General features: G+C 41.8%; 1 protein-coding gene, 1 non-coding gene and 1 pseudogene across 8 annotated transcripts; 1 reads left to right on the top strand and 2 right to left on the bottom strand.

Annotated features, from left to right (window-relative positions):
* Positions 1–7,417: 7,417 nt before the first annotated feature.
* LRIG2 (leucine rich repeats and immunoglobulin like domains 2) lies at positions 7,418–120,804 on the bottom strand. Of its 7 annotated transcripts, XR_008682666.2 has the most exons (20): positions 120,237–120,804; positions 76,094–76,159; positions 74,738–74,812; positions 74,452–74,586; positions 73,787–73,930; positions 73,520–73,663; positions 72,905–73,048; positions 72,555–72,698; positions 70,249–70,329; positions 69,457–69,528; positions 69,250–69,318; positions 64,540–64,703; positions 62,646–62,966; positions 61,427–61,708; positions 59,846–60,295; positions 59,094–59,243; positions 56,147–56,431; positions 53,263–53,304; positions 20,616–20,819; positions 7,418–11,607 (listed from the first exon to the last, which is right to left on the bottom strand). XR_008682666.2 is itself a non-coding variant. In XM_055401546.2 (19 exons), the coding sequence occupies exons 1-19, from the start codon at positions 120,473–120,475 to the stop codon at positions 20,806–20,808; spliced, it is 3,021 nt and encodes a 1,006-aa protein (XP_055257521.2). In that variant the 5' UTR covers positions 120,476–120,804; the 3' UTR covers positions 19,956–20,805. The 7 variants fall into 7 exon arrangements, 6 of the variants coding, with proteins under 6 accessions (XP_055257521.2, XP_088691717.1, XP_088691715.1 ...); XM_055401546.2 differs by lacking the exon at positions 7,418–11,607 and having other exon boundaries at positions 19,956–20,819; XM_088835591.1 differs by lacking the exons at positions 7,418–11,607; positions 20,616–20,819 and adding an exon at positions 117,391–119,653 and having other exon boundaries at positions 45,418–53,304; positions 74,452–74,630; positions 120,237–120,367.
* Positions 78,654–78,760, bottom strand: LOC129541930 (U6 spliceosomal RNA). Its single transcript, XR_008682968.1, has one exon. It is a non-coding gene; the product is annotated as a U6 spliceosomal RNA (small nuclear RNA).
* A 4,633-nt stretch (positions 120,805–125,437) lies between the features above and the next one.
* Positions 125,438–125,994, top strand: LOC129540507 (large ribosomal subunit protein uL6 pseudogene; annotated as a pseudogene).
* The last annotated feature ends 2,073 nt before the right edge of the window (positions 125,995–128,067 follow it).

Here is a 128,067-nt window from a genome sequence, read left to right as displayed (position 1 = left end):
TGGAAACCCAAGGACCCAGAGTGACTGTAAAGTTGGCGGGACCAGCTTCTGTGCCATTCAGGGACGGCTTGTGGGTAAGCCAGACATGTCTCTTCCTGATCTCCCTAAAAAACCAAAATAACCTAACAGCCCAGACAGCCGGACTTCCTGACCGGACCCTCCTCTGCTTTGCTTTACCTTCAGCTTGTAGTGTCCAAGAGGTGCATTCCCAGCTCCTCTCCTCCTCGTGGGTCAAGCAGTGTGTTTGCTAAGTAAGCCAAATTCTCCTTCCACTCCTCAGTCGGCCCCAGGCACCAAGGAGGCACTTGATAAATGTTTGCTGAGGCCTTTCCCAGCAGGTGAAAGTACATACTTTTGAAAAATGACCTGGGCTCCCTATTTGTGGTTTATCCATCAGCAGATGAGAGCTCCTTATAAGACCTGGATGGGCTGTTCTCGAAACACCCATACAAATAAAAAGAGACAAACACCCACAGCCCACACAAACCTGTTTCCCTGTGAGTTAGAAGCTATTAAGTACTAATAACTCCTTTCCGACAAAAAAGCACCCTGAACCCAAAGGGAAGACGGCTTGTTTATTTGTTGAACAAGACTGGTGGCAGCAGTGCCTCAGAAGGTTTTGACCCTGCAGCGAGAGAAGCTCACTCAGAGTTTTGGCAGGTGTCTCTGCCTGCCTCTTGCCTTGATGCCATAATGGAAAACAAACAGCAAGGCTATTTTCACTGTGTTCTAAAGGCCCATCATGGGCAGTCCTGGGTAGGTCCAGAATCGCCAAAGAATTGATGCTTTTGAACTGTGGTGTTGGAGAAGACTCTTGAGAGTCCGTTATATGCAAGGAGATCCAACCAGTCCATTCTAAAGGAGATCAATCCTGGGTGTTCACTGGAAGGACTGATGCTAAAGCTGAAACTGCAATACTTTGGCCACCTCATGCAACGAGTTGACTCACTGGAAAAGACTCTGATGCTGGGAAAGGTTGGGGGTGGGAGGAGAAGGGGACGACAGAGAATGAGATGGCTGGATGGCATCACCAAGTCTGTGGACATGAGTTTGAGTGACCTCCAGGAGTTGGTGATGGACAGGGAGGCCTGGCCTGCTGTGATTCATGGGGTCGCGGAGAGTCTGACACGACTGAGCGACTGAACTGAACTGATTACAGGCTGAATCTGCCTAAAATTGATATGTTTTACATCCTAACCCCTCATGCCTCAGAATGTGACTATTTGGAGACAGGGTCTTTAAAGAGGTAATTAAGTTGAACTTAATTGTTGGTGGGCTGCCGTCTATGGGGTCACACAGAGTCGGACACGACTAAAGTGACTTAGCAGCAGCAGCAAGTTGAACTGAGGTCATTAGAGTGGGCCCCAATCCAATATGACTGCTGTCCTTATAAGAAGAAGAGATTAGGACAGAGACAACACGAGAGGAAAGACAAGATGAAGACACAGAGAGAGGTGGCCATCTCTATAAAAGGAGAGAGGCCTCAGGAAGAAATGACTGCTTCATCTGACACCTAATCTCAGACTTGACTCCAGAATTGTGAGAAATTACATTTCTGTTGTTTGAACCACCCAGTCCATGGTATTTTGTTATGGCAGCCCTGGCAAACTAGTACATTTGCTTTACAATTTATAAAGCTTTTTTCTCATACCTGAGCTCACTTAATTTTCACAACAATCCAACTGAGTGGAGAGTATTATCCTCATTTTATTGATGAAACACTGAGCCTAAGAAGCTATTAGCCTAAAGTCATACTGCTCAAGAGTAACAGAGCCTTGGCTTGAATCCAGAGTTTCTGATTCCAGACCCCGTGTTCTTTCCAATAGACTTGCTTTGTTCTCAGAGTGCTTGGTCCCATTGTTGTCATTTGTTTTTCTGCCCATCAGCCATTTAGAGACAGGTTACAATTGGCCCCTTAATCTGGAGAGTGGCTGAGCAATTCTCTCCAGTTTACACAATAAGTTGGTGGCAGGAATGGTATTAAAGCAGCTCCTGAAATTCTGGGTCATTGTTAAGTGATGATTTCTTATTTCTCCTGTTCACTCAGCCAAACCCAAAGAGTCTGGAGCTTTGGGGTGGGTGGTTTTGTTCCCAGATCCAAATAGTAACTGGCCCTGCCTCTAACTCCTACTTCAGGTGAGCCTGCTGAAGGCAATCCTGCAATTCAGATGCTCAGCACCTGAGCTCCCGACCCCCTACCCCATTGTTAACAGGCCTTAGTGCAAGGGCGGGATTGATTTGGTCCTTAAGGATCTGCTTTTACCATTTACCACCTACTGGGAGGAGAATTGAAGAGGGTTCATCTGGAGTTTGCTTTCAACTTAAAATAGTCATTTCTATTCCTGAGAACATTGATTGAAAAGTTGATATCAAAGTAAGCCAAGGAGCCAGACTAGCAAATTCCAATGGTCTGCGTTCTTTTTCCTTTTTGGGGGTGTGGCAGAAGTACATGATAGGTGCAAATAGCAAGAATTGATATCAGAATACATAAATGAAAGAAAATGATACCCATAACCCTATCACCTCAATTTTTCCTTTTGGTGTTCCTTTGTTTCTTTGTCCAGATACACATGTAATTTTTACAGTTATGCAAAGATAAGATTTTTATATTTTCATTTAACATCATAATAGAAGCATTTTCTCACATCACCACATAATCATCACAATTATATTTTTAATGGCGCATAATATCACTTGAAGTGATGGAACCCTCATTTGCACAATCCTTCTTTCCTTAGTCATTAGGTTGTTTCCAACTTTTCACTTCAAATGATCCATTCTTTTGCAGACTGCAGAAAAGCGTCTGATTCTTGATTTAACTGGGAGTTTTCTGGTATCAAACAGTGGTTCCGTTTACAGGTGGGTACCCAGGAGTCGCCCTGAGGCTGTGGTGACTGATAGAGAGGTGAGCACAGAGGGAAGGCTGGGGGAGGAAGGGCTGGGAGCCAGTGAGCTAGAGTCTGGCGTGATCATGCATTTTCCCACCCAGACTTTCCTGCCTCTCAGGGACCCCCAGCAGCTACTCAGCTAGCACTGAGGTAGGAAGCAGCCTGTGAACACAGGGGATAAATGACAGAGGGTCCCATTTTGGCTGCTGTAAAAAACAAAACCAACAACAAGCTACCTGAGAAGGTTCTGTGCCTTTGGCTCTTCCCAGGCTGCAGAGCATTGGGTCTCCTGATAATAAATACCCAGGCTACTTGGAGGACCTAACCACTAATCCCAGGAGGCTGAGCAGAAGAGATATGATGGATTTTGCTCATTTTATCAAGTTGCATTCTGGCTGACCTGATCCTGGCATATTTTCGGCTTTCCTGCAACTTCTGCCTGAAGGGACAGAAGTCCCAACCCAAATGCAGCCTGGGCACAACCCCCCTCGGTCCTGCCCTGGCCAGAAATCCCTTCTGGCTCTCCACACTTCTCCTCCCTTACCTGACCCCTTTGGGAAAAGCCCACACTTGGTGAGAACTGCTGACAGCCTTGGGAAATAGAAACAAGCAGGAAGACAGAGGACATTCTCATTGTATTGAAAGTCAGCTCCATTTGGAGGCAATTCAAAATGCAAGCATACTCGTGCAGTCACTGTTGGCCAAGTTAATTTATTGCCTCCTGGTTACAGCAGTGGTCCCGCCCCCTTAGAATGAATTGAGTTTGGAGTCTCATGGCTGGGCAGAATCCTACGGCATTTTCTCCATCATCCTCTTCATGGCCCATCCGAAGGTCATTCAGGGTTTGTCTTGACTGACAACAGAAGAAGCCAACTATGAAGAGTATTTACTGCTAGGTACTAAGCAAAATACTTTACATAAATATCTCAAATGACCCTCATAACTTTATGAAGAAAGGAGTATTATTACCCCTATTCTATAGATGAGAAAAGGCTCAGAAAGGTCAAGTAACTCACCCCAAGTCATACACCAGGTAAGTGGTATTAGTTAAGACTCAGATTCAGACAGTCTGACTGGAGTGCATGAGCTCCCCACTAGGGACACCTCTTTCTGCCAGCTTAGTCGCACCACAGTAATAATAATCATTAAACTGAACCATTTAAGTCCCAGGCACTTTGCTAAGGCATCTGCTTGCATTCCTTAAACTCTTGAATGAGGAAACAGAGAATCAGAGAGGTTAACTCACTTCCCCAAAGTCACATGATTAGTAAGCAAGTATGACAGGGACTATTTTCTTCTAAGGGCTTCCCTGGTGGCTCAGTGGTAAAGAATCCGCCTGCCAATGCAGGAGACACAGGAGATTCAAGTTTGCTCCCTGGGTCTGAAAGATCCCCTGGAGAAGGGAATGGCAAACCACTCCAGTATTCTAGCCTGGAAAATCCCATGGACAGAGGAGCCTGGCAGGCTATAGTCCATGGAACTGCAAAGAGTCAGACATGACTTAGCAACTAAACAACCACGTCCTCTAAAATCCATTTTCTCCTTGTAGAATAATAGATTCCCATTATTAGCTGAATATGTGGCCTTCTAGAAAATCCCATGGATGGAGGAGCCTGGTAGGCTGCAGTCCGTGAGGTCACTAAGGGTCGGACACGACTGAGCGACTTCACTTTCAGTTTTCACTTTCACACATTGGAGAAGGAGATGGCGGCCCACTCCAGTGTTCTTGCCTGGAGAATCCCAGGGACGGCGGAGCCTGGTGGGCTTCCGTCTATGGGGTCACACAGAGTCGGACACGACTGAAGTGACTTAGCAGCAGCAGTAGCAGAATCAAGACTATATTTCTTTGCTAGATTTTGTTGAAGCTAGGCGAGTCCATGTGACTAAATCATGGATAACAAGATGTCAGCAAAAATGCTTTGCACACAAGGACCTACTGTAGAGCACAGGGAATGCTCCTCAGTGTTGTATGGTGACCTGGATGGGCAGGGAGTCTGGGAGAGAATGGACATGTGTATGTATGGCTGGGTCCCTTTGCTGTTCACCTGAAACAGTCACATTATTGTTTGTTAATCGGCTATACCCCAGTACAAAATAAAAAGTTTAAAAAAATGCTATGTACAACTTCCTGGAAATGTCAGTCTTCTTTCCTCCTTCCTGCTGGTGGAATGCTGACCTGAGAGCTGGAGCTGGAAGGGTGCCAGCTTGAGCCGTGACTTGACCAAGGCCACAAACAGCAGAGCCACAAGGTGGAAGGAGCCTGGGTTTCCATGGACTCCATGGAACCAAGTCAACTCGGCCATCTTGAAGTAACCATGTCTCAACTTTTACATGAAAGAGAAATAAGCACCCAGCTTGGTTCAACCACCATTATTTGGGGTTTTTTGTCATTTACAGTCAAACCTAATCCTAATTAACATAGTGGTGGAGCTGGAATCTAAACCAGTTTGACACCAAAGGCCAAAATTAACCACTTTGACGTGCTGTTTCTACTGTACAACTCTATGCCCACACTGGTTCACAATATTATTATCAGTCTTCCACTCTCTTCATTTGGAGAATCATACAATAAATATTTACCAAGTGCCAGGGCCTGAGCTAGGGAATAAACCAAGAATATAAATATGAATGATTTTGTCAGTGCCCTCAAGGAGTTGGCAGTCCATCTTGAAAGACAGATGGCTAAGCAAATAAATAAAGTACAGTGGGACGAGTCCTATAATAGAGACATGAGCCAGATGCTGTGGGAGCACAGAGAGGAGCGACTCACTGTCTGAGGATCAGGGAAGATTTCACCTGAGTATAGCAGACGAGCTGCACATGCTAAGCAGCTGCAAGAAAGTGTGAAGTGTCCTTGGTTCTCATACACCAATACATGTAAAGGTGGTGCTTGTGGTAAAGAATCCGCCTGCCAATGCAGGAGAAACAGGAGACGCAGGTTCAATCCCTGAGTCAGGAAGATGCCCTGGAGGAGGGCATGGGAACCCACTCCAGTATTCTTGCCTGGAGAATCCCATGGACAGAGGAGCCTGGCGGCCTACAGTCCACAAGGTCACAAAGAGACGTGACTGAAGCAACTTAGCACACAAGCACCAATGACCTACTATCTTTTGTCTAGACGTGCAGCCCATTCTCCTTTCTCTGGAATTTTAGACTCAAATTCTTCAGCAGTGGGACCCCGTGGAGCCCCCCTGGGGATCCAGACTGGTTTTGTTTGCTGGACCTTCAGCCATGAAGAAAAAACTTATGTGTGACTCGTAAGGCCAACCCTCCTCACAAGGAAGAAAATAGAAGCAGGACACAGAAGGCCCCCAGCAGCAGGGCTGGATAAATAAAGATTCTTCAGCATAGCTGTGAAAGCCAGAATGAGTTCTGTCCGTAATTACTCTGTGCTCGGAAATGGTGTTTCCAATGTGACCTTTCTTCCTGCGATTCTAACAGAGGAGCTGCTGTCAGTGTTAATAAAGCCCGGACTCGGCTCTCCTTGATTGCAGCCAATTAGAATTACCCAGAGAGGGCAGCCAGGGCAGCGTGGCTGCTAATGAGGGCAGCTGATGTGTTGGCATTGGCTTCTTTGGCCAGTGAGGAGGGGATGGGAAACCCACCCCGCACAGCGGTCCCCTCTTCCCCGCTCCCATGGCCTCCAATAACTCTACTGAACTATTTCTTGAGCACCAGCTTTAAATCAAGGCAATGAGATCTACTGGGGAAAAGAATATCTCCTGGATAATGAGGCCAAGCAACACTTTTTCTCACTCAGCCTGTATTTATTAAGCAAACTACCACAGTCCCCCTTATCTGAGGGGATATATTGCAAGATATGCCCAGTGGATGACTAAAACTGTAGTCATCCCTATATACACTATGTTTCTCCTTATACATGCATACCTGTGAAAGAGTTTAATTTATGAATTAACACAGTAAGAGATGGAACAATTATAACAATATATTAGAAAAAAAGTTACATAAACATGTTCTCTCCCTCTCTCTCACTCTCAAAATATCTTATGGTACAAATTTAATGCCTTTTCCATTTTAACAAAGCACTTATCACACACTGTGGCATTAACTTTTGCAGTCTGAGGTTCGACAAACCTAGCATGAATTTCTCAGTGTTATGTGGCAGCCTGGATGGAAGGGGAATTTAGGGGAGATTAGGTACATGTATCCGGAGAAGGCAATGGCAAGCCACTCCAGTACTCTTGCCTAGAAAATCCCATGGATGGAGGAGCCTGGTAGGCTGCAGTCCGTGGGGTCGCTAAGGGTCAGACACGACTGAGCGACTTCGCTTTCACTTTTCACTTTCACACATTGGAGAAGGAAATGGCAACCCACTCCAGTGTTCTTGCCTGGAGAATCCCAGGGACGGGGGAGCCTGGTGGGCTTCCGTCTATGGGGTCACACAGAGTCGGACACGACTGAAGTGACTTAGCAGCAGCAGCAGCAGCAGGTACATGTATCGGAGAAGGCAATGGCAAGCCACTCCAGTACTCTTGCCTAGAAAATCCCATGGATGGAGGAGCCTGGTAGGCTGCAGTTCATGGGGTCGCTAAGGGTCGGACACGACTGAGCGACTTCACTTTCACTTTTCACTTTCACACATTGGAGAAGGAAATGGCAACCCACTCCAGTGTTCTTGCCTGGAGAATCCCAGGGACAGGGGAGCCTGGTGGGCTTCCGTCTATGGGGTCACACAGAGTCGGACATAACTGAAGTGACTTAGCAGCAGCAGGTACATGTATATGCTGAGTCCCTTCACTCTTCATCTGAAACTATCACAACATTGTTAATTGGAGATACCCCAATACAAAATAAAGAAACGAACAACAACAACAAAAAAACTAGCATGAATTTCTCTTCCTCCTCACAATTTCGCAGACAGAAGTTTCATTCTTACCATAGATCTTAGCAACCTCAGCATAGGATTTTTTTCTTTCCTTATTAAATGTAGAACTTTCACCTTTTCACTTAAAGAAAGTGCTTTGCAACTTCTCTTTGGCATATCAGAATTGCCAGCATCACAACTCTTGCACTTTGGGGCCATTATTAAATAAAACAAAGGTGACTCAAACACAAGCACCACAATATTATGATGGTCATGCTAGTAACTGAGATGGCTACTAAATGCTAATGGGAGAGATATCCTGGATGAAAGTATGATTCACGTCTCAGTGGGAGGAGGTGGGATGAAGCAGGACATTCGAGATTTCATCACACTACTCAGTTCAGTTGAGTCGCTCAGTCACGTCCGATTCTTTGCAACCCCATGGACTGCAGCACACTAGGCTTCCCTGCCCATCACCAACTCCTGGAGCTTGCTCAAACCCATGTCCATCGAGCTGGGGGTGTCATCCAGTGATCTCATCCTCTGTCATCCCCTTCTCCTTCTGCCTTCAGTCTTTCCCAGCATCAGGGTCTTTTCTAATGAATCATTTCTTCGCATCAGGTGGCCAAAGTATTGAAGCTTCAGCTTCATCATCAGTCCTTCCAACGGATGTTCAAGTTTGATTTCCTTTAGGATAGACTGGTTGGATCTCCTTGCAGTCCAAGGGACTCTCAAGGGTCTTCTCCAACACCACAGTTCAAAAGCATCAATTCTTCGGCTACTAAGAATGGCATATAATTTTAAACTTATGAATTTTTATTTCTGAAATTTCCCATTTGATATTTTCCGACATGGCTGACTACAGGGTAACTGAAACTGTAGAAAACAAAAGGATTAGGGGCCAGGAGAGGTGCCGGGGAAACAACTAAGATACAGACTGAGGCAAACTTACCATGAAGTGAAGGAAGCTTAAGCTTTAGGGCATCCCATCACCACAAGTCCTGAAAGGGATGCCGGCAACGCTGTTCATGTTCTGGTCAACTTTGCAAAAGTAAGTTATTTTAACCACACTTAGTTAAGGATGCTGTCTCTTTCTGCTCAGACTTTGCCACACTTCCCCCAGGGTAGAGCATCAATGAAGTGGCATTTATGGGATCTTGCCAAGGGCAAGTAAGTAGGGGATACGATTAGGTTTGCATTCTGCAGGGGTATATTAGGTGGTTTCCAGTCGCTTTTCTAAATTTTTATTTCTTTACTATTATTTTTTTGGCTGCACTGGTCTTCATTGCTGCTCGTGGGCTTTCTCTAGCTGTGCGGAGCTGGGGCTACTCTCCAGTTTTAGTGCAGGAACTTCTCATTGCAGCAGCTTCTCTTGTTGTGGAACGTGGGCTCTGTAGTTGTGGCACAGGTGCTTTGTTTTTCCTCGACATGTGGGATCTTCCCAGATCAGGAATCATACCTGTGTCTCCAGCACTGCAGGCAGACTCTTTACCACTGGACCACCAGGGAAGTCCTGCAGTCACTTTTTAAATAAACTTCTCTAGCCATCTCAGTGTGGAGGTAGCTTCCAGGAATCCTCCTATTGCCCATGGTATCTTCTCATCTGGCATGTGGCACTAAGGAGCAGGGCCAAAGTTCGTATCAGATTTGAATACATCCTACAGAAACTGGCAGTGGGTAGTGGAGGAGAAACAAGATTTGAATTGTACAGAGGCAAAAGCTAGTCTATGGGAAATCTTCTATGTGAAAAATTCTAAATGCAGGATTCAGTTCTCACAGATACCAAGTCATGTATACTAGGAATATTCAGTAATACAGTGATGCGATTCTATGCTATACCTTTTTTCTTTCTTGATGACAATTATGCCAAATAGGACTTACCAGAATATCTTTGTAAAGTATAAAGTGTAGCAGCCCTACAAACAGCAGTATGTCTGGTTGTGAAGTCACCTGCTTTATGCATCCCATTCATCAATAATAAATCTTATTTTTATTACGCTGGAGGAAAGACTTAATTCACTTTTCTTTTTCTATATAGAAAAGATGACAAAACTGTTGTTATATAAAGAGATGAGAAAAGAGTATTCAAACAAAAAATGCAGAGGAAGAAAAGTATTACAGCAGTGTGCTGGGCAATTAATAAAAACATTGTATTACTTTTCTGTATCTTGTGATATTTGCGAAATATTTCAACTTTAAAAGTCCTACAGTTTGTTGTCATTTTTTGTTGTCATTTTGTTATCATTTTTCTCAATCTAAGCAAAGATCCACTTTCACACTCAATTTTGGATTTGTAATTTTTTTTTGCTTAAAGAGGGTGCTTCAAATTGTCTAGGTTTCAGGTCCCACAGACACCCCTGGAGCATCGTCATGGTTTACTCCCTGTCATTGTCTGACGAGAGAACACAGGTGCCCTGCTCTACACGTGTGTGACCAATGCCCACTGAGGACCCGGTTCAGAGCTAGGGCTGGGCAGGCACACAGTGGGCAATGGAGCAGACATGGCATCTTCCTAGGTGTGGAGAGGGAGACACCACTATCAAATAAGCTAAATCATACAGCATGCTGTGGGAGAGAATAAGGAAGCAAACTTTCACAGGGAATATTTCAGCTGAGACCCAAAGGTTAGGAGTTGTTCAGATGGACTTCCCTAGTGGTACAGTAGACAGGAATCTGCCTGCCAGGCAGGAAACACAGGTTCAATCCCTAGTCCAGGAAGATTCCACATGCTGTGGAGCAACTAAGCCAGTGTACCACAATTATTGGAGCCCGTGTGCTGCAAATACTGAAGCCTGTGTGCCCAGAGCCTGTGCTCTGCAACGAGAAGTCACCACGATGAGAAGCCCACACACCACAACAAAGATGAGCCCCTGCTCACTGCAATTAGAGAGACCCCATGCATAGCAACAGACTCAGAGCAACCAAGAATAAAATAAATAAATAACTTTAAAAAAAGAGCTGATCAAATGAAGAATTTAAAAAAAAGAACATGGCAAGCAGAAAGAACAGCATGAGTCTTTACTTGTCATTCTGGGATGGTAAGGGTTTGATGTATGACAGATATTCTGTAAATATCTAATGAATTAACTTTTAAAATAAATACTACAATTTGTGCAGGGCCAGAGTGCTATAGGAGCACACAGGAGAGGCACTGAACCCTGGCCAAGGGCAACTGGAATGAAGTAATGAGGAATAAGCAAAAGTTAGGTTAAAATTGGCTTCCTGGCTTTCAGGTAGAGAAACAGCATGTGCAAAGGCCCTGGGATTAGACAGAGATTAGAAAGCAGTTCTGTATGGCTGGACAGATAGCAAGCTAGATTTAGGAAGGGAAGTTTGGCTGAGGGAAGATGGAAAAGTAGAACTGGCAAGAAATGAGGCTGGACATGTAAACCAGAGCCAGACCATGATAGAGCCTCATAAGTCATGGTAAGATATTTGGACTTTATGTTGGTGAGGTGGTTTTAGCAAAGGAAATGACATGCTCAGATCAGTGAATTAGAAAGATCTGGTTGCCAGGTGAAGAGGAGACTGGATGGGGGCTAAGGCAGGAAGATCAAGCAGGAAACTTAGAGAAATGCAAGGGAAGGTGGTGGCCAGAGGCAGTGACAGTGGGGATGGGAGAGGTAGAGAGATCCCTAGAGGAAGGTTATGGTACCTGATGCAGTTAGGTCAGCAAGGTAGAAGAATCACAACAGGGGCTGGAGCCACGCTGGTTCCTAGTTCCTCTTCCTTCAGGAAGCTAGCCAGTCTCTTGTTTTTGGTGGAAGGTAACAGTAACAGGACTGCTTGTGTCCTGCTGGTCATTCTGGGCTCCATATCTTCATTCACTCCTTGGATCCTGCTCTTTTTTCTCTGACTTCTCGTTGAGTTCAGCCAATGGGAGCTGGCAGAAGACTGGAGGTCGGGGGAGAAAGGTCACAGTATTTAATCCCTGTGGCCTCCCTGAGAGAAGGACCCAGGCTAGTTATGCCCTTCAGTCTCTCTCGGGACAGCATTCTCATCTCTACTTTCCCCCTCCCTGGTTTCAGTATTCACTTCCCTCCCCTTCAGTTAGGACTTAGGCGGGTTATAGCTCCACTGACCCACGGCAGAATCACCCCAACATCTCTCGGTTTCCACATGCTTCATCCACACCTTGGTAAGAGTTTTTGAATCAGACCACATCCCCACAAACCCGGCAGCCAATAAGGCCAAGATTGTACCTTCAACTCTTTTCCTGGTGACCAACCAGCATCTTCCTGTGCACTTTGTCCCATGTCAAGTCCAGTTTCCTCCCGCAGTGTGGAATTCGTCTCTGATTCATGGCTCTGACTCTCAGGACTTCCCTAGCGCTGCCCACCCCTGCCCTGTTCAGTCCCTGGGGCTTTCCGCCATCACTTGGGAGACCTGGGGAGCCAGTCATCAAATGACTAGTGGTCAAGATACCTTCCTGCCTCCCTGAGAGGTCAGACTACACCTGCCCAATTGCTGTTCTCACACTCACCATCCTCTAGGCTCCCTACTGACCTGTAACCTTCTTTATGTCTATCAAGGTGTATGTGTCCAGTTCAGTTGCTCAGTCATGTCCGACTCTCTGCGACCCCATGGACTGTGGCATGCCAGGCTTCCCTGTCCATCACCAACTCCCAGAGCTTGCTCAAACTCATGTCCATCGATCGGTGATGCCATCCAGCCATCTCATCGTCTGTCATCCCCTTCTCCTCCTGCCCTTCAATCTTTCCCAGCATCAGGGTCTTTTCCAATGAGTCAGTTTTTTGCATCAGGTAGTCATGTAAATAAGTATAAATAATTGTACTTGGAACAGAATCCAGTCTCTTTACCTTTCCCCTGCCTATTCTTTTCCTCTACTTCTCATCTCCTTTCTCATCAGGGTCTTTTCCAATGAGCTGGTTCTTTGCATCAGGTGGCCAAAGTATTGGAGTTTCAGCTTCAGCATCAGTCTTTCCAATGAATATTCAGGACTGATCTCCTTTAGGATTGACTAGTTGGATCTCCTTGCAGTCCAAGGGACTCTCAAGAGTCTTTTCCAACACCACAGTTCAAAAGCATCAATTTTTTGGTGCTCAGCTTTCTTTCTAGTCCAGCTTATATCCATACATGACTACTGGAAAAACTGTAGCTTTGACTAGATGGACCTTTGTTGACAAAATAATGTCTCTGCTTTTTAATATGCTGTCTAGGTTGGACATAGCTTTTCTTCCAAGGAGCAAACATCTTTTGATAGCTCAGTTGGAATGTGTCTCAGTCTCTGGTATTTGTCTGTTCCTCCCTCCCCACCCCCAGGGGCAAGGATGTTGCCCAGTTCTTGCTTTATTCCAGCACCTACCCCGGTGCCTGGGACCTAGTGGTTACTGGGTAGCTTTTTGTCAACCAACGGACCAACCAACTGGACTCTCGCTAGACAAGATAGAGCACCATTGATTAGGCTGCAGATTTAGTGTTACCTCTTGGAGAAGCATCTCGTCAGCATCACAACTATTATCCATTCATATATGAAAACTCCTCAGTCATATATGTACAATATTCGTGTGCGACACTCCCTGAACCGAATTAATGTCTTCACTGGCCCTAAACACTAAGTACAGAAGGACTGACTTCACATGAAAATAAAAATAAAATTTTAGTTTTTTGATCTAACAATTGCTAAAAATTTAAAAAGCAACTTTCTTCTAGATTTTTTGCCTGCAAAATTGTGAATAAACTCATTACAACTGTACTTATGTTTCTTCCTGTCTCCCAGTTTGGTGGGACCCCAGGCATGTTTTTCTCTATTGGGCGATAGTTTCCATGACGCAGAATAATTCCATTCACGATATGTGGATTTTACTAGTTTGACTTGACAAAGTCAAGCTAAGGTGGGGGCGGGGTAGGGTAAACCTCCCCCTCTTTCGTCATCTTGGAAGGATGGAGGGGGAAGCAGGAGTCAATTCCCCATTCCCCATGTTTTTGAACCTTGGCACTACTGAAGGGACAAATCTTTGCATGAGACTAACCTGCTCATTGCAGGACATTTATCATTTCTGATTTCCAGGTACTAAAGGCTAATAGCACCTTTCAGTCATTGTGACAATTAAAAAAAAAAAACCTCCAAAATCTTCCTAGGGCGCAGTACCACTTCAGGGTAAGCTGTACTACCTCAGGTGAAGAAGCATTGTGACCTGTGTGGTTGAATGCAGGTTGAAGAATGTCCTGAACGGTCCTCCCTTCCCCAGTTCTTTACATCCTCTCTGTCCCTGCCTCCTGAACTTGCTGAGCCAAGGTCAGCAGGTCTCGGTGCCCTCAGCTTCTCCCCACTCTGAGCAAGCAGCTATGGCTCATGTAGTATTTTGTCATGTGGTGTGACTCTTGTTATGTCATCACTTTTCATATTAATTAACTCTCAGGGTTTGTTCTGGAACATTTCCAAACCTGCTTGTGTGTCTCTGAGCAAAATCATAAGTTCCCAGAGGGCAGAACCCATGTTTTATACCTCTTTAAAGTGAAGTTTGTCCTTTTATACGGTTCAGGAGGTTCTCATGACAAGTACACTAGGGTGGTTTGCCATTCCCTCCCCCAGTGGATCAGGTTTTGTCAGAACTCTCCACTATAACCTATCTGTCTTGCGTAGCCCTACATGGCATGGTTCATAGCTTCACTGGGTTACGCAAGCCCCTTTGCCATGACAAGGCGGTGATCTGTGAAGGGAGGCGTGGCGTGCTGCAGGCCATGGGGTCGCAAAGAGTTGGACACAACTGGGCGACTGAACAACAAAGGTGAAATTTAGGTGTAAGGTGACTCAGGAAGAGGCATCTAGAGATCAGCGTGGATGTGGGTCTGAGGAGGAGAGTGGAGCTTGGAGCCTGACACAGAGTTGGGACGCAGCTACCCACAGGAGAGCTGACACTGGTGGGAGAAGCTATGACACTGTTCAAAAAAACGACCACCTTCAGGATGTGGGAGGAAAGATAATGCCCAGCTGAGGAAAAGACGGGACGATAGGCTTGTGGGAGTTCATGGGAATGTTGCTGACTCACAGAAGTCCAGAGGGAGCAGACAGGTCACCGGGACCAGAGCATGCAGGAGTGAGGAGGGGCTGCTCCACAGGTCAGCTGAGGAGCTGAAGGTGCCTTCTGGGTCCTTGTGGTACAGTGCTGAGGGTGGGCCATGCTGCAAGAAGACAGCAAGTGAGCAAAGTAAGGCAGCAAGTGCAGTTTCCAAGAATTTCAGAAGTGAAGGAAAGAGAGGGCAGTCCCATGAAAGGGCAGCTTGGCACAAAGGAGGCATTCCGTAAAAATATCTAGTTATAAAAATGTGTAATCAATATGTATATTTATTTTTATGAATATATAGGGGAGATAGAAACAGTTTGTTGGCAGAGGTGGAAGAACTCTTTACAATGGAGTGTTGGAAGATACAGGCAAGCCAGGTCTGAGTAGGAGAACATGAGCTCCAGGTGGGGACATTCCTGGAAGACAGGAATGATGGCATGCAGGGAGGGTGGAAAAAAATTGATATTTTGCAGTGAAGGGATTGCTTCCCTAGCAAGTTTGCCAAAAACATGAAATAACTCTGACTCTTTCTTATTTATGCAGAGTCATTTTGATGGATGTCAGAAGCTCTTGAGCCTCTTATAGAATGCAGGATTTCTGTCATTAGATTTAAAATGTCTACTCTAGAACATTATAGCTCCTAGCCTAGACAGGGCATTTGAGGGCAGGCTCAGAAAAAGGAGATAACACTACCAGTGAGCCCAGAAAACCAAAATGCCTCTTTCATTCCAAGCACGGAGGTCAGTAATAAAAAAGCATTTAATCCACAGCCTGAATGCAAAGGTTAGAAGCATGGGGGGAAAAAGGCAACCCTAAACTATATGATGCCCACTCTTCCTTTTTACAACCCTGACAAAAATAGGCAGGAGACAAATCCCATTTGTAAGGACAGCAAAATCTCGATCTCCTCTCTGACCCAGACCGTCTCCATGCATCATAAATATTTCCATAGTCATAAATATCACTGATGAGGGAGCAGAAGGCTCTTAATTGGCTCCAACTCATTTCATGGTGGAGGAAGCTAGGAAAAATGCACTGAATAAGAATAAGACAGGGTGAGAGGTCTCCTGGGAGAAAATTAAAATAGAATCTTCTACCAAAATGATGCTCTATCTATGTGCTTATTTACACCAGGAAAGAATTAGCTGAGGACTCATTGTAAGAAGTGTCTTCTCCCACTATCCCAGGGCCTTTTCTATCTTAGAAATGCCAATTCTCTTCAAGCTGAGTTTTATGGTGGTTGATTTCATTGAAAATGAGCCACTGTAAGGAAAGAATGGAGCTCGCTAGCATTTATTAAAACTTCATAGCAGGATAGTAGATAAATAAACAGTAGTATATTTACACAATAGAATACTACTCAACAGCAAAAAAGATGGGCCACTAATCACACATCATCAGGGATGGGTTTCAAAAACATTATGCTGAGTGAAAGCAGCCTTATATGAAAGAGTACACACTATAGGATTCCATTAATATTATGCTCTCTAATAGCTGATCTATGGTGGGGAAAAAGTCCAAACAACGGTTGCCTCTGTGGGTTGGGGAAAGATGGGAAGGGATGTGAGGGAACTTTCTATTGTGGAAATGTTCTCCCCATCTTGATTGGAGTTTGAATTACATAGGCACTCACATTTGTCCAAACTCAGTAAAGTACCCTTAAGATCTGGGCATGCCATTGTATCCAAATTTTACATCAAATGAAAAATCTAAACAAAGACTGAGCTTTAGTAATGATATGCATACTGAAGTATTTAGGGAAAAGTGTTCTGCTGTCTACAAATTACAGTGAAAAGCGCCACTAAAATAAAATAGATTCATGGATGGATACAGAAATGAATAAATACGTGAGAAAGCAATTTTAGTAAGATGTTAATGGTAGAGTTTAGGTGGCTAGTAGACAGCTGTTCCCTGTAAAATTCTTTCCACTCTGCTATGTGTATGAAAAATGTAGCAATAAAATGGGAGAAATAAGAATAGTGTGACTCGTTAAAAATAGCAAACATTTACTGATTCCCTTGGTTTGCCAAGTGCTTTACATAAATTTTTCCTCATCCTATCCTGATTTTACAGACCAGGAGGTTAACATTCAGAGAAACGTAGTTTCAGGGTCAGGGACACCTCTTTGCCCTTCTTTTACGCATGCCCTCCAGATGAAGGCACTTATAGTTTGGGTAACAAACACTCTCTTCTGCACCTGCGACCACTAAACCTTTATCCTCAGTGCTGGCTTCTGATTAACTGGGAAGGTGAAGAGGCGTTCTTGGCCACCAATCAATCAACAGTGTCACAAAGACTAACTAAACACCTACTACTTCCCAGGTGGCTCAGTGGTAAAGAATCTGCCTGGCAACACAGGAGACACAGGAGACTTGGGTCTGATCCTTGGGTCAGAAGATCCCCTAGAGGAGGAAATGGCAACCCACTCCAGTATTCTTGCCTGGAGAATCCCATGGACAGAGGAGCCTGGTGGGCTGTAGTCCATGGAGTCACAAAGAGTCAGATGCAACTGAACACACACATTCATTACCACATGTAGGGAATTCAGAGAAATATAAAACACAATCTCGGCCTTCAAGAGGCTCCTGCAGTATTAAGCCTAACCTGGAGACCTGGACTCTGTGTGTGACTCTGGCACTAATTAGCTGTGTGACCTTGAGCAACTTACTTCAATTCTTGGGCTTTACTCTATTTATCTGTGAAATAAGGGCTTGAACTAGACCAGCCCTCAGGTTCCTGACCATCCGCATGTTTCTGTGACTCTTGACTCATAGTAATTTAAGGGTCAACAGCTGGTCCAGATAGTGTTTGCTAACAGAATACTGAGGAAGGAAATCTCTAGATGGAGGTGAGTGGGGGAGGAAGAATCTCCAGGAAATGGGGTCTAAGCCGTGCCCGTGTGGATGGGGGAGGAGATGCAAACATGGGGCCTGGAGGAAGGCCACACAGGGACTGTGAAGAGGGAGTGTGACTGGAGAGGGGGCTTAGTTACCAGAAGCCAAGGCAAAACCCAAGAAAACAATTTGCGCTTTAACTTCTGAGAAGCAACATCCCACCAGAGGTGTTAAGCTTGGGAAGTATGTGATGAGATGGTATCTGAGGAAGATTATTTATTTTCAGTCCTGGAAGAAAAGAGCAGCATAAATAATCACAAATGGCAGATCATTATAAGACTATGTGGCAGACTAGAATACCTTCGATCTGTGGCTTTCAAGTTACCATCTTGAGAACACTAGGGCTCCTAGGAAGCCAGGGGACATTGTGGGGAGGCAGGGTCCAGCACCCTCTCCCATTCCCACCTTAACTGCAACAGCACTGCGGTTAATGGTTTCATACATGGGAGTTCCAGATCAAATTTATTTTTAAATAATTCAACAGACTTCAATTGAATGATGTAAATTAATTACACAAATAAGCAGCCAGACAAATGTGTCAGGAGGGGATTGTTAGAGGAGAAATAATTTGCTGGGCACATGCCTCACACAGCTAGCTGAGATGACTCCACATTTTCACCTGTGAGGTGCCAGCTCTGACAAAGGAGAAGGGTCTTAGGAAGAGGGCAGATTTGGAAACAGCCGTGCCTGTGCCCCATGGTGTTAATGAAACATCCTCATGCAGCATGTTCAGGGGACTTTCAACTATTAAGCCCCGGGGGCCTGACTCAGGCTCAGCAGGGCTCTGTCCTAACTTGATTCCCTCAGCAAGTCCCAGGCCCTCACTCACTTGCCTCTCTTCCTGGTGGCTGCCTCCAAGTAGCTTTGGGTGGGGCACTGTCTCTCCCCACTCCCCGACTCTTTATGATGTGCCACCCTAAACAAACATTCAAGAGCTTTCCACCTTGTAAAGCTAGACCAGAGTGGCAAAAACAACAAACTTTGGGAGGTTCCACAGGTTCTAGATTCTTGCAGGTGTATTTTGGTTGGCTCTCCTGGCTTTTGTCTTTTTTGCAGGAGATATTAACTGACAGGTTCTGCCCTCCACATTTATTCTTGAATGGTCTCATCAGTGGTCTTCTTTCAGACCGGACTCTTAGATGCCCTCAGGCACAGCATTAGCTCTCCGCTTGTTTCAAGTGCTCCCTGACCCTCTGTCCCACAGAAAAAGGGCCTCCCTCATAGCTGTGTTTTCACCCCACTACTTCATGCATGACTTTACACTCTGCACCCTGGTTCTTTAACACTGCCTGACAAGTTGCCCAAAGCTTAATGGCTTAAAAAAAACTATCATTTATTCTCTCTCGGTTTCTGTTGGTCAGGAACTTGGGAAGGACTCAGTAGGGCAGTTCTGGCCCAGGGTCTCTCAGCTGGAGCTGCGATCATCTGAAGGCTTGGCTGGGGCAGGAGGATCCACTTCCAAGGAGGCTCACTTACCTGACTATTGCTGACGCCTCTTGTCAGGGGAACCCAGTTCCTCTCCATGTGGGCCTCTCCATGTTGCTGCTCGAGTGCCCTCATGGCGTGGCAGCTGGCTTCCCCCAGGCAAGAAACCAACAGTCCAAGTCAGATGCTGCAATGACTTTTACGGCCTCGCCTTGAATGTCATACCCTATCCCTCCTACTCATCACACAGGGACAGCCCTGACTCAGTGTGAAAGAGGACCATGAAGGGAGGCAAGGATCATTGGAGGTCATCTTGGATGCTGGCCCACCACACTATAGGAGGGTCAGAAGAGGAGGACCAGACTCAAACCATCAAGTAGTTTACAACTTAGTTGGTAGGAGATGGGGGAGAGATATCTTACATACTTGTTATAGTAGGAGGAAGAAGGAGGAGGGGAAGGAGGAGAAAAGAAGCAGCAGCAGAAGGGGAAGGGGAAGGAGGAGGAAGAGAAAGGAAGGAAGGAAGGAATAAAGGGAACAACAAAGGAAGGAAGAAAAGGCAAGCAGTGCATGCCCTAGAATGCAAATTAGGTGGACGGAGAAGCCTGGTAGGCTACAGTCCACGGGGTCACAAAGAGTCGGACACGACTGAGCAATGGGACAGAACGGAATGGAACGGACAGAAGCATATAGGAAAGATACAGTCTCTGCTCTCTTGAAGTTTGTAATCTGGTGGGAATGACTGTTTTCATGTCAGTTCAGTTCAGTTGCTCAGTCATGTCTGACTCTTTGTGACCCCATGGACTGCAGCACAACAGGCTTCCCTGTCCGTCACCAACTCCTGGAGCTTGCTCAAACTCATGTCCATTATGTCAGTAATGCCATCCAACCAGTTCATCCTTTGTTGTCCCCTTCTCCTCCTGCCCTTCAATCTTTCCCAGCATCAGGGTCTTTTCCAATGAGCCAGTTTTTTGCATCAGGTGGTCATGTAAATAAGTATAAATAATTGTACTTGGAACAAAATCCAATCTCCTTACCTTGCCCTGCCTACTCTTTTCCTCTACAGCTCATCTCCTTTCTCACTGAGCTTTGACCATTCAACAACACTGGCCCTTCCTCCCACACACCTAGCTCCCATCTCCCTCGGGACCTTCCATTTCTCTTCCCTGGAATGCTCTCCAGATCTTGGCACAGCCAACTCTTTCTTGCCATTCAGGTCTCTGCATTTAGTTGCCACATGATTTTTTCTAGTTTTGTCATCCAATTCCTCCAACTGGAATGTAAACTTCATAAGAACAGAGACTTCGTTAACCTTCAGACCCAGAGAGCACTTCTTACACACCAAGTGATGAATATATGAATATATAATGAGTAAATGAAGTACTTCTTTCTGATATGGTTCTAAAATTGTATAAAATCATCCTTCTAGAATGTTGTAAACTGAAACTCCAGCCCTGTCTCTTGTTCATCTTGCAATCCAAACCAAGGTTGGTGAATTGCAGGCCTATCCAAAATCTAACCTTGCTGACTCCTCGACTCTGAACAAACAGCATACCTCTGCCACACCTGATCTTCTGCCACATCTGAATTCGGCGGATCCAGTCTGGGCTGACTGTGTTGCTTATGTTTTCCCTCGGAGTGGGGTCCCCAATTTCTGATTGCCTTTGCTTGGCTTCTGGAACAACTCCCCTCTCTCTCTCCTCCAAGGAAAGGGCCTTCCAGCCTGTTTTGCTGCACTCATGTTTTCAGCTTTCCTGGGCTGAAATATTGAAAACAGTTGCTCATTAATATCCCAGCTTTCCTGCTTTTCAGGAGAAACAATATGACAGAGATCCCCACGCATATTCATTTTGAAAAAGATGGTTTTTAATTTGAAAGTAAATGAATGCTGCTGGTCTGCAGGTCTTTTCACCTGCTGTGTTGTGTGATCAGTGAGGCCTTTTCTCTTTGGGTGGTGGTGCCAGCTAATGGACTCACGCTTCCTCTGTATGTTTATTCATCTCAGTTAATTAAAATTTTGCCAAGTCTTCCTCACCGCCCTTATGCACGGCAAGGCCAAGCATTGGCTTGTGGCATTGATCCGGGCTGGCAGGCTGGTGGGGGAAGCCATTCTATTAAATATTAATCGAAGAGGACAATCAGGCCTGTGGGCTTCCACCCCTGGGGTTCTCCCGCTGGGAAGTCACAAATCGGTCCCCACCAGGCCTGAGTCAGCATCAGATGCAATTATTTGGAATGGTTATTTGACAATAAATCTGAGCAGAATTCTGGGAGATGTCTCTTAAAAACCGGAATGAATTACATGCACATCTATCTTGAAAGGGGATGTTAACCATCACACGAAACTCTATCTTATAAATGATGATGGAGTCAATTTGCCAGCATTAATTTTGAAGTTATGGGTTAGATTAAGGCTAGAAGAGTATCCTACACTTCAGATGTTACGCATCTGTGCCTCCACCAGGGCTGGGGGAAGAGATTAAGAGCTGAGTGGGCACTCAGGGCCTCTGATGCCCCATTTTTGTAAATGCTCACAAGCGTTCTCACCAGCCTCCTCCCTTCAGCCACTGTTAGCTGTGTCCTAGCTTTTGAATCATTTCAGCAGGTACCATGGCTGACAAACTTGGAAGACAGGAATAGTGCTCTGTTGTGAATTGAAGTGTTCTCTATGAGTAGAAAATGAGTTGAAGTCTTAACCCCCAGGACCTGTGAATGTGTCTTTATTTGAAAATAGGGTCTTTGTAGACATGATAGTCAAGATGAGGCCATACTGGATTGGGCAGGCCTGATCCAGTGACTGGTGTACTTATAAGAAGAGATCCCAAGGACCTACTGTACTGAAACTAATCCAACATTATACATCAATTGTACTTCAATAAAAAAAGAAAGAAAGAAAATAAGAATAGATCACAGAGCCACACAGGGAGACCACCATGTGATGTGAGAGGTACAGATTGCTTTGATACATCTACCAGCTAAGCTGTGCCAAGGATTGCCAGCAATGCCAGAAGGTAGGAATAAGCAAAGAATGACCCTCTCGTAGAGACTTCAGAGAGAGCAGCCCTACTGACGCCTTGATTCTGGGTTTCCAGTCTCCAGAACTCCAGAGAGGATAAATTTCTGTTGTTTTAAGTCACTGAGTTTGCAATACTTTGTTACAGCTGCCCAAAGAAACTTATACACACGCTACTCCAGGCCCCACTGCTGCCTGCCTCAGCCAGCTCGCCTCTCTGCTGGACCTCTTGACAGGCGTGGTCATCCTGGTTCCTTTCGCTTTCTGAGAGGTCTTACACGGTGAAATCCCAACAGGCTAGTAGGTTTACAAAGTGGGAAGTCAGACTAAGAAGAAAACCTCATCATATCTCAAGTCCCGTGGATGACTTTTGAAACATCGCAGTCTGCCTTCTTGCCTAAGTGGAGGTCAGTGAACATAGTAAGATGGTTCATTGACAATAGAGGATCTTGCTCTGCCTCGAGGGTTATCACTCTAAATTCAAGTCTCCCTGGTTGGCATCACAGATAGAAAATAAGATACTGGCATAAAATTGTAGTGACCTCAGCACTTATTCTGGAAACTGAATTTTTATTTTCAAATTCCTGACTAGCTCTTTGTCTCTTCTAAAAGTTGAGTGTATAACAACAGCAAAGTTGTTAGACTGAGAGCTAGGTGAGTTTCTAGTGGCCAACCTATCGTTAGGTGAGTTTCCAGCAAACAGATTCTATAATATTCTGTTGTAGCTGGGGGGAGGGATAGTGAACTTGAGGTCAGAAAACTTGGACTTGAATTCTAGCTCTGCTCATCCTCACAACAGCCTTGCAAGGTAAGTATAATTATCCCCCAGTTAGGCATGGCAGGATGGACTGAGGCTGCCCCCAGCCCCTCATCAAAGAGATACACTCAAGAACTAGAAGGATGGCTTCTGCTTGGTCTTTGTTTTGCTGAGTGGGGCACAGCCACTGAAGGCAGAGGTGAACTACTCCCGACAACAGGGAGAATTTTAAGAACATATAAAGGTGAAAAGGAGAGAGCAGGAAAATGATTGACAGGGAAGAGGGATTTTGGAGGGTAGGTGGGAAAGAAATGTGTGATGCAAGTGCTTAAGCTCTAAAATATCCAAACACCCATACAATTCAACAAAAAATAAATAAATAACGCAATCAAAAATGGGCAGAGGACCTTCACAGACATTTCTCCAAAGTGGACACACAGGTGGTCAGTAGGCACGTGAAAAGATGCTCAACATCTCTAATTATTAGAGCACTGAAAATCAAAACCATAATGAGGTACTGCCTCATACCAGCCAGGCTGGCCACCATTAAAAAGTCTACAAATAACAAATGCTGGAGAGGGTGTAGAGAAAAGGGAATCCTCATACACTGTTGGTAGGAATGTAAACTGGTACAGCCACTATGGAAAACAGTGTGGAAGTTCTTCAGAAAACTAAAAACAGAATTACCGTATGATCTAGCAACCCACTCCTGAGAATATACCCAAACAAAACTATAATTAAAAAAGATATATGCACCCCTGACATGGAAATAACCTAACTGTCCATCAACAGATGAACGGATAAAGAAGATGTAGTACATATATACAATGGGATACTACTCAGTCACAAAAAAGAATGAAATAATGTCACTCGCAGCAACATGGATGCAACTAAAGATTATCACACTAAGTGAAGTAAGTCAGAAAGGGAAAGCTAAACATCATATGATATCATTTACATGTGGAATCTAAAATATGGCACCAATGAACCTATCTGCAAAACAGAAACAGACTCCAAGAGAACAGACTTGTGGTTACCAAGGGGGAGGGGGGAGGGAGAGGGAAACAATGAGAGCTTGGGGTTGCATATGCAAGCCATTACATTCAGAAGGAATAAACAAAGTCCTACTGTACAGCATAGGGAACTATAAGGAATAATCCTGTGATAAACCATAATGGAAAAGAGTATTAAAAAGAATCTATAAATATGTATATAACTGAGTCACTTTGCTGTATAGCAGAGATTGGCACAGCATTGTAAATCAACTATACTTCAACTAAAATTTTTTTTTAAAAGGTGTCTGATGGAGAATTTGATTTAGTATCTATTATGTAGTATGTGTGTGGGCTTCCCTGGTGGCTCAGATGGTAAAGAATTCATCTGCAATGCCGGTTCAATCCCTGGGTTGGGAAGATGCCCTGGAGAAGGAAATGGCAACCGTGTAGTGTGTGATCTGTGTCTTTTTCCCTATCTGCTGCTGCTAAGTCGCTTCAGTCGTGTCCGACTCTGTGAGACCCCATAGACGGCAGCCCACCAGGCTCCCCTGTCCCTGGGATTCTCCAGGCAAGAACACTGGAGTGGGTTGCCATTTCCTTCTCCAATGCGTGAAAGTGAAAGTGAAGCCGTTCAGTCGTGTCCGACCCTTAGCGACCCCACGGACTGCAGCCTACTAGTCTCCTCCGTCCATGGGGTTTTCCAGGCAAGAGTACTGGAGCGGGGTGCCATTGCCTTGTCCACTTCTTCCCTGTATCCCCACCAAAAGATTTCTAGCTAATCTGTTATTGAGTCGGATCTGGTTGGGCAGTAGGAATCTGATGAGGAACAAAGGCCACCCATGAGGATTCGACAGTCCCAGGGCTAACGGGAACTGAAGTTCAAAGAGCCTGAGTGCCTCACACAGGGTTCCACAGCCCCAGGTTCTGAAGCCAGATCTGTCTGACCCCACACCTGCCTGCTCTCCTATAACATACAGCTTATTCTCATCGTCAACTTGCCAAACTATTTCAAGTCCAAGAGGCAGTGCAGGCTGAAAATTTAAATATCGCAAAACTACTTGTATAAATGCCCTGAACAACAAGCAGTAATGACTTATTAATTACAGTTTTCCTATGGCTAGACCTTTGCAGTTTTGAGACGCAGCCTTCATTTACTGAGCATTTTACTCAGTGTCAAACACTTCCCTGTGCATTTTATGATCTAATTTTCTGAGTAGGTCTGAATAGTAGACATTTTTATCACTATTTTACAAATGAGGAAATATTAAAGAGTTACTAAGCCATGTTGCTGGTGAAAAGCAGCAGATCTAAGACCTAAACACCGAAAATCATGTAATTTACTTTCTCAATAGGTAACATATACACATAGTACAATGTTTACCAAGGGAAAGGTCAACCGTGAAAAGTTAAACCCTCTCTCTTCACCATCCTCCAGAGACCCAGTTCCCTTTCCTGCCAGCCTCATATTACCCACTCTGACCAGTTCTCGAGTGTCCTTCAAAGATATCCTAGGTATTTACACATATTTCCCTGAGGGTGCAGCCTTCAGGGAAAAAGAATGTTTGAAGTTCACCGGAGGAAACAGTGCCTCCCCTCAGCCCTCTCTAAGCTTCAGTTTTAAACTTCTGGAGCTCAGATACAATGGAGTATGTTTTTATGTTTTCCTAGGAGCCGGTGAGGGTTACAGAACAGAGCATACGGTCTGGAATCTGATAGGACTAAGTTCAAGTTCATACCGAGAGCTGGTGACTTGACCTCGCTAAGGCATTTCCACACCTGAAAACAGAAGCAAATATCCCTACCTCCAAGGGCTGCTAGGAGGAGAAGAGAATAAAAGTAAATCTGATCTGGGACATCAGACAGCCTTCCCCGCCTCCCTCCTGAACAGGAGCCTACAGCTTTCTCAATGCATCGTTAAGAACACAGAGAAAAGGAAAAGCAAACTCCCCACATTTACGTGCAGTTTAGTGATCGACTTTGACCCAATTCTACTTCAAAGCCTTTCCTTCTCTTTCCTACCTCCCACTGCCTCCCACCCAGCTGCCAAGTATAGAGAATACAAGAAAACTTAGGCCAAATGGGAACCTGGGATGTTAAAGCCTTTGAGAGAACAGCTGTTTTTTTGTTCATTTATCACCATACTTTTGCCCCTGTCTCATTTGATTACAAGAGTCTGGGAAAAATAAAAATCCGTTGTGCTTAGACTAGTCTACACAGGGATATCCCACCCTTGGTTTCACTCTGCAGCAGCTCTGTGAAAGAGGCAAAACTGCGACTCAGGTGTTAAATGCTTTGGCTAAGAGGCGCAAGGCAGAAATGGGGCCAGAACCCAGGTCTTCACTGACTCCCTTGCCTTTTGGTTTCTCTAGTAGTTTTTTATGTATAATTGCTACTGTATTGGTTAGGATCCATTTGGCTGCAAGCAACCGAAAAGCCAAGCAACACTTGCTCTTATAACTGGAAACGCAGCGGTTGGATGTCTTTGGTAGAAGCCAGGGACTGTGACTCTGTGTTCTCCCTGCCCTCTCTTGTTTCTTTCCTCATCTGTGTACTGGCTTCATTTTCAGGCTGGCTTCTCTCATGCCAAAATTATTTATTGCACTCCAAACACCACACCAACACATCACAATGTCCAGAGGAAAAGAAAGTCTCTTATTGTGTCTGTCTTATAAATGAGGAAGATTATTCCTAAGAGATCCCAACCAACAATGCTGTTGGGCCTCATTTTCTCAAACTGGAGCCAATCTTGTGGCAAAGTCTGTCAAACGTGTAGTCACTCTGTCTCTTTGGAACACTCATCCTTTATGTGGACAAGGTTAAAATTTTAAGTCCCAAACTTCCCCGGTGGTTCAGTGGTTAAGAATCCGCCTGCCAATGCAGGGGACACAGTCCGATACCACATGCCACAGAGCAACTAAGCCTGTGCGCCACGACTACTGAGCCAGACAGGAGAAAGGAAGAAAAGTTAAGATGGCAGGAACAGAGGGGCAGATTAGTCTGGGCCCCAGCCTGGGCCATCCTATGGCTGAGCCTCTCTCACCTGCTCTCCTCACCTCCTCCTACCCCTGCATTTCATTCAGCCTCCTCTTCCTGCCCCAGGTTTGATAGGTGCTGCTACTCCAGGAGTCCTGGACTTTCCCTCTCAAAATCTGGCCATGCTGTAGTAGATGTTTGTCTTTTGGGGGGTATCCATCATTCCCTTCAACTTTAACTTCATATTGTTGCCTTAATTTCTCTTTGGGAAATAACATATATCCATGCAAAAAGTAGCCAAAAGTGGAAATGACTCAAATGTCCATTAACTGATAAAGGAGTCACTGAAATGTAGTATATCTACATTTCAATGCTACAATGGAATACTACTCAGCAATCAAAGAAATGAAGTGCTGATAGATGCTGCAACATGGATGAACTTTGAAAACATACATTAAGTGAAAGAAGTCGACACAAAAGACCACATACTATGTGATTCCATTTAGGTAAAAGGTCCAGAACAGACAAACCTATGGAGACCAAAGGTAGGTTAGTTGTTGACAGGGGCTTGAGGGGGAAGGTGAGTACCAGTAGATACGGTATTGCCACCCACCCAGTATTTTGCCTGGAAAACTTTAGGACAGAGGAGCCTGGTGGGCTATACAGTCCATGAGGTCATAAAGAGTTAGACATGACTGACTGGCCACACACTCAAGTACTGATCCTGACCATGCTGTTGGTTATACAACGCTGTGAATATACTAAACCCCACAGAATGACACACTTCAAAAGGGTGAATTTTATGGTATGTGAGTCATATTACAGGAGGCTAGTAAGACAGTGGTCCAGAGACTTTTGCTACTTGCAAGGCCTGGTCCAATTTTAGCACACTGAGTGGCCCATCACTTCCCTAGACCTGGGAATGAGCCTTCCCAGCACCGCGGGACACAATGGCCATGAAATGGTGTCACATGGTCAGATATGTGGCTATGAAGGGACCCTGCTGACTGGAAGTTGGTACTTGCCAGCTGCCTCTACAAAGATTACATCATGACCATTGCAAGCTGCTGTTCAACACCCCCTGAAAGAAGTTCAGGGTGAAAATCAGGAATGAGGCACTCTATGCTCTGAAAAAAAAAAACCACAAAAAACTGGCAGAACAGGCCTTCAGATAGTTAGATCTTTTCAGAAAAAGGTTTTATGAGTTCCAATTCTTGCATCTTCTCATACCTAGACAAACACTGACATCATTAATGGTGAAATCTGCTTGGCTATTAAAATTTTTTTTTTACAATTAAAAGTCAAAATAGAGTAGCTATGATTCAGACATCCTGGGAAATAACTATTTCCCAGATATCCTGAAAAATGATATTATGGGTGTGATTTCAGATTAGACGCTGTGACCTAATGTAGAACTTAATGCTCCTGTAACGCTTTTTTGCTTCTGTACTTTGCTTGCTGCTCGTAAAACCAAAGTTGCTCCATTTTAAGATAAGGTTGTTTTTAAGTGAAGATTCCTAAAAAATAATAATAATAATAATAACAGTACTCGCCTGATAGGGTAGTTGCTAAGATTGAATGGATTAATACATATAAAGTAATTAAAACAGTCCTAGTACTTAAAAAATAAATAAATAAAAGTATAAAAAAAATAAAAATAAAAACAAAAGAGCTCTGAGGATTTCTTGGTTCAGTGGTAAAGAATCCACCTGCCAATGCAGGAGACATGAGTTCAATCCCTGGTCCAGGAGGATCCCACATGGACTCAAGCCCATGTGCCACAACTACTGAGCCTATGCTCTGGACCCAGGGAGCAGGATCTACTGAAGTCCGTGCTCCCTAGAGCCTATGCTCCACAACAAGAGAAAGTGCTGCAATGAGAAGCCCATGCACTGCGATTAGAGAGCAGCCCTCGCTCACTGCAACTAGAGAAAAGCCTGTGCAGCAACCCAGCACAGCCAAAAATAAGTATATAAAATTATTTGAAAGAGGAAAAAAAAAAAGAGCTCTAATCAAAATGCTTTCTGGTTTAAAAAAAAAAAAAAATGCCTTCTGGTGCAACGAGCTCAAGGTGGGAAGGTGGCCCGGGCTCCTGAGAAGACCACCACCCTGGGCTCCGGAGGGTTCAGTTCTCAACCCAGTTCTGCTTCCTGACAACCTTAAACTTCACTCAGTGTTTTCAGTGCTAACAAGAAGGGGCTTATAAGATCAGTGTTTCCCATTCTTGAGCCATTCGTGAGCCACCTTCACGATTATTATCGTGTCAACTGAAGGATTATTTACCTGCTTCTTTAAACAAATGCATTTTTTAAAACCTAGCATCATTCTAGACAAAAATATTTATAAAATCATGCATTTGCTGTGCTGGTTGCATTTTCCCAAAACACATTAAAAGCAACATTAGGTGGTAAAGTTAGAAGTGTTTACTCCACACATCACTGTCTGATTCCTACCATTTGGGGATCCTGGACTGGGGTCTTCAAGGCTGGTCTACCAACTAGCCCACTGGGTAGAGGACCAGGCCTTGCCTTTGTTCCTCTCTCAGCTAACATGGATTTTTAATTACTGCCTCTTAGGACATGGCCTTGTCCTGTGGCCATCCCTCACTCTGGTTGTGGGAACTTCCAGTCAGAGAGGATGAAAGGCTGTCCCAAGGCCACTCAAGGGGTACTTCCTGAGATGCTGGGGATGGTTACTATTAATCTAATCTTACAGAGTGGGGAGATGGTCTCAGAAGGGACAGGATTCAAATCCAGATCATTTCAAACTTCCTGTATTCTTTATATCCTAATAGACTATTGGATCAGATAATTTGGGGTGGATGTAACTCTCAGTTGCCATTAAATCAGGCCCTACACATAACTGCCACTTTTGCCTGAAGGAATGGGACAATAATGTGGCTTCTGAGATGAAAACTATATCCATCAAATTTCTATCATTTCTCTATAATAGTAATAAACAGTAACAAACTCTGTTGTACTTCCTTCATTATATACATCCCACTAATATTTCCTTGTTCAAAATCCCTATTCCCCACTAGTCAAGGACCATGTCTTTCTTACTAATTGCTGCTTACTAATTTTTTTCCCGTGGTCATGTATGGATGTGAGAGTTGGACTGTGAAGAAAGCTGATCGCCGAAGAATCGATGCTTTTGAACTGTGGTGTTGGAGAAGACTCTTGAGAGTTCCTTATACTGCAAGGAGATCCAACCAGTCCATTCTAAAGGAGATCAATCCTGGATGTTCATTGGAGGGACTGATGCTAAAGCTGAAACTCCAATACTTTGGCCACCTCATGAGACGAGCTGACTCACTGGAAAAGACTCTGATGCTGGGAAAGGTTGGGGGCGGGAGGAGAAGGGGACGACGGAGAATGAGATGGCTGGATGGCATCATCGACTCTGTGGACATGAGTTTGAGTGTACTCCGGGAGTTGGTGATGGACAGGGAGGCCTGGCGTGCTGTGATTCATGGGGTCGCGGAGAGTCGGACACGACTGAGCGACTGAACTGAACTGAACTGAATTTCTTACTAACTGAACACTGGACCCAGCATTTGGCACAGAGTAGGCCTGGCTCAGTGATAAAGAATCCACCTGCCAATGCAGGAGATGTAGGTTCAATCCCTGGGTTGGGAAGATCCCCTGGAGAAGGAAACGGCAACCCACTCTAGTATTCTTGCCTCCTGGTGGGCTACAGTCCCTGAGGTCACAAAGAGTCGGACAAAACTTAGCAACTAAACACACACAGGCCCCTAATAAGTATCAATTATAAGTTCATTTCACTAATAGTCCCTCACCTCAAAGGTCCTCTAGCCTAGGTGCGTGTTTTGGGGATGGGGAATGAGGTGGGTCGAGACAAGCCCACAGGCAAGAGCAGGACACACCGCTGTGTCCCAGCGCCTGCACAGCAGGCAGGAGGAGGTTGATGCGGCCTTCAGTCGTGTACTGTACATAGATCGACATGTATCCCACCTCCTCTGCCATGGAGCTGACGGCTGCAGCCACCTGGATCCATCTGTGGAAACGGTTTGATCTGTCCAGATCAGAGAGCAGAGCTGAGCTGTGATGCATTTATTCCACTCAACAAGAAACTGTTGACAGTCAGCCCCGTGCAAAGTCCTGTGCCAGGTACTGTGGAGGAGACAAATGCAACTCACGCTTGCGCTGAGTCCCAAGCTGGGCTCCTGAGTACACAGATCCACCAGCCTAAGTTTGCCAATTCCTTGTGTGGTATTCTTTCCACAGCAGCACTGCCTTCCAAAGAGGATGTCTGAGCTGCCAGGATTAGGAGCATTCTTCCCTTCTCTATCCTCTGGAAAGATGAAACTGGGACTTCTGCACAAGGGTTCTGCAGTGAGCCAGTGAAAGCATTCCTGGGTAAACAGGACTCATCCTATCCCAGGATCCTTCCAGTGGTGGCTGGGTCAGTATCTAGATGAGATGGAGAGGGTAAGAAGGACCTGCTCTCAGAGGTCTGGATGAGGTAAGATATAGGGTTAGTACCAGGGCAGGGGGGGCAGTGCAGTTATGCGGGGCCTGCGAAGTGCTATGTTTGGGGACTTCAGTGACCTGGGGCTTTTTGGTTGGTTCCTGTCAGGGAAGAGGGGCACTCCTTCCTAAGGTAACAAGCCCACAAACTCCTTCCGTAGCCTCTGCCCTTTTGGGACTAGCAATGACAATGGACCTAAAGGCTCTTTGTTTTCTGCTTCTGGCACTCAGCATTCTTTCCCCAGGAGGTTTCTGCCCTTCAGGCTCCCAGAGAGCCTGTTGTGCCCTCCAGGGTGAATATAGTGGCCCACCCCCTTGGGAGGCATTTCAGCTGCACAAGCGGATCAAAAATGAAGAACCAGGTAAAAGAGTTTTCAGGGAGTCCTAAAGAGATGATGTAATGGTTGATCCACATGGGATTTCTCAACCTTGGCACTAATGACATCTGAATCATATCATTCTCTGCCTTGTGTAGTGTAGAATGTTCAGCAGCTTCTGTAGTCTCTACTTACTACATGGTAGTGAGCAATTCCTCAGTTGTGACAACCAAAAATGTTTCAAATCATTTCCTCTGTACCCTGGTGGGTAAGATCGGTCCTTGATTAGGAACCACTGCTGTACAGGCTTCAAGGCTTCAGGTTTGAATCTTGGCTCTATCATTGACTGCTGCATGAGCACTGCAGTTTGTTTAATCCAGGCCTTAGTTTTCTTATCTGTAAAATGGGATAATAGTAATATCTATCTCAGAATATTGTTATGAAATAATATGTGTAAGGAATAGTGTCTAGCACATAATAACCACTCAATAAATGCTATTGCTCTATCACCAGAAACCAAAAGCAGATAAAGTAGAATATCAAAAAGACTGCTCCATAAACACCTACTGTAGTACAAAATAAGAAATTTAATTAGTTCACTCATTTTCTGCCCTGCTTATTTCTGGAAAACTATTTGAAGCAGCTTAAAATAAAAGCACACACTCTATTTGTCAATTTAAAAAAATTTTTTTAGAACACAAGGGTAATTTTTATATTTAAAGAAATCATATAGATAAATAAGTAAGCACTAACAAGCACTAATATCACTTAGATTGATGAAGACAGGACATAAAGCACAAAAATTTATAGGAGAAAATACATGAAAAAATGCTCAACAAAGATAAAACAATTTAAATACCAACCAAAAAACAACCTATTAAAAATGTCAGATTAATAGAGGAGGCAATGAAAGTGATAGTTTCATATATTGTAGTTGGAAGCATGACAAATTAAAATTGATTCAGAGATGAAACTTCCCTGGTGGTCCAATGGTTAAGACTCCATGTTCCCAGTGCAGGGGGCATGGGTTGGATCCCTAGCTGGGGACTAAGATCCTGCATGCCACATGGCATGACCTAAAAAAAAAATGATTCAGAGATTAATACACTTTAAAATTGGAGGGAAAACTAAACAGGGAGACGTTAATTTCATCAAGAACTCAAAATTGGATAGGGTATTCTCCTAAGAAACAAATAGAAACCCGAGCTTCCTAGCAGCCACTGCAAAAATAAAAACATAGCCAAGAGAACTCACCACCAGGACTTCCAAGATCCATCTAGATTTACTTTATTTAAGTGAGCATAGTTCACCATCCAACCATCTTTCTTTTCCCAACTTCCAAATGAGATAAACTTTGTTCATGAAACCCAAGAGGAGCTTTTATCAAGTGAGTCTTAACACAAGGGCCTTGAGTAACAGAGTTAGACAACGTTTCAACAGGAGTTCTGAGGCCATATAACATGCGCCTCAGCTAGAACAAAAACTCATCTCAGACACCACATACAACTCAACACCTCTGCTCCCGCCCCTCTTCACCCCGAATGCCTTCCCTGCATTTGTTTGCCCCTCTAAGCACAAGCTGGGGCTGGCAGGAGAAGCAGGCTCTCTCCACTGCCTGCTCAGCTGGTCTGCAGGCCCCCTTCCAGGCTGACTACAGGACTGATGGCTAGAACACGCTGCCAGCTGCTGAAACCATGTCGATGTCTGTAGCCCCTCAGTGAAGGGAGGTCCACAGCAGAGCCTGGCACTGGGGGCACACTATAGCCAAACTCCCCCAGTGCTAGTCTGAGTGACTCCCTGGGGACAAGGAAGCAGGGGAAGGACCCAGCTCTGAGTGTGTGGAATAAAAAAAGTAGAAGCTAGGAGTGCTCCAAAGGCAAAGGAACACAGTCACGTGAACAGGACGCAGTGAAAGCAGCTCCTTCTCCTCTTAACCTTGCTGTGTCTCAGTTTCCTCTTCTGTAAAATGGGGATAATATTGACTCATGGGGTTATTGTGAAGATTAAGAGTTCCACACATGAACTGCTTAGAGATACAGTGCCTGACATACAGTAAGTGTTCACTACTATTATTTTTATTTTTGCCCTCAGCACTCTTCTGTGTATATCCTAGACTCAAGCAATATATCTCCTGGCAGGGCCCACAGTGCAGGGAGGTGACAAGAAAAGATTTCTGAACCTTTGAATCACTGTGTAGCCCTCAGCCTGGAGACAAGCTATGGGACCAAGTACTAGTTCATGATACACTGGAGGAGCCCTAAGCACGGAGGACTAGTCCAGTCCTGCCACTTATGTAGTGCCCTGGTGCCAGGGCCTAGGGCCTGGGGCACATCCTTGATAGTCTGGGCCTCAGTGACTCACCTGCAAAATGAAGAGAAGGGACTCAGTAATTCCTAACTTTGACTATGCATACACATGATTTCAGTTCAGTTCAGTTCAATCGCTCAGTCGTGTCCGACTCTCCAACCCCATGAACCACAGCATGCCAGGCCTCCCTGTCCATTACCAACTCCCAGAGGTCACCCAAACTCATGTCCATCGAGTTGGTGATGCCATCCAACCATCTCATCCTCTGTCGTCCCCTTCTCCTGCCCTCAATCTTTCCCAGCATCAGGGTCTTTTCCAATGAGTCAGCTCTTCGCGTCAGGCGGCCAAAGTATTGGAGTTTCAGCTTCAACATCAGTCCTTTCTTTGAACACCCAGGACTGATCTCCTCTAGGATGGATTAGTTGGATCTCCTTGCAGTCCAAGGGACTCTCAAGAGTCTTCTCCAACAACACAGTTCAAAAGCATCAATTCTTCGGCGCTCAGCTTTCTTTATAGTCCAACTCTCACATCCATACATGACCACTGGAAAAACCATAGTCTTGACTAGATGGACCTTTGTTGACAAAGTAATTTCTCTGCTTTTTAATATGCTGTCTCGGTTGGTCATAACTTTCCTTCCAAGGAGTAAGCGTCTTTTAATTTCATGACTGCAGTCACCATCTGCAGTGATTTTGGAGCCCAGAAAAATAAAGTCAGCCACTGTTTCCACTGTTTCCCCATCTATTTTCCATGAAGTGATGGGACCGGATGCCATGATCTTAGTTTTCTGAATGTTGAGCTTCAAGCCAAACTTTTCACTCTCCTCTTTCACTTTCATCAAGAGCCTCTTTAGTTTTTCTTCACTTCTTGCCATAAGGGTGGTGTCATCTGCATATCTGAGGTTATTGACATTTCTCCTGGCAATCTTGATTCCAGCTTGGGCTTCTTCTAGCCCAGCGTTCCTCATGATGTACTCTGCATTTAAGTTAAATAAGCAGGGTGACAGCATACAGCCTTGACGTACTCCTTTTCCTATTTGGAACCAATCTGTTGTTCCATGTCCAGTTCTAACTGTTGCTTCCTGACCTGCATACAGGTTTCTCAAGAGGCAGGTCAGGTGGTCTGGTATTCCCATCTCTTTCAGAATTTTCCACAGTTTATTGTGATCCACACAGTCAAAGGCTTTGGCATGGTCAATAGAGCAGAAACAGATGTTTTTCTGGAACTCTCTTGCTTTTTCCATAATCCAGTTGGCAATTTGATCTCTGGTTCCTCTGCCTTTTCTAAAACCAGCTTGAACATCTGGAAGTTCATGGTTCACATATTGCTGAAGCCTGGCTTGGAGAATTTTGAGCATTACTTTACTAGCATGTGAGATGAGTGCAATTGTGCTGTAGTTTGAGCATTCTTTGGCATTGCCTTTCTTTGGGATTGGAATGAAAACTGACCTTTTCCTGTGCCACTGCTGAGTTTTCCAAATTTGCTGGCATGTTGAGTGCAGCACTTTCACAGCATCATCTTTTAGGTTTTGAAATAGCTCAACTGAAATTCCATCACCTCCACTAGCTTTGTTCATAGTGATGCTTCCTAAGGCCCACTTGACTTCACATTCCAGGATGTCTTGGTCTAGGTGAGTGATCACACCATCGTGATTATCTGGGTCGTGAAGATCTTTTTTTGTACAGTTCTTCTGTGTATTCTTGCCACTTCTTCTTAATATCTTCTGCTTCTGTTAGATTCATACCATTTCTGTTCTTTATTGAGCCCATCTTTGCATGAAATGTTCCCTTGGTATCTCTACTTTTCTTGAAGAGATCTCTAGTCTTTCCCATTCTATTGTTTTCCTCTATTTTTTTGCATTGATCGCTGAAGAAGGCTTTCTTATCTCTCCTTGCTATTCTTTGGAACTCTGCATTCAGATGCTTATATCTTTCCTTTTCTCCTTTGCCTTTCACTTCTCTTCAGGACATCATAAAATGCAGATTCCCAGGCTGCAGCAAGTTTGGGAAAGGATTTTTCTCAGACTTTGAGTTTGGAAAGGGAGACGGAGGATCTGTATTTTAATGAGCTCCTTGGAGAATCTGGTGTTAAGACATGTTGGAAAGATATTGACTAGATAACCTCAAAGGCCCTTTCTAATATTCACATGCTAAATTAAAATGATAGAGTCCTGGAGCAAAAGGAGATTGGAGTGATCACACACCTTAGGGGCCTGGAGCAAGTGGCCACTTGCCTGTGAGAGAGTTCCAGAAGAATAAGGCTAGTGCCCTTGGTGCTCTCCTAGGCTTTAACCATCCCCAGAGGTGAGAAGTTATACTTTCTGTCTAATCAAACCTTCTGTCTTGGCAATATGCCTCCCACCCTGAAGGTTTTGTTCCAGCAGCTGCAGAGCAGGGCTAGGGTGCTCTTCACCACACCCTGCACGACCTTGAGTGCTGCTTGAAGTCAGCCTGGTCCTAACAATACTACTGGGGAGATGGATCTTGATTTGGGCCCTTTCTCTCCATTCTTGCTGCCCTAGTTTATAGGCTGTTAATTCTTTTTGTTTGGACCGTATAATAGCTTCTCAGATAATCTTCTGCCCTTCAGTCTCTCCAGTCTTCAATCTCTCCTTCATGGCACCAAAAGTTATTTTCCTAACCCCAATTCTGATTGCATTACATGTCCCGTCCACTCTCCTCCATGCCTACCAATCAAAACTTAATTCAGCCAATCATTCAAGGCCTTTCCGATTCAAAACCAAGCCAGATTTTTGCTTTTATAGCTAATTGCATTTTTCTTCCATAATCCCTCTCTGGCCAAGAGTCATCTTGGGCTACCATTGACTATCTTGACTATTTTTGACAGAAAGTTCCCCAAACTTGAATACTGTGGAACTCCATTTCCCCACTACTGCCTGTTTTTTGTGGCAAAATACTGATAACAGTTCACAGATACCAAATGATTCATGTAAGTCAGTTTGGGAAACACTCCCTATGCTTTTCCACCTGCTTATCAATCTGACTCTGGGGTCTGCCCAGGTCTTGAACTCCAACTCAGAACAGCTGCTAAGGTTGTCATGCCATCTGACATGACAGGTTTCTCTTCATCTGGCTGCTTTTGAATACCATCAAGGTTCTACAAAGACATGAAGCCAGAACATTATTCTGTCTCCATCCTTATTCCTCCTTTGCCTTCCTTCTTGAGCTGGTACTACATTTCCCCCCAGTGTTGAATTTCTCAAGGTCCATCTTGACTTACTTACGTGAGCATAGGTGACCATTCAACCATTTTTGTTTTTCCAACTTTCAAATAAACAGCCTCCTCTTCTAATGAGCAATTTTAGCAGATACATATCTATCTCTCTTGGGGTTACTCCCCTTTCCCACATCTACAATGAACGCTGTTGACTGATCACAGCACTTGCTCCCAAGGCCCAGATGTGATGATGGAGATTCAGAATCCTTCTCAACACTCTTCCCCAAGCAGGTATTATCCGTCAACCAAAGTTGGCATGCCAGTTGAGACAGTCCTTGGTTCAGTTCAGTTCAGTTCAGTCACTCAGTCATGTCCGACTCCTTGCGACCCCATGAATCACAGCACGCCAGGCCTCCCTGTCCATTTCCAACTCCCGGAGTTCACTCAAACTCATGTCCATTGAGTCGGTGATGCCATCCAGCCATCTCATTCTCTGTCGTCCCCTTCTCCTCCTGCCCCCAATCCCTCTCAGCATCAGAGTCTTTTCCAGTGAGTCAACTCTTTGCATGAGATGGCCAAAGTATTGGAGTTTCAGCTTTAGCATCAGTCCTTCCAATGAATACCCAGGACTGATCTCCTTTAGAATGGACTGGTTGGATCTCCTTGCAGTCCAAGGGACTCTCAAGAGTCTTCTCCAGCACCACAGTTCAAAAGCATCAATTCTTCGGGGACCAGCTTTCTTCACAGTCAAACTCTCACATCCTACTTACCATCAATGACCTAGTTGATTAAATGGCTAATGTGTCTACTAGAAAAGCTCTGTTGAGTTTCAGTTTCAACTCTCTTATGGAAACTTAAACTAGACTAGTCTCTAGTTACATTCTATCTACTCTAGTCTTTGAGGCTGGAAGATCTGGGCTGTGGGGGAGGCTCTACTAGAAGTCTCATTTGGCATAAGAATTGAAATAAGATTGCCAAGGTCAGAAGAGCTTCAACTAAGAACTGTCTTGGGGCATTGTCTACTTCCCCTCTCCTCCTGCCAAGACCCACAGAAATGTCTGGTGAGCTGGCTGGTCTCCAGTGATTAAAAGTAGTACCTGAGAGGCTACAAAACAAATAATAAACTACCTCTAGAAAGATGAGTCTCTGGGGCAGAGAACAATTGGAGATGCCTTTGATGTCCCTGAGCAGCGGCACGTTTTCAATTTGGCCTGAACCAATGGAAAAGTCATCATTGGAAACACTGATATCTTTGGTCAGATAGCAGGCTGCTCCAGTTTCTTCTCTCTCCTCCATCCCCTTCTTCTCCTCCAAGCTGATCACATTTCCTTGGTGATTTTCATGCTTAGTCAGTAGGTCTTAGGGGACAAGTGTCGATTCCACAGGGACCTTGTCCATATAAACCACTGTGTACTAACGTTATCCTCTGTATGGTTTCTTCCTTTCTGTCCTCCTGCCAAAAGCGCTGATTAAACAACTACTATGTGCTATCTGGTGCGCACCGCTATGGAAAGCATTTGAACTGCAAACAGGAGTCACCAGGGGAGGCTCTGTCGAGACAAAGACGATAGCATTGCACAGATCAGCAGAAAAATGCATTTCAAGTTACGTTCTCTCTTCTTTAGAAATCAAAAGAGCTGTAACTGAGTGGGAGCAAATTGAGAGCCTGGCAGCTAGAACGCAGGAATTCCAGGGATTCTACAAAATCATGAAGAGGTGAACATAGGGTGAATACAAAACACAGTCTCAAATCCAGAATACAACTGAGAGAGGTCAGCAGAATACTTTCCAGCCTTTAATTATTACTTGGGACTGTTAAATTGTTCTATACATATTAACTCTCTAAATCCCCACAATAATGCTCTAAATTAAATATCTCATTATCATCACTCCAAAGATGAGAAATAGAGGCACAAGAGGTTAAATGACTTGCCCAAGGTCAGCAACTAGGAAGAAAGTGGTGGAGTCGGGACTTGAACTTATGTAGCTCTCATTGTAGAGTCCTAAATCCTGGTGGCTCAGATGGTAAATCGTCTGCCTGCAATGCAGGAGACCCGGGTTCAATCCCTGGGTTGGGAAGATCCCCTGGAGAAGGAAATGGCAACCCACCCTAGTATTCTTGCCTGGAAAATTCTACGGACTGAGGAGCCTGGTAGGCTTCAGTCCATGGGGTCACAAAGAGTCGGACACGACTGAGTGACTTCACTTTCACTTTCAAATTACCTGAAATATGTACATTTAAACAACAAAGAAAGTGTTAATTCATGGATTGGAGTGGGATGAGGTAGATAATAACTGGATGGAGTTTTTTACCCAAAGATATTCTGTCAATCAGAGATAGAAGTTTTGGGGACTTCCCTGATTTCCCAGTAAAGAATTCATCTTGCAACGCAGGGGACACCAGTTCGATCCCTGGTCCGCGAACTAAGATTCCACATACTATGGAGCAACTAAGCCCACACATTGGCCACAACTAGAGAGTCCGTGTACCACAGTGAACGATCTCTCATGACAGAACAAAGACCCCATGTGCCGCAGCTAAGACCTGACACAGACAAAAATAGGTTTTTTTGTTTTGTTTTCTTTTTGTTTGTTTGTTTTGGCTGCGCTGCGCAACTTACAGAATCTTAGTTCCCCAACCAAGGACTGAATCTCGGCCCTCCAAAGTAAGAAAGTGGAGTTCTAACCATTGGACTGCCAGGGAATTCCTGATAGAAGGGTTTTGAAAGATGAGAAGCTCAGAGTGCCTAGCATGCCCTCACACTTCTAAGGAAGAACACACAAAGGCCAGTCACTCCCCTGGACTCACTCAGAGCTGCTGGTGTGCCCTTGACAGATGGTCGACTGGGGCTCCAGGGCCTGAGCCAGATTATAATGTTCATGTTCTTTAACGCCAGACATGGAGACAGATCTCTATGGGTCCCTGTAAAAGCAACCTATATTTTTTACTAGAAAAACATGTGAGGTAATTAGTAGTGCAGCAATGTTGCTGGTCCCAGAAGCCTGAAACCCTGCTCTCTACTACTAACTACCTACTGTCCCTTGGTTTCTTCCATTGTAAATATTTATTCATTCAGTAAACAATTTTGAGCACCTCTCCGTGCCAAGTACCACAGGCTAAACTCTGAAGTCACCAAGTTGGATTCAGTAGTTGGCCCCCAAAGACCTATTTACTGGCAGAGATAGACAGGGAAGGGTCTTAGGGAAGGCCCCACTCTGGAGGGCCGCACCCTGCCCCTCCTCCCTGGGAGTCAGTGAGCAGCAAATGAGATCACACTGCAGAAGGTGCCTGGTAAACAACAGAGGGTGAGAATGAGATGTGCAGGGAGGAGGGAAGGGCTGTAACCCAGGAACTGTCTGCAGTGTCTGGAGACCTTGGGCAGGCAGCTGACCAAGCTAAGTGCTCAGTCTGGGGCTGGGAACCTGGGTGAGGCCTCCTGGATGCGAGGAGACCAAACCTGAAGCCCTTGACTCGCTGTCCCAGCAGGCTGAGGCCAAACCTTGCAACCTGGCCAAGCTTCTCTGGGCTCTGCCAGGCAGGAACCTAACAAACCTGTGTGATGTTGCCTGGAACTAGGTGCTTTTGCAGCACTGTGCCACCCACGACCTCTTCTGGGTCGTAGCTTGAACGTGACAAAGGCCAGGTCACCCCTCTATTGTGCAACCCATGAAGCCCGATTCCCACGAATCCCCTTGTATAATGAATATCCCCAAGAAACACAGGTCCTAGGCGAGGCCAGCTCCTACCATTTTCTGTGCTAAAGCGCCACCTAGAGGTCAGCTCTAGCTCAAAGGATTGTGTGGGTTCCTCTCACCATTTGCCTCGGCCCGGAAAACGTGGAAAAGAAATGTTCAAAAGACTAAAAAGCAAGAAAACGGCAGGTGACAGGTAAGAGGACCCCATCATTCCTCCACCAGGCCCCCTGTCACTTGCTGATGAGACAGTCAAGGGCTGAAATGTCTCAGCTTCTCACTGGACAGGGTTTCCTCTATGACTAGGGACCAGCATGAGAATGTCACTGTATCTCACATACTCTAAACTCTAGATCCGAAGAGCAAACATGCCAAGAAAACCCTCCAGTTTGCCCTGCAGCCTAGACCCCAGTCCATCTGCTCCTCCTCTCCTACCCCAAAGTTCAGACTCTCAGTCTAGCTTGGGAAAATAGTTTTTCAGCGGATAAGCCCTCCTGTTAGGGAGAGTTTGCTGATGCTGCTTACATTTCTAGGATCAGCTATCCTATGCTGAGCATGAACACACATTTATCGTGGGCCATTTATTCAGAAGTGGCTGGATGAATCTACAGAGGCATCAAAGATAAGCCAATACTTCAAAATCAGCACAGTTATTTTTTCCTGAAGAAAATCCAAGCCAGATGGTAGTAGAGTATCAAGAAAAGTAAGCCAAAGCTCCCAAACTGAGCAAGGATCCCTTTTTTAAACGCTCTTACTTTAGGTTTTTCTCTTCAATCTTTTGCCAGACCTGCAATTTAGTTTCCTACTACTAAGCTTTTTGAACTCAAGTATAATTTGAAACAAGATATATAAAATATTCAAGCTCCCATTACCCATCAAAGTGTCCTAGTTCATGCTGCTTGGAGATAGTGCTATGTGTAGTATCCATGGAATGCCCACAGAGACAATCCACCTTTGCCTGCAAGCAGCTTCTGGTCGTTCTTCACACCAAGGACAATTCAAACATGGGGTAAACCCTGAGGAGCCTTAGGAAAACCAGAATGATGTTTTGAATCTATTTTTAAAAAGCTATAGCTGTTTGTCATGGATAAAGTGCAGTCTACTGACTGGCCGAAGGGGCCAGAGGAAGTGAAGTTGCCATTTCCCTTCGCCTATACTCTCAATAAGGTGGATGAACTAAATTCCCAGGTGGTACAGTGGCCAAAAAAAATCTGCCTACCAATGCAGGAGATGCAAAAGACTCGGGTTCAATCCTCTGAGTCAGGAAGATCCCCTGGAGGAGGTAATGGCAACCCACTCCAGTATTCTTGCTGGACAATTCCATAGACAGAGGATCCTGGTGGGCTATAGTCATGGGGTCGCAAAGAGTTGGACATGACTGAGCAACTGAACACACACACATGCTAAATCTAGTAAAACCAGTTTGCTTCTCCTGGTAGCAACAATTCACTCGGTGCTCACAGCAATCTTGACATGAGATTCTGAGATGAGTAGTATTATCATTGCTGTCTTTCAGAGAAAGAAACGGAGGCTAAAAGAAACTGCATAATTTTCCTGTAAGTGAAGTAGTCAGGATTCGAACTCAAGTGTTCTGCTTCCAGTTTTCCCAAGGTCAGCATCTCTCTTGGCATGAAGTCAATGTATTAAGTACTGAAAAGAATGTTCTGAAAAATAATTCAGTCTGCCGCAGAATGTTGCAAGAATTCTTACAGTCATTAGGACTACACAGTAAGTGGAATTTGTAGACCAAGGATGACCCTCATTCAGGGTCACTGGAGGTCAGTTCATACAACACACTTTCTGGGAGAGTCAATATTTCTCCAACAAAAAGACTTCTTTAGACATCAGTTCCCACTTCATTCATTTAAGCTAGACAGGTTCTTTACCCCCTATAAAATCCCATGCAAGTGTTGTAATTATTATTCTCTGATAAAGTGAGTTCCCTCCTGGGGCTGGGAGACTGGGTGAGGCCACCTGGATGCAAGGGGACAAAACCTGAAGCCTTTAGCTTGCTATCTCAGCAGGCCAGGCCCAAACCTGCAGCCCTAGCCAAGAATGAAGAACCACTAAACAATAACTGGAAGAAACAAAGACACAATAGGGACAGTGGTGAGGATGGGTCTCTGTGCCCAGAAAAAACAGTATTTCAGAGCTGGAATGGGGCCTCTGAGAGCATCTGATAACATTGCAAATGCTCTCTTGGCTGATGATATCAAGACCCAGCAGTTAAGCTACTTTCCAAGATCACATGGTCAGCGAGTGGCACAGCTGACCAGAATGTCAGTCCAATTGATTTCTAGCTAAAGTCACTTTTTCGTTTAACCGTAGATTCAGGAGATTGTATCTTGTTTCTAAATAAAATCCAACTAGGAACCCAAATCTCTAGGGCTACCCTTGAAATGACTCGAGGGAAACTTGACGTTCCTTATCTTGAGCTGTTTCAGATGGGGTGGGATAGGGATGGGATGGGGATAGCAGGGACAGGAGGGGAGGGGAGCGGGGGGGAGTATTCTTGGGTGCCCATGACAATAGCTAATAGCTGAAGTTTTTCCCACAGTTTGCTGGGAACTGTGCTTAGTACTTTAAATGAATTACCTCCTCACAACAACTGGATATGGTAGGCATGATTCTTTCTACTTTACAGAAAATGAGAACAAGGCACAAGACTTGAGCTTTCACAATGTGTAAGAGGTGAAGGCAGGATTAGAACAGCTCTGTTCTACATCAAAGATGGTGCTTCAAATCACTGACTTTAAAACCGTATGGTTAATGCAGGCCTCAGGGAAACTCAAAATTTTGTTGGTCATAAGAAATCCTCACATACCAGACAGTTGTCCCTGCAGAAAAGCACAGCTCTACTGAGCTTAAAAGAGGGTATTTTCACAATGGATGGCAGATGGGGTACTTAGGAGTTTAGATTTTTTTGCTGCTTCTTCCCAAACTCTCTTACTGGGGCATGAGAGAAGAGTAGGATGAGCAATACAGAAGGGAACATTCAGGGCTGGAGGTTTAGTGGAGACAGAAAGGAAACAGGTTTGCTTTCTAAGCCAAGGTGTGTGTGCTAAGTCACTTCAGTTGTGTCCAATTCTTTGTGACCCTACGGACTGTAGCCCTCCAGGCTCTTCTGTCCATGGGATTCTCCAGGCAAGAATACTGGAGTGAGTTTTCATGCCCTCCTCCAGGGGATCTTCCCAAGCCAAAGGTATTCTAAAAGCCCACTCTGCCTTCAAGAGCTACAAAAGAAATTGTGCCATTCTTTTTATTATTTTTCAAGCCCTCCCTCTGCCCTCTCCCTACCTATGCCATTCTTAAATTCTGTCACTACCCTCAGTAGCCATTTCACTAACAAATCCTGCATCTGCTAGAATGTGAATAAGACACAAGGAAAGACTTTTGGAGAAAATGAACCAGTCGTCTCTGTAAACTCAAGTTTACAGAGGGAGTAAACAAAGGGAGTCTTTATAGACTCCCTTTCCTGGAGTAAGGTAAGTAATGTACCCAGCCAGTCCTTAAGGGCTTCTCTAAATTAAGGCTGAAAGGAAGAAATGTTGAGACTTTCAACAGGGGAAGACAGGGAGGTAGTTTTCAAACTTCTTCCCTCCTTGGGTATTAAAGTCTTTCCACCTCAAAGGACCTTCCAAAAATCGTACCTATTCACAGGTAAGACAGGTGACTAAGGTGTCAGAAAAAACTGGTGCTTGTGGAGTGGGGCCCGGGAGGTAAAACTTCAGCCGACAGGATGCGTTGCTTTTTCCCCAAACCTGCAATTCATTGTGATTTATTCTGTGCTTCTCCTAAAGTCAAAAGTCCTCAACATTACACACTTGAGTCTTAAACTGAAGTTCCTTTTCAGTAAGAGCTCATCTGTGTGTCCCCATGCCACCTCCAGATTACTCATATAAACAACAGGGCCCTAGAAGCAGCAGTAATTCACTGTTTGATGATAATTGTATTTCTTCTCTGCACTAACTGTTCCTAGCATGGAACATATACTCGTGCACTTGTCCCTGGAGCTTGCCCAGAAGAATAAATAATTCAAGCTGGCCTCTAGCACTGCCGACCTTAACCACATGCCTATTGTTTTTGAGAGAGAGGAATTCACACAGCCTTTGACAGCGCATTTAAAAAAGACAAAAATTAAACTACTTGATCTGGTATATGACTCAAAAGCAGCCAGTCATTCCACATATGGGATTCTACTTACTGATTTAAAAACCTGGCCTCTCCTTTGAAAAGAAGAAAAAAACAGAAGCTTAAAAGCACTTACTTCTAAATGCTTCAAATACCTTGCTTTTGGTTCCAGATGCACGCAACACACAATCATTTATGCCGTAAACACGTGTCACTCTTTTGTGTTCTGGCAAAGCATGGTTCAGTGCTGCAGTCACTGCTGTTGCAACCACTGTGAGACTGGCAATGTGTGACACTTCAGAACTCCAAGCATGCCAGCTGGTGTGCGCCAGTTTCATTTCCAGGCTCTCTACAGTGCGTTTCAGTAGATAAAGCATCAACCGATGTCAGAGAAGCAGCAGCAGCAGCAGCTCAGTAGAAGACCATGGGCTTTAGATATTGTGACTACACAATTCACTTCGCCTGAGTTGTAAGAAAAAGTCTACCAACCTGGCTGGGTTACTGAAAGACTGAATTAGTTTGCTGGGGGTACTATAACCAAAGACCACTGAGTGGGTGGCTTAAATGACAGTTTATTTTTTCACAATTTTGCAGTCTGGAAGTCCAAGGTCAATATGTCAGCGGGTCTGGTTTCTCCTCTCATTGGCCAGCACATGACTGCTTTCTCACTGCATCCTTCATGTACAGATGTGAGAGTTGAACCATAAAGAAGGCTGAGTGCTGAAGAATTGATGCTTTTGAATTGTGGTGCTGGAGAAGACTCTTGGAGTCCCTTGGACAGCAAGATCAAACCAGTCAATCCTAAAGGAAATCAACTCTGAGTATTCATTGGAAGGACTGATGCTGAAGCTCCAATACTTTGGCCACCTGATGCAAAAAGCTGACTTACTGGAAAAGACCCTGATGCTGAGAAAGATTTAAGGCAAAAGGAGAAGGGGATGGCAGAGGATGAGATGGTTAGACAGTATCACTGACTCAATGATCCTGAGTCTGAGTAAACTCCAGGGGATACTGAAGGACCAAGAAAGCCTGGTGAGCTGCACTCCATGGGGTCATGAGGAGTCAGACATGAGTTAGAGACTGAACAACAGTGCTTCTTACTTGTCTCTTTTTGTCAAGACCTTTGGGAACTGGCTTTGATGTTGGCCTATGACCTAAATAAACAAAGTGACCAAACTTGGCCTTAGAAATTTCAAGATTTCTTGATTGGCTGAAAAAAGCAGCAGAGGTGGCAGATGGAACATTCCCTATAGAGCCTTGATTACACAAGGCTTAATGTATTTTACAAACATGGAGGTCATAGCAACTGGCCCTGCAACACAGACCGCTTCAGCACTGGGTTACAAGCTTCGAAAAGGCTGAGTGCAAACAAATACATTTCATAACTCAGCAGGACTATTACTTGGGCCCTAGTACATCACACTTCAAGACAAAAAAAATGATAAAATCATGGCATTTTTCTTCATTCCACCTAATAAGAAAATGACAGTGTGTTTTCCTAACAGGAATAAAGTAAAAATCACCTTCCACTGTACATTTCCAGTCCAGACTTAGACCATATTCAAAGTGATCAATGCCCAGAAGGTTTTTATTCCAATGTTTGTGAAGACTGTAAGCGCTCTTCAGAACTGGAAAATATCACAGTGGGGAAAATCCTGAACATGAGTCAGAAGTTCTGAATTCAAATCCAGGCTCTACTGCCTAAAAGCTTCTTAACACTGTTTGATGATCTCAATGAGCCATTTTTGGTAACTACAAAAAAGTAAATAAAATCCTCTACCCAATCCACATCTTAGGAGTACTATGTGAGTCAAACAAAATGATGTTTGTGGAACATGCCTCAAAGAATAAATGGCAGCAGAGGTGACGATGGGATCAGTATTAGGAGCTTGGCCTTCAAAGAGTTGATAAACTCAAAGGAAATAGCCCCTAAAACCATACAGCAAGGAGGCTGACCAGAATACTGACATTCTTCAAATATCTTATTAAAGATTTACCAGATTAGAAAACAGTCTTCAAATTCTTGATGCAGAAAGCACTCGTATTTATTTTAGTTGTACTGGATCTTCATTGCTGTACCCCGGCTTTCTCTAGTTAGAGAGAGCAGGGGCTACTCTCTAGTTGCAATGTGCAGGCTTCTCATTGCCATGGCTCCTCTTGTTGTGGAGCACAGCCTCTAGGCACACAGGCTCAGTAGCTGCGGCTCTCAGGCTCTGGAGCTCGGGCTCAGAAGTTGTGGCATATGAGCTTAATTGCTCTGCAGCATGTGGGATCTCCCTGGACTAGGGATCCAACTAAAGTCTCCCACATTGGCAGGCAGATTTTTTACCACTGAGGCTCAATGGAATTCCAGCACTCTTATTTTCTAACAAACTGTGTTTCTTTCCATCCACCAGGCATACAGCACCACAGTGGGCAGCATAAGGGAGGAAGAGGAGAACAAGCAGTGCCCACCTGGGGCAGCTCACAGTGCAGGCTGCACCCAGGGCAGGTTGGAGGCTGTATGTGACTGCTAAATATGGCAGGAACCAGAGGAGAGCAGCTCTTCCCCATTTTAACTTGTATAGCTATTTGGAGACCCTCTCAAAAGGACCACAAAGTTTAAAATGCACCATTTCATTCCTGTCTTTTAGGCAAGAAAAGACCAGAACATCATCATGTATTTTAGCTTTATTGAAGACATTACAGTAGACAAACAAGTAGACAAACACATGCTTTATAAAATATACATTCTCATGTGTGAGAAAATATAAATAGATACTAGGAAAGGGCCACACTGAACAACAACTTGGCTTATAATTCTCTTTACATACATCGAGTACCATGGCTGCTCAGACTGACATCCTCTGACGGGTAAAAGGAGAGAAGGGGAAAGGAGAGGGGAGAAGCAGTATCTCAATGGATCAAGAGGCCACTTTAAGCCAAGAGAGATCCAAAGAGCGCCTGACCGCCTGCTGATCAATTAGAGCTGACAAAAGATCACCTCACTCCTTACATTTGAAAACAGGTTCACATCAAGCTGTTGCTTTACCTTCACCCCAACTATTGGTAGAGATGATCAGAATTGCTAAGAAACACACAACATACAACCTCGAGGGAGCAGGTCCAAGCATTACTCCTCACATACGCACATGTGCACAAACACATACACACGTCCCTCAGTTCCCACAAAGTCTCCAGGCAATCCATGGGCTTTCGGGCGCTGTTAAGAGAAGTTTGTAACATATCTCAATTCAGAACATGTTATTTTTGTCAACAAACCACGCAGTTGTGAAAGAAAGGAACTGGGGAAAGGAAGGAAGGAAGGGAAGGAACAAGGAAAGAAAGAGGAAGAAGAAAATTAAGGTTAAACTAATGTTGACTTAGATTGTACTCCAAACAAAAAAGTTTTAGGTTAGAAGCAAGAGGGAAAAACATCAGCCAAACTGAACTAGGAAAGAGACCACGTAATGGAAAAATGAAACGTTACTAACAGGTTGCCTAGCAATCTTAACTTTCTGAGGTCCAACTGCTTCACCATTACTTCTGTAATTTGCATCAGAAGCAAAATACAAAATGGAAGATGTAGCATAAAATGACAGCCAATTTACCTCTGTTACTTCACCACTCCTTTGGCATTTCTCTGGCTATTAACGTGATTAGAAAAGGCCACAACACACTTGGGTAAAACACTGGGTACAAAACTGAACGCCACGCTCCCACTCCCGTTCCCATGGAGTCCCACTGATAAGAAAGAAATGGTGGGGGGTGGGGAATAGAAAAAAAGAAACAGGAATAAAAATTAAAGAGTAAAAGGGTTATAAGCTGTGACATTTTTATTATGGTAATGCCATTTGGGTTAGGAACATAATAGATTTTCTTAAAAGAAAAAGCCTAGTTTCATGTTTGCCATTGTTAACACGGAACAGGCTTCTTTTGTCAACCAAAGAACATAATATTTTAATTAAAAATAATTTTTTTTTAATTATACAGTAAACTTACTGTATACAAAGGATTCTGAAGGACGAAGATTTTTGACTGACTGCTTCTGGAGAATTCCAATGATAAAACTGAAAGAGGGTTTAAGTCATCTTGCCCATATTCCATCTCAATCCAGAAATTTCTCCAATGTTCTTAACAGATGATTACTTAGCTTCTGTAGTTATGTAGTTATGTAGAGGGTTCTACTTTCATGTAGAAGTAGCTTCATGGCTACTTCTCCCATGAAAGGCTGATTATTCCTATTGATTGTCAGACAAATCTAATTTTTAGAGTGTTAGGGTATATAGAATTATTGGCAAGTGAACAAAGGTCCATCTAGTCAAGGCTATGGTTTCTCCAGTGGTCATATATGGATATGAGAGTTGGACTGTGAAGAAGGCTGATTGCCAAAGAATTGATGCTTTTGAACTGTGGTGCTGGAGAAGACTTTTGAGAGTCCCTTGGACTGCAAGGAGATCCAACCAGTCCATTCTAAAGGAGATCAATCCTGGGTGTTCATTGGAAGGACTGATGCTAAAGCTGAAATTCCAATACTTTGGCCACCTCATGCGACGAGTTGACTCACTGGAAAAGACTCTGATGCTGGGAAGGATTGGGGGCAGGAGGAGAAGGGGACGACAGAGAATGAGATGGCTGGATGGCATCACCGACTCGATGGACATGAGTTTGGGTGAACTCCGGGAGTTGGTGATGGACAGGGAGGCCCGGCATGCTGTGATTCATGGGGTCGCAGAGAGTCGGACACGACTGAGCGACTGAACTGAACTGAATATACTCTATTTCCCTGTAACTTCTGTCCCACTGATATGACCCCTGTCCAATGGAATAAAAAGAGTGCATCTAATCCTTGTTTCATATGACAACCCTCTACATAACTAAAGACTTTATCTCTTCCTCTTCTTAGAAAAATGGGTAAGATTCTTAAGTTGCTTAACATCTTAATGTTTCTTTTACAACCTCCCAATGGGCAACAAGAAGGCAACTGTTTTTAAACATAACATTTACCTTACAGAGAAATACACATTTAAAGCATTATAAGACGGCACATTAGAGGGGACAGCACATTGGGCTGGGTTTCTGGTACTTCCTGTTCTACAGATTCACTTGCATCTAGGGAAAGCATATCAGAGGCTGAATGACAGAAAGCCAATGGGGTCCACTTGTAGATTCTGTGGCAGGGAAGCTGTAAGTACAAGGAAAACATTATTTCTTCTTCAAGGTAGACTTACAGAATCAGTCTCAGAGGGGCACAAACAAATGAAGAGAATTTATGCATCCTTACTGATACGAAGTGGTAACTGGGTGGGGGACAGAGTATTTATCTCGGCATTTGTTTGCCTTGCTGTCAACATTTCTGATTAAATTGGTGACAGGCAGATGTTATACTGCTGGGAAGAAACAATGATGAGCCACTAATCCTGTTTATAGCAGAGCATCTGCTTGGTCAAAAACATGCAATAATGAAAAATTTCAGGAATTCCACCTCCTAAATTTAGAATTTATTAAATTTACTATTCTTAAGACCAGGGGTAGACTATCCCCATTTAATCAAATTCCTGACTAGTTTTTTAGGCAAGTGTTTCTATTTAGGAAAGCTAGCAATATCTGGGAGGACATCTCAACCAGCTGACACGACAGAGAACCTGGCTGTACAGGAGCAGCCTGATACGAGTGGCAGCAGAGGGACCACTGCTAAAGGAGAGGCTGCTGCTGCTGCTAAGTCGCTCCAGTTGTGTCCGACTCTGTGCGAACCCATGGACGGCAGCCCACCAGGCTCCCCCGTCCCTGGGATTCTTCAGGCAAGAACACTGGAGTGGGTAAAGGAGAGGCAGCGACTGTATATTTTAAGTTTTCTAGAACACTGGTTTTGTTCTCTCACATCTAACAGCTGATGCTCACTGCAGCCTTGCTCTAACTCCACCTTTTTCACTGAAGAAAGTCCATCAGAATGTGAGTCAGAGTACTATAATTGGAAGAATGACCTTGAATACATTAGAAAGGTGAGTCATAAACTGGCCGCAAATTGGCAGTGGCATACCTCTCAACAGATTCGGATACTCTGGTGTGTTGTAACACACCAAGGGTAGTTCTCAATCTAATCAAGATTCTTCACGTTTACTGATGCTGTTTTAGAAGCTGAAGGTTTTTTCTCCTCGTGAAAGGTTCTTATAGAGAAGGTTTTTTCTCCTCGTGAAAGGTCCTGCTATAGAGGAAATAAATCTGGCTCAAGTCAGAGTAAGCAGCATCACTCCTGTTCTACTCTAACAAATATTTCATGAAAGCAGCTTTTTATTAGAGTAGATAATCCTCCTTGATTCCTGGAGGGACCACAGATTCATAGAACGTTACAGCTGGAAAGGGCTTTAGGGCATCTAGTAAAATGTCGTTTCATAAATGAAAGTCAGGCTGAGAAGTAAAGAGACGTGCCCTTGATTATACAACTTGTAAGCAGCAGAGCTAAAACTAAATCAGGTTTCTTGATTCTAAGTCAGCCCAGTACAAGCTACACTATTAATACAACCTGGTAAGTAAGAAGAGGGATCCAAAATTGAAAGGAAAGGAAAATAGTGGTACTTAAGTTCGAAATGAAAATGAATGAGGCTATTTAAAAAGGAAAAAAGAAAGAAAGACATGGTGGTATAAAACAGCTAAAAAAGTGCTGCTGCCTATGGGACAAAAACTTAGGATTGAGAACTAGTATGAAATTCAGCCAAACTTCCTGGCAAAGAGCTGAGAAATTACACAAAGTTTAAAACCCTTGAAATGTACAATGACTTAAAAATTGATACTTTCATTTAAGTGACTGAATTCATCTAGTACATAACTACTCACTAAATTCAGAGGACAGAATCTGACAGCCTTTCTTTCTGAAAGCAGAAAGAAGAGCTTTAGTTCATTACACTTTATTACAGCACTAAGTCTTTTGTTAACATAAAGCTTTTTGCTATCAGAGATTCAAGAAAACGTTTTGGCTTAAATAATCACTTGTACAAAACAAGGACCATGCTGAAGTTTTATGAGTTTCTGCATGTTCTTCCCCAAAGCAGTATTCCCTTAAGATATACTGTGCATTAGTAGAAGAGATATTAAACTGTTTAAAACAAACACACACACAGAGAGAAAAAGCAATCTTTGGTTTCCTTATTAATAAAGTACTTTGCTCAAAGAAGATATTCCCAAAACAAGTTATCTATGTGTACATGGCAATAACAAGACTACTAGTCTTTTGAAAGTCTTTTTATGCTAGAAAGATTATATTACCTGGCACTTGTAAACAGATGACAAATGATTAGATGTATCAATCTTTAGGTATCAAGAAAGCGGTTAATTACACCAAGATTGTGTTTGTGTGTACGCTATCACTAGGTACCGTGCTTCTATACTTATTATACTTCTTAACAAGTATGTATTCAAAACATGAAACAAAATCTTTGGATTCACTAAACCAAGCTGTACAAAATCTGTGGTCTGAGAAGCTGTTGTCAATATTATAACTGGATATTATATATATAATTTTAGCATATCAAAAATATTTACATTGCAACACATATGATCAATGAATACAAAAATTATTTATAAATGCACATATATTTACAATGAGACCCCTGGACGACAGGGACCAAAAATGAGAGAGAGATTCACAAGAATACAAAACTCTTGACCTGGTAATAGTTGGTCAAGTCTGGGATTCCTGTCGACGACCTTGAATATCAAAGTCCCACTCTCAACTATACATTTAAAATCACTGCAGAATCCCAGGCATACTTCCCAGGGGCCTCCAAAGTTATTTCTCTTCCTTGGAAGGCAAAACAAAATGGCATTGTTTATTCAGGGTCATTCTGCAGGTTGAGACAATCCAACGTGTTAAGCAGCAAGGAGACTCTTCCTAAGAGGCCATGCACACCTGGGCACATCCCAGTAGAACCATCACAGCGCACTTTGTCCTTTATCTTCCTTTGCCCAGGTTGCACATTTTCTATTAGATGTACCCATTTCTGTCAGCCGTTACCCTCTCTTCATCAAGTATAAGCCAAACGAATGCCTGGCCTACCTTGGTGTGGTCAGCTAGAACTGTAGACATAAGTGAAGCAAATGCTGACTTTGGGGTTTCTTCTGAACTCTGAGGTAGTAAATATAAAATCAACTAATCTGAGTCTGCTGAAATTTCATCCTAGGGTGAGTTTCATGTGCCCTCACTGCCATCTTGAATGTTCCGAGTCCTACTAAAATCAAACCTGTGGTCGTGTAGCTGGCGACAGGGCATGGGGGAAGTGGAACAGTCTGGATCACTCTCTGCCAGGCCCTCGTTTTGATGGAGTTGTGATGACTCAAGGACTGACTGCTGGGGGAAAGGAGGATGAGGCATACCTGATTCTCTGCTTACGTTCCACAGAGGCCGCTGCAAGGTTTCTGAGAATGAAAGACAGTAATAATTACCAGTGGTGAATGGAAGTTTAAATTTTCTAAGATTTAATTTTCTTCTACCCAAGTCTTCAAAGAAATAAAGATGCCCAGTATTCCTAAATAAGGATGTTAAGATCAAATGTATACTTGCCGTTTTTCTTGCAACAACCAAAAAAAGAAAACAAAAACTGGAACTACGGTCTTTCAAACCCTTCTAACCAACAACCTCACCAATTAATTACTGAAATCGTGCTATGTGTCATCTACTTTCACCTATTATTGGTGTTTCTGTTACCATAAAAATGAAAGCTTAGACTTTACTTCCCCAGTGTTTCTCCCTCTCTCATCTGCCTTTTGACTTTAGTTCCTCATTGTCTCTTTCTCTCTGATCTATTAAAGAACCTGGCATCCAGACCCCAAAAAGATGGTTATTTTGAGGAACTAGCCTGCTGTCTTCTCGGTCTGCCTGCTCCCCAACTAAAGTCTCTTCCTTACCTCAACACCTCATCTCTTGGAATCATTGGCCTACCGTGCAGTGAGCAGAGCAAGCTTGGACTCAGTAACAGAGGAGCCTGGCGGCCTACACATCCATAGGGCTGCGAAGAGTCGGGCATGGCTGAAGCAACTTAGCACACATGCATGCACACCTCTTCTGAATGCTCAAAGCAATTTCTTCCTAAAGGGAAATGCATCAGGTAAGAACTGCTGCTGCTGCTGCTGAGTCACCTCATTCGTGTCTGACTCTGTGCGACCCCTTAGATGGAAGCCCACCAGGCTCCCCCATCCCTGGGATTCTCCAAGCAAGAACACTGGAGTGGCTTGCCATTGCCTTCTCCGAGAGCTTATGGAATCTCAGTTCTCCAACTGCAGACTGAACCCAAGTCACTGCAAGTGGAAGCACCAAATCCTAACCACTGGACTCCCAGGGAAATCCGTGGGCTAATTTCTGTTTGTAATCATTTTGAAGGACTAGATTATGTTCTGCATCCCACTGGGAAGCTATTGTATTCTTTTCTTTTCTAGGTTGCTTACTACCTGTGCAATCCAATTGTCATTTATTACTTTGGTATATTAGTAAGTTTTACTCCTGTATAGGTCAGTTTTCCTAACTAGTGATTCAAACTTCCTTGGGAGCAGAAAAATATTTTATTCTTATTTGTGTTTCTCAAGTTGTTTTTTCAAAAAATCTAACACCTCAAAAAAAAAAAAAATGAAAGCTTAAAACTCTTTATACAAATGGAAACAGACTAAAAGAGAATTAGTATCCAAATAGTAATGAAAGATGCATAATACATAGAAAAAAAACATGGATTAAGCAATCATTGTATCGTTAAATAACAAAATATCTTTAAAAAATCAATTTAAAAATAAACAACCATTCCCCTTCAGTTTCTAGCATGCCAGTAATTCTAAAAACAAAATAATAACCAAAAGCTGGTGTTTTAAATCAGGTTATCTGTACTTTGGTTTTAAAAATATGCATTTATCATTATTATTTACTGCAGTGGTGAGCTCTTTCCCCAGAGAACACTGACTGAAAGTTATATTATTAACTTCATGGGGCTGCATTTTGGAAAAGGTGAGCCCAACATTTTAGAAACGAACACTCAGAAATAAAAATAAGACCATGTGCAAAATAAGCTAGAGCAGGGTTTCTGGAGCTTTAACGCGCATAAAATAACCTGGATTTGTGTTAAAATACAGACTCTGGTTCACAGGCTCTGCATTTCTAACAAGCTCCTAGCTAATGCTAATGCTTTGAGTAGCAAGAAGCTACAGGCACCCTAGGTAAGGAACAAGCAGCGTACCAAAGCACTCTCATTTGCTGATTTCCTCACTTACAGACCAGATTAACAATATAGATAACCCCAAAGTTGGGGAAAGATATACTGCGTTTTTAGTTCAACTTAATACTTTGTGTGTGTACAGCTCTTCTAAGACATGGGGAAATGGATTTAGTGTTGATGCCTTTCTTTCACGGACACCGAACTTTAAAGACAAGACTAACTTTAATAACAGGATATTTTTCTCTGACCTGTATGCACCCTCTTTAGAAAACTTAGTTATGAGAACAACAGAGCACATAGCAAAAGTCCATGCTATTCCGTTTATTCCAGCCAGAACCATCCCTGGAAGCATCCCTACACAATGGTCTTCCACTGGAAACCTGCAGTGGTCAGCCCCACCCTACTTCCAGTGCTCTTCCATTCCAGGTTGACAAGAGGGTGAGAGCTGATGAAGAGACTGGATGGATAAGAAGACATACTCAGGAGTGCCCTTCATGGTCTAGAAAGAGTTTCATTTTGCTTTGCTTTGATTTGCTTTACTGACTGGGTTGTTTCAAATGTCCCATCTTCACAATACAACATGTGTTCCTCTTCCTCATCTGCACAATACAACTGAAAGCAAACACCTGCCAAGTCATACTGACACTCAACATTTATCTGATAGAAGAGCAACCAAATAAAATGTTTTTAAATCACAGAAGTGAAAATATTCACCAAATTATGCCCAAATTATTGTATCCTTGGTATTTCAGGTCTCCATTATTTAAATAAATACGGAAGAAAAAAGTACTGCCTATGTGAAACTTTTTCTGTAACTTTTCCTGAATCTTTAGAAATAAGATCTTGCAACTCCCACAAAAACTGTTTTCATCCTACAACTTCAGACTTCTTTCCATAAAAATCTCTGGCTCTAGTTTATAAAAGTTAACCGTAGCTAATTATTACAGTATACTAATTTGTTGTTTCTGTCAAATTAGAGTGCTACAGACATGACAGAAGGAAAAATCAAGGAGGTGAAAGTGAAAACAAACCAAAACAACAAAAAATACTGTGCCCTTTACCACTGCTCATCTGTGTGGAGGAAAGTTTCTTCTCATTTATCCTCTCGTGGTTGGTGGGAAAGGCAGATCTATCTGCTGACGACACCAGGCTCTCCAGGATAGTGGCATCTTGGGGAGGATGTACCAAGTAAGTCTCTTTGGGCATCTGGACCATAAGGCTGGACAGTGTCTGATCCAGAACATCCTCTTCAGTAATATAGGTGTATGGACAGTATTCTCGGGTCCGGGAGTAGATGTTAGCGTTGTCATAACAATCTGAGCAGATAACTCGGGTGCCAGTGCCACCTAATGACAACATGGGAAAGAAACCAAACATCCCTCAGTTAAGGACTCAGTTTTGCCAGTCATTAGTTTTCTCTAACAGTTGTCATCACTGGCATCACACCTGGCATTTATGCTTTTGAACTGTGGTGTTGGAGAAGACTCTTGAGAGTCTCTTATACTGCAAGGAGATCCAACCAGTCCATTCTAGAGGAGATCAATCCTGGATGTTCATTGGAGGGACTGATGCTAAAGCTGAAGCTGTAATACTTGGGCCACCTCATGCGACGAGTTGACTCACTGGAAAAGACTCTGATGCTGGGAAAGGTTGGGGGCGGGAGGAGAAGGGGACGACGGAGAATGAGATGGCTGGATGGCATCACCGACTCTGTGGACATGAGTTTGAGTGTACTCCGGGAGTTGGTGTTGGACAGGGAGGCCTGGCGTGCTGTGATTCATGGGGTCGCGGAGAGTCGGACACGACTGAGCGACTGAACTGACATTATAAACATGATGAAGTTTCAAGGTCTTTCTGTGAATTAGCTTATTTAATCCTTATAATATGCTTATGAGGTAAGTACTAATTATTATTGCTATATTATACATGGAATAACTACAACACAGAGAGGTTGGGTAACGGGCCCGAAGACATACTGACCAGAGGAAAGCTGAAACTTAAACTCTGGTCCTCTGACTTCAGCACACACGCTCCTGAACAGTACATTAAATCACCCTTGTCCAGCCTGAATAAAGTCACGCTAAAATCAAGAGAGCCAAGATAAGGTTGGCACTGTACTATAAGACATATGTTTGGCTTAAGCAAACTAAAGCAGAGAACAAGAAGCTAGGATGACTTCACTTCACAGAAGTCCCTATGACTTTCATGAGTCAAGAGGTTAAGCAACACTAGTTACTAAAAGGACTCCTAGAGAAAGTTTCTGACGATCAAGGGTCCTGACTGACAAGTGTGTGTTTGGTAGAAGTTTAATAATGAGCTCCCTGGACCATTATGTATTTGAAAATTGAACGATAAAAGAGAGGAAAGTAAGAACTAGAGAGTGAGTTACTTATTCATGATCAAGCAACAGAATTCTTAGAACTGGAAAAGAACTGAAAGTAATTAAGTTTAACCCAGAAAGTAGTGCTATTTCCTATAAATTGCAAAGATGAGAGGCTTTTAAGTATTCTTTAAACAGCTAGAAGGACTTCCCTGTCAGTGCAGTGGTTAGAATCTGGTGTTTTCACTGCCATGGCCCCCAGTTTAATCCCTGGTCGGGGAACTAAGATCCCACAAACTGCTGAGTGCAGCCAAAAAAAGCTAGAAATACTCTCCTTTCCATGGAAAGTCAAAAGAAAATCCAATTTGTCGTTTTACAAAGAAGTTCTAGTAACGTCCAGCCTAGAAAAAAATCTCTGTAGAAATGAAACAGACCTTCCATTTGATTAGTACTTGAAGTACAACACAGATTCATTCAAAGAATCTTTGAGAATCTTCAGGGAAATGCTTTATAAAATATTGTTGCTTTATTTTCAAAATGAAGAAATTAAAGGTCAGATTTTAAATAACTTGTTCATGACCACATGGCTGGAAAGAAGAACTGAGTCAAACCCAATTCTATCCCTTAATTCTCCTCCCTGTGCTCTGTCACTCCCCATGGGAAGGGTGGAGTAGAAAAAAGTACTGTTGAGAAGTTAAGTTCTTAATAGAACTTAATTATTTTATATCTCTTAATTATTATTTTATATCTCTTAATTATTTTATATCTTAACTATTTTATCTCTCTCTGATGCTCTCCAACATATACTGAGAATCATCAATGCCCTTTAAACTTGAGTGAATGTCTACCTGTCAGCAGATAGAACAAACTTACTGGACATGGTCTGAAGGATGCTCATGCCTGAAAAGGATAAAAGACACCTGAAAGAAGTTTCTAGAACATCTCTCTCCCATAATAATACTTTGGTTTGGAAGCTTTTGTTGTGTTCGCCAATCCCTTGTTTAAGAATGTGTTCCTCTGGAGTAGGAAATGGCAACCCACTCCAGTATTCTTGCCTGGATAATCCCATGGACAGAGGAGCCTGGCGAGCTGTAGTCCACTGTGTCACAAAGAGTTGGACATGACTTAGCACACACACAAGGAAATAATTACTGCGTATGTGTCATTTTCTCTTTGTCTGCTTATAATTTATAATATATTTGTCATGTAGTAGATTAGCTAATGATACGGGTTGTAGAAATAGATCACCTAGGTTCGAATTTTTTCTCCCTCTAAATGATCACTAAGTGTAGTCTTGTATAAATGTCTTAATTTCTCTGTAGCTCAGTCTTTTAATCGGTGCAGCAGTGATTATACTGGTACCGAATACACAGATTGTCATGGGGACTGAGTTTGCACATGTAAAAATATTTAAATGGTTTCTGACACATTCAAACATCATTCAATAAATGTTAACTATTTCTGTCTTTTTTTTAAAAAAAAGAATGTGTTCCTCCTTTCAGTCAAATGATTTTCTCCTCTATTAAGAATCTAGTCAATTTTCATCCTGTTTTGCATGGATCCAAATGTTTTCATTGTGTATCTTATTTTAAAATAGTGCTTCAAGTTAGTGGGGAAGACTATCCACTGAAAACTAAACCCAACCAGGTAGGCTGAAACGGTAAGCACAGACAATGAAGAGTCATTACCATCAGTGCCTTTGTGTAAATATCCATTGGCAGGAGGCATAAGTTGCTGATGACTGCCTGCCTCAGAGTTGCTGTAGCCTTCCTGTGGCTCAGACAGCGTTCCTTGGGAAGACAAGTAGCTGGGAATGTCTGCAGGCAGATTGAGTTCCTCTGTAAAAGAGACATCTGTAACTCTCAAATAAAGTTAGGTAATTTAGATCAACACTCAGAAGACTATTTTGCAAATGTATTCTACTTCTGTACTAACGACCAAGAAAATGTTATGTACCCAGGAACTCAAGAGCTCTTAGAATTTTCTCTGAAAATTACTTCTCATTAGAATTCTCCCCCAAGCTTCATTTTAAAAGTATTAACAAAAGAAACAAAACCTAAAGTCTGAAATCCACAGATGCACTTTCACAATCTATCTAGCTGTATTGTACCTCTTCTCTCACAGGGCTTCAGGGTGAGTGAGAGGTGTGAAAGACTGACCTCTGTCATAAGGACTCCACTCATTCCCACAGGAAAATTACAAGAGAAATGAGCCTTAGGAATTGAAGAAAGAAGGTGCACTGCAACTGTTTATAAGAGCAAAGTCTGGGGGGACTATCTAGAAATTCTTAAAATTATTCACTAGAGAGGTTCCATCACATCAAGGGAGTAGGACATTTTAGCAGAAAAACTCTTCCTCTATCACACATAAAGTATGTGTGATACTTTCACTACATTCTGACTCAGACACAAGCCACAGTGGTCAACCGCACACCACTTACCTGTGTTCGTGATACTATAGTCTTCGTTTTTTCTTCTCATGTGGTAAATAACAATGACCCAGATCAAAGAGGTACCCACTACACAGCAGACCACAACAATGATCACAATGCCAACTGTGGTCCAGCCATCATCTTCATGTCCAATGCTACTCTGGGAAGAGTCACAATTGGGGGATGAAATCACATTTAGATAAATGTGACCACGTTCTGTCCCAAGGGTGTTTGACATAATGCAGGTATATTTCCCAGCATCATCTAGCCCAGCATCTACGATGATGAGAAGCTGGTTGGCTGCAGCAAAGAAGTGCCGTTCTGTCACCAGCAAAGGTCCATCATCTTTGGTCCAGTTGAGGCGTGGGGCGGGACTCCCTCCAGCTATGCACTGTAATACTGCAGTTTCACCGCGGGTTACTGTCTTGTCCTCCAGGGGTCTAATAAATGAGGGTGTCTCTAACAGAAAGATGCATTAAAAAAATATCAGGCAATTTTATCCTTAAAATTCTACTGAATTAGACTAATGAGGTTATGATGAAGTAAGCACTTTCATAAGCTCATGGGAGGATTAGAAATTTTTCAGAAAAGCAAAAGCCTCCAAAAATCTAAATCTCCTCTCAGGAATTCTACCTAGAGCAAGCGATCCTAGGTGAAGAAGTCAAGATTAATATACAAAAATTTTTACTACAGAATTATAATTTTTAAAGATGAAAAAAATCTAGCAGAAAAATGAGTAATTTACAGTACAGTCACATATTTCATGAAGACTTAATGACAATGTAACTCTGTGATACAACATTAAGTGGAAAAAAGTAGGTATACATAACCACATGAAGATGAGTATTTTTTAAAAGTCCAGAATATGTCAAAATCTAAACAGGGTTTGAGTGACTTTCCCTCCTTTTTTCAAATTTTTCTGCCTATCTTAAAATTTTTAAACAGTAAGTTTATTTTCCTGGTTACACAAGTAGTTAAACAAACCAACACATTTTTAAAATCCCTAACATCTGGAGGCAAAGAGAACTTGCCTTGATTTGAGTCCCACAAAGACAAATGTTCTAATAAGAAAAAAAAACTGATTTATCAGGGGAAATCTACAGAGAAAAGACATTTTACCAGAGCACAGGATTAACAGGAGCACACTGGAAGGACAACAGGAAATCTAACCAGAAGAAGACAGGTCTTTTCGTCTTTTACAAATTTTTTTTAAATAAAATAAGGGGGGAAAGTTAAATTGTCTCAAGTTCTCTGAAGCAGTATGACGAAAGTTCACTACGAATCATAGAAAAAACATATACATGAAGTAGAAAACTGACAGAAACAGAACAGGATAAAGGGATTTGAATTTTCAATTCATGGGATAAAAATCTCCAATTCTGCCCTCAAAATTTCCCCCAGATTCCAGTTAACTGTTCCACTAATATCCAAGCTTACACATACCTGTATAAATTGGCAGAACAATGAAACAAAGATATAAGGGTCCCAACTGAAATCTAACTTGATATTTTTCTTGCCATTAAGACCAAGAGTTGATCCACAATAAAAGGACTCCCACAAAAGTATGGATCCACGAAGCAGTAAACGTACCTAACACGATGAGCGAGGCATTTGCTGAGAGACCGCCTGCTATATTCTGTGCCATGCAGCTATAGATCCCCATGTCTTCTATTTTCACATTTGCAATGAAGAAGACATCATCCTCAGGCATGACATGCATGCGTCTCTCTCGAGCCGCAGGAAAGTCAGTACCACCATCTTTCTGCCAGGAAATCTGAGGTGCAGGGTGCCCCTCCGCAGCACATTCTAATCTGGCCATGGCACCAGTGCGAATAGTTAGATCCATTGGAGTTTTCAGAAAAGATGGCATCTCTGTTCCAAAAAAGATCACCAAAAAATAGTGGGTGGGGAAAAAATATATATACACACATACACACACACAAGGGAGAATCTATTAGGCAAAATACCAACTGTTGTGCTGCTCCATTTTTTTGAGAAGACATGCTCTCTGCATTGAACAACTTCAGAGGCCATCTTTTCTCTAAGAATCTCAGAGCATGGAGTACAGTGATGACTAACTCTTCCAGAATGCATGACAAATCTACCTGATCTCCTTGACAGGGACAGAAAAAGCTGAGGCCATAAACTTTTCTGAACCCATATTTTAGCACTTAATATTTACTATTCCTTACTTAAGAGATGCATGATAAAAAAAAATTTATGCCTTCAAACAGCTCATAAAACAGCCCGGAAGCAAGACACATGTACATCTTTTGGCTGCACAAAGCCTGAAGTGCTGTAGTTATTCAATCTAATAGGCAATAGACCAATCAAGCTGTTGTTTATTTTTTCAACAGACACAATGAAAAAGAGCATTATTTTCAAAAATGGTTTCATTGACTACATTTAGACAATGATAATGATCAACGGCCCCAGTAATGTTAATACTCCCAGTTATTGGACGGCCCTGTGAACAGTGTCAGGAATAAATTTTATAGTTTTTAGAACAGAATTACAGTTCTAGAAACAAAATAGAGAAAAATAAATTTTTTTTTTTTCAAAAACACAAAAGAGAGTAGTTCATCTCCTAAAACCATGGAATTCACCTTTACCCCTCAGTCAAAGACTAATTAGGGCCAAAGTGGGTAAATTAACAATCTAGCCTGTATACTGTCGTAACCCTAAAGACAGAAACAGTAAGGACCCTCACCCAGTGTCAGGTTTAATGTAATCTTCTTGGTCAGAAGTTCAAAAACTAAACATGAAAAATCCTTCTAACTTAAACCCATCAGGAAGTATAATTTCTTACCATTCACAGTCAGTTTGGCTTTGTGAGAATAGTTAGAACCAAAGTGATTCGTAATAATACACTGATATTTTCCTTCATCTGTGAAATTCACATTGAAAAGATGTAGGACACTAGTATATTCCAGAGCTTCTCCAGCCTGTTGCTGATAACGAACAAAATTCTCAATATCAGCATCATACAAGACTTCACTGTCTTTGCGCCACAGAGCAGACATGGGTGAATCACTGCTGCTCACCGCAGTGCATGTCAGAGTCACATTCACACCTCTCAGAGCAACTGTGGTTTCAGGATGAGTTCTTATCTGTGGCTTGAGCAAATCATCTAAGAGGAAAAGCAGGAGCCAAGTCACTGATTTATTTTTGCTACTACAGATTCAATTTTAAAACAAGTAATATAAAACTGCATGTTCTGTTGACAAAATGTCATGATAAGGTTGAAAGGGCCTACGGAACTAGAACCCAATCCCCTTATTTCAACATGAGGAAAATGACACCCAGAAGGGCCAATGACTTGCTCTAAGACATATAAATCAGCAGCTCAGCCTGGACTGGAACCCAGGTTTTCAAACTTCAGGGCTTAGTATTCTTTCCACCCTCCCTTACTGTCACTTACGCTTAGAATGCACTATCTTAAGTATTACCAGTTACTGGCAAAAGCAAAAACTTAAATTAGAATTTTAAATCAAGCTTTCATTCTATTATCCTTTGTATGTATGTGTTTGTGTATATATAACATATATATAAATAGTATTCTATTAATAAAACATACTATCTGAAAGTACTTTGTGCATAACTTTCAACTAAAACAGTGAAAAGTTTCAAATATGTCAAAAGTCCAACTGAAGACTGGCTTAGGACTGGTTAATAAACTATAGATTCATAAATAATACTATATTATTGAATTGATTCAGAGAAGCAGGTATGATTAAGAGAAGCAGCATTAACGAAATGTCTTTACTCAGTAACATTTCACTGTGTCATATATAGGGTATGTTTACATTTAAAACTAAGTAAAGTCAGAGGGCATTCATGGCAATGTAACTAGGTTCTTTGCTTTCTTCCTTAAAATTTGTTTTACAATTTTACAAATTTAAAATTTGTAAAAACAAGTTAAGTATTTTATGCACCTGAACTTCCAAATGTCCTAAGCATTTTTAAGTGATCTGGCAATGTACAGGTATCTAAATGCTACTAGCAACACAGATACACTGATCTAAAAGTTCCATTGTGTAAAAGTTAAGAATTAACTACTTTAAAGGAAATGTAGGTGTAAAAGAAAAATCTCCAAAATGAGAATACAGATGTATACTTTGAATGACGATTAAGCGTTAGAAGTAAGACAACTCGTCTATGACAGCTTGTCTATGTCCCCTCTTCTCCTCCAAAACCCTGCCAGAACTTGCTGCTTTTGTCTTAAGATGTATTAAAAGTAGAAAACAAATGAAATTGGTGCCTCCATACATTGTTGGTGACCACATAAACTAGTGTTATCTGTTTGAAAACTCCTGGGAGCACTTTTTCAAGATCTACTAAATATAAAATCATACTTTTGAATGAATTCATGAACAAACAAACTCATACTTTTTGACGCAGGAATCTTACTAGATATTTATTCTAAGGCTAACAATCCCCTAAAAAGAAAAGGCTTACATTCATAAAGATGCTATTATACTGACATTATTTTAAATGACTGTTTAAGAATACACAGAGGAAAAAAGACTGCCTAAGTAATATTAAGTCAAAGAACACAAAATTCAAGCTACAATTACAATATTAGAGAAAAAAATAAAAAAATGTAAACAGGCTAGTGGGAAAGCATTCTACTTTAAATTTTTTTAATCCTGTTGTTAAGACAGTAAAGAATAAGACACAAAATTTAAAACAAAAATACAAACCACAGACAAAATCTTTCAGATCCACATTCAGGATGCTTTGCCCTGCAAGCCATTCAGGGTGTGCACAGCTTACATTCACAGAATGTTGAAAGTTATTATCAACCAGCCACTGAAGCAACCACTTCAAATGGCAGTCACAGAGCAAACTGTTGGTGTTCAGAATCCTGTAGAAATAAAGCGGACAGTAACTGCTCTTTATTTTTCATTCCGAGTTTCTCCAGCATTAAAAGCTTACTACAAATCTATTCACTTTTCTTGCCAAAAAAATGCCTAACCTGACTAACCATAAGAAAACAAAATCAAGCGGTAAACCTTGTTTCCTGAAATATGACTGTGTGCTGAAAGACACTAACAAAAGGTGTTGGGGAATAAGGGTAAGGGATCTATTTTTAGTCTAAAGGAAACTGAAGACTCATTACAATCAAATGTAGAGTGAGATACTTCATTAAGAAAATATATCTACAAAGGACATTTTTTTGGACACTGGGGAAATCTAAGTATTGACTGCATATTAGATATTATTTTATCAATGTTAATTTCATTAGGTGTGATAATGGTTTTGTGGTTATGCAAGAAAATAACCTTGCATAGGAAATACATGCTAAGATATTTTAGAAGTAAAATGTCATGATGTCTGTAGCTTACTTTCAACTGGTTAAGGAAAGTAATAGTATACATATGTATATGAGTGTGTGCGGAAAGAGGGAGAGGGATGGAGAGAAAGGGAGGGAAAAGGAAGGAAGGAGGGAAGAGATAAAAATATGTAACAAATTTAGCAAATAGTTCAGAATTGATGAATCCAGGTAAACGGAATATGGATGTTCACTGTGCCTTCCTTTAAATTTTTGAGGTCTAAAAATTTTTCCAAAGAAATCTGGGGAAGAGCTTACTATATATATTAGAACAAAGAAGCAGCTTTGTTGTGGAGAGGGTATAATTATTCTCAAATTATTTCATCAAGATTAAAAACATTTCAGCCCTATGGCAACATGTACTACAACTTAAACTAAGAACCACTGAAAAATGGTTTGTGGTCATAATAGGCCTATAAAATACATTTGAAAAGTCAGTGTTTTCTTTTAATCACCCTTAAATGTCCCATCCCCTTGCAACTAGGCAAAGCAAGTGATTTTGACAATATTATAACCTGCTTTGTGTGCATCTCTAAAATCCTCAAGTAGTTTTACAGTTTGGTATAAAAATACCTAAGATCTGATTCCAAAGAAGTTTCAAACAGTCATTAAGGGTACCACAAAAGCCATATTTTATCAAAGGCAATTTTAAGTAAGCAGGTCAAAGACTACCTTCTGCATTTAAGAATTCTTATGCTATATGCATTCTTCATTGGAAGGACTGATGCTAAAGCTGAAACTCCATACTTTGGCCACCTCATGCGACGAGTTGACTCACTGGAAAAGACTCTGATGCTGGGAAGGATTGGGGGCGGGAGGAGAAGGGGACGACAGAGAATGAGATGGCTGGATGGCATCACCGACTCTGTGGACATGAGTTTGAGTGAACTCTGGGAGTTGGTGATGGACAGGGAGGCCTGGCGTGCTGTGATTCATGGGGTCGCAAAGAGTCGGACACGACTGAGCGACTGAACTGAACTGATGGATTCATTCACAGAGAAATATTTGAGACTACTATATGCCAGGACTGTTCTAGGCTGTGGCACTATCACCCTCACAAAGCATGTATATTTAGACTCAAGCAATAAGCAAACAAATGCAAAGTTAAGTCCTATCAAGGAAAAACAAAGCTGGGCAGAAACAGAAGGAAAGCAGCTACCACTTTAGAGACAGCAGCTACCAGTTTAGAGAAAGCAGTCAGGGAAAGATTTTTTGAAGAGATGGCATTTGGGCAAAGACCTGAAAGAATCAAGAAAGCAAATCACACGATCTGGGGTAAGAGTGTCACAAATGGAGGAAACTGCACAAACACCTTGAGGCCAATGCTTCGGAAAAGCATCTACTAGGACAAGCTCCAGGAAAAGAAAGGGGGCCACTAACGCCAGAGCACAGAAAGTGAAGGGACAAGGATGGGAATGAGCTCCAAGAGCTGGGCAAGAAGGACCAGGCCATCAAGTGCCTTTATAAACTGAGGAAAGAACCTGAGTTGTTCCTTTCCTACATGTGCTGGAATTCACTGGAAAGTTAAGAACAGAAGAATAATATGGTCTGATTTATGCTTTCTTAGGTATAATATAAGCTGGCTCATGAGACCTGGACTCATATCCTAATTTCACTACTTACCTTAGGCAAGATACTGAATACCTTCAAAATCTCAGTTTCTTTTTCTGGAAAATGGGATTGAGAATGCCTACCTCAAAGATTGTTTTGAATAAAGCATTTAGCACAGTGCCTGGCCACAGATACCACAGAATCCACATTAGTTCACCTCACTTCTTCTTTTGCATCTTTCCACTCTTCACAAGCTAATGAACGCTGTCTTGCCAATGGAGTACACCCTGTGTTTTCTCCACACGTATATGGAGAGATATACATCAAATACTAACAGTGGTTGTCTTTTGAGTACTGAGGATTCGGGGTCTTTCTCTCCCTTGGTTTAATTATCGAATTTTCTACCATAATTATATAACTTTAATGCAAAACAATTTTTAATTTATATTTGACTCTCCCATCTCCCCTCAATATTTTTGCAAAGCACTGTGAAGGATACAAAAAAATATCAAGAGATATTTCAATAAATGGTGATGTTGAATTCAGTATTATAAACATGACTTAAATTTAAGAGCAACTAAAGAGCAACTAAAACTTCTCAGTAAAGAAAATCAGTATTAGAATTCCTGCATTAGCAGCCTATTCAAACCAACTCACAAAAAGACCAAATGACTCTCTTAAGAATAAAACTACAATATTTGCTTTCACCTACTATATAAATTATATTTAAAACAGAGTTCTCTTTAGAATTAAAACTTTCTTGCCGGCCCTCAGATTATCACAACCAAAAAATGGTTGACTGATACACTGTTATGCAGTAAGTTGTGCCTTTTCAAGTTCAAGTGAGCCTGAAGAGAAATAACTCAAAATATGTCAAGAGACCAAAAAAAAAAAAAAAAAAAAAGCCACTTAAAAAAATCTGTCAGAAAGTAAGAAAAAATGATCTCCATATTTTAACTGTCGCTGTTATCTTAGTTACTCATCTCTTACTGTGTACCAGGCTCTGCATGAAACATCTTCTCAAAAGCTTCCTACAGCATTTGTGGAGGGAATCCTAACTATTCATGGCCTATTAGGCCCTACATGATCAGGTCAGCTTAACTCTCTGCCCTCATTTCCTACAACTTTTCCCCTTGCTCTTGTCTTCCAGCCACACCAGTGTGTCTGCCATTTTTCAAGCACAAAATGCAAGTTTCTACCTCTGGGTCTTTCACCTGCTCTTCCCTGTGCCCAGACTGCCCTTCACCCAGTATAAACTGGCTTGCCACTTCATCTCACTAAGGGCCTGCCTCTAAGGCTGTTATCTTTAAAAAAGACTTCCCTCACTATTTCAAATAACAATCCCTGTCACTCTGTACCACCTTTGACCCAGGTTTTTCTTCAGAACATTACCTGATGAGATATCATATGCCTACTTGTTCACAATTTATTTTCCCTTTAGAATTCACTGCAACATGCTGTGAGGACAGAGGCTTTGTCTTGTTCACTGCTGCATTTTTAGCATTTAGAACAGTATCCTACATAGCAAATGACAATAAATATTTCTCAAACAAACAAATTATCTCATTTTATCCTCACATAACCCTGAGAACAGTGCTATTCCCATTTTGAGAAGGGAAACTGAGTTCCCTTCTGAGTAGACAGTTTGAACTCACTTCCAGCGCATCACAAACTACATGTGGAGAAGGACCAGTTTTTCAAATTCTCTATCTGTTTTGATCACTACTTTAATAAAATTCAACAAAAGTGTCATAGTAATGTCAAACTGTTCTAAAGGTTTCTAAAACCGTGTGTTCTGAATTTCTGTCCTTATCTCGTCATGAATCCATTCTGGTCCACAGACCTCCCTTTGAGTAGCCTTCTGGCAAAGCAAGATAAGTTGATATACCCCCTGATTCTCACCAGTGGCTAAATATTCAAATCACCAGAGCTTAAAATTAATAGCACTGACCGACTAACAACCCTTCCCCTGGGAAATCCCCCCCGCTAGGAAATAAGAATAATTTTTTTAAAATCATGAATAAAAAATGGTTAAAATGATATGTATTTATCTATCATAACTATTCAATAGTTTTGGAACATTTTAGTAGTTTGAACAGATTACAGACATCCTCTCTGACCGTTAAAATCAAAGTGCTAGATCACCTCCAAAAAATTATGTAATATCTTAACTGTAACCCACCCCAAGGGAACACATGTCTCCAATAGTCCAAAAAGGAAGAAAGGAATAAAATAAGGAACAGAAGGATAAACATGAAGCATAAGGAGTAGTGCTAAGGTCTCTTTTAACTATAAGCATCAGCAGCATAGGAAAAGAAATAGAAAGTCTTGGAGCCACACACTCTGGGCTTTTCAATGTTGAGTTATTTTTAAATTACATCCAACCACCAAAATAACTGAATGTTAACACTTTCTTTTTTCCTGCCTGAATGGTGTGCTTTGGGAAATATCTGGGTCACATTCATCACACGTACACAACAAGCATGGATAACAATCTAATTAGTGACAAAAGATTTAAGTTACTTACAATTCTTTCAAGCGAGTCTGGGAAAAAGCATTTTCTTGGATAGACATTATAGCATTGTTGTTCAAATCTCTGAAATGAAGAGAAATGAAACATTCCCAGTCACCATTTCTATAATTAAGTTATATAAACATTTTAAATGGTCATGAAAACCTCTGCTAATAGCAAAGATTATTTATATACTAATCAAAATGAATGATAAATACTCACAGATGCTCAAGGGACTCAAGACCAATGAATGCTTTCTTTGTAACTGACTTAATCTGATTTCCTTGTAAGATTCTGAAATACAAACAAACCTTTCTAATAAAGCTCTCCACTAAACAAAATTAAGTTCATTAAAATAAACATTTACCTATAAAAAGTGAAAAGAAGCTTGAACATGCATTTTTAAGAAAGTTATGAATCTTTATTATCAACCAATGCAAAGCACAGAATAAAGGCGTCTATTAACATGTTGGTGCTCAATGGGGTACCTGTAAACAACTATCCTGACCACAGATAACACTTGTGGTTTTCAATAATAAACTGGATCATATTCCCAGTTTCTCCCTTCTCAGCAAAAGATCATTCAGTCAAAGAAATTCAGGCAAGTGTGAAGCCTTAGAGACATTCTTAATGGGAGATCTAAAATCTCACTTGAGAGAATTCTCTTTTGCTGGTTCAATTACTCATAAATCTCACATGATTAAAAAGATCACTAGTTCAATTGTGGTTTCAGTGCATTTCTTTTACTTAAATTGAAATTTTAGTTCCACAAATAACTTCTCTTTAAGTGACCTTAGGAATGCTCTTTCAGAGAAAGTGCCCCCACACACACACACAAAGAGAAAGAGAAAAAAAACCAAAACACACAAAAATGTTAATAAACAACAAAGCTCCTTCCTTTAGTGGATGAGTCAGAAGGCTGACTTTCTAGCCATAGCAAATAGATACAATCCAATCACATTTACAACTGATTCTTGACCTTCGTAAACATACATAAATGTGAAAAATACATACAATTTAGTGAGACTTGTGAGTCCAGCAAAGGCTTCACTAGCATCTTCTATGGCCCATGAAATTTCATTGTTTCTTAAGTTTCTACAAAAATGTCAAGGATAAACAGGTTATTTTAGTCAGCATGACCATCACACCATCAGGCATCACCCTGACATGGCAATGCTAATTTTCACCCTTATATTAAAGTTTATTTATTATAAACATTCAATTCCTCTTTTTAAAGAATACTGAGATAAGCATGTAAGCACTAATTCTCATAAGCTAAGAATTAAGCCAACCTTGATAAATACATTAAGCAATCTGCTAAGAGTATTAATCTTCCTAGTTAATAGTCTGTAACTGTGTTAGCATATTAGAAATTAGCCAAGGACCTACAAAAAAGCAGGAGGAATTCAAGATGCAAGGCGTATGGCTTACCAATCTGATTTCAGGATGAAATCAGATTTGGGGTGACCCACACCTTCCCCTGAGACCTCAAACCTGACAAAAACTAATGTCAATAGAGAGCTTCACAGCTCAACAGCAATTAAACATGACCCCTGGGAAGTAACAATGATATACCCATGTGCTAGAGTGATCACTCTGCTTTCTTTAAAAAGAAAAATATGGGTCTTTTAAAAATTCATTCTTCCATTCTCAGAGGACACGCAACTGCACCGCACCTTGTCCTCGTGGAAGAAATCCAGTTAAAGATATTTAGTCACTTTTGTTCCTTAAGTCATCTCAGAACAAAGCACAAAGCTTTTTGTTTTGTAAGACATATGTAAAGTTATGTGAATAATAGTAAGGAGACAGATCACTCTTCCCATTTAGCTATGTCTTTACTTGAAGTGAAAGCTATAAAAGATCATCTTATTTTACCAAAGAATAAACAACTGATGGCTCAACTCTGCAGGACTCTGCACTCCTTCGCAGAACTCACTCACCAAAGTGAGTAACAAGTATATCTACTCTGGCAAGAGCATTGATCCAAAGCCAGAATATTTCAAATCTGTTTCTAATTCTGCCTTAACTATCTTTGTAGCATTAGTTATTACTGCTGCAATTACTTTCCTAAGCTTTAATATTAAAAGTAATAATCAGTGCTGTAGTGAAAGAACCTGTCTGCCATCCCATGCACTGCCAAAAGGCTACAGCTGCTTCTAATATAAATTCCTAAAGAAATAAATTCCTAAGATTGCACTGATCTAATTTAACCTCTGATAATGTAGAAAAAAAATAATCATTTTTAATTTTTCAAGGTCAAATCTAAAGGAGGACTATTTCATTAAGTTAAAAAAAAAAATCAAACACACAGTTGTGCACCCAAAGACACTTTCACAAAATCATCATGCTCTGTCACTGATGATTAGGTGCCAAAGTTCGGAATCTGCCTCTTTTCTAAGTCCATTTATCAACTAAACCTGATGACCAAAGAGTCCCCTATTCAAGAACCTTAACAATCTACAAATTCTACTAATTACTCTTACTTTATTATGCTCTATGTTTGAGATTACTGTATCTCATTAAAATACCTCTTCATTCAATTATATTCCATGATAAAGATAAAACATTCAACTAACAGAACCACAGAGTTGAAAATGCCTTTTGCAACTATCTAATCCTATGTCCGTCCTTCCCTGAACAAAAAGATAAAGAAAAAACTAACACCCAGGAAAGGTTAAGTGATTCTGTTTGTCTGGCACTAAAGTAAAAAAATCACACGAGCTTTAGTATAAAAAAGACCTGGGTTCTAATCCTGGCCCAAACCTTTACAAGGGATATCACTTTAAATAAATCATTTTAATCTCCCTGAACTTCAGTCCCCCAATATGGAAAAGAGCAGTAATATCCTAATACTCTGAAAGCCCTTGACCCATATCAGATCATTAATAAATGTTATTTTTTTCTATCCAAAATCATGCAGCAAATTGTTAACAGTAGCAGGTCTCCTGCCAGGGGTGTTCCCATAATACATCCTGCATTCTTCTGAATGAAAAGCGGTAGTTCTGGAATACTACTATTAGCAGAAGGTCAGAAGAGAAAGAAAATGTGTGTTCTTGACACTAGCAATTGTGTATTATTCCACAGTAAGAGATGCTCTGTTGTTTAGTTAATTCAGAATTCAAATACAAGCTGAAATCACTAGAGATAAGTAAAATTTATGTATAGGGATAGAGATAAGCAAGACTGTCTTGCCCCACGACATAGGAGAGAAGAACTGCAAAATATTAACATACATAAATTTGTAGACTCATTAGTTATTTTGCTTCACTGCTTTAAAAAAAAGTCAGCAAAAAAAAACCGAAAAGGACAGATGTACTTACAGTGTTTGTAGATTGGAAAGAAACCTAAATACACCATCAGCAATGTGAGTGACTCTGTTGTCCCCTAAATTCAGTCTCTCCAATAAGCTCAGACCCACAAAGGCAGATTCATCCAGACGGGTCAACTGGTTATAGGACAAATCACTAAAAACAGGAAACATGGTAAACAAGGTAAAGAATTCACTCTCTTTCAGTTCAACTTTCATATTCTTACTCTACTTACATGATAAATTTAGGGCTTTCAAACTTCTAATAAAAAGGGATATTAGATCTCATTACTAGCCATGGGAATGACTTATTCAATCTGCTCTAGTCTCACAGCCCCCACTGAAATCCCATCCCACACTCACAGTTCAGACAGTCTTTGGCAGAACTCCCACGCATCAGGGCTGATTCTTTCAACAGCATTCTGGCTCACATAGAGCTGCTGTAACATTCGCAAGCCGTACAACCATCCCTTGTTCACTTCTGTAAGGTTATTATGCTCCAGTTCTCTGCAGAATTAGAGAAAGAAAGGAGGAAATATGTTTCAAACAAGGCACTGCAATGGCAGATTCCAAAATCTTCATTAAGGTTTGAACAGACAGCCATACACTTTTGCTCAACCCAAGTGAACAAATTCTTTTCATAAATATGTTACTTTAGATTTAGTGCAAGAAAGCGGTTGAGACTGTCTAAAATGTATCTATAAAACAAACTCACCAAAAGATATAGTATACCTGGTTCCAGATAAATTCTGATAATTTTTACCTACCAAACATTAAGGGAATACAAACACTTTAGATGAAATGTTTGGAAAAATGGTAACAAAAATACTGGTTAGATAACAAAGCTTAAAGTTTAACTTATTTCACATAAAAGCTAAAATACTTTGTTATAATAAAAGTTACTATCCTAGCTGTTTAGCACTGAAAAGTCCAAGACTCCTTTCCTAACTATCTCCTATTCTAGTTCAGAGTACTTACAATTCTTCCATGTTATCCAAGCCAAAAAAAGCTCCATCCTTAAGTTTGCTAATTCCATTCCGTTGCATTTTCAAAGATCTTAAGGAGTCAAGCCCTTGGAATGTGAGACCCTCCACAACTTTAATCCTGTTTCTTTTAAGTTCCCTTTTAAAAAAAAGTTTTACAGTCAGAAAACCGGTTTGCTGATTTGCCCTAATAATAATAAAAAGAAACAGACACTATAAAAAAAAAACGATCTTCTTATAATCCATCTGTTCAGTTACTCACAAGAACTGGAGGTGAGGTAGCTTGAAGATCTTGGGTGGAATCATGCTAATTCTGTTCCTGTTTAACTTCACCACTAATAAGGAACTTGACAAATTATCAAAGCAACCGGCCTCCAAGACGGTTATCCTATTATTACTCAAATTCCTAAAATGAACAAGGTAATGACATAAAAATTTAATGAAACTAAATAAACATTCTACCACCAGAAAGCAGCCCCAAGTCTATGACTGAGACCCAGTTCTACCACTTAACAACTGTAAGCAGCTTTACAAATCATGTAACTGCTTTGCTTCTTCAACACAAAACAAGGGTAATAGTGAACATGTTTTGTAAACTGTAAAACACTAGCATACATACTAATTATCATCATCATCACACAGAGTAAGCTGCTATTTAACAGACCACTACCATTTATCTTTTACAAAACTGTTAGTAAAACACAATCCACAATTAAATCTCAAAACTTGCCCTGGATACTTAATATTTTCTGTAAATAGGGTACTCTTTCTTCAAGGGCAGGGAAAAAACCCAAAAAAATCTAACCTAGGTTTGTTTCACACAAGCAAAATCACAATAAACGACAGACATATCTGGGAAGATAAGTATCAATGAAGAATAAACATGCACTTCAAAGTAAATCTAGTTTAAACTCTTATTTTACTTACAGATATTTAAGCTGCATTCGAGGAAATGAAGATGTCTTGATTTCTGATATTAGATTTGAGCTGAGATCTAAAGTCTCGAGAGCAGGGTAAAACTGGAACACTTCTGGATTTATTTCTGGGATTATATTATGAACTCTACAAAACAAAGATTACATTGAAGCTATTGCCAGGGATCCACCCTAGAGCACAAAAATAACTACGGTTAACAAGCGTCACTAAAACAAAAATAAAAAAACTGTGTACTATTCACAATTTAAGTAAAAGACCTGACATCTTATTTACTTACAATGAGAGGAGAGTAATATTAGAAGTTGGTTCTCCAAAATACGGGATTTCTGTTAGTTCATTATAATTCATTTTCCTGGATAGGAGGAAAAATAGATTTTAAAATTTAGTGAGGGAAATGTTACCTCTTGAGTTCTAGTTTCTAGCTAATACATATTCTTTAGAATAGATGCCACATTTGGAAAAAAGCCTATGACCGAGAATGAGTCAGACTAAATGTATTCTACTGAGAAATTAGAAACTTTAATAATTCCCAGCAAGGTTCTTTCAATAGTTATATAAGTTATTAAATACAGTTTTAAAATATACACACACAAATTTTTTTTAAGTTACTCAAAGTTAAGGAAAGCTGTTTGAGACCACAGACCTAACAGATTATCTCAGATTTAGTAGCAAATCTAATGCAATCACATTTCACCAACCTGGTTTTCAATCACTGAGCAACCTCAACAATCTAGAATACAGAAAAGAAGCCAGAAGTAAAATGCTTCCTATCAACCAAATGAAGTAACAAAGTCCATGCAATACATAATAAAGCTCATGCACTTCCCACGGAGCATTTTCCTTTCCTCAGGGCCTACTCTTTCAGCTAATAAGCTTGTTAACTGTTCATTCAGTCCACAGCAGATAAGACGTGGTCAATTTGAGGCAGGGAAGAAGAGAATGCAGAGACAATGAGAGTACGAAGTACCCTCTGTCACAAAGATATTCAAAAGAAAAACTCATCTGAGATTCTGGGGGTGTTTAGTACAGAGGAAAACAGTTGTGCCTCTGAGAATATCACAATGCAATAACTACATTAACAATATTTTAGAAAATCCTCTCCAAAAACTACATAATAATACATTTCAGTACTAAAGGAAAAATGTCAGTGAAGTAGAATACTGAATTAAACACCACACTTCAAATGATACCAAAAATACTGTATTTCATATAAATTTACTTCAGACATGACGCTTCCACCTCAGACAAGTCAACAGGTAAAAAATAAATAAATTTACACAACAGAGAGTTTTAAGGCTAAAAGTCTAGCCAAAAAAAAAAAATATATATATATATATATATACACACACATACACATCACTCTAAAGAGGGGAGAAATCTTATTTTGAAGTAGCATAGTATTTCAATGCAGTTTACAACTTGAAATCATCATCTCAATGGCATAATACCCAAAGAGTTTGTGATAGTAACAAAGCTAAACATAAGTTTAGGTTTTTAAACATATTTTAATCTAAAGTTTTCTTTCCTTCAGAAATTTTTTTTGACATTTTTGGACTGAATATCCTGCAACTCCTAATTCAACAAATCACCTCAAAGAATTTAATGTAAATTTAAGTAAATAAAAATAACTTACACTTCTTGTAATGTTTGAGACTCCAAGCTGATGTTCCAGTTAGACAACCGATTATGACTCAAATCCCTAAATGGAGGACAAAAGACCATTCTTAGGTTAATGCTGGAAAGCACACTTAAAGGAAAGAAAAACAATGAAACTAAAATAGGAATCTAAAAGCACTATCAAACATGAATCTGAGTACCACAGATAAAAAAAATGTTTACAAAGGATGAATAAAAATTCATCTAGATTTCAAAATAGTTTTTTCAGTTTTATTGAGGGCTTTTTAATTTTTGTTTTTACTCACTAGGAAACACATTCACATGGTTCAATAATCCAGAAGTTATAAAAGGATGTTCAGTAAAAAGTCTCCCACACTTTTCTCCAGTCATTCAACTTTCCTCCCCAATATCAAAAAGTGAAAATATATTAATACCATTTCTTTTATAGCCTGTCAGATATACCAGAAAAATTTTATACAAATGGTAGAATAATTTACACATTATTTTGCCTCCTGCTTTTTTCACTTAACAATACATCTTGTAGATCATTTCAGTGATTGGTTTCTTTGTCCCTTCTAGTGATTATATTATACTTTTTATTATAATGCACTATATTTTAAATACTTTTGAAAGAAATACACATTTTAAAGTAATAAAAATATATACTTCTAAAGTAATATAAACTTCACATAATATATATTACAATATATTATATATTACACTTTAACTGTAGATAAACTTGAAGATGGACTGGACTTCACAAGTCAAGACAGTGAGTTTCTATTTTAGAATTGAGGTTGACCTCATCCCTGATAGAGATGCAGTCTTCCTTAAAAAATTTTATAAAAAGGGAATCTAGCTTCAGAGAAGGGAAATTCATCTCACTCCAAGTTACCTTAATGATGATGATAGTAGCAGCAGCAAGAGCTAACATTTATTAAGTGCCACACACTCTTCTATGCATAGTGCATATTAACTGTCTGAATCCATACAACAACCTGATGAGGCAAATACTTTTACAATCCTCACTTTCCCAACACAGAAACAGATGGAGAAATTAGTAATTTGGCAATCCAAGGTCACACAGCTAATAAGTGAAGAAGTTGTAATCTTGAAACGCCATCTCACTTCCATCAGATACAGCAGAGATTGCTGATATTTAGTCATGAGTCTAAATATTTAAACAGGCTTAAAAATTCACCTTGATGCTTTCTGGCATCTTTTCAAGGCTGAGATGGAATCCAGCCCACACAAGCTGTCTACCCAAGAGACGTATTATACATTACAACATGGCTAGCAATGGGGACACACTAGAGACACATTACAGAGCACTTTATCTCACTGGGCCACCACGGGCAGCTGACAGATGCATGCAGTTTGAACGATGTCTCTATCACAGCAGAACAATTTGTTCTCAGCTAGATTCCTGTCTGTGCATCTGTAAAACCTAGCCACTTTCATGTAAGAGCCTAATTTACACCATAATGTAATTAAGGCTAGATTCAACCATCACTTTTTCACATAGTTCTAAAACCTTTTTCATACAGTTCTAAAATCTATATTCTAAGATACTTGGCACCAGATATCAGCTCAAGGACACTCATGAATGGAGGGATGTGCTGGAAAATGTTAAGAAATAAAAATATGAATTCACTCCACATAAAAATCTTATATGTGCTTTCTTTTAATTTTAATTGGAGAATAATTACTTCACAATATTGTGATGGTTTCTGCCATACATCGACATGAACCAGCCACGAGTATACATGTGTCCCCCCATCCTGAACCCCTCTTTCACCTCTCTCCCCACCCTCTCCCTCTGGGTTGTCCTAGAGCATTGGCTTTGGGTTCCCTGCTTCACAAATCAAACTTGCACTGGTTATCTATTTTATATATGGTAATATACATGTTTCAATGCTATTGTCTCAAATCATCCCATCCTAGCCTTCTCCCACACAGAAGGCTGTTCTTTACATCTGTGTGTCTCTTGCTGCCCTTATGCAGACACTTTCATCCAATTCACACTTGTTACTGAACAATAAACACAAAATTTCATATTAATACAAGCAAAAAGATATTTATTTATTGTGGTGCTTCAACTGAAGGAGAAATTCAACTGTTCTAATTTAAGTTAGATATTCCATATTCTGCTTCAAGGTGGCTGGTCTGGCAAACAGAGAGCTAACATCATCTGTATAGTAGGCTACCATAGTATGATTTAATTCTATATCTCATGCTTTCTGGAAATTAGTTTTTTTTTTCCTTTTACCGATTAAGGGCTTTCATTTTAATCAGTGCTTCTAATGCCTTTCCAAACCCTAATCTCCTTGACAGTGTAACTTTTGGCTGTACGATCCCCTACAGTTCTCTCATGGATGTCAATGATGACCACACAATCAGTTTTATTTTTTTTATTTTTATTTTTTTAACAGATAAAACTAATCATCGTGACCCATTTATTTTTTTATTTTTTATTTTTTTATTGAAGGCTAATTACTTTACAATATTATATTGGTTGGTTTTGCCATACATTGACATGAATCCACCCCGGGTGTACATGTGTTCCCCTTCTTGAAAAAAATATGGAACGCTTCACGAATTTGCATCTCATCCTTGCACAGGGGCCATGCTAATCTTCTCTGTATCGTTCCAATTTTAGTATATGTGCTGCCGAAGCGAGCACCACACAATCAGTTTTAAAGAAAACCATTATTAAAGAAATCTAAAGCAATCAAATGAAACTCAACTTATATACAGTATAAACCACTATGTACTAAGTATCAGGGAAAACTGTCCAGTGTCTTGACTGGAGTAAAGAATAATTTTCTCTGTATGTTTGAAGAACCTCTAAGGATTTTCAGTGGAACACAAAAGATACCTGAAAAACTCTGGAACCTCTCTACAGACTAATGCTGTCTTAAGAATACATGCCTCATAGAACCCCATACAATGAGGCTCTCCGGACTTTTCTGCCAGAAATCCACATAGTACAGATTAAAAAATACAGCAAACTGAAAGTCACTCCCTGAATTAGTACTATCATATAAAGCAACTAGTATATAGCTGCTCTATCAAAATACCAGGTGTGTAACTACAATTATACGGGTTGATCTGATCATCAGATATTTATGCAATAAGCATTTACTGAACCATATGCCAGGCACTGTGCAAATGCTAAGGTTACAACCACGGTCAACTTTAGTAATCTTTTTGTCTTTTTCAAAAGCAGCATTTATAGCGCTCTGTGGAGTCATTTCAAAAGAGTAAACATGAATTCAACATCAACTCAGCTACTACCCTTCATGGAAAAGGTGTAAATTAACTTTTTTATATCTTAATTTCACTCTGGCATTTAATGTTAAATGGGCATGTGAAGGGGCTTCCCAGGTGGCAAGAGTGGCAAAGAACCCACCTGCCAATGCAAGAGACATAAGTAGATGCAGGTTTGATCCCCGAGTTGGGAGAATCCCCTGGAGGAGAATATACTGGTAACCCACACTAGTATTCTTGCCTGGAGAATCCCATGGACAAAGGAGCCTGGTGGGCTATAGTCTATGGGGTTGCAAAGGGTCGGACACGAGTGAAGCAACTTAGCACACCCACAGGCATATGGAGGTGTGCGTGCATGCACGCACACATACATAGACACACATACACACACACACTTGCTCTCCATAAGCATGCCTTCCTTATTTTTTTTTAAGTACTCCAAAAAGCCCAAAGAAGACAAATTTGAAGACTTCAAATATCAGATATGAAACCCTTAAGATTAACAATTCGAATAATTTTCAAAATTAAGGTCTCTCTCACTATTCCTGCCAATGGCCAGTCATTAATTTCATTTAGTTCAGTAAAACTGAACTAAACAAACACGTTTGTTTTTTAAGTGAAAGTCCTGAAATGGAGAACTGTCTTTCGAAGATCTTCCCCCTGAAGTATCCTTAAAATGCACTTAAATAGGTGAAGCAATTTAATGCCTCACAAACATAATAACCTAAAGACTCTAGCTTTCTAACAGTCAATAATCTTTATTTTTTAACAGCACTAATATCTGGATATTTACTGATATCATATTTGGAGAATAAAGACTTGAGCAAAGGTCTTAGCTCAGTGTTACACTCAGCTCTCACTCATGCTAATCTACAGGGATGCAGCTGTAATAAAAGATGAATTATTTAAGTTCTTGATATCATGTGGAGCCAGAGGTGCCATTAATGCAGCCATTTAGCATCATCAGGGTGTAAATAATTTATAGGATGTGCAGAGCAATCCCAACAGTTTGAGGAGAATCAAGTTCTGCAAGCTAATTGAAAGAAGTCCTGTGGCACTGGAGACACTGGACTTCTCTGCTGTCCAGTCATATATGTACATTTCTGAGCCATCATCAATTTTTGTTTTTCAGAATATGTAGCACTAATAGTTCTGAACTGTGAACCTCAACAATAACAGAATTTCTGACAAAGGGGCTCTTTGCAAAAGTTATAAGATAGTAACAATATGTATTAAGTCCAATAGTCTGGGTATGGCAATGTTTTATGTATTTATCCAGTATAATTCACTCTTTCTTCTGTCAATGGAAATCCCTGTTTTGCTAATTAGAGTGTATCCAGCATAATTTACTTTTAAAAATAATACTCAGGATTATCATTTTGGTAAATTATAGCACTATGATTTAACAGGCTGATGTTCAATCAGCCTAAGGGCTCTTCAGTTCAGTCGCTCAGTCGTGTCCGACTCTTTGCGACCCCATGAATCACAGCACGCCAGGCCTCCCTGTGCACCACCAACTCCCGGAGTTCACTCAAACTCATGTCCATCGATCGAGTCGGTGATGCCATCCAGCCATCTCATTCTCTGTCGTCCCCTTCTCCTCCCGCCCCCAATCCTTCCCAGCATCAGAGTCTTTTCCAGTGAGTCAACTCATTGCATGAGGTGGCCAAAGTATTGGAGTTTCAGCTTTAGCATCAGTCCTTCCAATGAGCACCCAGGACTGATGTCCTTTAGAATGGACTGGTTGGATCTCCTTGCAGTCCAAGGGACTCTCAAGAGTCTTCTCCAGCACCACAGTTCAAAAGCATCCATTCTTCGGCGATCAGCCTTCGTCACAGTCCAACTCTCACATCCATACATGACCACTGGAAAAACCATAGCCTTGACTAGACGGACCTTTGTTGGCAAAGTAATGTCTCTGCTTTTTAATATACTATGTAGGTTGGTCATAACTTTCCTTCCAAGGAGTAAGCGTCTTTTAATTTCATGGCTGCAATCAGCATCCACAATGATTTTGGAGTACACTAAAGACAAAGATTCCAAAACAACTCAAAATGCTGTCTGCTTTCAGGTTTACTTTTCCTTTACCACTAACAGCTGTATACAGAAACTATCCCTTGTTGGAACTGTCAGTCTTCCTGTCTCTAACAGTACTACTTGCATTTTTTTCTAATTTGTTGCTTCTTATCAACTATCATAGGCTAGAAAACCCAGTGCCTGATAGAACTGTCCGAAAGAGGAGTAAATGAGATAGATGTGTGAGAGAGTATGAGAAGCTCCTTTACAAATAAGTGCTTCCTGGAAGCATTTTTGCTTTTTTGGTTGAACTGTCAATCCTAAATGAAATCAACCTTGAATATTCGTTGGAAAGATTGACGCTGAAGCTCCAATACTTTGGCCACCTAATGCGAAGAGCCGACTCATTCGAAAAGACCCTGATGCAAAGATTGAAGACAGGAGAAGGGAATGACAGAAGATGAGATGGTTGGGTGGCATCATCACTGGTTCAATGGACATGAACTCTGGTGAACTCTGGGAGATGGTGAGGGACAGGGAGGCCTAGGGTGCTGCAGTCCATGAGGTATCAAAGAGACGGACACAACTTAGCAACTGGACAACAAAAGGCATGGCTGGAGATATTGGGCAAATATCTTTTAGTATAAATAAGACTGTATTATGGCATGAAACATAATGCTACTCCAAATTAAAGTTTCTATCCTTCATTTGCATTACTTATTTGCAATACATTGTGTAACAGTTTTTATATGAAAACAAAAAGTTGAAGGTGGTAGGAAAATGGGAGCATTAACTTCAAGAATAAGAGGAATATCTTATTTTCTTCCCTTATCTTTCTCTGGGATCTTAATGACTGAAAATACTGCTTCATTGTGGGGACCACAACAACAAAACAAAAAATATAAATACTACAGTTACATTTAAGAATACAGTTTCTGCAAGCCCAGTCTTTGTACCTGGGGCAGCTCATTTCGCCTCTCTAAACCTGAGTCTTATGTACCGTTAAATAAGGGTGCTATTAATAGTAACAACCTCAGTGGATGGCTCAGATGATTAAAGAATGATAAAAGAATATAATAAAACGTTTAGAATACAGGTCAGTGTGTAAACAGTAGGTGATTACATAATTGCTGTTCACTCAGTTGTGTCCGACTCTGTGTGACCCCATGGACTGCAGCATGACAGGCTTCCCTGTCCATCACCATCTCCTGGAGCTTGCTCAAACTCATGTCCATTGAGTTGATAATGCCATCCAACCATCTCATCCTCTGTCGTCCCCTTCTCCTTCTGCCTTCAATCTTTCCCAGCATCAGGGTCTTATCTAATGAGTCAGCTCTTCACATCAGGTGGCCAAAGTTTTGGAGCTTCAGCTTCAGCATCAGTCCTTCTAATGAATATTCAGGACTGATTTCCTTTAGGATTGACTGGAATGATTTCCTAGCTGTCCAAGAGACTCCCAAGAGTCTTCTCCAGCACTACCATTCAAAAGTATCAATTCTTCAGCACTCAGCCTTCATTATGGTCCAATGCTCACATCCATACATGACTACTGTAACGACCACAGCTTTGACTGTATGGATCTTTGTAGGCAAAGTAATGTCTCTGCTTTTTAACATGCTGTCTAGGTTTGTCATAGCTTTTCTTTCAAGGAGAAAGCGTCTTTTAATTTCATAGCTGCAGTCACAATCTGCGGTGATTCTGAAGCCCAAGAAAACTAGATTTGAAATAGAATGATGGTTCAACACTATTACCTCTTCTAAGTATTTATTTTTTTGTATACAAAGGCATAATCCACTTCCCAAGGTAAAATCTTTTTTTTTTTTTTTTTGTCATGCCACAGAATGTGGGATCTTATATCCCATCCCAGGGATAGAACCCTCTGCACTGGAAGCACAGAGTCTCAACCATTAGATCACCAAGGAAGTCCTGGCAAAATTTTAATTAACTGGAACTACTCCCCTAAATTAGTTTATTAAAGTCAAAAAACTATATATTGCTTCTGAATTCCAATTTCATGAGAAAAATGCAAGTAATAAGGCAGTCCACCAAAGAATTGGTCAAATTATTGAGGTATAAACCTATATCACAAGGGCTTCCCAGGTGGCTCAGTGGTAAAGAATCCACCTGCCAATGCAGGAGATGTGGGTTTGACCCTTGGGTCAGGAAGATTCCCTGGAGGAGGAAATGGCAACTCATTCCAGTATTCTTGCCTGAAATATTCCAAAGACAGAGGAGACTGAAAGGCTATAAAAGTCCATGCGATCTCAGAGAGCCAGACACGACTGAGCAAGAAACCTATATCACAAGATGTTTTAGAATAACCCAGTAATACTTCCAAGAATCCATTCTACATATACAGCCATATAATTATTAAGAGATACCTATCAGTAACGCTGAAGAAGCTGAAGTTGAACAGGTCTACGAAGACCTACAAGACCTTCTAGAACTAACACCCAAAAAAGATGTCCTTTTCATTATAGGGGACTGGAATGCAAAAGTAGGAAGTCAAGAAACACCTAGAATAACAGGCAAATTTGGCCTTGGAGTACAGCATGAAGCAGGGCAAAGGCTAATAGAGTTCTGTCAAGAGAAAGGACTGGTCATAGCAAACACCCTCTTCCAACAACACAAGAGAAGACTCTACAAACGGACATCACCAGATGGTCGACACCAAAATCAGACTGATTATATTCTTTGCAGCCAAAGATGAAGAAGCTCTATACAGTCAGCAAAAATAAGACCAGGAGCTGACTGTGGCTCAGATCATGAACTCCTTATTACCAAATTCAGACCGAAATTGAAGAAAGTGGAGAAAACCACTAGACCATTCAGGTATGACCTAAATCAAATCCCTTATGACCACACAGTGGAAGTGAGAAATAGATTTAAGGGACTAGATCTGACAGACAGAGTGCCTGATGAACTATGGATGGAGGTTCGTGACACCGCATAGGAGACAGGGATCAAGACCATCCCCATGAAAAACAAATGCAAAAAATCAAAATGGCTGTCTGAAGAGGCCTTACAAATATCTGTGAAAAGAAGGGAACGAAAAGCGAAAGACAAAAGGAAAGATATTCCCATTTGAATGCAGAGTTCCAAATAGCAAGGAGAGATAAGAGAGCCTTCCTCAGTGATCAATGCAAAGAAATAAGAGGAAAACAATACAATGGGAAAAACTAGAGATCTCTTCAAGAAAATTAGAGATTCCAAGGGAACATTTCATGCAAAGATGGGCTCGATAAAGGACAGAAATGGTATGGACCTAACAGAAGCAGAAGATATTAAGAAGTGGCAAGAATACACAGAAGAACTGTACAAAAAAGATCTTCATGACCCAGATAATCACGATGGTGTGATCACTCACCTAGAGCCAGACATCCTGGAATGCGAAATCAAGTGGGCCTCAGAAAGCATCATGATGAACAAAGCTAATGGAGGTAATGGAATTCCAGTTGAGCTATTTCAAATCCTCGAAGATGATGCTGTGAAAAGTGCTGCACTATATGCCAGAAAATACGGAAAACTCAGCAGTGGCCACAGGACTGGAAAAGGTCAGTTTTCACTCCAATCCCAAAGAAAGGCAATGCCAAAGAATCCTCAAACTACCGCACAATTGCACTCATCTCACACGCTGGTAAAGTCATGCTCAAAATTCTCCAAGCCAGGCTTCAACAGTACATGAACCGTGAACTTCCAAACGTTCAAGCTGGTTTTAGAAAAGGCAGAGGAACTAGAGATCAAATTGCCAACATCCAATAGATCACTGAAAAAGCAAGAGAGTTCCAGAAAAACATCTATTTCTGCTTTATTGACTATGCCAAAACCTTTCACTGTGTGGATCACAATAAACTGTGAAAAATTCTGAAAGAGATGGGAATACCAGACCACCTGACCTGCCTCTTCAGAAACCTGTATGCAGGTCAGGAAGCAACAGTTAGAACTGGACATGGAACAACAGACTGGTTCCAAATAGGAAAAGCAGTACGTCAAGGCTCTATATTGTCACCCTGCTTATTTAACTTATATGCAAAATATATCATGAGAAACGCTGGGCTGGAGGAAGCACAAGCTGGAATCAAGATTGCCAGGAGAAATATCAATAACCTCACATGTGCAGATAACACCACCCTTATGGCAGAAAGTGAAGAACTAAAGAGCCTCTTGATGAAAGTGAAAGAGGAGAGTGAAAAAGTTGGCTTAAAGCTCAACATTCAGAAAATTAAGATCATGGCATCCAGTCCCATCACTTCACAGCAAATAGATGGGGAAACAGTGGCTGACTTTATTTTTCTGGGCTCCGAAATCACTGCAGATGGTGATTGCAGTGAAATTAAAAGACACTTACTCCTTAGAAGGAAAGTTATGACCAACCTAGAGAGCATATTAAAAAGCAGGGACATTACTTTGTCCACAAAGGTCTGTCTAGTCAAGGCTATAGTTTTTCCAGTCGTCATGTATGGATGTGAGAGTTGGACAGTGAAGAAAGCTGAGCACCAAAGAATTGACGCTTTTGAACTGTGGTGCAGTTCATGGGGTTGCAAAGAGTTGGACACGACTGAGCAACTGAACTGAACTGAACCAGGAAGTTACTAATAGCAAAACCATAAAATAAAAAGAAATCTAAATGTCCGTTAAAACATGATCAATTAAATAACTTATGAGTGTTCCATACAATGGAAATCTCTGCAGCCAGTAAAAAGAATAGCATCAGGAATATAGTCTATAATATTGTAATAACTTTATATGGAGACAGATGGTTATCATGACACCAGACTTATGGTGATCACTTCATAATGCATGCAAGTGTCAAATCATTATGTAGCACACCTGAAACTAATACTGTATATCAACTATATATTTCAATTTAAAAAACAAAATAATAAGAGATATTTATACATAGTACATAGAACAGCATTGGGGAGGACTGTTTAAAGAAAAGGGAGGACCTCCAGGAAGGTTCCACCAGGGGCACCTCCTAGGACTGCTGCTGTCAATGCCTCTATCCCCGAGGTAGGCCACTGCTAACCCATGCCTCCAAGGGAGACCTTCCAACATTAGCAGGAGGAGATGAGTGCACATCCTCCTACTCTGCCATCTTGAAGTAACGTCCCATGAAATCATTAAAGAGATATTGGCCCCTTGTGTTCAATGTGGCATTATCTAAAATAGCCAAGATGTGGAAACTAAGTGCTCATTGATAAATGATTGGATAGAAAAAGGAAATATAAGAATATATGTATATATATGTGAATATATATATACACACACATATATCTGTATTTATATATTTATATATTATATATATTTATATATCTGTATTATAAACATACATATACAAATATTATTCAGCCACAAAAATAAAAGAATCCCTGTGATTTGTGACCAAAAAAAAAAAAGGAAAAGCCATATATGTAAAACTTTGTGAAAGTACACCCAAGAAACAGTTAACGTGAGCCTTCCTTGGATTTAACAAAGGAACTTTTCACTTTTCTATTTTACATGCTCCTGTACTGTTTTAATAGTTTACCATAAGAAAGTATTATTTAGAAATAAACTCACACATAAAACCTGTCTTTAGCCTAAGATGTGACTGGGAAAGAAGATTTAAATTCTGTTACTTTTCAAAGAGATTAGGAATCTCCTTCAGAATAACGCCCTACGGCTCCAGCGGCGCAGACGCGAGAGACACCCGGCTGCGGCAGCACAGACGTGAGAGATGCCCGGCTGCGGCAGCGCAGACGCGAGAGACGCCCGGCTGCGGCGGCGCAGACGCAAGAGACGCCAGGCTCCAGCGCAACCGACCACGTGCAGAATCGTGGCTGAGAGGAGCTACCCCGCGCCCAGGGTTAGGGCGGTGGCCGAGAGGAGCTGTACCACGTCCAGGAGGCGGTGGCTGCTTGGGCACCGGAGGGCCGAGAGGAGCTGATCCACATTCAAAGCAGGAGGGGCGGCCTTGAGGAGATACCCCTCGTCCAAGGTAAGGTACAGTGGCTGCACCTTGCTGGAGCAGCTGGGAAGAGATACTCCACGACCAAGTGGAATATAAGAATCCAGTGTTCTGGGGAGGAAGGAACAAGATGGCGGAGGGATAAGACGGCGAGACCACTTTCTCCCCCACAAATTCATCAAAAGAACATTTGAACGCGGAGTAAAGTCCACAAAACAACTTCTGAATACTGGCAGGGGACATCAGGCTCCCAGAAAAGCAGCCCATTATCTTCTAAAGGAGAGAGAAGAAATCCATCTCCACCCACCAGAACACCGACACATGCTTCCCTAACCAGGGAACCCGGACAAGTCACCCGTCCAACCCCACACACAGCGAAGAAACTACATAATAAAGAGAACTCCACAAACTGCAAGAAGAGGAAAAGGCCACCCCAAGCAAAGCAATATAAGCAAGATGAAGAGGCAGAGAAATACCCAGCAAGTAAAGGAACAAGATAATTGCCCACCAACACAAACAAAAGAAGAAGATATAAGGAATTTACCTGATAAAGAATTCCAAATTTTGATGGTGAAAATGATTCAAAATCTTGAAAGCAAAATGGAGTTACAGATAAATAACCTGGAGAAAAGGATTGAGAAGATGGAAGAAAGATTTAATAAGGACTTAGAAGAAATAAAAAAGAGTCAGTATAGAATGAATAATGCAATAGATGAGATCAGAAACACTCTGGAGGGAACCAACAGTAGAATAACAGAGGCAGAAGACAGGATAAGCGAACTAGAAGATAGAATTGTAGAAATAAATGGAACAGAGAGGAAAAAAGAAAAACGAATTAAAAGAAATGAGGACAATATTAGAGACCTCTGGGACAATGTTAAACGCTCCAACATTCGAATCATAGGAATCCCAGAAGAAGAAGACAAAAAGAAAGACCACGAGAGAATACTTGAGGAGATAATAGTTGAAAACTTCCCTAAAATAGGGAAAGAAATAATCACCCAAGTCCAAGAAACCCAGAGAGTCCCCAACAGGATAAACCCAAGGCGAAATACTCCAAGACACATATTAATCAAATTAACAAAGATCAAACACAAAGAACAAATATTAAAAGCAGCAAGGGAAAAGCAGCAAATAACACATAAGGGGATTCCCATAAGGATAACAGCTGATCTTTCAACAGAAACTCTTCAGGCCAGAAGGGAGTGGCAAGACATACTTAAAGTGATGAAAGAAAATACCCTACAGCCCAGATTACTATACCCAGCAAGGATCTCATTCAAATATGAAGGAGAAATCAAAAGCTTTACAGACAAGCAAAAGCTGAGGGAATTCAGCATCACCAAACCAGCTCTCCAACAAATGCTAAAGGATCTTCTATAGACAGGAAACACAGAAAGAGTGTATAAACTTGAACCCAAAGCAGTAAAGAAAATGGCTACGGGATCGTACTTATCAATAATTACCTTAAACGTTAATGGGTTGAAATTTTCAAAAAGGCTAGGAAACAATTCTCATAGCCATCAATAGTTCAGTGTTGAGTTCATGAATAGTTTTTAAAGTTTGGGACAAACTGTAGTATTTGCTATTTGAAGTACTATTTGTAATTGGCATATTACGATGTAACATTGGTCTTCATTTCCAACTTAAAACGCCTAAAAATGCCTAACAGGTTTTTAGATTTGTGAATTTTAGTTGAAATGTATTTTACGATGTTACTAAACCTGCAGAAATACTGAAATATTTCAGAGAACTTATTCACTGTACATTTAATTTATTTTATTTATAAAAGTTATGAACTGTAGAAAGTTTTACTTGTTGGGTCAAATGCTTGTTGCTTCAAATGCTTGTTGCATTGGAAGTGCTAGTTACAAGAAAATCAAATACCTTCAATGTATAAATGCTATTAAATTTTTAAAGGACTCTGGAGTATGAGTAAGTTTGTTTAAAGAAATTTAGTCTGTTCAACTTGAATCAGCTCTGTCAAACATTAATTAAAAGCCTCATTTAAAATAAATAAATAAATAATGGTGGTGGGAGGGAGGGTTGGGAAGCTGGCTGGAGGTGGAGGTGGTGGAGTTTATAAATCTAATTAAAAATGAAGTTGCATTTCCATTTTCCAAAACCACCCATCCACCAGCGTACTGTGTCCCTAGACATTATGTACGATTTTACTTTGCGACAGAAACCATTACATTTAAAAATTCATTACAGCAAGGTTAGTTAGACACATGATGGATGCAGCTTTAATCCTGCCATATATTATTACAGTTAAAATGTAAATGATGAAAAATATTTTGTGCTTATCAGCATTTATGTGGAAATGTGTTTTACAGTGATATATGGTGTTATATTTCTATTATTGTGATGAAAAAGAAAGCAATACAAAAAGACGAAGTGTTTATTGAAACATGAAAAAAAAAAGAAACAAATGGTTTTGCAGCACTGAAGAGATTATAGACAGTAAATAAGCTAGATCAGACCTGTTTTATGTAGTAATTTTATAGTTTATTTTAATTATTTCAGTTGTAAAATATTGTTATACTTTTAATTAGTTCTGATTGTTTATATTAAACTACTGAAATGCAAAAAATAAATAAATAAAATAAAATTTTTTAAAAATTGCAAAAAAAAAAGAAAAAAAAAAACACAACAAAACAGGAAAAAAAAAAAAACAGAATAACGGCCTCAATTGACCCAATAAAGTTAATTATGATATTGGACAATGGAAAAAATAATAATCAGATGTTTTTTGTATTCCTAATTAGTAATACACCTCAGAAAGAGAGTGTAAAATACACATATACTAGACTTAGTTTTTGGACTGACTTATGAAACAGTGAATTACACCTTATATCCCAGTGTCTGGCCCTCAAATTTCAAGCCAATGAACAGCTGAATTTAGTAAGCAGTATAAAACCATGGCATACTAATCCCATGCTTTTATTTTTATTGGATATTAACTGCTTTGCAATATTGTGTTTCTGCTATACAACGAAGTCAACCAGCTATATGTATACATATATCCCCTCCTTCTTGGACCTCCCTCCCGCCTCCCCTCACTCCACCCATCTAGGTCATCACAGAGTAATCCCACGTTTTCAATTTTTTTCCCCATTTACTCAATAACATAAAAAATAATTCAGCAACAACAGAATAAATGCTGTTGCTTATATATGAAAATATACAGAAAGCTAAGATACGTTCCATCAATTTCTGTGTATCAACTGGATTCACAGCTGTGTATCAGACTATTTTATATTTATATTTGGACAGACTATATTTTATTATATTAGGTTGGTGCAAACATAACTTTGTGGTTTCAGACCATGAATTTTAAATCAGTATAACTAGGCTCAAACAACATCTTTATTAATTAAAATAGGAACTATTATCTTCAACATATTTTTGCCAACAAGAACTAAGTTTGTTTATTCCTGTAGCATAAAAATGTGTGCTTTGGAATTCGATACACTCTTGAAAACATTCTGCTAGCTGTAGAAGCACAAGGCTGTCAAGATACTTTAAGTGGTCGTCGGCTGGTGAGAGGTCAGGTGAGTATGATGGGTGAGGCAAAACTTCATAGCCCAACTCATTCAACTTTTGAAGCTCTGGTTGTGCAACGTGCAGTTGGGTGTTATCGCGGAGAATTGGGCCTTTTCTACCAGTGCCAGTTCCAGGTGTTGCAGTTTTCAGTGCATCTCATCAATCTGCTGAGCATACTTCTCAGATGTAAAGATTCTGCTGGGAATCGGAAAGCTGCAGTGGATCAGACTGGTAGCAGAGCACCAGTGACCATGACCTTTTTTTGGTACAAATTTGGCTAAGTGCTTTGGAGTTTCTTCTCAGTCACAATCCGATCTTCTCATGCCACAATCCAATCAGGAAATGGTGCATTGTTGTTGTGTAGAATAAGATGACACTTCAAAATGACAACTTTTTCAATTTGCAGTTAGCTCATGAGGCACCCACTTACTGAGCTTTTTCACTTTTCCAATTTGCTTCAAATGCTGATTGACTGTAGAATGGTTGATGCTGAGTTCTTCCACAACTTCTCATGTAGTTTTAAGAGGGTCAGCTTCAATGATCCTCTTAATTGGTCACTGTCAACTTCAGATGGCCAGCCACTATGCTCCTCATCTTCAAGGCTCTCATCTCCTTTGCAAAACCTCTTGAACGACCACTGCACCATATGTTTGTTAGGAGTTCCTGAGCCAAATGCGTTGTTAATATTGCAAGTGTCTTCACTGTTTTACGACCCATTTTAAAGTCAAATAAGAAAATCACTCAAATTTGCTTTTTGTTTAACATCATTTTCCTAGTCTAAAATAAATATAAACAGCAAATACAAACCATTAGAAGAAAAGAGAAAAAGCGAGAAATGTGTGCTAAAATTATGTATAACATAACCACATTTATTGAGAATGTATTCCAGTATCAAATGGCAAAGTTCAATAATGAAAAAACAAAATTACTTTTGCACCAACCTAATAGATTCATGGGGTCGCGGAGAGTTGGACACGACTGAGCGACTGAACTGAACTGAACTGTAAAGATTTTGGGAAGTGAATCAGTTCAGTTCAGTTCAGTTCAGTCGCTCAGTCGTGTCCGACTCTCCGCGACCCCATGAATCACAGCACGCCAGGCCTCCCTGTCCATCACCAACTCCCGGAGTTCACTCAAACTCATGTCCACAGAATCGGTGATGCCATCCAGCCATCTCATTCTCCGTCGTCCCCTTCTCCTCCCGCCCCCAACCTTTCCCAGCATCAGAGTCTTTTCCAGTGAGTCAACTCGTCTCATGAGGTGGCCAAAGTACTGGAGTTTCAGCTTTAGCATCAGTCCCTCCAATGAACATCCAGGATTGATCTCCTTTAGAATGGACTGGTTGGATCTCCTTGCAGTATAAGGGACTCTCAAGAGTCTTCTCCAACACCACAGTTCAAAAGCATCGATTCTTCGGCGATCAGCTTTCTTCACAGTCCAACTCTCACATCCATACATGACCACGGGAAAAACCATTGCCTTGACTAGACGGACCTTGGTCGGCAAAGTAATGTCTCTGCTTTTTAATATACTATCAAGGTTGGTCATAACTTTCCTTCCAAGGAGCAAGCGTCTTTTAATTTCATGGCTGCAATCAGCATCTGCAGTGATTTTGGAGCCCAAAAAAACAAAGTCTGACACTGTTTCCACTGTTTTTCCATCTATTTCCCATGAAGTGATGGGACCAGATGCCATGATCTTTGTTTTCTGAATGTTGAGCTTCAAGCCAACCTTTTCACTCTCCTCTTTCACTTTCATCAAGAGGCTTTTGAGTTCCTCTTCACTTTCTGCCATAAGGGTAGTGTCATCTGCATATCTGAGGTTATTGATATTTCTCCCAGCAATCTTGATTCCAGCTTGTGCTTCTTCCAGCCCAGCGTTCCGGGAAGTGAATAGATATGCATTAAGTTTAATATAAGTGATCTTATCATAATATTGGCAGAGAAGGCAGGTCTAATCAAAGCCAAGCATCAGCTGGTTTCTCATTATTAACATAATCCATCATTCCTTAATACTCACGTAGCTTAACCTGGCACCAAGTCCAGTATCTCCTCAAATATGCCTAATTATGCTCAGGGTTGGCTATGCTTTTCAGGCTGTAACCTGCCAAGATTTTGATTATATAAGCAGGATGTCATAGTGATTTTGAAAAGGAAATACAAAAGATAAAAATGTATAAGAGAAATCCAAAGTTAAGAAGCATTTAGCAACAAATTTATTTACACCACACTTCATTACTGTTGCACTGTTTATGGTTTAACTTTTAAAGTATTCATCACTATTAGTAATTCTGATAGTTATTCCAGTATTTAAGTTTATTACAAACAACACAGTTACAGTCTCTTTTTTGGGGAAAAGTTGGGGAACAACAAGAGAAGCAGAGGAAAAGAATACACACACTTAAAAAAAAGGTTTACAGCAAAGTAAAAAAAGCTTGCATTAAATATTCTATTCTGGTTTTTATTCCAAATATGAAATTAATAATTTGGATAGACTCTAATTACTTAAATTGCTTTTGCTTTTTTTATTTGTACTAGCAGAACATCTTAACATTTTGATGACTGGAATAATACAGAATAAACAAGCTGTGTCATTTAGTTTGGCATAAAAAAGAAAATACAACATACAAACGCATTTTTTTTTAAAACATTTTTGCTAATCTCTTAATATGATTTGTTTTCTCTACTGCTTAAATGCCAGTTCTCCATTAGGATTAAAGAGTCCTTAATAAAGAAAGTATACTATATAAAATGTCATGAACCTAAGATAAGGGAAATGTGTTTTCTAGCATGCGGAAGTCAAATGATTATCTTAATGTACAAGTAATTCTTTGATTATTCATGTGCTGATTATATATGTTGTATATAAGGAAATGAAAAATACTTTTAATATAATGAAACATAATTTGGACAACAATCTCTATAAAAATAAGTGTCTTCCAAAGCATGAAGGACTTTTAAAGAATTAAGCACAGATCTTTCAATTAACATTCAGTAAGCAACAACCATTTATGGTTCAGCGGTTCTTCACCACCACTATACATCAGCATTACCAGGGAATATCTAAAACACTGATGCAGGGGTCTCCTTCAGACCAATCAAAGCAGAATCACTGGGGTGTGAGACCCAACAACCACTGGTATTGTGCTAAGATTCTCCAAGTAGTAGTCTAACCTGCAGCCAGGGCTGAGAACCACTGCGCTTCTCCAGAAATCTAATACCCGAAAGGATGCTCTGCTAAGATTCTTTCTTTTCCTTTTCTCGCTTCACAATAAACCTGTCAACAAATATTTGACATCTACCATATGCCAGGCACTGCACTAAGTAGCACAGAATAAAACAGGCATTAAAGGAGTTATACAATCCTTCTTGGAGTTTACAGGATCACTTTAAGATAAAGTCTCAAAAAAAAAAAAAGTCTCACTGACACCAAAATGTCACTAAACAGTATTCATTATCAAGATGAAATTCCTATAAATCCCTATTTGCACCACAGGAAGGTAGGATAGAAGGGGCAGAAGAAGGGATGAATGCTTTTCTATTTAATTCACCTCTGCTTTGCTTATTTCTTTTAATAAGAATACATACCCTTTTATAATTTTATAATTTATGCATGTTTTCTAAAATTAGATTTTAAAAGTGAGGTCTTAGATAAACACAAGACTTCCCTGGTGGCTCAGATGGTAAGGCGTCTGTCTACAATGCAGGAGACCGGGGTTCGATCCCTGGGTGGGGAAGATAAACACAGCAAGACATACTAGTAGCTTGTTGGATAGCTCTTTGGATATCTCACTGGAGAAGAGAGTCAGGAAATAGCTTTAGGTAGGGTAGTCTATGGGATTCCCAGGTGGTGGTAGTGGTAAAGAACCTGTCTGACAACGCAGGAGACATAAGAGAAGTGGGTTCGATCCCTGGGTTGGGAAGATCCCCTAAAGGAGGGCGTGGCAACCCACTCCAGTATTCTTGCCTGGAGAATTCCATGAACAGAGGAGTTTGGCGGGCTATAGTCCATAGGGTTGCAACAAGTTGGACACAACCAAAGCGACTTCACATGCAGGGGAGTCTAGCAAGGTAAAATGACCCTAGGTTTCCTTACCACTTTTCAGCAGTAGCCTTGTCTGTCTTTCTTCATCTCTTAACTCCTGTTCCCTTGCCCAGCAAGATCTTGTCAAAAAGACCAAAGGTCAAAGATAAAACTCCTCAAAGATATACTAAGCACACTATTCTCTTTCCAAGTGGTTCTAACACCTAAAATTAAGTGCCATTCAGGACAAGGGAAGCAGTGGAGGCAAAGTTAATATTAAGAGGATCAAATTATAAAAAGAAAAGCAATTAAACCAATATGATTTTCCCCTACCAAATTAACAAAACATAATTTAGATGATGATACCAGGGAAAGTGTGATAAGAAAGGCACTCTCAGTGTCAAAAGGAGTTTAGACGGTAAATCAAAACAGGAAGGAGGGAGAGGAAAGCCTTCTTAAGTGAACAATACAAAGAAATAGAAGAAAACAATTACAGATTTACTAAAGATCTCTTCAAGAAAACTGGAGATACCAAAGGAACATTTCATGCAAACACAGGCACAATACAGGACAGAAATGGCAAGGACCTAACAGAAGCTAAAGAGATTAAGAGGTGGCAAGAACACACAAAAGAACTATACAAAGGTCTTAATGACCCGGATAATGTGTTCACTCACCTAGAGCCAGACACCTTAGAATGCAAAGTCAAATGGACCTTAGGAAGCATTACCACAAAGCTAGTGGAGGTGTTGGAATTCCAGATGGGCTATTTCAAATCCTAAAAGATGATGCTGTTAAAGTGCTGCACTCAATATGCCAGCAAATTTGGAAAACTAAGCAGTGGCCATAGGGCTGGAAAAGGTCTGTTATCATTCCAATTCCAAAGAAAGGTAATGTCAAACAATGTTCAAACTACTCTACAATTATGCTCATTTCACATGCAACCAAGGTAAAGTTCAAAATCCTTCAAGTTAGGCTTCAGTATATGTGAATCAAGAACTTCTGGATGTAGAAGGTAGATTTAGAAAAAGCAGAGGAATCAGATATCAAATTGCCACCATTCTCTGGATCACAAAAAAAGCAAGGGAATTCCAAAAAAACATCTACCTCTGCTTTATTGACTACGCCAAAGTCTTTCACTGTGTGGATCACAACTGTGGAAAATTCTTAAAAGGATGGGAATACCAGACCACCTGACCTGCCTTCTGAGAAAACTGTATGCAGGACAAGAAACAACAGTAAGAACAGGACATGGAACAATGAACTGGTTCAAAGTTGGGAAAGGAGTATGTCAAGGCTGTATATTGTCACCCTGCTTATTTAACTTCTATGCAGAGTACACCATGAGAAATGTCAGGCTGGATGAAGCTCAAGCTGGAATCAAGATTGCCGGGAGAAATATCAGTAACCTCAAATATGCAGATGACACCACCCTTATGGCAGAAAACAAAGAAGAACTAAAGAGTCTCTTGATGAAAGTGAAAGAGGAGAGTGAAAGTGTTGGCTTAAAGCTCAACATTCAGAAAACTAAGATCATGACATCCGGTCCCATCACTTCATGGGAAATAGATGGGGAAACAGTGGAAACAGTGAGAGACTTTATTTTGGGGGGCTCCAATATCACTGCAGATGGTGACTGCAGTCATGAAATTAAAAGATACTTGCTCCTTGGAAGAAAAGTTATGACCAACCTAGACAGCATATTAAAAAGCAGAGACATTACTTTGCCAACAAAGATCCATCTAGTCAAAGCTGTGTTTTTTCCAGCAGTCATGTATGGATATGAGAGTTGGACTACCAAGCTGAGCACTGAAGAATTGATGCTTCTGAACTGTGGTGTGCGAGAAGATGCTTGAGAGTCCCTTAGTCAGCAAGGAGATCAAACCAGTCAATCCTAAAGGAAATCAGTCCTGAATATTCACTGGAAGCTGAAACTCCAATGCTTTGGCCACCTGATGTGAAGAACTGACTTATTTGAAAAGACCTGATGCTGGGAAAGATTGAAGGCAGGAGAACAAGGGGATGACAGAGGATAAGAATGTTGGATGGCATCACCGACTTGATGGACATGAATTTCAGTAAGCTCCAGGAGTTGGTGATGGACAGGGAAACCTGGCGTGCTGCAGTCCATGGGGTCACAAAGAGTCTGAAACGACTGAGCAGCTGAACTGAACTGATGGTCATGATAGCATCAAAAAGTTAGGAAACAGAGTTAAGGTCAATTTGGTAGATTAAGTATATTTAGCTTTATGGAAACCTTATAACCTTGACTTTATTTTCATTTCTTGTTGACTGGTGGAAACTTCATCATGCATTTGGGAACCATGGCTGGACTAGATTAATTGGATTTCATATACATTTTTTTGTTCAGTCACTCAGTCGTGTCTCACTCTGTGATACCAGGAACTGCAGCACTCCAGGCTAAGATTTTCTTCACTATCTCCAGAAGTTTGCTCAAACTCCTGTTCATCGAGTTGATGATGCCTCAAATCTTTCCCAGCACAAGGGTCTCTTCAAGTAAGTTAGCTCTTTGCATCAGGTGGCCAAAGTATTGGAGCTTCAGCTTCAGCATCAATCCTTCTAATGACTATTCAGGGTTGATTTCCTTTAGGATTGACTGGTATGATGTTCTTGCTGTCCAAGGGACTCTCAAGAGTCTTCTTCAGCACTGCAGTTCAAAAGTATTAATTCTTCAGCACTCAGGCCTTCATTATGGTCCAACTCTCCCATCCATACATGACTACTGGAATAACCATAGCTTTGAGTACATGGACCTCTGTCAGCAAAGTGATGTCTCTGCTTTTTAATATGCTGTCTTGTTTGGTCATAGCTTTCCTTCCAAGCAGCAGGTGTCTCTATTTCATGGTTGCAGTCACTGTCCACAGTGATTTTGGAGCCCAAGAAAGTAAAGTCTGTCACTATTTCCATTTTTTCCCCATTTATTTGCCACGAAGTGGTGGGAACAGATGCCATGATTTTAGATTTTTAAATGTTCAGTTTTAAGCCAGCTTTTTCACTCTCCTTTTCATCTTCATCAAGAGGCCCTCTTTACTTTCTGCCATTAGGGTGGTGTCATCTGCATGTCGGAGGTTATTGATATTTCTCCCGGCAATCTTGTTTCCAACATGTGCTTCAACCAGCCTGACATTTCGCATGACGTATTTTGCATATAAGTTAAATAAGCAGGGTGACAATATATAGTCGTGATGTACTCCTTTCCGGATTTGGAACGAGTCTGTTGTTCCATGTACAGTTCTAACCACTGCTGCTTGACCTGCATACACATTTTTCAAGAGGCAGGTCAGGTGATCTGGTATTCCCATCTCTTTAAGAATTTTCCACAGTTGTTGGGATCCACACAGTTAGAGGCTCTGGCGTAGTCAATAAAACAGAAGATGTTTTTCTGGAACACTTGCTTTTTTGATGATCCAGCGTATATTGGCAATCTGTTCTCTGGTTCCTTTGCCTTTTCCCAACCCAACTTGAACATCTGGAAGTTCATGATTCACATACTGTCAAAGCCTGGCTTGCAGAATTTTGAGCATTACTTTGCTAGCATGTGAAATGAGTACAATTGTGCAGTACTTTGAATGTTCTTTGGCACTGCCTTTCTTTGGGATTGGAATGAAAACTGACCTTTTCTAGTCCTGTGGCCACTGCTGAATCTTTCAAATTTTCTGGCATACTGAGTGCAGCACTTTCACAGCATCATCTTTCAGGATTTGAAATAGCACAACTGGAATTCCATCACCTCCTCGAGCTTTGTACATAGTGATGCTTCCTAAGGCCTACTTGACTCTGCATTCCAGGATGTCTGGCTCTAGGTGAGAGATCACACCATTGTGGTTATCTGAGGCATGAAGATCTTTTATGTATAGCTCTTCTGTATATTCTCAAGAGGCAGGTCAGGTGATCTGGTATTCCCATCTCTTTCAGAATTTTCCACAGTTTATTGTGACCCACACAGTCAGGAAGCAACAGTTAGAACTGGACATGGAACAACAGACTGGTTCAAAATAGGAAAAGGAGTACGTCAAGGCTGTATATTGTCACCCTGCTTATTTAACTTCTATGCAGAGTACATCATTAGAAACGCTGGGCTGGAAGAAGCACAAGCTGGAATCAAGTTTGCTGGGAGAAGTATCAAAAAGCTCAGATATGCAGACGATACCACCCTTGTGGCACAAAATGAAGAACTAAAGAGCCTCTTGATGAAAATGACAAGAGGAGAGTGAAAAAGTTGGCTTAAAGCTCAACATTCAGAAAACTAAGATCACGGCATCTGGTCCCATCACTTCATGGGAAATAGATGGGGAAACAGTGGAAACAGTGTCAGACCTTATTTCTGGGGGCTCCAAAATCACTGCAGATGCTGATTGCAGCCATGAAATTAAAAGACGCTTACTCCTTGGAAGGAAAGTTACGATCAACATAGACAGCATATTAAAAAGCAGAGACATTACTTTGCCAACAAAGGTCCGTCTAGTCAAGGCTATAGTTTTTCCAGTGGTCATGTATGGATGTAAGAGTTGGACTGTGAAGAAAGCTGAGCACCAAAGAATTGATGCTTTTGTTGAACTGTGGTGCTGGAGAAGACTCTTGAGAGCCCCTTGGACTGCAAGGAGATCCAACTGCTGCTGCTGCTGCTAAGTCACTTCAGTCATGTCTGACTCTGTGCAACCCCACAGATGGCAGCCCACAAGGCTCCGCCATTCCTGGGATTCTCCAGGCAAGAACACTGGAGTGGGTTGCCATTTCCTTCTCCAATGCACGAGAGTGAAAAGTAAAAGTGAAGTCGCTCAGTCGTGTCTGACTAGTCCATTCTAAATGAGATCAGTCCTGAGTGTTCATTGGAAGGACTGATGCTAAAGCTTAAACTCAAATACTTTGGCCACCTCATGCAAAGAGTTGACTCATTGGAAAAGACTCTGATGCTGGGAGGGACTGGGGGCAGGAGGAGAAAGGGACAACAGAGGATGAGATGGCTGGATGGCATCACCGACTCGATGGACATGAGTTTGGGTGAACTCCGGGAGTTGGTGATGGACAGGGAGGCCTGGCATGCTGTGATTCATGGGGTCGCAAAGAGTCAAACACGACTGAGCGACTGAACTGAACTGTAGTGTATTCTTGCCACCTCTTTTTAGGTCCATACCATTTTGTGGCATAAGATGGCAGAGTAAAATAATCTGTGCTCATCTTCTGCAAGAACTCCAAAACTGCAACTTGCTACCAAACAACTGTCAACTGGAGAATGCTGGATCCCACCAAAAAAATATACCCCATATCCAAGGGCAAAGGAGAAGCCCCAGCAAGACGGTAGGAGAAGTGCAATCACATTTAGAATCAAACCCCATACCCGCCAGAGACACTCAGAGGGCTCAAACAAACCCTGGGCACACCATGACCCAGAGACCCCACAGAGACTGAGCCAGCAAGTGCTTGAGTGTCTCCTGCGAAGGTACGGGTCAGCAGCGGCCTGTCACAGGGGCAGGAGCTCTGGGTGCAGCAGACCTGGGTATGGCATAAGCCCTCTTGGAGGAGGTCACCATTAACTCCATCATAAAGTCACCAGAATTTACACAGGACTGGGGAAACAGACTCTTGGAGGGCATAAACAGAACCTTAGGCGTGCCAAGACCCAGGAGAAAGGCGCAGTGATCCCATAAGAGACTGACCCAGACCTGCCCGTGAGTGTCCAGGAGTCTCCTGCAGAGGCGTGGGTTAACAGTGGCCTGCTGCAGGGTGTCGGGGACACTGCGTGTTGCAGTGCATGCATGGGATCTTTTAAAGGAGGTCACCATTATCTTCATTACCTCCACCATAGTTTGGCCTCAGGTCAAACAACAGGGAGGGAACATAGATAGTCCCGCCCTTCAACAGAAAATTGTATTAAACACCCTGGTGGCTCAGAGGTTAAAGCATCTGCCTCCAATGCAGAAGACCTGGGTTCGATCCCTGGGTCGGGAAGATCCCCTGGAGAAGGAAATGGTAACCCACTCCAGTATTCTTGCCTGGAGAATCCCACTACAGCCCACGGGGTCGCAAAGAGTCGGACACGACTGAGTGACTGAACGGAACGGAGCATCAGTTCAGTTCAGTTCAGTCGCTCAGTCATATCCAACTCTTTGCGACCCCATGAATTGCAGCATGCCAGGCCTCCCTGCCCATCACTAACTCCCGGAGTTTACCCAAATTCATGTCCATCAAGTTGGTGATGCCATCCAGCCATCTCATTCTCCATCATCCCCTTCTCCTCACGCCCCCAATCCCTCCCAGCATCTGAGTCTTTTCCAATGAGTCAACTCTTTGCATGAGGTAGCCAAAGTATTGGAGTTTCAGCCTCAGCATCAGTCCTTCCAATGAACACCCAGGACTGATCTCCTTTAGAATGGACTGGTTGGATCTCCTTGCAGTGCAAGGGGCTCTCAAGAGTCTTCTCCAACACCACAGTTCAAAAGCATCAATTCTTCGGCGATCAGCTTTCTTCACAGTCCAACTCTCACATCCATACATGACCACTGGAAAAACCATAGCCTTGACTAAACGGATTTTGTTGGCAAAGTAATGTCTCTGCTTTTTAATATGCTATCTAGGTTGGTCATAACTTTCCTTCCAAGGAGTAAGCGTCTTTTAATTTCATGGCTGCAATCAGCATCTGCAGTGATTTTGGAGCCCCAAAAAATAAAGTCTGACACCGTTTCCCCATCTATTTCCCATGAAGTGATGGGACCAGAGCATAGCCCTGCCCATCAAAACAAGACCCAGTTTCCCTCTCAGTCAGTTTCTCCCATCAGGAAGCTTCCATAAGCCTCTTATCCTTATCCATCAGAGGGCAGACAGAATGAAACTACAATCACAGAAAACTAACCAAACTGATCATACGGACCACAGCATTGTCTAACTCAGTGAAACTATGAGCCATGCCATGTAGGGCCACCCAAGACGGACGGGACATGATGGAGAGTTCCGACAAAATGTGGTCCCCTGGAGAAGGGAATGGCAAACCACTTCAGTATTCTTGCCTTGAGAACCCTGTCAATAGCATGAAAAGGCAAAAAGACAGGACCCTGGAAGATGAACTCCCCACGTCAGTAGGTGCCCAAAATGCTATGGGAGATCAGTGGAGAAATAACTCCAGAAAGAATGAGAGACTGAGCCAAAGCAAAAACAACACCCAGTTGTGGATGTGACTGGTGATGGAAGTAAAGTCCAATGCTGTAAAGAGCAATACTGCATAGGAACCTGGAATGTTAGGTACCTGAATCAAGGCAAGTTGGAAGTGGTCAAACAGGAGATGGCAAGAGTGAACATCGACATTTAGGAATCAGTGAACTAAAATGGACTGGCATGGGTGAATTTAACTCAGATGACCATTATATCTACTACTGTGGGCAAGAATTCCTTAGAAGAAATGGAGTCATCATAGTAAACAAGAGTCCAAAATGCAGTACTTGGATGCAATCTCAAAAATGACAGAATGATCTCTGTTCGTTTCCAAGGCAAACCATTCAATATCACAGTAATCATGACCATAAAAACAAATAAATGTTGGAGAAGAGGGGTTCTAATGCCCTTATTTGAAACAAACAAAAAATTGACTAATACACTTGGTCCTTCAATTCTCTGTGTATGGGGGGTGGTAGGGGTGTAAAACCAGAACAATGTGATACAGACCCCTGCACCAAAACCCACTGGACATCCTGCAATTCAATTCTAACACTAACTACAGTCAGTGCAGACCCCATTAAGTTAAGGGTTTAGTCCCACAAGACTGCCACCATCCACACTCCAGACACCAATCACAAATAGAAGGTCCCCATGTTACCCACAACTTCTGTCTGACTTGGCTACAAACTTGAGTTTTCCATGACCCCCTCCTTGGATTCAAACACCTGCTAGAACAGTTCACAGAACTCAGGAAAACACTTATATTTACTATATAATAAGAAAATATGTTAAAGGACTCAGATAAACAGCCAGATGAAGACACACACAGGGGAGACCCAGAAGGGTCCAGTGCAGGAGCTTCAGCCTCCGTGGAGTTGGGATGAACCACCCCGACAGCATACCTACCAGCAGGTGTGTTCATCAACTCAGAAGTTCTCCCAACTCCATGCTTTCAGGATTTTTACGGAGGATTCACCACACAGGCATGATCAAGTACTACCTCAATCTCTAGCCCCTCTCCTCCTTCAGAAGGATGGAGGGGGCAGGGGAATGCAGCTGAAAAGTTCCAAGCTTCTAACCACAGCTTGGTCCTTCTGGTGACCAGCCCCCATCCTGAAGCTATCTGAAGCCTACAAACAGTCACCTCATTAGGTCAAAAGACACTCCTATCACCCAGGAAATCCCAAGAGATGTAGGAGTTGTGTGTCAGGAATCAGGGTCAAAGAACAAATATTAGACCAGCAGACATTCCAAATACTCTTTTCACTTTGGAAATCACAGGGGTTTCAGGAGCTCTATGCCAGGAACCAGGGTCAGAGATCAATTCACATACTTTCTGTTATTTCACAGCCCACCTTGGTCTCTGGCCAACCCCCCTTACAGCAAAATGACACACGACTCAAAAAAGACACTGGCACATTGTCAGAATCCCATTCAGTCATTAATAACTGAACCATCTGTCACCATATGGTATGAAAAATCATTTCCAGGCAAGACCACTTGGGTTTGCAGGCTTCCAGTTAATCTTGTCAGGTTCCAAATGCAGGTATGGTCTAGGCAAACATACGATTTCATTCTTTTAGTTGTCTGGTGTAACTGAAATAAGATATGGTATCATCTACTACTCTGAGCCCTTCTGAGGTGTTAACATTGGGTTTCCCTCACTGTAACAACCCATTTGTTTATCTTCAGCTCTTCCAACCCAAATTCTTCCAACTTTAGAAGGAACATCAGGTTCAGCCACTGTGCTGATCTTAATAGCAAACAGCAATACTAGTTTAGCAAGTTCCTCCCCTTCAATCCACTCATTCATTTAGGGTAAGGTTACATAGGTACAGAACTACTGGGCTATTTCTACCACCAGGCAATATGGAGGCAATCACTGTTGACCTCAATTTTGCAAGACGGAATGAATGCACAACACAGCCCCCTAGACACTTAGGAACCTTGACACCAAATTTTAAATTACAGTTAGTTTCTTGCTTAAGAATCATCCATTTCCAGCACTTATATTTGCAGCCCTAGTCCTGGTAACCACTGCATCAAGCAGGTGAAAACAGCTGATATGTTATGGGGAAGAAAAAAGTATTATTACACCAGCATTCTTTTCCCTTGGTAAGAATTGCATAGTCATTCCATATCCTCTTCCCCAGACTCACCAAAGAGAACTCTATAGAGTAGGGCCTCTCCTTTAACCACACCCCGTGCTGTGAGTACACTTTGATGGTATAAAATAAGCCAGCCCTTCATGTCTTTATCTCCCCCATCTTAGACAACCAATGTTTTAATTGTCCATTCCAGTTCTCCATCAAACTAGTACCCTGAGGAGGCTCTCTCTCTGCCCACTGTTGGGACATGATGGACTATAAGGTATATTCTTTGGTCTGAAGAGATGATTGAGAGTAATTTCCTAGGTAGGTTGATAAGAAATCTAGGGGTCCCCAAGGAGAAAGGGATCTGGAATTCTCGAGGAAGAAAGGACAAACTTTTTTTCCTCTAATTCCCTAGGATTATATAACAATGTATTCTACCCAAGGACAGTCTCCGGATTAAACCTTCTGGCTAATTCTGTTATCTTTAAAATGTAAATTATGGGAGTAGCTCTGGTCTTAAAAAGGATTCAGTTCAGTTCAGTTCAGTTGTTCAGTCGTGTCTGACTCTTTGCGAACCCCATGAATCACAGCACACCAGGCCTCCCTGCCCATCACCAACTCCCGGAGTTCACTCAAACTCATGTCCATCGAGTCGGTGATGCCATCCATCCATCTCATTCTCTGTCATCCCCTTCTCCTCCCGCCCCCAATCCCTCGCAGCATCAGTCTTTTCCAGTGAGTCAGCTCTTCCCATGAAGTGGCCAAAGTACTGGAGCTACAGCTTCAGCATCAGTCCTTCCAATGAAACCCAGGACTGATCTCCTTTAGAATGGACTGGTTGGATCTCCTTGCAGTACAAGGGACTCTCAAGAGTCTTCTCCAGCACCACAGTTCAAAAGCATCAATTCGTCAGCGCTCAGCTTTCTTCAGAGTCCAACTCTCACATTCATACATGACCACTGGAAAAACCGTAGCCTTGACTAGACGGACTTTTGTTGGCAAAATAACGTCTCTGCTTTTCAATATGCTATCTAGATTAGTCATAACTTTCCTTTCGAGGAGTAAGAATCTTTTAATTTCATGGCTGCAATCACCATCTGCAGTGATTGTGGAGCCCAAAAAAATAAAGTCTGACACTGTTTCCACTGTTTTTCCATCTATTTCCCATGAAGTGATGGGACCAGATGCCATGATCTTTGTTTTCTGAATGTTGAGCTTCAAGCCAACCTTTTCACTCTCCTCTTTCACTTTCATCAAGAGGCTTTTGAGTTCCTCTTCACTTTCTGCCATAAGGGTGGTGTCATCTGCATATCTGAGGTTATTGATATTTCTCCCAGCAAGCTTGATTCCAGCTTGTGCTTCTTCCAGCCCAGCGTTCCTCATGATGTACTCTGCATATAAGTTAAATAAGCAGGGTGACAATATACAGCCTTGACGTACTCTTTTTCCTATCTGGAACCAGTCTGTTGTTCCATGTCCAGTTCTGACTGTTGCTTCCTGACCTGCATACAGATTTCTCAAGAGGCAAGTCAGGTGGTCTGGTATTCCCATCTCTTTCAAAATTTTCCACAGTCTATTGTGATCCACACAGTCAAAGGCTTTGGCATGGTCAATAAAGCAGTTGTTTTTCTGGAACTCTCTTGTTTTTTCCGCGATCCAGCGGATGTTGGCAATTTGATCTCTGGTTCCTCTGCCTTTCTAAAACCAGCTTGAACATCTGGAAGTTCACGGTTCACATATTGCTGAAGCCTGGCTTGGAGAATTTTGAGCATGACTTTACCAGCATGTGAGATAAGTGCAATTGTGTGGTAGTTTGAGCATTCTTTGGCATTGCCTTTCTTTGGGATTGGAATGAAAACTGACCTTTTCCAATCCTGTGGCCACTGCTGAGTTTTCCAAATTTGCTGGCATATTGAGTGCAGCACTTTCACAGCATCATCCTTCAGGATTTGAAATAGCTCAACTGGAATTCCATTACCTCCACTAGCTTTGTTCGTAGTGATGCTTTCTAAGGCCCTTTTGACTTCACATTCCAGGATGTCTGGCTCTAGGTAAGTGATCACACCACCATGATTATCCTGGTGTGAAGATCTTTTTTGTAGAGTTCTTCTGTGTATTCTTGCCACCTCTTCTTAATATCTTCTGCTTCTCTTAGGTCCATATCATTTCTGTCCTTTATCGAGCCCATCTTTGCATGAAATGTTCCCTTGGTATCTCTAATTGTCTTGAAAAGATCTCTAGTCTTTCCTATTCTGTTGTTTTCCTCTATTTCTTTGCACTGATCACTGAGGAAGGCTTTCTTATCTTTCCTTGCTATTCTTTGGAACTCTGCATTCAGATGCTTATATCTTTCCTCTTCTCCTTTGCTCCTTATACAAAGATTATATAACAATAATGTATCCTGCCTGAGGACATTCTCTGGATTAAACCTTCTGCTAAAGTGTAAAGTATGGGAGTAGGTCTGGTGAGGTCTTTACAACCTCCAGACATTCTTTGGATTCATTGGAGAGTATATAACTCCATTGCTAACACTAGCAAAGGGGTACTCTTTCTACCCCCTGCTGATGTCTATGTCAGAAGCTTTCTCTATTTCCGTTATACTTTAATAAAGCTTTATTACACAAAAGCTCTGAGAGATCAAGCCTCATCTCTGGCCCCTGACTGAATTCTTCTCCTCCAGAGGCCAAGAATCCCGGTGTCTTTGCGTGGTTCAGCAACAACCTTTCATGATGGTCGACCATCCAAATTGGTACAATTATCTTCTCTTCTGGTTAATGGCAACCCACTCCAGTATTCTTGCCTGGAGAATCCCATGGACAGAGAAGTCTGGTGGGCTACAGTCTACGTGGTCGCAAAGCATCAGACACGACTGAGCAACTTAACTATCACTTTCTGGTTCTTTAAAGCACTCTTGAACATTGGCCTCTACCATCAAGTAAACAAAGCCTGGTCCAGAGTCAGTTCTACTCATTTGTAGCCCCTCAGGCCTTCCAGCACCAGGCTCACTTACCAGCTATGTTCAAGCCTTTCCACCAGAGCAATCTGACATAACCATCTGCTGTCTATGTCTCTTTTGCTTGCAGACAGAAGATTATTCTGTCAATGATTACTGTCATTTTGTGCCTCAGGGGTACAAGAGAATTATGTCTATAGATTCAGACTATCTCTGCATTCCTGCAGTATCCCCATCTCCACTCATTCAGGGACCCAGGTGGCCACCATAAGAAAGCACACAGGCGTATTTGCTTGTTGATCCTCATCACCTTCTGAACCTAGAAGGGGCTTCTCCTGGTGGGCATCAAGAAAGTCCTACTTTAATGCACCCTTCAAATTCCCACAGTAATTCCCACAGTGTTCTGCCCTTTAAGGGCATCCCTTACATAGGCCAGGTTTTTACTGCTCTTCTGCCTGACCATATGGCCTGGCCACAGGCCACTGCCCGTGAGTCAAACTCAAACATAGAGATTTTTCAGTTCAGTCGCTCAGTTGTGTCCGACTGTCTGCGACCCCATGAATCACAGCATGCCAGGCCTCCCTGTCCATCACCAACTCCCGGAGTTCACTCAAACTCATGTCCATAGAGTCAGTGATGCCATCCAGCCATCTCATTCTCTGTCATCCCCTTCTCCTCCCACCCCCAACCTTTCCCAGCATCAGTCTTTTCCAGTGAGTCAACTCGTCGCATGAGGTGGCCAAAGTATTGGAGTTTCAGCTTTAGCATCAGTCCTTCCAGTGAACACCCAGCACTGATCTCCTTTAGAATGGACTGGTTGGATCTCCTTGCAGTCCAAGGGACTCTCAAGAGTCTTCTTCAGCACCACAGTTCAAAAGCATCAATTCTTTGGCAATCGGCTTTCTTCACAGTCCAACTCTCACATCCATACATGACCACGGGAAAAACCATAGCCTTGACTAGACGGACCTTTGTTGGCAAAGTAATGTCTCTGCTTTTTAATATGTTGTCTAGGTTGGTCATAACTTTCCTTCCGAGGAGTAAGCGTCTTTTAATTTCATGGCTTCAATCAGCATCTGCAGTGATTGTGGAGCCCAAAAAAATAAAGTCTGACACTGTTTCCACTGTTTTTCCATTTCCCATGAAGTGATGGGACCAGATGCCATGATCTTTGTTTTCTGAATGTTGAGCTTCAAGCCAACCTTTTCACTCTCCTCTTTCACTTTCATCAAGAGGCTTTTGAGTTCCTCTTCACTTTCTGCCATAAGGGTGGTATCATCTGCATATCTGAGGTTATTGATATTTCTCCCAGCAATCTTGATTCCAGCCTGTGCTTCTTCCAGCCCAGCGTTCCTCATGATGTACTCTGCATATAAGTTAAATAAGCAGGGTGACAATATACAGCCTTGACGTACTCCTTTTCCTATTTGGAACCAGTCTGTTGTTCCATGTCCAGTTCTGACTGTTGCTTCCTGACCTGCATACAGGTTTCTCAAGAGGCAGGTCTGGTGGTCTGGTATTCCCATCTCTTTCAGAATTTTCCACAGTTTATTGTGATCCACACAGTCAAAGGCTTTGGCATAGTCAATGAGGCAGAAATAGACGTTTTTCTGGAACTCTCTCGCTTTCTCCATGATCCAGCGATGTTGTCAATTTGATCTCTGGTGCCTCTGCCTTTTCTAAAACCTGCCTGAACATTTGGGAGTCACGTAGAGATTTTTACTACTGTTCAATTCTTATTCTAGGAAAAAAGAGGACTCTAGGAAAACTGCATGCAATTCAACCCATTTAGCTAATGTCCTTACCTTCGTCAATCAGTAGTGGTCTTCCATATAGGATGCTGTCCATTCACCTTGCAACTGTCATTCAAAAACTAAGCAACTCTTTGCTGGTCAGTTATAGGACACTGCTAGGTGACAGCAGAACCAAGCAGCTCCTCACACAGTTCCAGAGCCAGTCCTAGGGGAAAAGAGGCTCCCTACTCTTCAGGCTCTCCTCCTCACATTCCCCAAGCAGTATGATCCTGTGTAAACCATTTCCACTTTATACTCTTCTGGGCACTGCACTCCCCTGTAGTGTTTATCAGACATTATGCAAGACATCATGACTATTTCCCATTTCAAGATAACTTTATGAGTTTTAGTCATAGTAGCAGTTTCAATTAATGTGCAATAGCAAGCCGATAACTACTCTTCAACTGGGAATTCTGCAGTCTAAAGTCCTTGCAGTTGTTGCCGGGAGGCATTCAGGTACACACAGGGCTATCACACAGAGAATTTGTTCGTACCAACACTCCAGCTTCTACCCTATGTTGTGTGGGCTTGGTCCATCTCACTGGTTCCCACTTAGCAGGTCCAATTAATATTGCTTGAAGGATAGATTTACATACCTTCTGTTTTATGATACTATGTGGTAGAGGAAACATTCCATGATCAGATACAATGTCCATCCTCATTATATAATTAGGTAAAAGTCTGATCAAACATATCATTCTCCTGCAAACTTTCACCTTACATTCTTAGCTGTAGCCTCCACTAGGGCTGATATTAACAGGTTTTCATTTTACAATACTAAGGAAGGGAAGCAATCCCCATCCAGATGTAACACCCATTCCCATAAAATATTCTGATAAAGGACATACAGCTTTTTTACATAAAGCCTGTTTAAACATTCCTACTTTCATAATCCTATCAACTCATGTTTTTATGTTCTCAGCTGCATCAGGTTTCACAAATGGTTTTGGTACCACAGGGCAAGATGCTCTCCTATCAAAAGATCCTGGGAAATTCTCTGCCTTCCGACCATTATCCATTCTACTGCAAAAGGTTGCACGTTACTCCCACCATAGGCTAAGCCAAGGGACCCTGGTCCTCTTTGTCAATTTTTCCTTTTTTTTCATCCTTGCCACAAGGCATGCGGGATACTAGTTCCCCGACTAGGGATCAAACCTACACTCCCTGCAGTGGAAGTGGGAAGTGTGGTATTCCAACCACTGGACTGCCAGAGAGTGCCCCTTTGGGTCAATTTTTATCCCATTTAATCTGCCTAACCAATTACTCAAGCATTTGCTGGTCATATTTCTCACTGCAATCTCAGTCTTTGGACTTTTAGACTTCTTCAAACTAAACAGAGCAGATACAAGGCCCTTTTCTCTTCAGGGATCAGAAAGAGGTCCCTTCAGCCTGCCCAGCCTTGGACAGTGCAGTATTAAAGCCTTTGTTTCAATCCCATTCTAAGTCCGTTTTATTCATCCCATTTCTTAGAAGTCATCTAAAGCCTTCCATTCTCCATTCTGCTTTCCATGTGTTGGATCCCATGTTCCCTATTCCCTTTGTTTTGCTAAAAATATTTGGTCTATTCCCCACATTTCTAAAGCCTGTTTAAAAATGTTCACCTTGCTAAGATCAGTTCCTTGACTCTCTCCTTTGCCTTTCCTCATTATTACTAACCTAATGTTTTCATTGGCATCTATGTAAGATTCCTTGTAGCTCAGTTGGTAAAGAATCTACCTGCAGTGCAGGAGACCCGGGTTCAATCCCTGGGTTGGGAACTTCCCCTGGAGAAGGAAATGGCGACCCACTCCAGTATCGCTGCCTGGAAAATCTCATGGACAGAGGAGCCTGGTGGGCTGCAGTCCATGGGGTCACAAAGAGTCGGGCACGATTGGGCAACTAACACTTACTTATGTAAGATCCAGAGGGCAAGCTGAAGCAGCAAATGACAGCTTTCACGTCTGTCCCTTGGCTTTGCAGCAGTAAGGTCATATGGGGTGCCCATAAAAGAGTTCCCCCTCAACCACAGCATTTACCATGGACTGGGTAACAAACATATTCAGCAGGTGACTATCTCAATTATCAGAAAGATAAACCCACATGGCTTATATACGAAACACACTGTTTGCTTTCACTTGATATTTATTGGAGGAGGTGGGCAGTTCTCTTTTTCAGGGATAAAGAGACCTTACAGTGGCTTCTGTCCAATCCATTAGGCTAGCCACTTCCCTCAGGAATAAACTGCTTTGTGTCTGAATCACATATGGCCATCAATGATTGTTTCATGGTAAGCTGTGGGTCCTTCATCAACTCAAACATGCTTTTCCCCATTGTAGCATCTAAAACCAGATACTGCTTCTAAATTAATTACTCCACAATCCACTTTAATAAAGGTTCTTCAGGGTATTCCTTGGTCTTCAGTAAGCTGGTATTACTGATCCACAAAAGCAAACGTCTTCTTCACACTGTACTCCCTGATTTCAGTAGTTTCCTGGTTTTCCTCTCCTCCCACCCTGGCTACATTCTTGGTGACCAGAGGTCTAAGAGGTACTTTCTGCTGTCCTTGCATAATTATTTCCTTGGTGGGCAGCTTTGAGGCCAATGGCCAAAGCTCTGACTTAGTGAAATCTGACCTTAGTCCAACATCAAGGTCTGACTCAGGACTTGCTTTTAATTTCAATTTTAGCTCTTACTCATTATATTACAAGGAGAAGGCAATGGCGACCCACTCCAGTACTCTTGCCTGGAAAATCCCATGGACGGAGGGAGGAGCTTGGTAGGCTGCAGTCCATGGTGTCTCGAAGAGTCAGACACGACTCAACAACTTCACTGTCACGCATTGGAGAAGGAAATGGCAACCCACTCCAGTGTTCTTGCCTGGAGAATCCCAGGGACAGAGGAGCCTTGTAGGCTGCTGTCTATGGGGTTGCACAGAGTCAGACACAACTGAAGCAATTTAGCAGCAGCAGCATTATATTACATTATTTCAATGTCAGCTATTATAATTTGGTTATCACAGTAACCAAGAGATTAAACATTTCACCTTCTTCTTGTTTCCATGTCCTTATGCATCCAGTGGACCAACATGCTGGGAACTGGATCCATCTCTAAATTTCAATGGTAATTTTCACCTTTACTAACTGAGAGCAGCAAAGCTGCTGCTCCATACCATGGGTGACCACTGCTCTCTCAGGAATCAAAGGTTCTGCATCCCCTGCCTTTTACCCTTTCTCTTCCCAAACCATGTTTCCATGAGCCAGGTCCATTCTAGCAAGTCTCACTTCTGTGATACCAAATGTCCAGGAAAAATTCCCTGTGCTAAAAGAAAAACTAATCAGTGACACTCGTTAAAACCTGGTAAGAAAGACTTTATTCAAGGTGATACGGGTTATCTCTATGAGTACAGGTACTAAAATGATGAAATTCTGCAGTGGGGGAAAAAACTGAGCTCAACTCCAAGTACTGCATGGGCTAATACAAATTCATAGCCATGAAGCAGGGTGGACAGACAAGGTCAATGGATGGAAAACTGGAAACAACAAGGGTAAGGGGGTTCTGGCTAAACAGACCTAAGTAGAGTCTTGCTGAAGACAATCCATGGTGATCAGACATCACCTGAGAGATGGTAGAAGATGAGAAACCAGATCATAGGTCAAGGGTGATCAGATTTCAGGGGTTTGTTGCTAAACTGACTTAGCAGGATTCTTGCTAAAACTGCATTTTACAAGGAAGTATACAGATGAGCCTAGTAGAAGGTGGTTCAGGAGTCTGATTAAAATTTAGTCAGACAATCTCTGTCAGGCCCCTTTCTGTTCAAGGAAAGGAGAAACATAGGTCTATTTTCTCATTCACTGGTCTTTTGCTCATTAAGGACCAGGGTAAACCTTCTGTGGAGACTTGGTTTTAGTGAATATTTGCTCAATGGTGCCAGCAGTCAAGCATTTAATAATGGTAGTTTCTATGAAAATAAAAGAGAAACCAAAATTAATAGCTAGAGACCCAGTTTCTCAACCCAGACACAGCCAGTTGGGATTCTTAGATTTTGAACTTGAAGCATCTTTTAATGGTAGAGTGAGGATGGCAGTGGTCACCTGAAGAAGTTTCCTGGTTTGCAGTTTGCATGTCTCTGGTGATGGCACTAAGCGGTCAGGAGGCACAGAGATTGCCCAGATACAAGGTGTCGTGGTCTTTTTTTTCAAGTTTATACCAAGTCATCCAGCTTCTTCTTGCAAAGTTTCAGGAAAAGGGCAATTTTAGTTCTCAGGGATGCCACATCAGGAGGGTGGGAGAAAAACTGGAAACATCAGTTTGGAGCATCATAGCCAGATATCAGAGGAAACTAGAATTGAGAATGTGGTAAGGACTGGCCAATGTGCAAGACAGAATTCACAAGACTGCACTACAACTTTGTATTGAAAGAAAAAACTTTCTCTCTACAGTCAACCTTTTCATTCTTGCTTGCAAATTCTGATCTCATTAGATTTGTCCTGATTATTTACATAAGTACAGCAAGAACAGTGACTGACTATGTAAGTAGGCCATATAAGAAACTTGCCAAAATAAAACTCAGGTTAGGCTTTTAAAAGCCTCTCGAGGCTAGGAAGACAGCTCAGGAAGTAGCCACCAGACTTCATCTCCCACTCCTGAAGATTCAGGTAAATTTCGCTTTTCTTGGGGTCCCCAAGATATCCTAAGGGTCCTGAACCGGCCCAGAAGCAACTTTCCTTACTCATCTATGAGGTTGGGAACCTTATCAGCCAGATTCCAGGCCAGTTTTCCCAAGAACACTGGTCCATGAACTTAACCTTGGTAGCTTAAACCAGATTCCATACATAGTTCACTCTTAAATATAACATTTCAATCAAAGCCATGGTAATATATCAATCATTTCCAAGTTGGATCCTGTTACAAGAGCATATTACTGAATTTATTCAAGTTACTACATTGTCATGAAAATAAGAATACTAGCTAAAAGTTTCTGAATCCTGGAGAAACCAGATAGGGAGAAAAAGTAATTGTTTCTTCTTTGTTCACAAAGGTATTACTGTTGTAAGCTATACAAAACACAACAGAAAAGAAAAAGGTTATTTAAATATGAAGAAAAAAACATTAAAGAACCAGCATTGCTTCAAATAAAGAGTGATAAAAAATTATAACCATTCTCATTAGTTTATCAGTCTGATATAATTAATTCTTATTCTACTTGATCTTGGGTTAACAGTTTTATCAATTCATCAGCTTCATTACTTCTGGAAATTCTCAGTCTTGTGGCATGGCCTTCCTGATGCCATCATGGAGCATTCTTGTCTGTGGCTGACTGTTTATACTTTCAGAGGAGAGTAAAACAATAGCTTGTTCATGAATGAAAAAAGACTTAAAATGGCTATGATTTAAGTTCTGATGAGAGTTCATTTGATAAGGAAAATTAGTTATCTCTGTGCCTGAAGAATCCCAGGAACGGGGGAGCCTGGTGGGCTGCCGTCTACGGGGTCACACAGAGTCAGACACGACTGAAGCGACTTAGCAGGAGCAGCAGCAGCAGTGGCATACAATACTTCAACATAATAACCAGACAACAAGGCTATTTCATATCTCAATGAACTTCATAACTTTTCTGAAACACCTATATTAGTAACTTATATCCATACATGTATAACCTAAAGTTTGTCCTCATCTATTTACTATGCTTCTCATGTAATTTAAAATATCAAATAAACCTAATTAGTTTAACATATCTTTTTACTAGGTGAGAGACATATCCTTTGAGATTTTCCAGGGACCCTCTGGAAAGTCTCAAAGTTAGTTTGAAATCAAACAGATTCCATTCAGAATTTGATTTTGTGAGGTCAAAAATATCAAAAAGTTTAAAAAATCTGACTAAGATCACAGGTCATTGTGAAACAATACTTAGTTATCCATTTAAACAAAGTGGAAAGGCATTTCAAAGGCAAATACAGAAAGTCACAGTTGCTTAAAAAAAACAGCTCTTCTAGTAAGAGAAAACTCAATTTTTTAAAGTAATCAAAGATCTGAAAAAGACAACATGAAATATAGGAAATTATTTTGACACAATACAAAATCTTTGTTTCACTAGACAGATTACTTAGAAGGCAAAGGCACAGGAAGGACTTCCCTGGTGGTCCAATGGTTAGGAACCCACTTGCAGGGGACAAGCATTCTATCCCTGGTCCAGGAAGACCCCATACGCCACTGGGCAACTAAGCCCATGCACCATAACTACTGCTGCTGCTGCTGCTAAGTCACTTCAGTTGTGTCCGACTCTCTGTGACCCCACAGATGGAAGCCCACCAGGCTCCCCCATCCCTGGGATTCTCCAGGCAAGAACACTGGAGTGGGTTGCCATTTCGTTCTCCAATGTGTAAAAGTGAAAAGTGAAAGTGAAGTCGCTTAGTCGTGTCCGACCCTTAGCGACCCCATGGACTGCAGCCTACCAGGCTTCTCCATCCATGGGATTTTCTAGGCAAGAGTACTGGAGTGGCTTGCCATTGCCTTCTCCGCCATAACTACTGAGCAGATCTTAAAAGGAGCGGATCAACAGTCCAATAAAACTTTGAGATTCTAGTTCTGCATCAGGAATATTTATGTAATTGCTCATTTATCTCTAAGCCAATTTGAACAGACCTGGATTTTATAAATTAATTTGGTAATATCATCTAGAAATAGAAAAATTCACGTATCTACAACATACATACAGACCTACATAAACATACACACAGATTCTAAGAGATCTCAGTTTTCACTGGAAAATTTTAGTCTTAAGTTAGTAAATACAGAAATATAAACTCACTGGTTTACATAAAATAATAACCTCTTGTATTTTCACTGTATTTTTATGTGAGTTGTGTTTATGGCAAATTGGACAAGTTAAGGTTATGTTTACCGATTCTGTACAGACCAGTTTCCCGTGCCCTGATATGTAATCATATGGAGACTATGGACCAAATTTTTTAGGTGTTGACTGAAGAGATATCAAGAGACTTATCTGGATGGCTCCAAAGCCTATTCAACTGGTGAAAACATCCAATGTATTTCCAATTAGCCTTTTTCTTTTTCAGTTGTTTTTTGGGGTCCCTCAGTTCCTTAATAGTCTCCAGCGGCGAGCAGGTAGTCCAAAGTTCAAATGACTATAAAGATGGAGGTGGGAAAAGGTTTGGCGGGATGGACATAGGGATGAAGGATGAAGGGATTTTGAGAGAGACATATCCCAGGTGGCACTAGTGGTAAAGAATCTGCCTGCCAACGCAGGAGATGTAAGAGACATGACATGGGTTCAATCTCTGGGTGAGGAAGATCCTCTGGAGAAGGGAATGGCAATCCACTCTAGTATCTTGTCTGGAGAATCCCATGGACAGAGGAGCCTGGCAGGCTACAGTCTCTGGAATTGCAAAGAGTCGGACACAACTGAAGTGACTTAGCACGCACACACGTATCATAGGATTCAAGGGAAGTAGAAGGAAGACTGAAGGTGGTTAGAGAGCAAAGGAGAAGATGAAGCAAAGAGAAAGGAGAGGGCTTAAAGGAGCCAGTGTAGAAAGATCTCAAGTTTCCCAAAGAAGTCAGTGAAATTCCACATTTTCCTCAATAAAAGCATGCCAACAAGAATGGAGGCAGACAGAGCCAGCAGGGATTCAAGAAGGGGGCTTGAGCCATCTGATAAGTTCTCATGGAAGAAGTAGGACCCGAGAGAGAGAGGCCTCACAGACAGCCAGGAAGAAAGATTTCCAGCCTAAGGAGTCAAGGAATAATCCCCACTCAGGAAAAACAGAGCCAGGAAGAAGAGATTTCCAGGGCAGTAAGTACGGTTCAAACAAAGAAGCCTAGGACTCTATATGACTCTAACTGAGCTTTCTTATAAACACAGAATCTGGGACTCTAACCCAGCCTGTGTTTATCTAGGACTCTATCCCATTTTCTGGAGCATACAGTTGACCTCTGAACAAGATGAAGGTTGGGGCACCGACCATCTGCAAAGTTAAAAATCCACAGGTAACTTGTAATTGCCTTCCAAACATGAGGTTTCTCTGTATTCAAGGTTCTGCTGCTGCTGCTGCTGCTGCTGCGTCACTTCAGTTGTGTCCGACTCTGTGTGACCCCATAGACAGAAGCCCACCAGGGTCCCCCGTCCCTGGGATTCTCCAGGCAAGAACACTGGAGTGGGTTGCCATTTCGTTCTCCAATGTGTGAAAGTGAAAAGTGAAAGTGAAGTCGCTCAGTCGTGTCCGACCCTTAGTGACCCCACGGACTGCAGCCTACCAGGCTCTTCCATCCATGGGATTTTCTAGGCAAGAGTACTGGAGTGGCTTGCCATTGCCTTCTCCGATTCAAGGTTCTACCATCTGCAGATTTAACCAACCGTGGACCATGTAGTGGCCCATTTATTTACAGTTCAAACCCATGTTGTTCAAGGTCAACTGTACTCAGACTCTTAAAAATCTAAATCTGTCATTACCACCTTCCATGGATGTTTGTCCGGTGCAATGGTTCAGGAGTCAGACTCACCAATGGATCCCCGATCAATCAGTCAGGAGTGAAGATAAAGACTTCAAAGGTACGCACTTAGGGTCCTGGGTGAGAGGTCTGGGGGGTCCAATGATGAATCTGATCCTATCCCGAGTTGTAGCACCACAAACTGTTAAAAAGGAAAAAAATATTCAATGATACTTGTTAAAGCATGGTAAGGAAGACTTTTGGGGATGAGGCTTTCTCCATATAGGAACCACTGCAAAGAAGTTTTGAAGTTTTGGAAAAGAGATTGGGCTTAACTCATGAATAAGATGAAACTCACAGCTAAGGAGCCAAGTAGGGTTGGTGAATGGAAAATTAATAAGAGTAAACTCCAGGGTAAGGGGGTTTTTAACTAAACAGACCCAACAGGATTCTTGCTGAAGACAGGCCAGTGTAATCAAATATCATCTGGAGGGGTGGTATAGGTGGAGAAATCTGACCAGACACTGAGGATGGGAGATTCCCACTACATTGACTCAGAAGAGATACCGCTACAACTGCCTTTTACAAGAATGTGCAGAAATGGTCCAGGATAAGGTTCAGAAGCCTGACTAAAGTTTGGTCAAGCAAAAATATTCTGTCACTGTTTTTTTCCTTTACTCACACATACAGTACTTCTGACACCAGATGTGTGCTTTTCCCCCCAACACCAGCCAATTCTCCTTCACCAGCTGAATATCCTTCAATTCAATTCTGACACTAACTAGCATTAGTGCAGACCTCACTGCTTAAGGGCTCAGTCCCACAGACAGCCTCCCACTTCAGACACCAATCACAAGTTCCCACATTGCCTCCAACTTCTGTCAACCTGGTATAAATTGGAGGGTCCCCAGACCCACCTCCTTGGATTCAACCACCTGCTAAAGCAGCTCACAGAACTCAGGAAAACACTTACTTACATTTACTGGTTTACTATACAATAAAAAATACGATAAAGGACACAGATGAAGACATCCAGAGGGTGAGATCCAGAAGGGTCCGGTGCAGGAGCTTCTGTCTCTATGGAGTGGGGCTGCACCACCCTCCCAGCATACCGCCCAGTAGATGTGTTCACCAACTTGATAGCTCTCTGAACTCCATACTTCAGGACTTCTATGAAGGCTTCATCACACAGGCATGACCAAATACTACCTCAGTCTCTAGCCCCTCTCCTCTTTCAGGAGGATGGGGAGGGAAGATGGGACTTAAAGTTCCAAGCTTCTAATCACTTAGTCAACTGAAAATGTCAATTTCACTAGAGGACACTTAAAATTTTTTAATTTTATTTGGCTTTGGGCAATTTGTCTTCATTACACAAAAATCAAACCTCGACACAAAATAAATGTATCCGACATGAAACTATTTCTAATTATTGTTTATCTACCAATGGATGAGCTTGAAAAGTAGGCCACATTTCAACTACAGCTAAACGAAGCTGTATTGTTTTTAAACCTGCACCCAGATTTAGTCTTTCATAATCAGATAGCTGTTTCAAGAATTTCTTAGGAAAAGGTTCTTGTTGCATTACTAAGATACTATGCTAGGTTTAATTCAGACTATGCTCCACATTGATATAAATTTTTACCTTTTTATTTGTGTCAAAAGAATCAGAATTAAAGGTGTCACTATCATAAAACAACAGAAAACACCTTATTACACTGCAGATCTATGCTATGACAACACTTGGTTGTTAACATTAATTTCCTCAAAGAATTTACGAGGTAGCTTTCTTTCCGAACATAACCTGTTTGCAAATGTATAAATGCTTTAACCGCTGCAAAGAGAGACATTCTGTTTGTATTCCATTTCTTTTTTATTTTTTAATTAAAAGATAATTGCTTTATAGAATTTTGTTTTCTGTCAAACAACCAACAGCCCCACATACTTTAGTCACACCTCAAGCTATTTTTCATGTGTGTGACAGGACTTTTTTCAGAGGTGACTATTAGAAGTCTGTCAATAAATACACTGTTCAGTTAGTGGCAGGAAAATAACTGTATGTTAGTGGTTAGGAAGCTCCATAATTGCAGCATTTAATACCTACTGTTGCTCCTAATGCCATCAGGCTGACTCAGACTAATGAACTCTTCAGGTGCCACTGTCTAACACAGGCCTGTCAAGATGAGCACTCACCAGTGGACTCTCCAGAAGAATTCATCCAACCATTGTACTTGCTTCTTATGCATAAACCAAGAGTACTGATTTTTAGGTTATTTGCCACAAGGAAATGCACATCACTTAATTCTGTTAAGGATAAGCCTTCTTCTTTACAATGACTCTTAAAGTAAAACAAAAATGCTATTTGTAAAAATGTTTGTTCAAAAAAAAAAAAGCTTGTTCAAGGTAGCACTGGATGTAGTAACACATTAAGTTTTAACCCAGTTAAATATCAAAAACAGCACAAAACGTGAACGGCAGCCTAAAAGAGTAGGTAAGTCTTTATGATAAGGATATAAAACCACGTACCTGGGAATCATTCAAGCTGATGCATTGGATGATGCAGCCCAAAGTGGCCGAGGAGCCCCAACCATTCAGAGCCAATGCCGGTGCCCAGAACCAGTGAGCCCTTAACAACATCCCCGCCCCAACTCTTCCCAGCGCAGGAATCACATACTCCCTGGTCCCAAGAATTTTAACTGTGGTCTTCATACATACAAGTCTCCAGAACCTTAACACCAGGATTTCAGGCTCCCACCATCCTCCCCAAAAGTTCACAACATCGCAATGGCATTTCCCTTCAGAACTTAGGCTCCCGGCCGCACCCTCCGGCCAGGCATCCCTCTCCTGCCTCTCTGGGAGGGGTAGCACTCACCCCCTCTCCCCCGCTTTCCTTTGGTCCCCCGCCTGGCAACTCTACTCACAGGCTGACTGCATCGGGGGGCAACGAGGTCGACAGCGCCCTCCAGCTGGGCGCTGGTAGTTTCCTGCGACTGCAGTCCAGCAGCGGGATGCGGCAGGCACAGGGCACGGGGCAGAGGCCTGCACGGGCGGCTGGCAGCAGGAGCAGCGCTGCCTGAGCGAGGAAGAGCAGCCGGGAAAGCACTCGTGACCCACACTCCAGCAGCGGCTCCTCCCGAACGCCTTGGGGCGCCGGCGCCATTTTTCCCTACTCCCCACCCCCCCGACCTGGACCCAGCCGGGAACAGCAGCCAGCTAGAAAAAGCAGCTCGGCGGAGACGTCTGGCGGCTGCGCGACCACCCAGAGAAACGGCTGTCGCCTGTCCCCTCTAAAGGCAGGCGAGGGGCGGATACAGCGCGGCGGCGGGGGCGGCGGCCGAGGACACAGAATACAGGCCCTGTGGTCAACGCTGCTTCGCCCCGCCCCACGACGCAACGTCATCACGCACAGGAGCCAACCAATCGGTGCCGCAGGACGAGGCGCGTCGGGGCGGGACTCCACGAGAGGAGGTGTCGGAGACAGCGAGCTCCTTAAGGAGGACTTTAAGGTGTCCAGAGCTTAGGGGCGGCCCCTGGAGTTCCACTGCCGTTTCTCCGCTGGAGGCCGCAGTGGCTACTTAGGAGGGAGTGAGGACAGGAGCGCTGAAGTCCGAAGTCCTGATTTGCGATGTATCCGCTATGGTACTAGAAAAGGATCTTTAATCGTCTCTGGGCATCAAGTAAGGGGAATGGCAGAAGAGGTGCCTCCCGAGTGGCAAACACTAAGGGGGTGCGGGAGCTTTCATGAGCCCATTGGACTCCAGAGCCAAGCTTGGGCCTCCTCTGCAAGTCCTGCTCGTCTATGGCTCCTGCAAATGCAAGGCAACTCCATCTCCTAACAGGAAGCCCCATCAGTTGGTGGACTCCTAAGCTCGTCAGAGCAGATCCCGTATTTATTCATCTGTGTACCTCCAGCTTCTGTTCTGTCTTGGAGTTCAATAAATGTTGATGGGCCCACACTGGCAAGGCATGTGTTTAAGGAAAATACACCTCTTTCCTCTGATTCGGAGGATGCTATGGTGTATTTACACTCACTCTCACAGAAGCAAGCAGGATATAGATAGAGACTGTTGAACTGTCAACAAAGAAAAGGCTTGGGTGTGAGGAATTTTTTTTTATTCTAAAGCAGAGGCTGTGGAAAACCTAACAAGTGAAGTGAAGTGAAGGAAAACCTAACAGTGAAGTCTGGCCACCTTGTTAGTGTGAATTCATATGACCAAGGCACAGTAAGGCCAAACAACCTGAAATATGAGAGTCTGGAGAAGAGAAAGGTTTATTGCAGGGTCATAGAAAGAGACTGGTGGCTCAGGCACACAAAAAAGTCCCCCAGCTCCTGAAGGGTTTTAGTAAATAAGTAAGTGTTAGTCGCTCAGTCGTGCCCAACTCTTTGCAACCCCATGGACTGAAGCCCACCAGGCTCCTGTGTCCATGAGATTTTCCAGGCAAGGATACTGGAGTGGGTTGCCGTCTCCTTCTCCAGGGGATCTTCCCGACCCAGGGATCGAACCTAGGTCTCCTATACTGCAGGCAGATTCTTTACCAACTGAGCTACAAAAAGGCCAAGTGAGGGAAGGGGTCACAGAGTGAGTGATCAGCTCAGGCACAATTTTCTGACTGATTGACAGTGAGGTAACTGGGTGGTGTCACAGGGGTTAACTTTATCACTCCTTCAACTCCAGAAGGCCTGGGGCTATGTGCTCCAGGTCATCAAGTAGTTAATATCTTCCACTTGGTGGTGGCTTTTCACATCTAAGGAGATACCCCACATTTGAGGAGATAACCCACGTCCAAGGGCAAAGGAGAAGCCCCAGCAAGATGGTAGGAGGGACGAAATCACGTTTAGAATCAAACCCCATACCCACCAGAGATACTCAGAGGGCTCAAACAAACCTTGTGCGTACCAGGACCCAGAGGCCCCACAGAGACTGAGCCAGAACTGTGTTTGAGTCTCTCCTGGAAAGGTACCCATCAGCAGCGGCCTGCAGCAGGGGCAGGAGCTCTGGGTGCAGCAGATTTGGGTATGGCATAAGCCCTCTTGGAGGAGGTCACCATTAACCCCACCATAGAGCCGCTAAAGCTTACACAGGACTGGGGAAACAGACTCTTGGAGGGCACAAACAGAACCTTGTGCCCACCAGGACCCAGGAGAAAGGAGCAGTGACCCCACAAGAGACTGACCCAGACATGCCCATGAGTGTCCAGGAGTCTCCAGCAGAGGCATGGGTTGGCAGTGGCCTGCTGCAGGGTTGGGGGCACTGAGTGTAGCAGTGCTGCATGGGACCTTTTGAAGGAGGTCACCATTATCTTCATTACCTCCACCATAGTCTGGCCTCAGGTCAAATAACAGGGAGGGAACGTAGCCCCATTCTTCAACAGAAAATTGGATTAAAGATTTACTGATCATAGCCTGCCCATCAGAAAAAGACCCAGTTTCCCCCTCAATCAGTCTCTCCCATCTGGAAACTTCCATAAGCCTCTTATCCTTATCCATCAGAGGGCAGACAGAATGAAAACCACAATCACAGAAAACTAACCAATCTGTTCACATGGACCACAACCTGGTCTAACTCAATGAAACTATGAGCCATGCCATGTAGGGCCACCCAAGACAGACAGGACACAGTGGAAAGTTCTGAAAAAACGTCCACTGGAGAAGGGAATGCCAAATCATTTCAGTATTCTTGCCTTGAGAATCCCATCAACAGCATGAAAAGGCAAAAAGATAGGACCCTGAAACATGAACTCCCCAAGTTGGTAGGTGCCCAATATGCTATGGGAGATCAGTGAAGAAATAACTCCAGAAAGAATGAAGAGACTGAGCCAAAGCAAAAACAACACCCAGTTGTGGATGTGACTGGTGATGGAAGTAAAGTCCAATGCTATGAAGAATAATATTGCATAGGAACCTGGAATGTTAGGTCCATGAATCAAGGAAAATTGGAAGTGGTCAAACAGGAGATGGCAAGAATGAATATCAGCATTTTAGAAATCAGAGAACTAAAATGGACTGGAATGGGTGAATTTAACTCAGAGGACCATTATATCTACTACTGTGGGCAAGAATCCCTTAGAAGAAATGGAATAGCCATCAGAGTCAATAAAAGTGTCCAAAATGCAGTATGGTTGCAATCTTAAAAATGACAGAACGATCTCTGTTCATTTCCAAGGCAAACCATTCAATATCACAGTAATCCAAGTCCATGCCCCAACCAGTAATGCTAAAGAAGCTAAAGTTAAATGGTTCTATGAAGACCTACAAGACCTTCTAGAACTAACACCCAAAAAAGATGTCCTTTTCATTATATGGGACTGGAATGCAAAAGTAGGAAGTCAAGAGATACCTGGAGAAACAGGCAAATTTGGCCTTGGAGTACAGAATGAAGCAGAGCAAAGGCTAAAAGACTTGTATCAAGAGAACACACTGATCATAGCAAACACCCTCTTCCAACAACACAAGAGAAGACTCTACACATGGACATCACCAGATGGTCAATACTGAAATCAGATTGATTATATTCTTTGCAGCCAAAGATGTAGAAGCTCTATACAGTCAGCAAAAACAAGACCGGGAGCTGACTGGCTCAGATCATGAGCTCCTTATTGCCAAATTCAGACTTAATTGAAAAAAGTAGGGAAAACCACTAGACCATTCAGGTATGACCTAAATCAAGTCGCTTACAATGGAAGTGACAAACAGATTCAAGGAATTAGATCTGATAGACAGAGTGCCTGAAGAACTATGGACAGAGGTTTGTGACACTGTACAGGAGACAGGGATCAAGATCATCCCCAAGAAAAAGAAATGAAAAAAGGCAAAATGGTTCTCTGAGAAGGCCTTACAAATAGCTGAGAAAAGAAGAGAAGTGAAAGGCAAAGGAGAAAAAGATATACCCATTTGAATGCAGAGTTCCAAAGAATAGCAAGGAGAGATAAGAAAGCTTTCCTCAGTGATCAATGCAAAGAAATAGAGGAAAACAATAGAATGGGAAAGACCAGAGATCTCTTCAAGAAAATTAGAGATACCAAGGGAAGTTTTCATGCAAAGATGGGCCCAATAAAGGACAGAAATGGTATGGACCTAACAGAAGCAGAAGATATTAAGAAGAGGTGGCAAGAATACACAGAACTGTACAAAAAAGATCTTCATGATCCAGATAATCATGATGGTGTGATCACTCACCTAGAGCCAGACATCCTGGAATGTGAAGTCAAGTGGACCTTAAGAAGCATCACTATGTACAAAGCTAGAGGAGGTGATGGAATTTCAGTTGAGCTATTTCAAATCCTAAAAGATGATGCTGTGAAAGTGCTGCACTCAGTATGCCAAAAAATTTTGAAAACTCAGTAGTGACCACAGGACTGGAAAAGGGCAGTTTTCATTCCAATCCCAAAGAAAAGCAATGCCAAAGAATGTTCAAACCACTGCACAATTGCACTCATCTCACATGCTAGCAAAGTCATGCTCAAAATTCTGCAAGCCAAGCTTCAACAGTACGTGAACCATGAACTTCCAGATGTTCAAGCTGGATTTAGAAAAGGCAGAGGAACCAGAGATCAAATTGCCAACATCCGTTGGATCATCGAAAAAGCAAGAGAGTTCCAGAAAAACAACTACTTCTGCTTTATTCACTACACCAATGCCTTTCACTGTGTGGATCACAACAAACTGGAAAATTCTTAAAGAGATGGGAATACTAGGCCACCTGACCTGCCTCCTGAGTAATCTGTATGCAGGTCAAGCAGGAACAGTTAGAAATGGACATGGAACAACTGATTGGTTCCAAATCAGGAAAGGAGTCTGTCAAGGCTGTATATCATCACCTTGCTTATTTAACTTATATGTGGAGTACACCATGAGAAATGCTGGACTGGATGAAGCACAAGCTGGAATCAAGACTGCCGGGAGAAATATCAATAACCTCAGATATGCAAATGACACCACCCTTATGACAGAAAGTGAAGAAGAATTAAACAGCCTCTTGATGAAAGTGAAAGAGGAGAGTGAAAAGGTTGGCTTAAAACTCAACATTCAGAAAACGAAGATCATGGCATCCGGTCCCATCACTCCATGGGAAATAGATGGGGAAAGAGTGGAAACAGGCTCTTTGCCGCATCTACTGCGAGAATGAAAATGATTCTCAGCAATCAGACTGTCGACATCCCAGAAAATGTTGACATTACCTTGAACGGACAGACAGTTATTGTGAAGGGCCCCAGAGGCACCCTATGGAGGGACTTCAGTCACATCAATGTAGAACTCAGTCTCCTTGGAAAGGAAAAGAAGAGGCCCCGTGTTGGAAACAGAAAGGAACGGGCACAATCTGTAGTCACATACAGAACATGATCAAGGCTGTTACACTGGGCTTCCGTTACAAGATGAGGTCGGTGTATGCCCACTTCCCCATCAACGTTGTTATTCAGGAGAATGGTTCTTTTATGGAAATCCGAAATTTTTGGGGTGAAAAATACATACGCAGGGTTTGAAAGAGGCCAGGGGTTGCCTGTTCAGTATCTCAAGCCCAGAAAGATGAGTTGATTCTTGAAGGAAATGACATTGAACTTGTGTCAAATTCAGCTACTTTGATTCAGCAAGCCACCACAGTTAAAAATAAGGATATCAGAAAATTTTTGGATGGTATCTATGTTTCTGAAAAAGGAACAGTTCAGCAGGCCGATGAATAAGATCTCTTCCCTGCTGCAGAAACAAGATAGCTAATGGTTCTATGGACTCAGTTGTGACATTTTAAAGAGACAATAAAAACTCTTGATTTGAGAAAAAAAAAAGAATGGAAACAGTGAAAGACTTTATTTTGGGGGGCTTCAAAATCACTGCAGATGGTGATTGCAGCCATGAAATTAAAAGACACTTTCTCCTTGGAAGGAAAGTTATGACCAACCTAGATAGCATATTAAAAAGCAAAGACATTACTTTGCCAACAAAGATCCATCTAGTCAAAGCTATGGTTTTTCCGGTAGTCATGAATGGATGTGAAAGTTGAACTGTAAAGAAAACTGAGCACCAAAGAATTGATGCTTTTGAAGACTCTTGAGAGTCCCTTAGACAGCAAGGAGATCCAACAAGTCCATCCTAAAAGATATCAGTCTTGAATATTCATTGGAATGAGTGATGCTGGAGCTGAAACTCCAATACTTTGGCCACCTGATGAGAAGAACTGACTCATTTGAAAAGACCCTGATGCTGGGAAAGATTGAAGGCGGGAAGAGAAGGGGATGACAGAGGATGAGATGGTAAGATGGCATCACTGACTCGATGGACGTGAGTTTGAGTAAACTCCGGGAGTTGGTGACAGACAGGGAAGCCTCGCGTGCTACAGTCCATGTTGTTGCAAAGAGTTGGACATGACTGAGTGACTGAACTGAACTGAACTGAAATTTCACATATGTAAAACAGCTCAGGAAATGTGCATCAAATACTGTTATCTAGGTACTTCAGAGAGGAGCTAAAGCAGAAGATATGAGGGAAGGCCCCATACGGTCCTGCTTGATTACAGCCTTATATTCATTCAGCCATATATTATACCCAAGATTATGAATAGACGTTAAGAATAATAGTGATCAGTTCAGTTCAGTTCAGTCGCTCAGTTGTGTCCGACTCTTTGCGACCCCATGAATCACAGCATTCCAGGCCTCCCTGTCCATCACCAACTCCCAGAGTTCACTCAAACTCATGTCCATCGAGTCGGTGATGCCATCCAGCCATCTCATTCTCTGTCATCCCCTTCTCCTCCTGCCCCCAATCCCTCCCAGCATCAGAGTCTTTTCCAGTGAGTCAACTCTTTTCATGAGGTGGCCAAAGTATTGGAGTTTCAGCTTTAGCATCAGTCCTTCCAATGAACACCCAGGATTGATCTCCTTTTAGAATGGACTGGTTGGATCTCCTTGCAGTACAAGGGACTCTCAAGAGTCTTCCCCAGCACCACAGTTCAAAAGCATCAATTTTTCGGCGATCAGCTTTCTTCACAGTCCAGCTCTCACATCCACACATGACCACGGGAAAAACCATAGCCTTGACTAGACGGACCTTGTTTGGCAAAGTAATGTCTCAATAGTGATAGTCCACTTACATTTAGTGCTTTGATGCTCTTCAAGGAGCATTTACATCAGTTACATGGTCTGATCTCTCAACTACTGTGAAGTTGGCAAGACAGTTATTACTGTTGAGGAAACAAGCCCAGAGAGGTTAAACTAACTTAGCCAGAAACAGAGGCAAGCTGGCATTACTGTGGGTTTTCTGACTTGTAAATTAAAAACCTGAGCAGGTTAAAACAAATGATAATGCCTAGGTCATAGAGTTGTTCTAGAAAGTAACCAAAATCAATCTTCCCATGGCAGGTTTGGAGTCACAATTATGGTTTTAAGGACCTTTTTCTGTTTCTTAATATTGAAATATTTCTTGGACTCAAGGACATATCCAATGCTCCAATCCAAACTAAACTTAAAAAAACCAAGACAGCAGAGTGAAACTTGCTCTTAGCCTCACTTCCCTGCTATTGAGAATGCTTAACAACCTCAACTAAGAAACTTGGCCTAGAAAAGAGCCCCACACAAACACACACACAAAAAAACAATGAGGCATCTTAGTACCACTGTGAATTGTAGTTTCAAAGCTTCTCATGGGCCCTTTAGACATGCTAAAGGGCTCTCTATCCAGTGTCTTTTCCAATAAGTGGTGCAGGTCACACCCGCAAGGTGTCCCTCCCAGCTCTTAATTTCTTCTGCATACTGTTTTTTCCA

The sequence above is a fragment of the Moschus berezovskii genome, chromosome 4, assembly GCF_049115385.1.
Source record: "Moschus berezovskii isolate FMDL1 chromosome 4, NW_MosBer_1.0, whole genome shotgun sequence".
In the NCBI taxonomy this organism is placed as follows: domain Eukaryota; kingdom Metazoa; phylum Chordata; class Mammalia; order Artiodactyla; family Moschidae; genus Moschus; species Moschus berezovskii.
This window is presented reverse-complemented; position numbering and strand designations above follow the sequence as displayed.

Bases quoted from the DNA above. Each gene is read 5' to 3' on its own strand.
- LRIG2 (XM_055401543.2), bottom strand. From the start codon at position 120,475: ATGGCGCCGGCGCCCCAAGGCGTTCGGGAGGAGCCGCTGCTGGAGTGT. The intron at 72,699-72,904 runs GTGAGTGTGGGA...TCCTGTTTTTAG, and splicing joins TGCCAAAGACTGTCTGAACT to TGATTTGTCCTATAACCAGT. The intron at 70,330-72,554 runs GTAAGTACATCT...ACATTTTTGTAG, and splicing joins CTTTCCAATCTACAAACACT to AAACTTAAGAAACAATGAAA.